Here is a 142052-nt window from a genome sequence, read left to right on the forward strand (position 1 = left end):
CCACTGCAGCAGGAAGGTAGAAAGAAAACCACCATTTGCTCGATTCTTGTTTTTTGCTTGAGTAACTATTGCTACAGGAGGCTGGAATGCAAAGGAGGGAGGGAGCATGCCAGCAAGAGGGCAGAGGCGAGGGGCAGTGGAAGCTGCAGAAGAATTAATAACAGTGAGGCTGTAGCTATTTATAATGTTCTTCTGAGAGTGGGCTATGAAGGACAGCTTCTTTTCAGTCACTAATATTATTTGCAGTGCAGTCATAAGCAGAGCCGTTCCCTTCCCAGCCACTGACTTCAGGGCTTGAGTTTGCACTAAAACTATCAAGCCTAATATCCACTAAGCCTCAGGGCAGGTAAAAAAAATGCATTCATTCTCAAGGCAAGGCATGGGAAGGAAATTCCCATTTTGTAGATGGAACATTGAGGCTTTGAGAGGGGAATGTGCCTCAGGCTGCCCAGTGAGTCCAGTGCTGTGTGGGTGGTACTTGAACCAAGATCGACAGGCTCAAACAAGATCAAGTCAATAGCCATGTTGGTCTGAAGGAGCAAAACAAAATACAAGTCCAACTCAAGACCCGAGCTTTCGCGTGTGTGTACACTTCCTCAGACAATGGAACAGGGATCATAGGAATACAGATATAAGGAGAAAGTAAATTAGTAGCAAATTTAAGGTGACCAGATTGTCCCACTTTTGGAGGGACATCTGGGGGTACCTGGCAAATTGTACTTATGTTGAAAGTAAAAAAATATATTACAACACTATTTTTGCATTCTATGCATTCTATGAAACTTTTTGTTGCTCCATATAGACCAAATTTTTAATCAAGAACACCCCCCCCCCCGGTCAATTGTGTCCCACTTTACCAATGTTAAAGTCTGGTCACCTTAAGCAAATTAGTAAACAGCATCATAACATCCTAAATATGCAGTATGGTAATTCCTTGCTAGAAAAGTAAATCAGTTCTTTGGGTTCAGTTGTTCACAAAATCTTGGGGGGAATAAAACTGTTAAGGTTAGTGATTCATAGCAGACACTTTCCCAGTTGTGAAAAGAAGTAATTAAAAGAGACTTTTTGCTAGCCCCATCGATCTCCACCCAAGCACGGAGGCGTTCCCATGTGGCAAACCATACTGAGTTTGTTATTCTGTCCCCAGGCTCAAACAAAAGTGTGTCAGTTTCAAAACATTATAAGCTAACACCCTTATAAGTCCTGGTTTAGTATTTTTGCTGCAGAAGTAATCTGTTTTGTTTTTAGGATTTGATTTTTTCCCCACCTAAAGAATGGACAGTATCTGTGCATGTATCCCATTCTGAGAATACTCCTTCTAAAAATGCATATAGTTAACAACGGAGCCTGTAAATATCTACACAGACTTTTCCCTCCTGAGGAAGGGCTGTATAATTGCTGTGTGTTTACATTTGAGCACAGCATGCCCAGCTTACCAAAGCTGCTTTCCAGAGATGGTCTTTGCCCCGTTTCTAATTCTCTGCTAATTCATTTTCAGAATTTCTTAGTAATTCCCTTTTTACATACTTTCTTGTACCCAGTGCCTGTATTACTGTGCATTGAAAGAACTATGTATATTTAATACTATCGAAAAAAGTATCTTGCAGAAATCCTTCTTAGTTGTGATAATTAACAGTACAGTCCTATGCACAATTCTATTTATTTATTTATTATTTTATTTATTTATTTACCACTTTCCCCAAAGGCTCAGGGCGGTTTACATCAAACAGGAACAATACAAAGAATTCAGTTTATAATAATACAGTAATAACAATAACAACATTATGGAACAATAGAAAATTGGGGAGAACAATAAGAACACTTACTGATGGTCCAGTGGGGTGGGCGAGTCTGCAGTGATAATTGTAAGAGGGAGGCTGGGGGGGGGGAATGGGAAGTGGTGGTTCTGGTCAAAGCCCTCAGAATTCAGTGACTCAAGTATCTCTGTACATTATTGCATCTTTGATGCGTTTGAATTCACTTCACATACAATTGCATTCTCCTCGCCATAACTCAGTTTGCTGATCACCCCCCCCTCTATTTTTCCTGTGAACATCAGATACAAGGTTGTATTTCTAATAAGACCTTTTATAGGTCTTCAAATGCAATAATAAACATTCAGACTCTGTTAGTGTTCTTTCTAAAACTCTGCCAACAAATTCCTAATTTGTAGGTTCTGAAGATACATGGAAAGCTGTTTCTCCCTCTCGTAATTAAATGTCAAAATCCTATTTTCGGCAAATAGATCATAGGTTCATCTTACAGAGCCTTCTGTTCAGAATCGGAAGAGCCCGTCTCTTGATGAGGAATCCCAGCTATGCTTTGTAGAAACATCTTAGAGGGGCCAAAGATGAGTGATTTCGGTCATTTATGCTGCATGCACCCTGTCATAATCACACGTGTACCAAAAAAGCTTACATGATTGACAGTGTGGTGACCTGCAGGAGGCTACAAATGGTAGCAATAATCTCTTGCTATTCTCTGTATGGCATTTATTTTGGGGCTGTTTGCACAGTAAAAAAGCAGATTTGCATGTGAAAAACAACATACTCTCTTTGTTTTCACACAAACCATGTGTGAATTGTAGGAGGAGTCAGTTTGGAAGAGGTGAAGGCCAGGAATAGAATGGTAGGTTGGATGTTGTTCAGGGAGGATAAGAACGTCTGCCTATTTCTAATGATGACATTTTAATCCTATTCTTCCTCCAAGGAGCGTGTGGTGATGTGTATTGTTTCCTTCTGCCCCCTTCCATTTTATCCTTGCCATGACCCTGGGAGGTAGGCTAGGCTTTGAAACAGTGACCGGCCCAAGGTTACCCAATGAGGTTCATGGCTGAGCAGGGATTTGAACCTGAGTCTCCCCAATTCTAGTGTGCCATGCTAGCTGCAGTCCCAAGTTGGTTTTTGATGGACCCGCTGGTTGTGTTTGTGTATTATTTTGGGACCAGGGCATAAGGGCAAAAATTAACAATGCAGACTGGCTTGTGCTCTTCAACTGAGGTGGGAGTAGGTGCCTGAATTGTGGCAATGCCAGCGGAGGCCCGCTTGACCGGAAATTATTTATGATAGATTTCTTTTAATGTTCTCTGTTAGATACAGCACGTGGGAGCCAGAGGATCACATTCTTGACCCTCGCCTGGTGATGGCTTATGAAGAGAAGTAAGAGTGTTTCCTCTTTTTCTCTTTTGGGAAAGGTTAAAATATCTTGCATCCGTCCAGCAGGTGTAGTTGGGCTGCCTTTGGCACACAGACCTCTCCCCTGCCTCGCCAAGGGCTGAATGACTTGTGATGCTAATTATTGTATAGAGCAGGCTCTTGGTTACCTTGAGGCCCTTGCACTACAGATTAACTATCTGGGAGTTTAGGCTAGCTTGTCCCCAGGATGCACTGACTTGCACATGACAGGCATAATGATCCCATTCCCAGCTGCTTGGGAATGTTAAGGCTCAAGTGATGTGCTACTGAGGAGGAGTACAGGCATGGCTAACTCATACCTTCCCACTAATACGTAGTTGGGAAAATGTTGGCCATGAAGCCTTGGTAGTGCTCTACCTCCGCTTCTGTTTTTTGGCTGCCATTTGTGGGACTGTGAGAAAACATTAAGGTGGCACTGCTGTGTCATGCTTTCTTCCCAGTTACACATCCTAGGGCGATACAGTGTGTGGGCGGGGAGGCTGATGTGGATTGTTGGTACTGTGTTTTCTCATAAGATTTGGTTTCATCCTAAAATACCGGGATTTTTGCTTCTTGTAATGACTGTGAGCATTCACAGGGTATGGTATTAATTTGTCTGTTAAGGACCTCTTGAGCTCTACAGGAATTGTTAGGAAGGTATCCTTCCTGTATAGTAGGTTTTACTACCTGCTCTTGTGTCCGAAAGGCCTTGTGAGTATACAGTGCTGTGTTAACAAATGAAATCTCTAGATGCCATCTGTATTTGCAGGGAAGAACGAGAGCGTGCCTCCAGTTGCAGGAAGAGAGGCCCCAAACCGAAGCGCCTTTTGCTGCAGGTAACTATTGTTTGATGTCCTTTCCCATGCCTCACAGTGGCTCTCATGCCACTCGTTGGAAGACAGCTTTAAGAACAGCAGTGTATTTCTCTCTAGAACTAAATTCTGTCTTGGTGGGCCCTTTGAGGCTAGAGCTTTGACTTCCTTTTCCTATATTGGCATATGCTAAGACCAGCACTTACCTGCTTGTGTCAATTCTCCATTAAGGGCTTTGCTTCTATGGTAATAATCCTTAAACTAATTTTTCATCCTGAGCTGTAAATCCCACTGAACAAGTCCTTACATCAGGGTGAGCAAATTATTGTCCAAGGCTTATATCTGGCCAAAGGAAGCTGTCATCCTGTCCTTCGGATACTTTACAGTATGTTGGAAGTGCAGCATCCAATAATGGGCTGACCTCAGCATCCAGTAATGGACTGATACTCCTGCAACTTCTTAAATGCCTCAAGGGCACCTGAACGGCTGCTGAGGAGGCCATTTCTGGGTTTCCACTCATTTTGAGGGCTCAGAGTTGGATGTTGGCTCTTCCTGTTTCCCATGATGGAAACAGAAGTATGACTGTTCTACTCAGAGCCCTCAAAAGTGGGTGGAAATCTAGCTGTGGCCCTCAGGATGAACAGATTCCTCACCCCTTCCTTGAAAGAGGCTGACAGGAGTCACTGCAGGTGTTTGTATGTGCCCAGGTACATGTCAGACTTTCTAAGCTTTTTTCCCCCTCCCTGTTTGCAGAGGCTGTATAGTATGGACTTGAGGAGTGCACACAAAGGGAAAGAGAAACTCTGCTTTTCTCTGTCACGGAGGTTTGGGGGAGCAGGAAACAACTTGACAGGGACCAAAGGAGGGCAGACAGAGCTGTCTGAGAAGAGTGGGGGAGGAGGGGTGCTGCCTTTCCCTCTTCGGAAGCAGAACAAGAACCAGAAGTACTTGCGCCTCTCACGGAAGAAGTTCAACCGCATGTCAAGCCTGGAGAACCGGAATCGCCGCCGGGAGTTCTTCCTTAAGGAACCGATAGCACTAGAGGACCGGCAGACCCCCAGTGACTGGGACGAGGCCACACAACCTGCCAGCAAAGAAGGTAAGGCTGGGCCGCTTAGCCAACTGTATCCTGTTAACATGTAAAGAGGGAAAAGTTGTGACATCGCTAAAGAACCAGACACTGCTCTCTACACCAAGCTGGCAAAATATTTGAGAGCCAGCCTGGTGTAGTGGTTAGGAGTGAAGACTTCTAATCTGATTAGCCAGGTTTAATTCCGCACTCCCCCACATGCAGCCAGCTGGGTGACCTTGGGCTCACTACAGCACTGATAGAGCTGTTCTGACCGAGCAGTGATATCAGGGCTCTCTCAGCCTCACCCACCTCACAGGATGTCTGTTGTGGGGAAAGGAAAAGGAAGGCGACTGTAAGCCGCTTTGAGTCTCCTTCTGGTAGAGAAAAGCAGCATATAAGAACCAATTCTTCTTTGTTGTCTTCTTCAAGAGGTCGGCCTAGTAGGCAGCTGTAGTGCATATTATGCACCTGTAACTCCTTGGATCATGACTGCTATATTTATGTCCATCCATGTGGTGGACTTTCTGAAGTGGCATTCATTGTTACAGATCATGCAGGGTCAGTACAGCCTTCCATCCTCTTCAGCTCTCTTCCCTTGTTGTCTTCCCTGTCCATCCCTGCCTTGGTGTTGAATGTACTGAATTAGGAGTGGTTGGTCTCCTGTGTCCCATGAGCAGGGAAAGAAGTCTCAGCGTAGTCCTTGGCATCCTTGTTTTTTCCCTCCGCTCTCACATGTTGTTGTCTGTCTTCTTCCTCTCCCACAGTGGGCTCAGATACGGCAGAAGGCTCTCTTTCCTGGAGCCCAGCCCTGCCCCCAAATGAAGTGACAGTGACGGACATCACAGCAAACTCCATTACCGTGACTTTCAGAGAAGCACAAATGGCAGAGGGCTTCTTCCGAGATCGGAGCATCCAGTTCTGAAACGCCATTTTTATTTTGTGGTTTTCTCTTTTTCCGTGTTTGGGGATCTCCCCACACCCCATGTTTCTAATCAGATTTCCCCCCTCCTCATGGCAGGTGATTTAAGTATATTCTGTAACAAAATCCGAAAATTTTCCTTCACAGATGTTTACAGAGGATTTTGATTTTGACTGTTGATGCCTCACTGACTTAATTTCCCCCCTGCTCTTCTTTCAAGTACGCAAAAACCACAACAAAAAAAGGCAGTGTGGGGGTGCCTGTATGTGTTTCCCCCCCTCATTTGTTACTATAGGTATAGATATATATATATATAGAAAGAATATATAGATATATTACTTGTCTGTTACTACTTTGTGCATTTTGGAAACTGAAGCTCTTTTCACTGGCAAAGTTGTTTATTTGCAGTGCTCTATAGAAGAATGTCCACACCTTATACCAATAATGGCGAACTGAAAATTGAAATGAGAAGTTGCGAGCCCAGAAATAGGAAAGAGGCCAGATACCCCTGTGTTCTTCCATGTTTTCCTTTGTAAAACTACTTCCCTCGTCCGTTCCCTTCCCGGAGAGATCTGCGGACCCTTCTGCTCCGGGCAAGTGGCCCTTGCTCGATGCTTCCTCCCTTATCAGTACTGTACTCAGCATGGCCTACAGGTGTCCACAGTGCTTCCGCAAGTGCTGCAGTTTGGAAGATGATGCATAGATGCCCCTGGTCCGCTAGTGTGTGCCCTTTGTGGGAACACCTACGTGGGTACTTTCCCCACTCATGGCTTCCTTTAAACCGGAATGCAAAAAGCCGTATCGCACCTGCTAGGTGTACCTGCGTTGCTGCTACTTGTCCTGTGTGCAGACCAACTTTTTTCAAACTACTCGTAGGAAATCATGGCTTCCTGGAAGAGTAACAGTTTGTTAGCCAGTGCTTACCACTGCCTGTTTGCCCCTTGCAGTGCACAAGCTAGTGAGTTTGTTCTGGATTGTCCTAGTGCTTGTACTTGCTTGCCGTGGTTCTATGGTGAGTCTTGACAGGACGGGCTTTTGACCTTGCCTGAGTTTATAGTGTGCCAGTTGCCACAACCAGGAATGGTACCTGATTACTAGATGTGGAATGGGTTCTCTGTGAGCACAATGCTTGTGGAGGTGGTCCATTTAGTAATGTTTACTGATATGTGGGATGGTGGAGGAGCCCCAAAGCATTGTGGCCTGTGGGCATTGGATGTGCATTAGAAAATTGTATAGTGCATGCCTGAAAACCAACACATGATCCTAAAGGAAAGGAGATATAATTTCCACCAGTCAGCTAGTGGCGTAATGATATCTAAATGCTGCGCCACTAGTGTTAGCAGTTACTGAATGGTGGCCTTACATATCTTTCACCTGTTATCTTTGGATTCATAAAGTTGTTCAGCGAGTGTAATTTTACATGTGTAAATAACTGGAAGATTGTTGTGCTTAGGCTGCTGCTGCTTCAGCCAGTCAGGCTTGAACATATCTTCCTGTTATTGTGATAGTGTTAAGGTGTGCACACAACTGAAAAGGTCTTGGCAATCAGGAATCTCTCCTTTAAAAAAAAAAAACAAGCTCTGGATGAATAAGAAACAGCACATATTTGAGCTTCTGAGAATGTTGCTGTTGGATTTCATTTGTACAGGGAGTTCTTTATTCATGAAATTTGTTTCATATATATTTGAGTCACAGCTTTTCTTAGGGGATGAGACTGGGGAGGTAGGATTGAAAGATTTCTTGTGGGGGCAGAAGAGCATAAACATGAACCATGGGCTGGAATGGACACTGGCCAATTCATCCTGCTTGGTAGAGTAAGGACACCGAAATATTGACAGTACTAGAATGTGATTCAGAGAAACTTGTGAATTTCTGCCTTGAAGGGACCTTTGAAGGAATATGCTTTCATTGATGGTATTCTGCTGGTGGTTATTCATAAGCCTTGGCTACTCCTAATTTCATACCAAGTGATGTTGTCTTTTTTTGGTGAAGGTCCTAAAATCTTTGCCAGGGAGAAGCTGCTTGTGGTTCCACGGAGCCTTGTGATGCACGTCAATGCCTTGAGACTTGTGCTGGACTTTGGATGATTTTTAAATAGTTGTATCCTCAAGCTGTATAGTTATGTTCCAGTGTATTTCTGCTTTTTAAGTTGACTTAAACCAGGGGTAGTCAAACTGTGGCCCTCCAGATGTCCATGGACTACAATTCCCAGGAGCCCCCTGCCAGCATTCGCTGGCAGGGGGCTCCTGGGAATTGTAGTCCATGGACATCTGGAGGGCCGCAGTTTGACTACCCTTGACTTAAACAATCAAAAACTTCAGAAAATGTATCTTCTTCTGGAAATTGCAGACAAGAATTTAGGAACAAGGGCTGTAATCCTAACCATATGTACTTGGGGGCAAATCCTATTGAAATGAATGGGATTGGCTTCTAAGTAAAAATGATTAGGAGTGAAGTAGGAAGCCAATGGAGCATTTGATGCTGGGATGCACCTCTGACTTGTTCCACTTGTTTAACTGACCTCTGCCTTCTTGCCAACAAAAACTAAACTCCCCCACTCCAAGTGTATGTTTACTGAAACTCTGTTCTTCTGGAGCTTTCCAAAATGGAATGTAACATTATGTGGAGATTATAAATCTAACCTGTTTGCAGTCTTTTTTTTTCCTTGCAAAATTTGGCTGCAGATCCATTTAAACAGTCCAGCATTGAATACAGCAGATTTGGAGACTGCATATGGCTCTCAGAGAGCAACAGTCCTGCTGTGGATTGTCTCCTGTCCTGGTGCTCTGAAAGGGAGAACCGCCAAGTCCTAAGATGCAAATCCTGATATTTGCAGCTCTTTGTGCTAAAAGTGGTTTGTTCTATTGTGGGATGGGTGGGGAAGAAGAGGCTGCAGAACAGCAGGATGTCCTGGTTGCCTGGATTCCTCACTTGTAGATGTTCTGTGTCTTGCACGAAGCTAGCGCCGTGAGAAGGTGGCCAGGTGTTAAGCTCCTTTAAGGAAGGAAACCGGAATTGTTCTTCAGTGGTTTGGGATACATTCTTTGTGGGCAGAAGGTCCTGGGTTCTGTTATCTGAAAGTTCCAGTGAAAAGATCTGGGGGAGCAAGTTTTGGGGGAGCCCTTTCTGTGCATGACATCTTGGGGAGTGGCAGCCAGTCAAAGGAGAGCATGCTTTGTGAGATGGATTAATGGTCTGACCCAAATAAACGCAGCTTTACGTGTTCAAGTCCGCCCAGTATAGGTACAAGGACAGGCTTTCAGAAGGTAGAATAGAGACACATAGCAGACTTTAAAATTTAAAAAGCACCATTTGGATTGTCTCATTAGGTTCTGGACCCCCCCCCCCCAAAAATGCTAGAGTCGTAAAATTAATTGTGTTTCATTGGCTAGTGTTTTTTCCTACTCTGCAGACATCAGAGTGTTCTTCTTTAAGCTTTTGTGGGATCATTCGCTTCGGTTATGGGTATGTGTAACACATCAGGCCACTTCTCTGGAATGAATAAATGGCCTCACTTTCAAAATGTCAGATTCCTTTTCAAGGGCAAAACACTTGTGAAAGATTCTGCAGCTGCTTCTTCTGGAGGAGATAGTAGGGGACAATGCTGGAAATGCTTCTCTGGATCACAGTAGTTCCTGCTGTTAAAAGCGTAGGTTACAGGGGCCATCTGAGAAGTTGGCAATGAATCAGAAGCCAGTTCAGTGGGAAGAGTATGATTGACGAAGACCTCATGCCACAACCGCAGAGTATGATGCTCCAAATGTTGTAAATCCCCCCCTCACCTTCATTATAAATGTTTCTGGGGCAAAGAAATCTCACTGTGGCTAAGATTTCTAATATATTCCATTTTAGAAAGGGAATAGACTTGGTTTTCCTAGATCTTTCTACCTGACACACAGCAGTGAACATGTGAAAATCAACACGCTTTATTTTGTCACCTGATTTCAGATGTGGTTTTATGTCTTCTAAAGTCCATAGTAGAATTTACAGTAAAAGTTTTCTGGCCAGCTTCCCATGGAATCGTGGGAGCAAGTAGTTTAATGACCATCCTGAGAATTCTGTGATCTTGCAGTGCTACTGATAAAGCTGCTCAGCTCTGGTGGGTACGTGTGAACTCATTCTATCCCCAGACTTCTTTTCCAGAATAAATTTTCTGTGTCTTCATAGCGAAAACCCTGGCAGTTAACAAAGTCGAAACTGCTCGTCTCTCTCTCTTTTTTTTAGTTTTAAACTTTCAAAATAGTTTTTGTTACTAAGCTCTGTCCTTATTTGAAACTTTCCAGCTATATTTTTTTCCTATGCATCACTACAGGGCTGACACCTCCTACCAAGTGATTAGAACCGTACAAATGTCTGTGAGGAATAAGAATGAATAAGAGGAAGCAATGTGGGTAGGAAGAGTGGCACATCACAGTTTGCCTTGCTTGAAATTAGGGCTGTGATGCACACGTGGCACTGAGTCCTGCTGAAATGTAAACCAACCAACCAACCAAAAATCTTCCTTCCAGCAGAACACCTAAGAATGGGTATGAGTGTTTTGTTTTTGTTTTTAAAGTGTGAAATGTCCTCTTCCTAAGAGCTTTTACAATACAGGTCTGTGTTCCTGCAGGTGTGTCTTCTTAGTAAAAATACGTGTTGTATAGAACCTCTTTTCCTCTACTTTAAAATGTTGGTGAATTATGCTGAAAGGTAGGGTGCAGTTAGAGTTCAATACTGAAGGAGATTCCAGCACTCATCTTCACCCTTGATGGGGCTAATCCAGGGAACGTTAGAACTCAACCCTGATCACAATGCTATTGTCAAAACAGTATGAATAGAAGAGCAGACCCATCGGCTAATACCTTGTGCCTATCAGCACATATATACAACAGTGGAAGACTGTAATAATATCCAGTTAAATGGAGTAGTTACCACCACTGATATGGTTGATGTATGCAGTAGGATTTATGTAGTAACATGCAGTTATTCAGAGGTAGGCTGGGGAACTGCAGAGTGTGAATAGGTCCAAGAAAGCACTTTCCCCAGCAATGCAACAATGCTACATTTTAAAATATTTATTTTACTAAGGTGAATAGTATGTGGTCTTCTGCCAAGGTTTGAGATTCTCAGGTGGACCATGAGCCTTTTTTTTTGTTTTACTTTTTGCTGCTGCTTTCTAGAAGGACCACCTGCTAATGGCCATGCATGAAGAAGCAAAGGTAGCAAAGGGGCCATGCCCCTTGCCTGTTCGCATGGACACTAGAAGGATGGCAAAGCAAGAGGCATTTGTGGTGGAGAAGGTTCCCATTAACACAGGCAGGTTCACATTAGGGGTGTCAGCAGCCTGGAGAAATATATGTCCTACTCCAAGCTTAGTGGGAGGTTATCAGCCTCCCTGCCATCAAAAACTTCACCTGTCCATTTTCATAAATGCTCACAATATTTTTTTTCCTCTGGGTTGTTGGCAAAATGAGCAGACACAGCTGTCTTGTCTTGTCTCTGTTTTCTGGGGCCCAGCCACAGCTGCTGCCATCACTTAGTGTGCACCTGGTGGAGCTGTCTTCCCCACCAGTGAAGTCACAACCACCTCATCCTGCCATGTGGCTCTGTGACAGGATTTCCTGTGACATACTTGCCATTTGATGGCCTCCATGCGGCTGCCTGGTGATTAAAGGTGAATCCTGTGTTTGGAAAGGTTGGAGACCACTGCCCTAGAAGACTGCTTCTGTGTTTCTTGCTTCCTTGGTTCAGGTACTTATACCTGTAGCGACTGCACAAAGTTTGTGCCTAGTGGCACCTTTAAGGCCAAGAAAGTTTTGCACGAACATTAACGCTTATCTCTTGAGAAAACGTTGTTCTTAAAGGACATTGTTCTGCTGCTGCAGACCAACACGGCTACCCACCTGAATCTTTTAATAACTGTATGATGGCAGCTCAACATATGCAGCTGCTCGCCTCACTGTATCTTGGCACTGGGAGAAGTAGTGCCTGTTGGAGTTTCACAGGGCTATTAAATTGCCAGAAAAAGGACAGCAGCCCTAGGGGTGGCATCTTCAATGTGTCACCTTGCAGGAGGCTTGAAAGCCGCTGCCGTTGTAATTTCCACCCCCTGCTTAGTGTGCGTATATAGAGTTCTTGATTTGCCACTGTTCTGCCCTGATTGTTTTTAATGGCCCTCGCCTTTTTCAGTTAATGTTACCATAGCAATGTTTTAATTATGAGAAGAACCCCTATGCTGGCCATTTCCCCCATGTGTTTTCTAGGAATCTGTTCTAAATAGAAGTGTTTATGCTTAACTTAGGAATGGAAGAATGAATAAACTGTATTTTAAAGTACCGTGAAAGTTTCTGGAACGAGCCTTGTGGTGACTCCAGGAGAAAGTACAAATGTTAGTTGATAGCAATCACTTTACTGGGGCACTTTAGAGAATTTTGATAACCCTACAGTAGTAAGCTCCAGGTTTAGGAGCAAACGTGTGTGTGAGTGCTTAACTGGGGGTTGCCTTTGGATTTGCTGCTAATGTTTTCTTAAGTTACAAGTAAAGTTTTAGATTAGTTGACATCACACGAAGCAAAGACTTTATTGGGATTTTTTTAATTTTAAAAAAAAACCCAATTACTGTTAGCCAATATGCATTGCTAAGGGAAGACTGCATGGTCAGGAGGCACTAAGGTCAGTGAGCGAGTAAACCTGTTTAGTCTTTTTAAGTTGTTTCAGTTCTTTAAAATATAGCGTGTTCCACATGCAGCGAACATATCCTGACAGCAGTAGAGTGGTCAAAGGGTAGAGGTATTTCTGACCAAACCTCTGCTCTCGTATTAGTGTGCCTGTATATGATTAGTAAATTTGTCCAGCATAAAATTAAACAGTTGAACAAGCTTTGATCACATGGAAAGTGCCCTTTGGTCATGGGATAGGATTTGGGAAGAAGATTCTTCCTGACTCTAAACTGCTACAGGATTGAATTAATCTCTTTCCATTTCTAATCATTCCCTTGTTACACTTTCAGAGGTGGGTTGCATTGTTTTCGGATGTCGTTATGCAGGTAATATTTCAGGCTTTCAGAGCTGCAGCTCCCAAGCACAACTGTACTTATGATATTATGCTGAAGTGATTAGTTCAAACCCAGTGTTCTCCAAAATAACTAAGTAATGTTTGCAAAAATGTTGAGCAGTTCTTTCTGTGACTTTTGTGTTGGCTCAGTAACAGTTGGCTTTGCCAAGGAGCTGGGCATCTCTTGGCATAAAATAGGTGTACATAAGGAGAGGAAATGCACGCATGTTATTGCATGACTTTAATGGACTTGGAAGGGTAAAACAGCTTATGGTTGCACTGTGAGCGTACGAATGCTGTATGTGTATAGCATTCTTTAGTAACTTGTATCAGAGAGAATTTGGGATTATTAAATGCTTTATGAATGCTCTTAGAAGAAGCACTGGCTTTAAGCTTTACGGAGCAGAACAATGAACAAGTACAGGGGGAAAATAATAAAAAGGGACAGGGGAATCTTTCTCTTGTATAATATGCAGCCCAGTCCTATGTGTGTTCACTCAGAAATAAGTCCCCCTGTGTTCAGTGGGACTTACTCCTAGGTAAAGATCCATAGGATTGCAGCCTTGAAGGTGCCATGTGGAGCAGTGTAGGTTGGAAGAATTTCCTGCATACGCTCTGGAGTATGCTCCAAGCACGTTATCTCAATGTGAGTCTTGGTCCATAGGAAAGAGCCCGCTCTCTTTTGAAGAGCTGGCTTTCCTATTTTTCATTACCTGGTCATGTTAACACTTCAGGAATGCATCTGCCTTCACCCAAAACGAATGGTGGATCAAAAAATAGGTATCGAACGATAGTCCCTCTTAGAAGTAGCAGGATGATAAGGTGGCAACAGCGTCCATAAAGAGACAAGATGGAAGCTTTCTTCCCTTGGAAAAGGCTGCCCTTCTCTTTCTCCTGTGATGTCTGAAAGTGTAGGAACACAGCACAAGTTCTCCGAGACAGAAAATGGTCCAGAAACAAAATGATCACCAGAATCGGAATCTGGACTCTTGCTTGCAAGAAGACAAACGTTACTTGCCTACCTAGAAATTTCCTATAGAAAAGGGGAGAAAATGTAACTTCCTAAATGTTGTGATTGCTGGTTTGGGGAAGTAACAGGTGGGCCAGGGGAATGGAACCAGCATTCTTGGGGAAGGAGGAGGGCAATGTAGAGGTGGCATCAAAGCTCATAGAACTTAAAAATACCATCTACCTGAGGGTGGGTTTTTTCTTTTTTTTTAATATTAACCTTGTTTGGGCCAAAGCACTTCTAAGGCTACGTTGACACTGTTAGAGAATGGTGGAACACAAAAAGTGACGGTGCAGCTCCAACCCATCACCACCGCTGTGCCAGTGATTGCACGTGCCTGTGGTCCTGGTGGTGTAGGCTGGCTTTGCATTTGGCTAGCCACCTCTTGCATATTTGCACTAATCCACACCTGGTTTAAAATGTATGGATACAAATATCAGATGCTTTTTTTCTCTCTCTCTTTAGCAACAGCCACTGGGCAAGACAGCGGGGTAGCTGTTTCAGGCTACAGTTTGCTCTGTCACTCTTCTTTTTCCCGGTGTGCACTTAGCCTTTTACTTTTAGGCTAGCTGCACAATGGGTTTGCCATTGAGAAGAAATAGAGCAGACTTCTTTTCTAGAATTGAATGCTATTCTCAAGTCCTCTTCCTGAAAGCCACGGTATTTGGATAATGCCATAGGTTTCGAGAAGAGAATGGTAGTCAATGCCAGAAAAGAAGCCTGCTCTCCTCCTCCTCAGCAGCAAGCTCATTGCATTAGCAATAACTTGTTTCTGATACAAATCCCTCTGGCCTTGGTCAAGGTACAACGTCAAGCATCTTTTCCATAGATACACATTGCATCTTTTCAGAATGCCCCCTTTTCCCTAGTCAAATTGCACTTTAATACCATTTTAGGGATGTGGGGCTAAGATGCTCTTGGGTCAGATGGAAAAAGTGCATCAGGTGTTTCTTAAGGACTGTTGTATTCTTTGACTGCTAAAGGGGGGAGTGGGCTGTTCTATAAGTAGGGAAATACCATGATATTCAGGATTTAGTAAAAAAATCAAAATGGGGCATTATAATTGTTTTGTGAAGAAGACTTATTTAGTGCCAAGTATCTACCGCTGAGGGAGCTGAACTGTGGTCTTCCCTCCTTTCCTGTTTGCACTGCTTGTTTGGTGAAGACTCCAGTCTGAATTAACTGTTTGATTTTGGGTTATTGTTTTCTTTGGGAGTGGAATTGGGCCGAATCCTTGTGATGAGTGGAAGAAAGAAACGTATTTGGGGTGTTGCTTTTTAATTTTTCTTCTTATTGGCATGATCTCTGAGTTGGTATCTTCTGGGCATGGTTGTCCAAGTTGTCTTTGCACATGAATGCTTCCTTTGCACAGAATGAGCTTCTAGGATTTTTTTTTCTTTTTCTTTTTTTGTACAGACTTACTGAATGTATTTGGGGAGGGGGAGGGTGTGAAGGAGCAAAGAGATTCCAAACAAAATGTCAAAAAAAAAGTTTTAATGCCTTTTTGTGAGTGAGTGTCTGCTGCAAACAGAGATCGTGATGCAAATGAGTGGGCCAGAGCGAGTTCTAATTGACGCAATGTGCAGCTTTATTTTTGTACTGATCATGGTTTCAGAGACTGTACAGCATCTATTTATGTAGATGATTTATGTGGTCAATGTCGCAAAACAAGATTATAAAAATATTAAATGAGAACTGACATTTAACTAATGTCCGGCTTCCTGTCTTTATTTTGACCCTCTTTGTTCTCTGCTGGCCCTCCTTTCTAAAAGCAGCTAATTGTTGCCCCTGTGTGTGTGTACTCATTCAATATCTTGAGAAATAATATTGTACAGTATAATGCGCTGCTTAGGGTGTTTGGGGTTGGAGGCGAAAGTCTTATGTTTTTAATCCCTCCTTGGCTGTGAAACCCACTGTCTTGCAGCAGAATCTGCCTCTAGGTGTAAACATGAGGACAAAATATTTCTCTAAGTTCTTTGGGAAGGTATGTATGGGGGAGGGGGTGATTAAACTTTTTCAGAATGCCAGGTTTTACAGTTCTTCAGGAGAGGTGGTGGGTTTTGAAAGGTGGGTGTGTTTGTTTAAGCTGCTTAGGCAAGGGGTACAAGTAACCTGTTTCACTTTAGGTAGTAGAGAACTCCCCCCATCAACAAAGAGTTGGCTATGCCAGCAGTAGAGCACCCACTGAAGTCCTCTGAGTATTAGGGCACCATCTCTTTGATTAAATTGCTGGCATTATGGAGAAAAATTTTATCTACCTATGGCATTGAATTTGATACAAGCACACCTTTATATCGATTTCTTGGTATTTCCAGTGTAGGCTGGAAATCAACAGCCAATGACTTTATTCTGCATTGTTTGTGTGGCGTTGTTAGAATCTTGAAAGGTGTTCACTTGTTCTCTTCTGAGCACTTGCTGGAAGACGATACATGAGTGAATTGGTTGTAAGTAAGGTTCTTGATACCTCTTTGATAATTCCCACTTTGGGGCTCTATATGAGTGGAAAGGTAGCACAGAAATGTTTTAGGTACATAAATATATCCAGGTGAGCAAAGGATAAAGCTTTTCAGATTCCCTGATGTTTTGTTAGTATTAAAACAACTGCTTCTGGTGTAGGGGGGCAGGGGTGGTGTTTGAACTGGAACTGTGGGATTGGGAGGGAAGATGACATCATTTCCACACTCTAACAATTGGTCCCAGTTCAGTGGGGTGGATAGTCACACAGTCTTCACCTCTCTTTTCTTTCATACTTTGTGTATAGCTCTTGTAGAATCACAGTGGCATATCTTCAAAGCTGCTTTGGGGAGACTAGTTGCACAATCCTAAAAAACATTGAATAGACCCAAGCAGGACAATGAGGTACAAATTCATTCGCAGTTCCTGCAGCCACACAACAAATCTGGAACTCAGGAGCGGGCTGAAAAACAATGTGAAGATCATATTAGAAATTCAGTTTGTATATTGTTTTGTTTTGTATTGTGGATGCCATTAAAGGTTTTTGTATTGTATTGTATATATTAGAAATCCCATTGAGTGCATGCAAGCCCCAAAATGACAGAAATCGCTCCTTGGATTGTGACCCCGATCTCCATAGCTGCCAAACTAAATGGAAGAGTTTGGCAAAAGAAGAAATCCAATAGATGTTTAAAGAAAATGAGTCCTAAGCTAATATCAATGATATCAAGCAGAAGCTTTCCTAATCAGCTGTTTCTTTCCAGTTTATGCTGGAATAAGTTCTGTTTGTTTCTAAGGTGCTAACAGTCTCTTTATTTTGCTGCTACAGACTACCCATCTGGAATTATCATAATGGATGTTAAGTGGTTGAGGTCACAGGCTAGCTATCTGGACTCCTCTTATCTCAGCCTAATGTAACTTGTGCAGAGCACCATGGAAAATTCAAATGGCCATAATGTGCCCAATGCAATATTAAACAAGCAGATTTCTAAATATAGCTGGTGTTCAGGAGACACATAGCTTCAATGGAAATTAACATGAAGGATTCACCAGCCTCAAAAGTCTCTGAACTCCTGCTGGCAGAATCCGAGTGGGTAGCACCAGGGCCTCTTCTGTTGTGGCACCCATGCTTTGGAGCTTGCTTGCCTTCTTTTAGTCTTTGAGATGGCAAGCAAAAACATGTTCATTTTCTTAAACCTTTTTGTGGGTTGCCTTGTTTTAGAATGTAATAGATGCTCCTTCTCCCTGGGTTCTCTGATAGAGGTTATTTGTATTTCCTTGCTAGCAAACAGTTCTAACGACTTTCTCTGGGGGAGGAAGGGGGTTGAAACTCTACTTCTGGCTTTATCATGGTCTGTTTTTCCTATTTTGTCATCTTTTGCAATTTTTTTTTGCTTGGGTTTAAGTGTTTAATATTCTACTTAAAAATATGACAGTGCAATACATCTGCCATCTGCCCTCTTGTATATGCTTACTCAGGATGCAAATATTTTTAATTCAGATTTAACGGAGGTGATCTGATACTAGTTGTGTTATCAGTAGGATACTCTTAGATCTGCTGTATTAACTGCTGTATTAATTGACACATTCAACATTGGAATGAAGAGGTGGAGTATGAGAAATGCACTGTTTTTATAGCGAAGATATCTGCAGTATCAGCCTACTGGAACAAGACAGGTAGTCTGCCAAAAAGTGCTGCAGAAGTTATGAAGCAGTCAAATAAGTAATACCAGACCTAAAATGATCTTGAGCAGCTCGTCAAGTTGCTTTGTGGGCAATTAACCTTCCTTGTATTATTAGGAACTGGATTTCTCTCTCATCTACCAATTTTGCTGTCGATTTCCAGATGCTCCCAAACAGGCCTGTCACTCCAAGTTTCTGTTTCCAAAGTGGCCAGCCAGATGTGTCTGGGAGCTTGCACAAAGGTGATGGCTTTTTCCAAGTGATACACACACTATCACCACACCTGTCGTTCTGAAGCACGTAGTCTAAGTGCTGTTCGGCTATAGCTAATAGACCTGTCCTCCATGAGTTTCTCTAATTCTCCTTAAAAATTATCTAAGCTAGTGGCAATATCTAATAGAGTTTGTTGCTGAATCCACTTTAAAAATGGTATTATCTTTTGAAACTCACATGGATTGTTCCTTGAACACAAATCAATTCATACTCAAGGAATTGTGTCCCCAGACCAAAGTAGGAAATAGGAAATACATACACAGGTAATGTGTCTATAGTCTCACCATACAGATCAGTATATATTCTCTGTATTGTTATGGTAGTTTTTCTTCCTCTCATTTCAGATTCGGCTTTTACTTCCTTTCCACTTGAAGAATGTGCAATAAGAACATAAGAGCCTCTAGATCAGGCCAACAGTCCATCTAATCCAGCGCCCTGTCTCACACGGTGGCCAACCAACTCCTTTGGAGGGCCGGTCACAAGGCATAGAGGCCTCGGACTTCCCCTGGTGTTGCCTCCTGGCTCTGGGATTCAGAGGATCAGTGCCTCTGAACGTGGACGTTCCCCTCAGTCACTATGGTGACTTCTTCCTCTTCTTCCTCATTTCTCGGAATGACTCCCAAGGATATTTTTCATGTATATGTATCTTAAAACCAAGATCTTAATACAACTCAGATTGTTTCAGTTCACACAGATTAAATTAATTCAAAAGAAATTCGTCTAAACACCTGGAAGAAGTTCCTGACAGTTAAGCGTTTTCTCAGTGGAACAGGCTTCTTCAGCAGGTGGTGGGTTCTTTGAAATTTCTTTTAACATCTTTGGACATTTTTAAACAGAGGCTGGATAGCCATCTGAAAGAGGTTGATTCTGTGAAGGCTCAAAGGGGTGGCAGGTTACAGTGGATGAGCAATAGGGTTGTGAGTGTCCTGCATAGTGCAAGGGGTTGGACTAGATGACCCAGGGGTACATCCCAACTCTATGATTCTATGAGATTATATGAAATGGTTAAAAAATAATAGAAGACAAAAAGGCATTGAGAAATTTACCTCTGCCAATCCACTTTTATCTAGGTCTTCCTTTAATCTTGCCAATGCTCCTCATTTTTGTGTGCACCATCTGTTATATCCCACATAGCTCATATGGGACATTATGAATGTTATGCACACCAGTGAGGACCATTGGCAAGATTCATGTGGGACAGAAAAAAACTTGCTTTTCTAGAGAAAAGGAATCACTTGGTAATTCTGATATGGTTACATTTCCAGGCAATGTATAGACCAAATATCCTTAATGAAAATATGGAGACCAAAAGTTAGGAATTCCTTCTCTAGCAGCAATAGCTATGATGTTCATTGTTTGGTTATTAGTATAACAAAGTATATTTAAAAGAACATGTACTAATGTACTAATGATATCTAAATGAAGAGACAGTCTTCCTATAGGGACCTAAGCTGCCTTTTCCAACAGATTTGCTGGACAGAATTAAATAATTGTCTCTGAATCCCCTGGCAGGAAAAATAATCTAGCATGGAGATAATATAATGTGGCTGATGCACAGCTTCAGCAGTATCTAATAAGAAACTTCATTTTCTCAGGGCAATTAGTGTCTGATCTGGGGATATGTAATAATGGAAGCAAACTACACAGGACAATACTAGCAGGAGGTCAAGATCGACATCAAGGAAAAGTGAAAAGGTGAAAAAGAGTGGTGTCCCTGACAATAGTTAATATATGAAATCCGCCCCTCCAACCTGGCTTCAAACCGTGTGTTACAGGGAGCTGTGTTTCCTTGGTAAAGGCTACATGTAGACTTTGCTTAAAAGACTAAACACATTTGGTTGTCATTAATACTTTCCAGATGCCCCAAGAAAGTCCTGTTAAACACTTCCTTGGGGAAAACTAAATGTGCTTTGCCCTCCGTTTGCTTTTTATAGGCTCCTTGTGGTGGTAATTTCTAGTGTGTGTGTGAAATGCTGTCAAGCTGACTTACAGCAACCCTATGAATTAATGTCCTCCAAAATGTCTTGTGAACAGCCTCGCTCAGGTCTTGCAAACGGAGGGAAGTCAATCCATCTCATGTTGGGTCTTCCTCTTTTTCCTGCTGATTTCAATTTTTCCTAGCATTATTGTCTTTTCCAGTGAGTCTTGCCTTCTCATATGATCAAATTATAATAGCCTCAGTTTAGCAATTTTGGCTTTTAGGAAGAATTCAGGTTTGTTTTGATGTAGAACCCACTAACTTGCCCTTCTGACAGTCTGCATTATCCACCAAACTCTCTTCCAACATCACATTTAAATAAACTTTCTTCCAATTTTCACACCCCTACATAGTAATTGGAATATTAAGTCATGAATTATCCCTTCAGATTGTACTTAGTGAATGTACATGATCAGTATATTTTTGTCATCTATAAAATCCCCAAGGTCCCCTGTGTAAGCCTCCATGATTTGTGAACCTCCAAAACAGGTTTTTCACCTAAGGCTGTGGTTCTCAACCTGGGGGTCGAACAACCCTTTTGCAGGAGTCGTTGCAGGGCAAGCAGCTTGGCAGGGGGGGGGGCCTCATTCACACAACAGTCTTGCAGAGTAGAGCTAGATAGAGGTTTCATCTGTCTGGAGCAGCGGAAAAGAGCGAGATTGGCATGGTGGGACAGGAGGCAAACTGAACTTAGAAACCCTGGGGGAAAAAAACAATTTATATACAATCATGATAATGAAACTTCATGCCATTGGTCAGTTTTGGTTTAATCTCTGTGAAAGAGCACTTGCATAATTTTATGGTTGGGGGTCACCACAACATGAGGAACTATATTAAAGGGTCGCAGCACTAGGAAAGTTTAGAACCACTGATCTAAGGAGAGGTTAAAAGCCAAGAGCTGGCTTCTCAGAAACTGATGAAGAAAACAGGCCAAACTTGTAAACCAATCCTCAAAATTTAGTTCCATTTAATTTCCGTTCTTTGACATCCATGATGGTTGTCTGATCTGCTGCAGCTGGCTTGTTTTTGTTTGTTCTGCACCATCCTGAACATTTCCCCAGCTCTGTCCTTCCCCTTTGAGGCTGCCCAAAAGACTGAATAGGAATCAGGTGAGAGATGTGTCTGACCTCCTTGCACAGGGTAAACAGGAGACTGCTGTAAGGCGACAAATTCTGACCAGACCGGGGTTTGGAGGCTTCTGCCGGCCTATGCCTTAACGTTGCTTAAAGGTCTGGGAGGTTTGCGAAGTTTCTCTTTCCTGAGCAAGCTAGTAAACGACGCTATACAGCTTAGGCCAGACCTCTTTCAAGAAAGCCTCACAACGTGGACAGGCCTGGCAAGGCCGCCATCCCAATCGCCCCCAGGAGCAGAAGGAAAATGTTATTTCTGGATCCGCAGAGTTGGACTGGACAGGATCCGTTTTTCCAAAAAGAGCCATTGCACCGATTGCGTCATGCATCCTGAAAGCTGCCTAAGAGCCCAGCTTTGTAATGCAATTTAGTATGACTATTTTTTTTTGGAAACGAAAACACAAAACAGCCCCCTTCCCGCGACCCCACACTTTATGGGCCGCTCCGCCTGTCTCGGCGCAGGAGAAGGAACGTGATGAGAGAGGCGGAGAAGCATAAGGCAGAGAGAGATGCCTATAATTGGGCAAGCGGGGGAGGGGGAATAGCGGGAAGCGTTTCCAGGAGAAAGGGGAGGGGGCGCTACGCCCGCCGGAGTCCGCCGTGTACTTTCCAGTCCTCGCGCGCCGCACGTCCAACCAACCTCCTCTGGCGCCTCAACGCGCGCGCGGCCCCTTTAAGATGCCGCGCCTGCGCCTTGCTGACTTCCCAGAAGGGTGGCGGGGGGAGCGAAGAGGAAAACCTTGGCAACGGCATTTGAAAGGGGAAAAAAAAAAAAACGGAGCGAGGGGGGGCGACGGAGAGCTCTTGGTGTCGTCACATTCGCCCCCGCCCCTCGCGCGGTCGCCAGGAGGCGAGCGCCAGAGCGATCCGACGGCGCCTCTTTCCTCCTCCCCCCCACCGTGTCCGTGCGCGCGCGCACACGGGCGCACCTCCCTCCACAGATACCCGGGAGCGCGCTCCCACCCCCCCTCTGCGTGCGCGTGCGCGTGAGCCGTTCCAGCTCTCCGGGCCGCTTGTCGCGGGAGCAGCAGCAGCAGCAGCAGCGGCGGAAAAACCGCCCGCCCGCCCGCCCACCCCCGCGCAGGCAGCCCTCAGGAGGAAGGGGGGGGGGAGACGAAGGAGCGGCGGGCGGGATTATTATGGGCTGTGGGTGCCGCCGCGGCTGCTGCTGCTGAGGCTGAGCAAAGATGGAGCTGTCTGCAGTGGGCGAGCGAGTCTTCGCGGCGGAATCCATCATCAAGCGGCGGATCCGAAAGGTGAGCGGAGGGCCCGGTCTTGGCTCGCCTCGCCTGCCTCGCGGGTTGCTGCCGTTGCCTCCCTCTAACCGCTTCCCCCTTTGCCCCCCTCTCTCTTCCCCCCCCCACCCCTCCCGCTCGACTCCCCATGTTTTTCAGGGTCGCATCGAGTACCTGGTGAAATGGAAAGGCTGGGCTATCAAGTGAGTTCTCCCGGCGGCCGCCTCTCTGCCCCTGCCCCGTTCCCGCCTCCCGGGCCCGGCTGGGCGTCCCTTCTTTGGGTGCACGGACAAGCCATGCCTGCAGGGGGGCTTTCTGGCCCTCCCCCTCCCCCCCCACTCCTCCGCCTCAAGAGAGAGTCGTGTCTTTCTCGTCCTTTTTGGCTTGCGTCTGCCTGTAACTGTGTGCCTCTGCATCTTGGCAGGTACAGTACTTGGGAGCCTGAGGAGAACATCCTTGATGCCCGTCTTATTGCAGCTTTTGAGCAAAAGTGAGTTTAAGCAGATCACTGGGAAACAAAGGGGAGGGATAGGCAAGAGTTGATGCAAGTTTACATGCCAGGACTGAAATGCTTGTTTAACAACTAAATTCTGGTAACTCTCTCTAACAATGGTGTGTTTTCCCCACCTTTCCCCAAAGGGAACGCGAACGTGAGATGTATGGGCCCAAGAAGAGAGGACCCAAGCCTAAAACTTTTCTGCTGAAGGTAACTCTTACTTGAATAGTTTGGCCCACATTGGATCTTTGCGGGTTGTAATAAGTTTAAGTTTCTATAGAAAACAAATGCAAGTAGGGAAAAGGGAGTGGGCAGAAATGAATTCACTTTGCTGCTTAGGGGCATGTGTGGCCAGGAATACTGTAAATTAGGAAGGAGGTGTGTCCTCTAATGATGCTACCCTTTGTAAGAGTAGTCTGAAGGTGCTCTGCATAGATTTATAATGTTAATTTCCTTTTTGGTCTCCTTCATTATGGTTAAAAGCAACATTAATTCAAGCTAACACAGTGTGCTCTATTTCTGAACACTGTTGTAGTTCCAGCAATGATTACTCTAGGAGAAACAGCTATGTGTCTTTGCAAGCTATTCTTAATTTACTGCAGCACTTAACAAAAGCAAGCTAGCATTAACGATTAACTACTATAATCATGATATAAACTCCTTTGATCACCATTTGAATCCTGCATCTGGAAAAGTAGCTTAATTTATTGTATTTCTTGACTGTTGTGAACTGCCCCGAGATGACTGGGCTGACAGGGGCAGGTTATAAATTTAATAACAAATACATAATTTTGGATTGACAGTTACCATTACGTTCCACTTAGATACAAATTGTCAGAATTCTTCATGAAGGATTATTCTTATGACTGTCAAATTTTTTAAAAGTTGTATGAATTGATTTTGGGTGGCTCTAAAAACAGATCAGAACTTTGCTATCCTTCAGTAGGCCTTATTTGAAACCCTTGTTAGCCAGTAGCTGTGCAGAGCTATGAAGATAGGCTGTGCCAGCTAATAATACTCAGAGTGTTGAATGGTATAAATTCAGGTTTGAATTGTCTGGAGTTTCCTGATACTAATTGTGATCTTACCTACTTCCTCCAAAATGAAAAATATTAACTAGGCAAACCAAAGACTACTGAGATGACAACTTGGATCTCTAACCCTGGTCTTATTTTTGTTGGCAAAAGTATTAAAGTTTGTATGTAAATCCTTTCCTAATCTTGCTAAGCTGTTAGTTGCTATATGAGAGATGTGTTTTCGGTTCCTTTAACACCGGAATCTCTTACTGATCTGAATTTCAGAAGCATGGGCAGAAATATGACCCTCTCAGGGTTTGCAGAGCTGGCATTTAATCAGGATTTTTGTCAGTTTGGAAAGGAAGATCCATCATGGGAAGGAGAGTCTTAACCACAGATTTAAAGCAGCTCTTTGCAGTTTTTCAGGACTGAAAAAATCCTGTTTGCTTGAGTTCCTAATAACTTGGAATTATTCAGACTCTCATCTTAGTGAAGGGTTTAATATATTCAGGATTTGCAAAGATGTCCGTCTTACATGTAGTTTTTAAGGAAATGGTCTGATGATAAATTGATTTGATACTCAAATTAGCTTAGTATTTTTAAACAGTTGAATTGTTGCTAGTGATGCAGAAAATCATGGCCATTGGTATAATATCAAAATGGGGATCACCATCTTATAGATTCTTATAGGCTACTTAGTTCTCTGCACAGTGTCTTTGGGACCTGAATTGTAGGTTGTTGCATTTGAAGCCAGGCTCTGTAAGAGTTGTTCAATACTAAGAACTCTGATGGAGGACATGTATTCAGCTGTACTATCGCACACTCGGCACTGAAAGTAAGAGAAGTATAACTTTGAAGTATGGTAGATCTTTTTCTTATAACTTGAGAACATGTCACCTTTCCTTACAAGTGAAACTAGGCAGAGTTTACTGTCCCTCAATTCAAGTTTGGTAAACCTCTATGGGCCATATGAAAATGCTTTGGGTGATAGATCCTGCCCATGAATTGGACGTCCCTCCATTATGAAACTAAGAAAGTTCCTTTGCTGTGTGGTTAGAAAATAATATCCAGTGAACAATTAGTAGTAGACTGACCATAGAGATCATAGAAGTCATGTGAAGCTTGCATTAGCTGTCATCTTCTCCAGATTCTTGTCTGTAGCAGGGTCCATAAAGAAATGTGCTTGTCTGGCCTATGGTTATGGTGGAAGACCAAACCCAAAGCCATTTCTGAAAGTGACAGCTTGGGTATTTTTCACCCAGCCTTTGTGATAGCAGCTAGGACTTTTCGTACCATCCTCAGGTTGGCTCATCCACCATTACTCTGGGCAGTAATGGCAACACATTTGTTTGTATCCTGTACCTGGCCAATCTAGTCTGCCCTTCTAAAATACTGTTAGGTATACTAGCACAACCATTTTACTTTTATTCCTTTGTCTTCTGTTTAGGCACAAAATCAGAGGCTATTTTGGTATGCTTTAATATCATGTTTTAGCTCTTGGTTTGTCTATGCCTCTTCACTCTATGCAACAAGAGTCTTTGAGAGACAAAGAATGTGACTGTAGGTTCACCATGTAAATAATGTGTAAATAATAAATGCAAAAGCAGGTGGATGTGAACTAGGAAGTGTTAATCAAGAGATCAGCAGCAAGCTAAGTTTTCTGCACTCACTAGGGAATTTCCCTTTTGCAGCTTGCAAGATCTAGCTTGTAGTGTGTAAAGGAAGAGGGGGAAGGGCTGCATGCCTTGACAAGTGAAGCTTTCCCCCTTCATTTAAAATCGGCTTTGCTTTTCCTATCTTATAATACCTTAACTGAAATTATACTTGCATTCCCTCTCTGGGGCATTTCTTTGTTCTCAAGCAAGAGAAATCATTTAGAAGTGAGGCAGCCCATCTGTGGTAGGTACGGGATGATAGAAACCCAAAATGGAGTACACTAAATTCAGGGGAAGCCATGTGGGCCCACTGTGTCGATATATTATTGTTATTAATAATAATAATTTCAATTTTATGTTGCCCTTCTCTATGGTGGCTCAAGCCAGTTTACAGGTTTGAAATACACACTTACAGGTAATATAAATAGTATAAAAGTTACAATAACATTACAGTTACAATTGTTTGAAATAAATGGTGCCCTCTTCTATTTCTAGGGGAATGGCAATGTAGATGCAAATGGGTGAGGAGGCCAGTAGATGTTAACTGTAGTCCTCAGCCTCAACCACAGGACAGCTCTGTCTTGCAAGCCCCGCAGAACACTTTAAAGGCTTTGATCTCATGAGGCAGAGTGTTCCGCCAGGGCCAAATAGATCTATTACTTAGAGCAGAGGTAGTCAAACTGCGGCCTTCCAGATGTCGGACTACAATTCCCATGAGCCCCTGCCAGCGTTTGCCCCCAGGGAATTGTAGTCCATGGACATCTGGAGGGCCACAGTTTGACTACCCCTGACTTAGAGAGTGCCAGGCTGGGATCTGCCTGATCTAGATTTGAAGCCCCACTCTACCACAGATGATTGTTGGGTGACCCTGGGCCACTCACTACCTCCCCGCCTCTTGGGGTTGCTCTGATAAAGTGGAAGAGGGCAGACCAAAAATGTAAGCCATTTTGAGTTTCCACTAAGGAAAAAAAATTGAAGTATGGATAATAATTGTTAAAAAATTATTCAAATGCTCAGGGCGGATAACATCAATAAAACAAACACACAATTTAAAACTTTAAAACAATTGACCTACACAGTCAGCCCCTCTAAAATACCCAGACAAGGGAGTTCTCTAGGAGGAAGCCAGTCTTGTAATTCCTCCTTCTAGCAGTGAGGCCAGCTGTTTGATGCATGTTTATTGTGGGCCTCGGCTATAAATCTCGTGGAGTAGCTCCGTCTTGCAGGCCCTGCAGAAACTGATTAAGGTCCCGCAGGGCCCTGATCTCCCTTGAGAGCTTGTTCTACCAAACAGGGGCCAGGATCAAAAAGGCCCTGGTCGAGGCTAGTTTCACCTCTCTCAGGCTGGGGATCCTGAGCTGATCCTGAGCTGAGGATTGTAACACCCTTGGGGAATTATAAGGAAAAAAGCAGTCCTGCAGGTATACCAATCCGAGACTGTTTAGGGCTTTAAAGGTTAATACCAGCACCTTGAACCTGATTCGGTCTCTAATCTGGAGCCAATGCAGATGAGTATGCACCAGTGTTATATTTGCTTTCCACTTAATCCCCATCAAGATTCGTGCAATTGCATTTTGAACCAGTGGAGTTTCCAGAGCAGTCTCAAGGGCACCCCTGCATAGAGTGATAGAGTGAGTTGCAGAAGTCTAGTCTAGAGTTGGCCGTCACATGGATCACTCTGGCTAGGTCAGGCTCTGAGAGATAGGGTGCAAGCTGCCTCATCTGGCATAGATGGAAAAATGCTAAGTATAAGTAATATATGTAAATATTCTTTCCATCTGTATTACCAAGTTCCATTTCTAAATTCTCTTACATACTGCTTAGGAATAATAGAGACAATGTATTACTTGCAAAACATGCTAGACATTTAGATTTGTACCAATATATCTCCTTGGAAAACAGATTTGGTTCTTGTGAAAAGGGGGCAGGCTGGCCAGGGAGATGACTGACGATCATCCACTGCCCTGCATGGTTAAGGGCTGACTTCAGCTGGGGCTGCTTGTCAGAGAAAATTAAACAATTCTCATGGCACAAAGTAAGCAGGTGGAGAAAGAGATGGAACATCAGTTGTGGAATCTAAAGCAGAACGCATCCTTGATTATCACTGATGTCCCAGTCAGCTTCTACTTAGCAGTTTATTTTCTGAATTACTAGTAAAGCTTCACTATTAATGTGTGTTTGGTGTGTGAAGGAGAGGGGTGAGTGATAAAAGCTACTAATGAAACTCTGGCTTGTACAGCATGTGATTGGATGGTGGTGGTGGTTTCTTGTTCAGCATATAGATAGATAGATAGAGAGAGAGAGAGAGAGAGAGAGAGAGAGAGAGAGAGAGAGTGATAGAGAGTGTGATAGAGAGTGTGATAGAGAGTGTGATAGAGTGATAGAGTCTCATATATATATGAGACACAAGCTCCTGTGCTGAAGTGACAGTTGTAGGATGAATAATCAGTGGCCTATAAAACCACAGCACAGAGTGGTTTTCCTCTAACCCACAAAGATAAAAGTGGAGCTTTGCGTCTAGTGAAATGTGTGAAATTCACAGAGAAAACAATGAAGCAAACCAAAGTTTCCATGGGGGGTCTTTTTAAATCTTTTTAGGAGCTAAGACTTGCAAGCTATTTGCTGCAATAGGAGATAAATGAGTCTTCAATGGCTATGGTTATGTTTCTTTTGAGCTGAGCTTTAAAAAATAAACCAAACAAGCAGCATAAAAAACAAACAAGTACTCGGGCTTCGGCCACTGAAGTTGTAGTTGCACATGTTTATAGCATATTGTTTAACATTTGTGTAATTTATTTCCTGAAATTGGACTTCCTGATCCAATGAGGTTTTGGTATAAAACACAAATGTAGACGAACAGTTTCTTGAACGATTACGCCTGGTCTCTGCTTTTTGTTCCTTTTGTTGGATTGTGGGGCTCCTTATGTAGGATGTTAGTAATATGGGATTGTAACATTAAATACAGGATGAGAGAATAAATAGGATGCAGTAAAAATTATTATTTGGCGTATTTCGGCTTGGATCCTGCTGAAAATCTCCATTGACAGAGGGATTTCAATCAGCCTGGTGTGACTACTGCACCTCCCTCTCTTGCTGTTGCCCAAAATGCCCCTCAAAATGCTGTTCCTGTGGGAGAGGAGACCACAGGAGCATAAAGCAGGAGTCAGAGGCTGGCCACAGGACAGGAGAATTTGTAAACACCCCCCCCTCCCGCTGCTAGCACTTGTGAAAACAATTGGTGGAATCCCACCCATGGAGTTTCATAGAGTGCGGGTGGAATTTCTTCTTAGAATATCATAGAAAATACAGTATAGAAGGGCAGGATTAATAGTGTACTTTTTAAAAAAACTAGCTATTTAAAGTACAGCTGTAGGTTGAGAATTTGATTGTGTTTGCATTTATGGAGAAAGGATGACAAAATAAAATGGGGATCAGAGCATTTTCTTGCAGTTCTTACAGTGGGCACCAGGTGGTGGGAGAAGCACATGGAGTTGAAGTGGACTAAGGAATGCTGGCAGAGGTACTGGTTATTCTGTAGACATCTGAAGGGAAGCTCATGTACAGTCTCTGTCATACTGTAGCTAGTCTGGTCTCCAGTGAATGTATGAGCTAAGGCAGTGTGATTCAGTGTGTAGGAGCTTGCTACTTGTTTCTTTTTATATCTTGAATTACTTCAGAAATGCTCTGAAAGTGTAGATCCAAGCAAGGTTTTTCAGACCAGCATGCCAGGATGGTATGGTGGTTAAAAGTGACAGAGTCTAATCTGGAGAGCTAGGTTTGTTTCTGTGAGGTCACCATAAGTCAACTATGATTTGAATGGCACTTTCTACCACTATACCATGGGCCACCTTCATGACGAAGGCCAAATACATACACTCTCACGGTTGTAGCAAAACTCACTAAGCAAGAGAAGCCTACCGGACTCTTTTCCCTTCCTCTCATAGATCTGATCAAATTTTGGCCACTTCAAGCTGTTTTCCCTCTGGCTTGACATGACAAAAGATGAACTTTCCCCTGATCCTCTCTGCCATGTCCCTCTTCCTCTAGTGCTTTTGCTTCCAGTTTTAGCCTTGGAGTTTTATTTATTTTAAAACATTGCATAGCACTGTATAACAGGATGTAATATGTAACTTGGCCTTCAGCTGCTATCATTCTTGAAGCTCCATTTACTCACCTTAAGCAGATCTTTTATACTTATATGATGTGCCACAGTGAAAAAAATGTATAGGGAGAAAATAGTCAAAGCTAGGCATTTGGTTCCTGTTTCATTTGCTGCTATGGCTCAAAAGTATAGTTTGCTCCTTGGGTTTTTTGTTTTGTTTTGGGGCGTTTTTTGTATTCACTAAGTACTCTATTAGAGCCTCTTGTGGCGCAGAGTGGTAAGACAGCAGACATGCAGTCTGAAAGCTCTGCCCATGAGGCTGGGAGCTCAATCCCAGCAGCTGGCTCATGGTTGACTCAGCCTTCCATCCTTCCGAGGTCGGTAAAATGAGTACCCAGCTTGCTGGGGGGGGGGGTAAACGGTAAGGACTGGGGAAGGCACTGGCAAACCACCCCGTATTGAGTCTGCCATGAAAACGCTAGAGGGCATCACCCCAAGGGTCAGACACGACTCAGTGCTTGCACAGGGGATACCTTTACCTTTACCCTTTAAGTACTCTATTATGTCTTGAGTGTATAGAAACCCAATTGAGTTGTCTTAACAGTTAGGGAGAGGAAAGGTTATGCTTTAAAACATTAGCAGCATTATTCTGAATTCAGTATTGAAAATAAGCAAAAATTACCATGACATGATGTGTCTTGTGTTGAATGAGACCTTTGGTCCATCAGGTGTTCTACCCTTGAGCAACAGTTCCTTCCCAACTCAACTTCTATTGAGAAGAAGGTATCTAAACAACTGCTTATTGAACTTGTCCACTTCTTCTTTTGCACTTGTGTTTGTGTGTATGTACATGCACATACTCATACCTCTGTTACCAAAGTCAAGTCGTACATGCACATACTCATACCTCTGTTACCAAAGTCAAGTCTTTGAGAGTATGAGCTGTTCAGCTTGGAGTATTGAAATAGTCGGTTAGTTTAATGCAAAGATGTTTTCAGATCTTATATACACAGTAGACAGTTTACATTTCCTAGTTGTTGTTCATTTAAGTATTAAATGCCTCAGCGGTAATGGCGGAGTGCATTTCATTAAGTCCCTCTTCACTAATGTTTGTTTGTCTAATCCAAGCTCAATAACTTTCCTAATTGTTGAGAGAAGAATAGCTTGAACCATTTGGATACTATACAATACTATACACTTTTTGCCCATTCCTGTGAAAGGTTCTCCTGAGGAACACTACTTCATAGCATTTCCTTTGAGAAATACACAAGGGGTTCTAACTACATTCACCTCTGGAGAAAAGGAGGTTGAGAGGGGACATGATAGCCCTCTTTAAGTATTTGAAAGGTTGTCACTTGGAGGAGGGCAGGATGCTGTTTCTGCTGGCTGCAGAGGAAAGGACACGCAGTAATGGGTTTAAACTTCAAGTACAACGATATAGGCTAGATATCAGGAAAAAGTTTTTCACAGTCAGAGTAGTTCAGCAGTGGAATAGGCTGCCTAAGGAGGTGGTGAGCGCCCCCTCACTGGAAATCTTCAAGCAAAGGTTGGATACACACTTTTCTTGGATGCTTTAGGATGCTTAGGGTTAATCCTGCGTTGAGCAGGGGGTTGGACTAGATGGCCTGTATGGCCCCTTCCAACTCTATGATTCTATGATTCTATGATTCTAGACTTTAATTTAGATTGTATTGCAGTAAGTTAATATAATGCTCCCAATATTAATTGGCATATACTCATCCCAGGGTTAAGCAACTAGTATACTTTGAGAACGAATCTTTATGTTTTTGCATATTTGAACCACTCCAATGAAATGTTGAAAGCTTGAGCATGTCATTTTAATGCTATATTAAGCTTCAACCAATTTCATTCCTTTAGAGTATGTGACCTGCTAGACTTGAAAGTCTGCACACTTACTAAGCTCAGTTTCTCCCCCCTCCCATTTGTAGCTGTCCAAAGTGTCTGCATCATAATATCTCAGACTATTTGATTCCAAGCTAACATTTCCCCTCTTGCTTTCTCCCACCCACTGCAGGCTCGGGCCCAGGCGGAGGCCCTTCACATTGGGGATGTACATTTTTCTGTCAAGCCCAGCTCTAGCACATCCTCACCCAAGCTCCACTCCAGTGCCGCGGTGCATCGGCTCAAGAAGGACATTCGGCGATGCCACCGTATGTCCCGGCGCCCTTTGCCCCGCCCAGACCCCCAGAATAGTGGGGGGATGGGTGGGGGCAGTGGCATCCGCCCTCCCGTCTCTCCTTTCTCGGAGACCGTCCGCATTATCAACCGAAAGGTGAAGCCTCGCGAGCCGAAGCGGAGCCGCATCATACTCAACCTGAAAGTTATCGATAAGGGCGGGAAAGCTGCAAGTGGGGGAGGAGGCCTGGCTCGGCCCAAGATCCCGTCACGCAACCGCGTCATTGGCAAGAGCAAGAAGTTCAGCGAAAGCATGCTTCGCAACCAGATCCGCCACATGAAATTTGGAAGCTTCCCTCTGTACAGCAAGCCGTCGGCACCAGCCCCATCTCTGGAGGGGAAGACGGAGGCCGGAAGCTCCCAGGGTGCCTCCTGTGGGCTCATGGGTTCCACCGCTTATGATGCCCGCAGCTCCAGCTCCTCTGACTGCCCCTCACCAGCTCCGCACTCCTCTTCTGATCCAGACGATTCCCCACCAAAGCTGCTTCCTGAGACACTGAGCCCCGCCATTCCCGACTGGCGCGAATCAGAGGTCCTTGATCTGTCAATTCCGCCTGAGTCGGCATCCATCAGCAAGCGGTCTCCTTCCGGAGGGGGTCACATGCCTTCATCTCCCTCCTCTTCTGATCCAGAGCAGGAGGCTGGTGATTGGCGCCCTGAAATGTCCCCTTGCTCTAACGTGGTGGTCACGGATGTCACCAGCAACCTCCTGACGGTCACCATCAAGGAGTTCTGCAATGCTGAGGATTTCGAGAAGGTGGCTGCTGCTGGAGGAGGAGGAGGTGGCAGCAGCAAGTGAGAGGCTGCATTCCTCTTGCAGAGGGTTGGGGGGAATGGGACAGGGAGGCTCGGCTGCAAAGTCATGCATGGTGTGAATGCCTATTTTCTCCTCTCCTCCTTCTCGTCCATTCTTTCTCTTCTTTGCTTGGAACTTGAGATGGCAGTGGAGGAACTGGAATGGATATGTTTGAAGTTCCGTAATGGCACAGCTGCTAGAGGTTATGATGGGACAGTACAGTTTTCCTTTCCATCTTAAAGGGTTACATCACACTGAAATGGAACTTGGAAAACAGGAGGAAAACAGTTTTTGCACCCAGTTGAATGGAACAAGAGAGAAATCCTTCAGCCAAACACACAAACTGGCTCTGCAGTCCCTGTTTTCCTGCTTTCTCTCATATCTGTAACTTTGGTAGCATCTCATTGGCTGAACTGTGGCGGGAGAAGGGGGCTTGCCAGGAAGGGGAGGTGAGAAAGTAGGTTGTTGTGGTTGGGCAGGGGTGGCTACAGAGCTGCTATGGATGTGCGTGTCCTTACTGTGGGTGTGCCAATAGGCTCTTCCACCTTGCATATTTAGAGGTGCTAACTTGGTAATTGTGGTGGCACTTTGATAAGAACCTGGGCATTCTCCGCCTCTTACATCACTCCGTAGATCCTGGTTCTGGGACATCATGCATGCTATTATTTGTCAAACCAGAGTTTCTTCAGCCTTATTGGGCTATGAGTCTTGACCTGGTTCTTCTTCTACCGTTCCTTCTGCCTCCTTGCTCTGTGGCATGTGGGTCCCCTTCTTGAAACTTGCTAATGAAGAAAAGCTGCTTTATGTGGGAGAGAAGGATGTGTCCTGCAGTGTTGCTGCCCCAGTAAGATGAGATCTATTTTTACTTTGCATTGGCTTAATTCCATTGTCCTTGCAGTGGGCTGGGCAAAAAGGGAGATCTGTTTGTTTCTGTCTTTCTCACCTACATCTCTCTGCGGGAGTGTTAAAAGTTATTCACATCTGCAGTTCCCAGGATCTCAAATGCCTCTACAATTGCCAACCAAAGGTGCTAAGAACCTGTTGTAAAATCTTGCTGTATCTCTTGGATCTTGAGCGTGTGGTGCGTGCATGTGTGTGTGTATGCAGTGTATGCTAGCCTCTCCCTCCCATCTTCCTCTCCATGACACCTTGCTTTTCATGTATCCACTCTAATGGAAGTTTAACACCCTGTCTGGAAAGCAGGTATCTCCCTATCATCATTCATAAGGTGTTAATAAATATAAACTCATATATTACTGTCCAAGATTCCCTGCAGAAGTAAAATTATTTCTGCAAACATTTAATTCATGGTCTAGCTGTCATTTTACAATGTTCCAGTCTTGTTGGAACTCTCCCGTCCCATGTGCTTCTGTGCCGTTAATGGTGTGTATTTGTGTGTGGGTGTGGGTGTGTACACGCTATTGCCTGTTTTGCTGTTTGTAAGCTTTGCTACACTGTGGGCAGAAGTTGCGTTTATATGTGAGTGTGAGTGTGTTTGTGTGTGTGAGAGAGAGAAGAATAACTCTTAAGGGCTTGTCTGCATGTTATGCTGTTCATGAGACTAAATTCATTTTCCATGTTTCTCTATCCCATATTCACGTTTCAACTTTCTTCCTTTCAAGGGCTTGCTTAATGTGTGGTGCTTTACCTTAATTTTATTTTATTTTCACATTGAATTATTTATCAATACCGTGTAAAAGCTGGTGTTTCAGAATGTTGTGGCTTCTGCTTTTTGATCTGTTGAGAGACACATTTAAAGGGGGAAAGGGGACAGTAACAATTCATTGTCTTGCATCGTGAGGACATCCCCTGCCCTTCAGAAAGCTGCTCCACCTTTTCTCTTTGACTCTGCAAAGTTTCACTGGATAATATCCATGCTTTAAAAGAAGCTAGAACTTTGCTAAGAACATGATTTGGGGGTGACACGGTGAAATCATATCTATTATTTTAAACGTGAGTGTCTATACGTGGAGATGCCTGCCAGAAGCAAAATGTGTAATGTTACAAATTGGAGTGTCTGTGACAGCTTGTGTGTAGTCAGTACCCAAGACGTATGATTCAAGATGTCGTTATTCTTTTGCCCTACCGTGCAACACTTTGTGTCTTCTAAGTTTTTCAGAACCAGTAAAATCTATAGGACGTGCAGGGTTAATTGCCTACACACTTTTGTTAATTTACAAGTCCGAGGCTCTCTGTAATTCCACAAGTGCATGAATTGGAATAGCTGCTTGTTGTTTTTCCTAGATTCAGTGAGACGGGCTGTATCATTGCTTTGCCTCAAAGTTGGGAGGCTTTTTCATGGGAGTTTATTTTAACGGCTGTAGCTTCAAAGGTGGGTGGGCTTGGGCTGGGACGAGGGTAGAGATGTATAATGAGGGAATGAGCAGGGAGACTTGTATTAAAGAGAATACTTTAAAAGAGAAAAATAGAGGAATTATTTTATGAAGCTGCAAGAGAAGAACTATTATACTGGGTGTGTGCATACTAGTCAACCGTATTAAGATTGTTCAGTATGTTTGGCTCTTTATTTTGTTTTGAAGTTTGACTGATGTTTGGAGAAGTAGATGGGCAATATAAAAGGGAATGTTAATAGGAAACTCTTCCAGTATTTTAGCACATGTCCTCTTGGCAGATTCTCTCCCCCCCCCCCCCTCCCTCGCCTTTCACTTGGAAACGCTTGTCACTTCGGTTCTGAGTTTCTACAGAGCTGGACTTTTACCTTCTTTTGAGAAGATATACTAGACTTCAGTCCTTCAGAAATATAAGGCACCTCCAAGATCAGGCTCTGAGTTTTTCTTTTGCTTTTCTCCTTTTATTGTTGGGAGAAGGATGGGGCAAAGTAGGCACAAGCAGAAAACCAGTGCTAGAAACAGCATGGGCAGAAAGGAGGACTGTTGCCTTGGGCATGATAAGAACAGCTTCCCGTTTTGCCTTTGTTACTTGCTTTAACAGAGGTGTGCAGGGGAATGCAATAAATATATGCCCAGGCGGTGCAGCTGGGTGCTCACTGTGTGTCTTCAGATGTGCTGCTCTTCTCTTTTCCAGATGGGTAGCTCTTCCAGCGCCTCAAGGAAATTGCACTTGCTGCCGCCAGAGTTTGGTGCAACACTTTCTGATCAGATGCTAGCATTACTGACCCTTCCAGCCTTTGTGTCACTTGCAACTGTCATGTGCTAATTCAGCCATGCCTGGCACTTTCAGATGCTTATTTGAAAGCACCCTGAAAGGTTTTCCCCAAGGAAGAGAAAAGCCAATAGCAATTTTTTTGCATTATGCAGCTTTGGTATATTGATATTGTGGAGTCAGCTCAAAGAAGTTGAATTCCAGTGTTAGCAGTTTTATACCTGTAGCAGACTGGCTACATGGAAATACACAGGCAAAGGTTTTGGGCTGGAGTGAGTATAGTCCACAAAGATGTAGGATAATTTGAATTTGTAGAGCTCCAGGAGTTGCTCTGATACAAAGGCAAGCCTGCTATTCTGGCTGTATCTTTGTTCAGTTCTTTGATATTAACAGGCTAACCCCCCGCCCCTTTAACTTTCCCTTACAGGTTCTTCACTGCCAAGATGGACAGTACCATCAAGACAGTCCACTTGCTTCCCAGAGGCTTGAATGTTCTCCCCTGAAATGGAATTGTTTCCCTTGAGAAGGGAAGGTTCGATGTGTGCAACCTGTGGAATGCACAGATGGTTTTTCAGGGCGACAAAAGTCTCACATACTTTTTTGCACCCCTGTTTGGCACGCAGTCTCTAAGAGTCCAATGGAGCTGCTCGTTCCTGGTCCCCTACACAAGCTAGCCACTAGAGGGTGACAAACAATTACTGTGACTATGTGATTTGGGTTCTGACCAATCGCCTAGCCTTTTTGTGGAGTTATTTCTTCACAGTAACAGGATAAGGTACAGCTTGTGCACTCTTTACCCCAAAGGTGGCATGTAAAATAGGAGAACCAGGGGAGAATATTCTTTGTGACTGTGCCGTGTGTGTTGTGCTTTTTGTTCTTAGAGGAGTGTTTGATGGAAGGGGGTGGGTGGGAAGGGAGAGGAAAAAAAAAGAAAAGACTAGTTTTACAAAGTAAGAGGTTTTTTTTAAAAAAGGTAATGAGATTTTTACTGATGGAGGATAGAGAATTTAAAAATATAAATGCAGTGATTGCACAAACTGTAGTGATTTTAGCTGGTCCTTAAAAGAAGAAAAGTATTTTTAGTATTTGTGTGTGGTAGGGAGAGTGGTGTTCAGATCATTTAAAATGGGTGAAGGAAGAGCAAAGAAGAGCAGCAGTTACTGATCTAAGAAGGTAAATTCAGTCTCTTAGGGGAAACATATTTTCTCTTCTCTCTTCTCCCATTAATATTGGAGTGAGCCACCTTCCTTCAATTATAGGATGGAGCCAGAGTTGAGCCTCTTTCTGACAAAGCTGTTTGTTTATGGAATACAGAATATTCTGGCTTTAACAGGAAGTTCCAATTGGGGACCAAGGTTAATTGCGGAGATCAGACCTACTAGACTGAATGGGACATTGTGACTTAGGGTATTTGAGCACCAGTTGAGTATCCTTGACATGTATGGAGCAACCCTGCAAGCCCACCCCAAGAAGCTGACAAGTGTTGCCTTTTTCAGTTTCAGTGCACATCAGGGTTGGCATTCATGAAATACAAAAACACCAAATTCATTCTGTGTCCTTCCAGTCTGTTTGACCCAGAAGCTTTTGCAGTACACCGAGCCATCCTTGAAAACAGCCAATACAGAAGTAACGTAGGCAACTTCAGCTGCTTTCATTCTGGTGCATGAAAGAAGATTAAAAAAGAAAGTGAAAAGACTGAGGGAAGCCATGCAGACCAGGTGTGTGATTAAGGTTTTAGAGGAAGGGGTACTGTGACAGGGAAGAGCTCATGGAAAACAGGGTGATGAATCTTCTTACCACAGTGTGGCAGTTGCTCATAAAGCTGTCTGTGTAGTGATGATTAATTACAGGATGGGCTGACATTCTCCCTCCTGGTCCACACAAGGCGTGCACAAATACTAGTGTGCTCAGTTAGAAGTAGATATGGGAGAAAGCTCACCCATTCCCTGGCAGTGGCCTGGATTGTCTTGGTAATTGTGACATTCTCCTTTGAGAACTCTGGTTGTGAACGCCTTGTACACCTACATCCATGGGATCAGCTGAGGTCCTAAACCAAGATGCTTGTTTCCACAGGAGAGTGCCAATGCCAGACCTTTGGAAGGTGACACATCTGCACTTGATCTGCATCGGCTTTTTTGGACAACAGAGAAAGGTGATGGTGCTTGCAGGAGGCACCCTGGCACATGGGGAGTGAAGCACACAGCAAATGTATTTCTAGTGGAGCCAGGTTTTGTGTTCTGCTACACTGAGCAATGTTAAGTATTTGTGGGAGTAGGTTTCAGGCTTTCGTGCATGCAGAATAGCATATTTGCTTTCGTGCTCTTCTTTTGGTGGTGGTGGAAACTGCTGTCAAGTCACAGCTGACTTACCGCTACCCTATAGGTTTCTCAAAGCAAGAGGCATTCAGAGATAGTTTACCATTGCCTTCCTCCAGGTTATGGTCCTTTGAGGTCCTCCATCCAAATACTAGCCAGAATTGAGCCTGCTTAGCCTCCCAGATCAGGCTAGACTGAGCTAGCCAGATCAGGGTCTTCACTTCCCGTAGCCCATGGGAAGGCAAAGTTGATAAGGAAGCTTGACATCTCTATAATGAGTAAAAAGCATTAATTTCTAAGGATACTTAATTTCCCCCATAAACATGTCCTGCCCTTGTGCAGTGAATGGGGGCCTCGCTGTTCATTCTTGGGGGAAGTTTGCTTTTGCCACCTCCCCAGTGTAACCGTGATGTCATTCCTCAGGGGGACTTCAGTCCTAGTATTGATAGGCTCTGCCTCTCATGCTTGCAGTGGGCAGTGATGGCGAGATGTGTGAAGAGGCTAGATGTGTGTTTCTGAGTGCCTCGCTGAGATTCAGTGATGCTCCTCCCTGTAGGACCCCTGTGCTTTGCCTGAGGAAGGCTGTGTGTAACTCTGCCTCCATTACAAAATGGGTGCTGCCTGAGCTGAGTCTTCCCAGTGAATGAGGCCCCACTAAGTGTGACCTTCCTTGCTGTCTGCTCTCTGTGTAGACTGCACTCACGTGAGTGAACAATTCCCTCATTGGGCAATGGAGATTTAAAGAGAAAGCCCATGCTGCAGGAGGGAATTTCTCATACTCCAGATATCACCTCCGCTGCTTCTGGTGATGAATCATTCAGGTCTTGGAGCAAATTGGGAAGAGGTCTCAGCAGGTATATTGCTGGAGAGGGAGATACAATGGGCCTGGGATGGATTTCCTGCTGTGTAGTCAAGAGTCCCTCTATGTAAGCTGTCATGTCCCTCTTGCCCCCGAGGCCTTGCACTGTTTCGCCTGGTGCACTCTGTGCTCCAGTATTGCTTGCTGTGCTGCTTTTTTGACTGTCCACTAATTGTGCAAGAGCTGGGAACTTTCTTTTATATTACGTACTGTGTGTATATATCAGTAATCCTCCACTTAACCTGCTTTGCATTAAATCAAGGCCACACGAGCCAGGAGCATGATCCTCATGCTGGGACTACGCATGCCCCAGTGCTGTGATCTGCAAGCCGCTTCACTTCCTTTTGCCTCTCCCATTTCCTTTGTTAAGATGTGGGTGATGTGGAGGGCTTGCAGCTGTTCTCCTGAACAGCTCTTAGTCGCTTTCATTGTTGGTTCTCCATCCTCTCTTAACAAGTCTAAACTTTCCACTCTGGTTTAGGTTCTGAGGACTCATAGCTTAGATTGGAATTTCTCCCCCCCCCCCAGTATAGTTTGCTCTTTAAATGTATCCCATCCTTGAATCCCCAGCCACTTAAATCCTCACTGCGCTTAAGAAGCATACGGTTGCTTATTGACACACCATTGTCAAGGTTACTTGTATATGGTCATTTTAGAGTAGGGCTGGGGAGACCTGGGTTTGAATCCTCACTTAGCCATACAGCTGGCTGGGCATTGTTGGGCCAGTCATTCTGATCCTAAGCCAGCTCACAGGGTTTCTATGAAGGGGGAATTGGAGGAAAGGTAGGCCAGGCGCTCTTTGGTAGCAACACAGGATAAAATACATGCAGACAGCATCCTGTGGTGGGGCAGGGGAGAAATTGGCCACTGGCCTATGTGGTTCCTTTTGCCTCTTCCGAGGAGCAGAATGGATTATCTAAAGTAAGCCACCAGATGTTTTATACAACGTAGGCATGTTGCTGATTTTTTTTTTTGGATTACTGTACTCTGCTGCAGTTTCTTTTTTCTCAAGCACAGAATGCACTTAAGACAGAAGAGTCTTGTGGCATCTTGAAGTCTCAGGTTTGCTTAAGCTTAAGATTTCATGGGATGAAACTCATTTTGTCAGATGCGCAAAATGAACTTTCAGCGGAATATATGCACAGTAGGAGAAAATAAATGTGCAGTGAGGTTAAAAGGCTGTGGTATGTTGTAATTTGACTGTTCACAAAACTCAAAACATATGTAAGATAAACATATCATCATTCACAACAGTTGTAGTTAGTGATATGATTAGGGTATTGTAGTAATCACCGCCTCTTGCATTTCATGGCCTTTAAGCTTCCACTGCCCAGCATTTTTACTTTTTACTTGCTTTGTATTCTGCTGACTGAGAGTATTTTAGAATAGGTTCTAGTAGACCATGGTCTTATGCCTTAATAAATCTTAAGATTAACAAGGACTGTATTTTGCTGCAAAAGACTAACACTACTGTCCCACTGAAATCTGTAAGAATACATCCAGAAATTAAGACTTGATGCTTTTTAGGAAAAAGGAACTTGGTTTCAGAGCTATTTCCGTATACAAGATAACTCGACAGTGGTAAGGCCAGTGGTCCCTTGAAGTTTATTCTCTGGCTCCATTGGTGGCTGTTGCATAAATAATAGGTTAGAATCTGGGTGACTGTAGTATTCCTAATAGCTTACACTGTGACCTAATGGTCAGCTTTCCTGACTTTAACAAGCAAAGGTCACCTGGGGCTTAAATTGATCCCTCTGCTTTTACGAGATCTTGGGACTACAAGGTTGCTTTTTCTATTCTTCAGGCTGAGAGGGAGAGGAGAAATGTTTTTTTTTCCTTGGCCTTATCTTTTCCCTTCTCTATACCAACACATGAAGCCCCACAGGGCTCCCAGCAGTTATTTTAAGGAGGAAGAAACATGTCTATGAGGGGCTTTGCATCCTGCCAGATGAATACATTTAATGACATCTTCAGCGTTAGAGTGATACAGGTCTGATCTGAGCAAGCATCCTGTTTTCTATTTGTGAAGGTTGTCTTTCTCCTTCACTTTTTCCTTCGCATTCAGCTACCCTAGACAAAAGAGGGATGTAGAATTCTGTGAAGGGAAGAGGCTGTTGTGTGGTACCAAATGAGTAGGGTGAAGAAATCTGGGAGAATGATGGGGGGCGGGGGGGGGCTTTCTTTTGCATCAAGCAGTAAGAATACTTTGTAGATGAAAATATCTCCAGATTCATTTAAGTATTTTCTCTGGTTGGGTTCAGTCAGATCCTGATTCCAAAGTACTGAAATCCCACCCCTGTTTTGCATAGCACTTAAAAATATAAGCACATGCTTTAAAATTTAGCACTCTTGTACTGGGGCCTTGGGCATGAACTGCTTTGCCATTGTAAACAAGCTTTTTCTGTCCCTTCTGTTATTAACCCTAGCCATGGCCAGTGTTAGCTCCAGCCCCTTAGAAAACAAACCATTCCATGTTGTATTTACAGGCATAAGAATAGCCTGTAGGAACTTTCCTGTATCATTAAAGAGCATAGTGGGAAGTCTCTAGAAGTAAGGGGGATACTGCTGAGATTCGCAAGTCTTTTGGTAGCCATGTTTTTAAGCTCTTGTTGGTATCATGACCCGGCAATAGCATTGGGAAGCTTTCCAGGGTTGGTCAGGCATAGGAAACAGCCCTCAGTTTTGTAACGGGGGAGGGGGGGGTTCTACTGAGACAAGCATAGATGGTCTTCTCTGTGGAGGATTGAAAAGTGGCTAACCTTCCTGTAGGCCTCACACGAAAGCCAGGGGTTGGCTGCCCTGTGGTGTCCCTAGGCCTTGATCCATAGTAGGGCAGGTATCCTTTTTAATCTCTTGTCTATGTAGGGGTTTTGATTCTGCAGGGAATTTTCACTCTTAAGACCTGAAATGCAAAGAACAGGAGAAGCCAGTGCAGATGGTGGGGTGGGGGTGGGGAGGTGTCAAGATACGCAGATATTTTCGGAAAAGAACGCTACAGGGAAAGCGATGACAGAAAGTTGGAAGCTTTTAAGAGCGTCGTCCTTGCTTCGTGATGACTGCTGCCGTCACCCTCAAGCAACTATATAAATATATTGTGAGGGTGAAGTTTCTGGTGCTGCTTATGATTTTTTTGTCCGCAAGTCCTGCAGTTTTATAACCAAAACCACTCGATGCGCTGCGTTCTTCCGGCCCTTCTGTCAGATCTTTTTTAAATCTCTCCCCTTTACAAGAGCAACAGCGAGGAGGTGCCGATTCAAAGCGTGAGCCTCGCTTGCATTCGCCCTCCTTGCTCTTGCCAATGCCAGACCTCAGCTTTGCCAAAACGGATGCTGCTGCCATTTGATAGGTGATCAGTAATCTTGTGACCTGTGTTACAGAGGAGGCCTTTCAAACCTGACCGTGGCACTTGCGTTGGCCTTACATAACCACGAGTACCTGAGTGCTCTTCAGTGCTCGCCTGTGCATTAGCTTTTGCAAAGTTGAGGCCCTGCGCTAAGCTTGTAAAGTAGTGAGCTGCTGTTGCGTTCTCCTCCTCTTGGCATACAGAATAGACTTAAGAAAAACAAATAGCTAAATATATATCTGGTGATTTTTAAAAATTACTTTGGAGAAATGCATTTAATGAAACAGTTGTGCACGAGTGAAGTATTATTAATTTTTTTTTGTCTTGTAATTCTTCATTTTTAAATATAGTGTTTTGCGTTTGCTTGGTTGCTTTTGAAAATCCAGTCCTCAGCTGGCTAAACTATCTAAATTGAGGTGGGAGGAACGGGAAGCGCAGTGGGGCGGGTGATTGAATCGCCCCTCTGCTGGTTGTTTCCAAAGGAAAAGTGGCTTGCTCCAGGTTTTGCGGGGGTTTGTGCTAATTACTCTCGTATTCTTGTACATTTTGTTTCTTCTGCTGCTCTTGAGTATTGTATCATTGCCAGAAATGGGGTGTTTAAAAAGATGAGCCCCAATAAAAATGTTACATTCCAAAACTACTTGAGTGTGTTGTGTGCATTCTTTTGATATGTAAAAACAAGTGACCAAAGCAGATGTCATTTTCCTTGGAGTAGTTTACACACCACTTTGATTTCATTATTTTTCTGCACGCTTCTCTGAAGAGGCCATTACAAAGCAAGGGGGCTACAGCGTCTACACGTGCTTGGTTCAACCTGGCGTGCTCAGGCAGGGTGCAAATGCACGCATAGCTCATGCGTATGGGCGCATCATTTATGGCAGTGCCAAGCGTTGTTTTCGCTCCCCTCGTGTTTTGAAACCAGGAACCTCCCACCTTTTCCCTTGGCTGTTGTGCTGCCCAGTGCTAAGGAATATCCTAAGAGCTTAATATATTTGAAGTGGAAGATGCAGGCACAGTGTCCTTCTGTAGATTTCTGTGCCACAGTCATTATTCTGTGCCACTTGGCAATATACAGACCAATTTGTTAGCTTCCCTGTTCTTGGCAGCAATTCCTGTGCCTCATGCTCCAGGCATCTTAATATTTTGAGCTTCTCGGAAGAAGGGCGGGGAAGATGGAACTGCATTTCAGGTTCACAGGATATTTGCCGGTAAATAACGCAAACAGTATAATTATTACACTATTGAAAAGGAATCTTAGAAAGTTACAAGGCAAAAATAAAATAGCATGAAAAAATAACAAACCAGCTAGATGGGTTTGCCCAGGCATAAGCTTTATATTCCTTATATTTTAGTTTGTGACAGTATAAATAAATATTATTGGGTTTGCCCAGATGGTCTGTTGTCTATATTACCTATGAGTAACCCAGTTCTCATCTTCTCATTGTTATTGGGCAGCTGCCCAGGCTACTGGCACACTTCCCATCCAGGCAAAAAGGGTGATTCCACGACGCTTGGGAACTGCCTTTGACCACATGACCATCCTGAATCAATCAAGCCTCCTTTGTCATGGAAACAGCCAGATCCCAAATTGTGCATGACTGCCCCCTCCCCTGTTGTTAATGGCAATCAACCCAGCTGTTTAAGCCACTGATGCCTCCTGCATCCAGAGATGATCCCAACAATCCCCAGATGCAACTGATCTCCACATTGAACACCTTGCACAACAAGGATAAGAACAAAGTCTTAATAAAGAGTTATAAATGTTCAAATACCATCCCAAAAGGTACTTTCCTCACAGCAGGGCATGATTGAAAAAACCACATGATCTGATCCTATGGAAATTTAGTCCTTGCTTTCCATGTGAAAAATACGAAGAGAGATGTTGGCTGTGTTTTAATTTATATGTATTGTATCTTCTTCCACTCTTGCACCATTTTTCCACATTATTGATATGCCATAATTTGGCCCCAAGATACTTCCAAAAGAATCACTATCATCATCACTTCGCTAAACATAAAGTTGAAGTTGCCTGCGGACAACTCACTCCCTACCTGATTAGCCCTCTCTGGGACGGGTCGTGCCATTAGGGAGAAAACACTCTGCCAATCAGTTCAAATTGCATGCAGACAATTAACTCTCTACCTGATTGGCCCTCCCTGGGGGTATGCTGCCAATAGAGAAAGAGCAGTCATCAAATGAGAGTCAATTGTGGGGCTTATTCCCTCCTGCTTGTCAGCTCTCTGCCTGTTGAACATCTGGCTGGGCTAAGTTCTCATCCAGCTGAGTCTCAGGTGAAGTTGGGAGCTCCTGGCAAGGCTTTTCCTCCAAGGAGTCCTTAACAGGACCTGGGCTCACACCTTCCCATGGCCCTGCAGCTAGCCATTGGAGTACTCTTTGCTTTCTCCCACACTCCCTCTCTTCAGGGGAGCTGTGGGGATCCAGCAGCCTTCCCCAGCACAGCCGTTGAGAGATTTGGGGGGATGAGAAGGAGGCAGCCCCCACCCATCACTGACTGGCGTGCCCTTTGAAAGATGGGGGATGGGCTGGAAAGAGGCAGTCCCCCCCCCCCTGTGGCCTTCCACTCAGCCTGGCCTTTGGGAGAAGGGGTGGGAAGGAGGCAGCCCCCCTTTGGCCTTCCCTCCCACAGCCTTTGGAAGATGTAGGGGGTGGGAAGATGGCAGCCCTCCACAGCCTGCCTGACCTTTGGAAGATGTGGGGTTTGATGGGAAAGGGGGGGGCAGTGGTGACCTGTATAGACACTGCTGCATAGAGGTGGGGGTAGGAGGACCAGTGCCTCTCCCGAGCAGCTGTTCTGTTTTCTCCAGGAGAAGTAATGCCTTCCTTCCTTCCCCCCTTCCCTCTCCCCTTTCTTTCTTTCTCTCTTTCATCCTGTCTTTTTCATCTTTACCAAAGTTTCCAGGCCCCGACCGGAAAGTTGGCGACACAGCTGATGGCATATGGAGGAGGAGTCAGGAATCAGACCCAGCTCTTGAGTTTAGAGTCTTTTAAACCACCTCCTAGAGTACAAAATCATTAGCTTTGAAGGGAAGAAAATAGAGGGGAAATGGGGGCTATGGATTGGAAGCAACCAAGAAGATTTGCAGAGCAAAGAATTTCATCTCTGCAATGAAGAGGCGAGATACTTCTGTTCTCAAATGAAAGCTGGGAATTCAGAGAATCTGGTGCACCTTGTAATGATATAACAATATTCAACTTCTTTTTTAAAAGCAGCGTGAAAAGGGTCCAGTCACAAGGGCTCACTAGCTTCAGCAGGGACTCTTGCAAGGAAAAAGGCTGTCATGTGAGCAAGACTGGGAAAACCTGACCTTGCCTGTCCTCACAGCAGTCCTCTGGGCTCTGCTGTCATTTTCCCCAAAACTTCACAGCAAAGCAGATTTAGGAAAGCTTGGAGAAAAGCCAGGGAAACCCCAGAAGGCCCATGAAAGCTCTACAGTGCTGCGGGCGGCGGGGGGGGGGGGGGAGTAGAAAAAAGCCCCTCAGCATCCTCAAACTCAAGGCAAACAACCCATCTGAAAAAAGGTATTTATTGTGCTAAATATCACCCAACGCACTCTGAGCCTTGCCGCTTGTTCTCCAGTGCCGTGGCAAGGTACCATGGGCCACTTCTGCATTTGGAATTGGCTCGGCTGTGTATTTTTCCATCCGTCCCCTCCAGAAGAGTCACCAGCAGAGCATGTTGATTGGTTGTTAATTACTGGCAGCCTTTTGAAAGGAATCCTTTAATCTTTCCTTTGGTTGCTTCTCAAAGCTTCTGTTAAACCAACATCTGCTGCCAGTCCTACTTGTTGTGGCACCTTCCTTTCGAAAGAGCCATGAGGAGGATGGAGGAGAGAAACGAGCCCGCCTGGCCATTTCCAATTAAAATCAAAGCCGGGAGGGAGGGACATCAACCCAGTGCTATGGGGGGGGGGGGCTCATGGGCTATTAAGGATCTCCTGGCACTGTTCAGAAGATTAGGTATAGCATGTCTTGCTAACCTGGCTATAGCCCAGCAGGGCCAATTACTCCCTGTCTCACCATATTTTCCATTTGAAATAACTGGAGCGCTGCACTGAGATTTCTAGGGGGGGAAAGAATTCTCTGCGAAGGCTAAAATCCAAATGAGTCCGGTCCTGTGCGTAGATTCTGTCACACACATGCATAGTACTGTTGTAAACGGTGTCTTGGGAAAGGGGTGAAAATTGCTGTAGAAATCTTGAACGCTCTTTAGCTGGCCTTCTTACAGAAGGTGACAATATCCTGTCTTGAAAGTGTATATCATCATCAACCTACCAAAGAGTGTGTGTGTGTGTGGGGGGGGGGGGCTCTAATGTTCCAGGTCCCCTCTTGGAGGTTCCTGGTGCAAACAGTGGCTGGTATTGATCGTTATTTTGTACCTTGGATTCCAAACACTTTTTCTGTTGAAACTGGGGCCATACTGGATCCAACTTACTGGAAAAGCCAGTTAATGCAGTGGCAAAAAAAAAGCCTTTCTTCCAATGAATTGTCAAATCAACTGGCTATTGTGGGTTTGCTGGGCTATGTGGCTGTGGCCTGTTAGTTTTAGACCTTGGTGATACATTGACTTTGCTTGCCTGCAGGTGCTCTGGCTGATCTGATAAATGTGGCCTTGATCCACATTTATAGTATTGATGACTGGCAGGCCAGGCAGAGGCTTGGCACATTGTTGGGTAGTAATGCATGCAATTATATAGAGACTAGGGGCCAAGCCCATTGCATTCAGGAATACAACGGCACTATATTAGGGGGGTGGAGTGGAAGAACTCTGCGGATGGCCTCCCCCCAGGACCTGGAAAGGCTGCAGGCAGCTGTTAGGGAACTCACGGGAAGGGGCAGCTCTCATGCAACAGGGATTTGCAGCCTCTGAGCCTCAAAGAGAAGTGGGAGGAGGAAGGGATGGTCAGGGGTGGGGGACGGAAGGTGACTGGCTGGCTGCTGGACAGACAGGCAGACAGACAGGCAAGCTGGTTGGAGGAGGAGGCACTCAGCTGCCCTGAGTGGGTGTTAAGCGCTGAGTGGCACTTAAACCATGAGACAAGCTCCTCCTCCAAGCCTTTACCATATTATGTGAACAGATAGATAGCATAGAATTAATGGGCCTTGGATCTTCCTAGCTCTGCATAGGTAAGAGATAACATCTGTAAGACTAACACTGTATTTTCTTGTCCTGTATACTTGTGAAGCTGAAGCTGGGGTTTAGCATGTAAAGGTATCCCCTGTGCAAGCACCGAGTCATGTTTGACCCTTGGGCTGACGCCCTCTAGCGTTTTCATGGCAGAATCAATACGGGGTGGTTTGCCAGGGCCTTCCCCAGTCATTACCGTTTACCCCCCAGCAATCTGGGTACTCATTTTACCGACCTCGGAAGGATGGAAGGCTGTGAGTCAACCTTGAGCCAGCTGCTGGGATTGAACTCCCAGCCTCGTGGGCAGAGCTTTCAGACTGCATGTCTGTTGCCTTACCACTCTGCACCCCAAGAGGCTCTTTTAGCATGTAGTAGAACAAAAGAATGGAAATTTAGATTTGTTTAGGTCTTGAGGAATACTGTCAAAGTGAGCTGGTATAAATAGGTTCCTTTTTAAAACTTTTGTTTTGTTTTGTTGAAGTGGGGCTGTTCTGTTAGTACTTGATAAGGTTGCTGAGCATCATTTAAATTAACATCTCAATGAAAAGCCAGCAGAAGTGGTGGTTCATTCAATTTAAAATGACTTGCCTTCTGGAATGATGTCATAAGCCACACAATGGGCATAAATGAGATTGGATTTCCAAAGAAACATCTGCCAAGATGTCTTCAAAAGATCTACCCTCGGCCTTTCAGTTGAAGTGGAGTGTAGTCTGAATAAGAATAGTAGTAAATATTGGGTTGGATCCTACAATTTTTTCACTAATGAAAGAGCTTGCCTCTGGAAGAGGAGGGAGCATGACTCAGTGGTAGAGCATCTGGTTTGCATCCCATATTTAATCCACAGCATCTCCTGTTGGAAGGACCAACAGTAGGTCATGTGAAAGACCTCTTCCTGAGACCCTGGAGAGCTACTACCAGTCTGAGTACTGACCTTGATGTACCAGTTATCTAATTCAGTTTAAGGCAGATTCATGTGTTCAAGAAGGCATCAATGGAATGGAATAATGAGGTTCAACTGTTTGGATGACAAAGGAATAAGAAAAGCTCAATCATTTTTTTATGCTTCTGTCTTCACTGCGGAAAGTGTGGGGCATTTACTCATCCAACAACCACTAATTTCAGTAAGAGAGTGTGAAAAACAGAGCCAAACTGAAGTGACCAGAGATGAAGTTCTAGACCTACTGGGAAAATTAAAAAACAAGTCTGTAGGTCCTGAGGCATACACCCAAAAGTTGTTAGTGAACTCAAATGTGAGAAAGTTAACTATTAACCCATATATATGTAACCTATTAAACCATATATGTAACCTATTAACTCACATACGTAACCTGCTACACTACTTTTAAAAAAGAGATCCAGAGGGGAACCAGTCAGCATAATGTCTGTCCCTAGCACATTAGTAGAAACTGTAATCAAAGATAGAATTATTGGGCAATTAGAGGACCAAAGCCTGCTGAGAGATAATCAGCATGGCTTTTGCAAATGGAAGTCCTGCCTCATGAACCTTTTGGAGTTGGTGGCTTGGTAGACATTATATACTTGGCCTTTCAAAAGACTTTTGTCAAGGTAACTCGCCAAAGACTTCTGAGTAAACTGAGCAGCCATGGGATAAGGGGATGGGTTCTTGTATAGGTTAAAAACTGGTTAAATGATAGGAAGCAAAGAGCAGGAATAAATGGACAGTTCTTTCAATGGAGGGAAGTAAGCAGTGGGGTCCCACAAGGCTCAGGACTATTCAGCTTATTCATAAATGATCTGGAACTAGTGTAGTGGCTAAGTCTGCAGTTGACACACAGTTATTCAGGATGGTACAAACCAAGACTGACTGTGAAGAGCTCCAAGAGTATCTCCACAAACTGGGTGAATGGGTGGCAATGTAACAAATGAAAATCTGTGTTGGTAAGTGTACGATGATGCACACTAGGACACAAAAAATCATAACCTCAATATAAGCTAATGGGGTCTGAACTGCTGAGGCTGAGAGGGGGAAAGACCTCAAGGTCATCATGGATGACTCAATGGAAATGAACAAGGCAAACTATGATGGGGATTATTAGGAAAAGGATTGAAGGTAAAGTGGCCAATATTATAATGCACACCTAGAGATCTATGGTGTGGCCTTGTTTAGAATACTGGGTAATGTTCTGGTCACCATTATCTCAAAAAAGGCATCACCAAGTTGGAAAAAGCAGAGAAGGAGGTCCAGCAGGAGGTTTAGGGGGTTGGAGCACTTTCCATACGAGAAGAGTCTCTGGGACTTTAGAAAAGAGAGGCCTAAGAGGCGCCATGGTGGAGGTTTAGAAAATTATGCTTCAGGTGGAGAGACTTGACAAGGAGACCTTCTTCTCCCTGTAATTAAGCGGATGTGCAGTAGATTCAGGATGGACAAAAAAGAAAGACTTCTTTACACAGAATGATTCAAATGCGGGATTTGCTGCCAGAGAATGTAGTGATGGCCACAGGAAGAAACAACTGTAAATGGGGATTAGATAAATTCATGGAGGAAAAGTCTGTCAGTAGCTACTAGCCATTGTGAGTGGAGGGGGGAGGGGGACCTCCACATTCAGAGGCACTGAACCTCTGAGTCCCATAGCCAGGAGGCAATATCAGGAAAGGGCTTGGTCTCTATGCTCTGTTGTTGGTTATCCAGAGGAACTGGTTGTCTGCTATGTGGGCCCAGGATACTGGATTAGATGGACCACTGGTGGTCTTATGTTCCTAACCCAGCACTGTTAGACTGCAGCCCCTGTGAAACCAAGTTACCACCTCTTTTACATAGAAAAGCATCTACTTTTTATGGTACATTAAAAAAAAAACATAAATGTGTATGTTGCAGTGCCTCCTTCTGTGCCTATGTATAATTATTACTTACCAGCTGAAGCCACCTCAAAGTATAAAATCTATTGCATAGAGTTTTAAGAAATAGTCTCTAGATTTCAAACAGCTACATTGGTCTCTTTGTAGATACCTGCAGAGATTAGCATCCTTTTATTTTCTGATCTGTCAACTTAGCATCTTTTTTACTGGATATGTTAATTATATTTAAAGGGCTGTTCTCCTTTTATCCTGGGGTGGTTGTTGAAGTGCATCATGCGCACCGCCCACGTGGGAGCTGAGGCCAGCCAGTTTTTTGCCCTGAAGCTGAGAGGTGGTGGTTACAATTTGCCATAAAGAGCATTGTAAATATTTATTTAGAGCAGGGGTAGTCAAACTGCGGCCCTCCAGATGTCCATGGGCTACAATTCCCATGAGCCCCTGCCAGAAAATGCTGGCAGGAGCTCATGGGAATTGTAGTCCATGGACATCTGGAGGGCCGCAGTTTGACTACCCCTGATTTAGAGGAACAGAAGTTTAGCAGAATGCATTATGAAGTAAACAGAAGCAACTTCACTGAAGCCAAGATTCTTTTTCTAAATACAGGTCTGGTTCAAATGCAGCTCAGGATATCTGCATCTCCAAAGTGCTGGGGCTGGGGACGGGAATTTATTCAGTTTATTCAGAGATGCCTTGCTGATGACCTCCGTCTTCCCCACATCCAGTCGCCCTGATGAATTGCTGGCTTCAAGAATCCCTTTCTCAGCGGATGAGCAGAATAGTAGAACTGCACGTCTGTTTTCCGTAGATCTCCATGGGTGATGCTTAGACACGATCGATACCACGCAGGGCTCCTTATGGAGGACGACTGACAAATGTTTCCATGCAAGTTAATGGATGATTGCTGGCAATGAGTGGTGAGACACTATCAGTATTTCCTCCACTCATTAACAAACTACCTCTTCCTACTATAAGCAAAGAGCTATGCCAATGCATTCCGCACAGCCTGAGTAACGCATGAGCTACTGAATGCCACAGAGAGGCTCGGTTAATAGAATTCGGTCCGTGGTGAATTATTCCCTGTGTCTAAATGTAGCCTGGGAAATGTGTGTGACTAAGTGCACTGCCATCTGTCTCAAAATGAATCACATCTTTCTGTATATCCTGAAAAGCATCATGCAGAAATGACTGTGCTACCCAATCAAATGTCAGGCACCCCAAGGAAAGAACAGGTCTATGTTTCACAGGATTCAGAACTGAAAAGGAGTTGAAATGCGGCTGCTTTCCATCACAGGCGCTGTCCTTTGCTGGTGAAATATCTAACCAATGTTTTTTAAAAGCCTTCAAAACATCCAAGGACAAACGATAAATTGGTGGAGTTAAAATGTTCATAGCCAACTCTTCCTTGTGGCTCGGAGCAGTTTAGAAGCCACAATTAAAATATTGCAATTTAGAAACAGCAAACTACCCACTCCTGATAAAAGGCTGCAGTTTATGTTCTATTCAAAGCCCTGCAAAGAAAATGGAAATTCAGAACCTCCTGAAACCTTCTGAAGATCGCACCCCCCTCATCTCCTCGATCAGCCTTTTTCACAAAGAGGGAATGGGCTCTGGTTGGTGTGAGGTAGGCTAGGCTACCTCAAGTGGGGGAACAGGTGAATAAACTGAGGACCATAACCAGTGCCTATGTTCTGAATGAGCAGTGATATCAGGGCTCTCTCAGCCTCATCCACCTCACAGGGTGTCTGTTGTGGGGAGAGCAAGGGAAGGTCACTTTGAGACTCCTTTGGGTAGAGAAAAGCGGCATATAAGAACCAATTCTTCTTCCTATGGAGCTTTACTGCAGACCTGTGCATCTCATGCCACAGATTGCACATGGCACACCTGCTGGGGCATGACTGAGCACGTACAATCAAGGCAATGTAGTATTTTATTTGTTTAAACGTTTCTGTCCTATCTCCTGGCTCACAATTTCTCAAGACAGCTTCCATACTTTCAAAATACTTCACAGAAGCCAAAACAACATACTCTCTTTTGGCACCTCAAAGCATAACAAACTGATTATACAGCTTAAATTATTGTGAGCCAGAGTCTACTTTATCTGATAGACAATAAAAATGATTAAATTGTTTTGAGTGATGACACATGAAACCAATATAATACAACCAGTCTGGGACAGAAGGGCACTGAAGGGTGAGGGAAGCAAGTTTTGTGCAACAGACCCAGTGTGGTGTAGTGGTTAGAGCAGCCTTTTCCAACCTTTTGACCATGGAGGAGCCCCTGGAATGTTTTTCAAGCTTTGAGGAACCCCGGAAGTGGTGACAGGCCCCTTCAGAGAAGTGGGTACAGAAGTAAGATGCAGGAGCCAGCTAATCATTTCCTGTTTCCATTGTGGGGAAAGTGACTAGGCCTGTCGAGCAACGGGGAAGGGGGCTCCTGTGGTGTCTATTGATGTTGGTGACCATCCAAACTTCTGGGAAAGGCCACGTAACCCCTGGGGAGCTCTTGCATAACCCCGGCTTCCCCAGAACCCTTGTTGGGAATCCCTGGATTCGAGTGCCAGACCAGGACTGGGGCAGCCCAGCTTCCGGACTCCAGTCCGCCATGGAAGCTCATGGGATAACCTTGGGCCGGTCACAGAACCTCAGCCTCAGAGGAAGGCGGTGAGGATAAAATAAAGAGACTGACATAATCCGCCTTGGGTCTCCATTGGGAGGAAGGTCGGGCATAACTGAAGTCAATCAATGAATACAGATGGGTCCAGAGCTTTTTTCTTGGAAAGATTCCTCTCAAGACAGGAAAGGGTGTGTATGGCTATGCTTTTATATTGGAAAAACACATGTGGTGCAACCAGCAGCAAGATCCATAATAGTAAAGATCGGATCACGCAAGGGCCAGGGTGGAGGATAAGCTTTTCCTGCCACAAATGCAACGCTTCACTTTTCCTGCTGAAGTGAGTGGCAATCTTTACGTGGGAGAAACAAAGAAAGAGAAGTGGTATGCACTCAAAGGAGGAGAAGAGCTGGCCTTTTACACCTCAGTGTTTATTTTTACTACCAGAAGGAGTCTCAAAGCAGTTTACAATGGTTTACCCTTCCTCTCTCCACACTGAGTCTGAGAGAGCTTTAAGAGAACTGTTCTGGAAGGACAGCTCTGAGAGACCTGTGACTGGGCTAGAGTCACCCAGCTGGCTGCTCTTCCACCAGGCATTCGGTGGAGGCCAGGCATAACCAACAGCATCTGAAGGGCCCCTGCTACCCCCCTCCCAGAACTCCATCAACACACTCTGGACCTGTTTGCACCATTGCACTGTTATAATTATCAGTTGTTATTACTATTGTACAGTTATTTATATGCTATGGATTGTTTCATGTATTGTTTAGGCGTTTTATGCAAACCGCCCTGAGCCTTCGGGGAGGGCGGTATATAAATATAATAAATAATTAAATTAATATGGAGGGACGGGGAATCAAACCGGGTGCTCCAGGTTAAAGTCCACCACTCTTACCCACTATACCAGGGGTAGTCAACCTGTGGTCCTCCAGATGTTCATGGACTACAATTCCCATGAGCCCCTGCCAGCAAATGCTGGCAGGGGCTCCTGGGAATTGTAATCCATGGTCATCTGGAGGACCACAGGTTGACTACCCCTGCACTATACCAAGCTGGCTCTTAGCCATCTCAGTTTTGAAATCATGCCAGAGAGAGTCATGGAAGAGTAGGAAGGCACAACAGAATGCTGAGAATCGTTTTTTACGTCTTCCGTGCTCCCAGGCAATGAGAAGTGTCATGGTCAGTGCTACAGAGTTTCCTTTCCTTTGGGAAGTGGAGAGAGAGAGAGCAAACAAGCACAGGAGAGGGATGGGGAGTATTTGTTTACAAGCAGAGCATATAGTGGAAGCAAATAGGCCCTCCTGCAGCAGAGAGTAAACCGGCTAACTTTGCCCTCAGATCCCTGGGAGGGAGAGAAGCCGACCCCTTGTGCCCCAAGGTTCTTCAGGCAGCTCTTGGCTCTTGTGTCTCCAAATGGCAACACTGCCAATCTAGCTCCAAACTGTTCCCAGTCAGGAGGAGCGTTCGCTTCTGAAAGCCAGTCCAGGGAAGGAGAAACATCTCGAGCAGCTGCACCGTCTTCTGAGGATTTGCCATCTCTCTCCTTGCTCAAGTATCAAACTGGGGTGTGGCCAGAGGCTTTTGGCTGTTTGGCTTTGGCTCACGTCCCTCTTGGCAGAGCCAGCCTAAAATGTAGTTTGCTGTTTTGTTGATTCTTGGTTGATGCTTATAGTGTCTTTGGGGTTACTGCTGAAACCACTTTGGGTACAACAAATGCTTAAATGAATTCCTTCTTATTGGGGGGAGGGAGAATGCCTTCCTTTCCCTGCATAGTTAGAACATTACCTTCTCCATATCAGGCTTCTGCAGCTGCCTTCAGGGGGCTGGGCTGCAGAGTAAACAACCCAATCTAGTGTTAGATAGAGCCACTTATGGCCTTAACCCAACAATGGCTTCCATTATTGTGTGACAATCCCCAGGAAGGCTTTTTAAACACACATACACACACATGCACACACCCAGAGAGTGTGTGCAACCTATGCAACCACAGCCCACAGATAGGATTGCATAAACAGGAGGTTATAAAATCGTACTGTGTAATTTGTATACATTTCAAATTATAGAGCAGCAAAGATGCCAGAAAAGAAATGCGTCTTATGGTGCAAGACTGTTGGCTCTATTTTGCCTGCCTTGTTAGCAGCAATTCTCCAGCGTCTCTCCCTCTTATCCAAGAGCCTTTAATTCAAACTACTGGAAAGTGAATCTGATTGTTCAATCATGCAAAGCATGTGCTTGGCCATATTTTTGCATGATTTATAAAGGGTTCTCAGCCATCTGCTGAAGGGGCTGGTCCAACATTTTACATAAATAACCTACACTGAACAAGTACAAGCTTTCATAAATTGATTTTTCAAGGAAGAAGTGCTGGGGGGGGGGGTTGTTCCCTGTTTTTCCCTTATGTAAAGGACTCCGAAAGTGGCTTACAATTGCCTCACCTTCCTCTCCCCACAACAGGCATCCTTTGAGGTAGGTGGGGCTGAGAGAGCTCTGACAGAACTGTGACTGGCCCAAGGTCATCCAGCTGGCTGCATGTGGGGGAGGAGTGGGGACTCAAACCCAGTTCTCCAGATTAGAAGCCACCGCTCTTAGCCATCTCACCACACTGGCTCTTGTACTCTGCAGTTTTATTATAAAGGTACAATAGGGAGATCAAGGATTGGTTCTTTCTGTCACACCTATGCAAAGCAGCAAAAGGGAAGATTACACAAGGAATCTAAATACGATGCATGTTCTGAAGAAAGCAGAACTATGGTGTCTCATGATGGTGGTTGACTAGGACTGTTTGCATATGGTGAAACATCTTTGTACTGCTGTGAATGCTGAAGTATAAATGTCAGCAATGGAGCTTCCACACACAAGAGTTTTCTGCACAATTCCCTTTGTCTTTTCCCCGACTTTCCCCTTTCAAGCACGTTCTGCAGCACCTCTGGTGGGGGGCGGAGCAACGTGGTTGTCACATGCCTGTTGTAGTGACTGACCACCTCTATTTTTTGTTCATGTCTTCACGCAAGCCACATCGTACTATAATTAAAACCAGAAATAGATGTGCCAATATTGTCCCTAATCTAGTTCAAATATTAATGGAACCATCATAGCAGTTGGTCATCGTAGTGCTTAAAAAAACCTCTCAGTGTTCTGGTAACAAGGCAGAGAAATGGCTTCTACAAGAGGTTGATGGCGAGGAAATGGCCACCCTTAGGGTGTTACCTTTACAGGGCAGGAAAAAGCACATTGTTTCTTCCAGTTGGGGTATGGATATGTCTGGACTGTGTTCCAAAAAAACTGGTTTAAAACTGGAGAAGAATCTATTGATAATGGGGAGTATCTGGAACAGAACAATTACAGCTTGACATTGTGTGAAAGGCCCTTCCCAAAGAGAGAGAGAGAGAGAGAGACAGACCTGGGGAGGAGGGGGTGTTACATGGCAGGCAGGCTCACAGTGGTGGGGTCATACGATGGCTTCACTGCATGCCTTTATCAGCAGCTAGTTCATAATGAGTTCATTACATTTGAATTTCAGAATGAATTTCAATAGTGAGAAATGTAAAGTTCTGCATTTATGTAGGAAATGTCAAAATGCATCATTATAGGATGGGGGAGACCTGTCTTGGCAGTAGTATGAGCAAAAAGGGGTCTTAGTGGACCATACACTGAACATAGCAGTGTGACTGAGTGGCTAAAAAGGCAAATGGGATTTTGGGCTGTATAGTGTCCAGATTGTGCAAGGTGATGGTACCGCTTTACTCTGCTCTGGTTAGACCTCACTTAAGGAGCTGTGTTCAGTTTTGGGCACCACAACTGAAGAAGGATGTAAATAAACTGGAGCAAGTCCGGAGGAGGGAAACAAAAATGGTGAGGGGTTTGGAGACCAAGATGTATGAGGAAAGATTGAGGGAGCTTGCTCTGTTTAGCCTGGAGAGAAGACGAAGAGCTGATATGATAGTCATCTTCAAGTACTTGAAGGGCTGTCTCATACAGGATGGAGCAGAGTTGTTTTCTGTTGCCCCAGTGGGTCAGAGCAGAACCAATGGGATGAAATTAATTCAAAAGAATTTTGGGCCTATCATCCGGAAGAAGTTAGAGCAGTTCCTCTGTTGAATAGGCTTCCTCAGGCGCTGGTGGGTCTCCTTCTTTGGAAGTTTTTAAGCAGAGGCTAGATAGCCATCTGACAAATGCTGATTTTATGAACTTAGGCAGATTGTGAGTGGGTGGGAAAAATGGATTGTGTCTGAACTTTTCTCTTGTGGTTCTTTCTTACATGCTCAGGAAAATGCTGATTGCCACTTTGGGGTCAGAAGATGAATTTCCTCCAGGCAAGACTGACCAGGGATTCTGGGGGTTGGAGGTTGGGGGGGGGGACCATTTGGACATGGTGATAGGGTAACTGAGCAGGAAGTTGTGAATTTCCTGCATTGCAGAGGGTTTGACTAGATGATCCTGGAGGCCTCTTCCAACTCTGCTTATATGATTCTATAACTGTATTTTATGATTCTATTTTTAAAAAGATTTTGCCTATTGTTTGCACTGCTTGTTTATTATATGCATAGTATAACCAGTAGATCTGAAGATTGTCTGGCAGCCAGGAAAGTAATGTTTGGAGGTGGTTTGCCATTGCCTGCCTCTGAATCATGACCCCTAGTGTTCCTTGGAGGTCTCCCATCCAAATACTGGCCCTACTTAGCTTCTGAGATCTAATGGGATCAGGCTTGCCTGTGCTATCCAGGACGGATCTGGCTGTGTGGTCAAGCAATCAGAATGTGGCACATAACTGTAACACAGGCTCACTGAGGCTGCTTTCTTATGCTTCAGTTTTGCCATGAAATGGATGAAAGATTTGGGAGACAAATTGCATTAAAGTTTGGGAAGGCGGAAGAAAAGTGACTCCGCACAGCTGTCCTAAAATGGAATTACGGCCTTTAGCTACAGCAAGCAAAAGTGGGTGAAGATGAATAAGGGAACCAATTGCCTTGGGCCATGCAATGACTGAATGCTGGCTTCATAAATTGTTGAAAGATTTCTATCATTTAGCTTATTTAAAACATTTTTGCCTTGCGCTCTCAGTTAAAAAACATCACAAGGCAGTCTAAGTGTTCTGTAATGAGGAAGCCTATATAGTCTAATCTTTGAAAGCTGTGCATATTCCCTTCAGGGGTAAATATGAATTTCAGGTGTATATGATTTATACGTTGGGGGGGGGGCTGCTAGAAAAGACAGAAGCTCCCACTGTATATTGCATTGGTCCGACCGCACCTGGGGTACTGTGTGCGGTTCTGAAAGCCTCACTTCAAAAAGGAAGTGGATAAAATTGAGAAGGTTCAAAGGAGAGCGACGAAAATGATCCAGGGCCTGGGGACCAAGCCCTATGAGGAAAGGCTGAGGGACTTGGGAATGTTCAGCCTGGAGAAGAGGAGGTTGAGAGGGGACATGACCACTCTCTTTAAGGATTTGAAAGTTTATCGCAGAGGAGGGCAGGGAGCGGTTCCTGTTGGCAGCAGAGGATAGGACCCACAGAAATGGATTTAGACTGGATGTAGAATGGTTCTGGCTAGATATCAGGAAAACATTTTTCACAGTCAGAGTAGTTCAGCAGTGGAATCAGCTGCCCAAAGAGATGGTGAGCTCCCCCTCACTGGCAGACTTCAAGCAGCGGTTGGACAGACACGTATCCTGGATGCTTGAGGCTGATCCTGCATTGAGTAGGGGGTTGGACTAGATGGCCTTTTTGGCCCCTGCCCACTCTTTGATTCTAGCCTAACTTCCCCAGTCCTATTTGAAATACTTCCACAGCTGCTCTGAAGCCTTTGTTTAAAAAAAGAGCAGTTGGATCATGACTTTCCTACTGTCTTATCTAATATATGGGCTCAGATTACAATGAAATGGAAAAGGTTAGAGAGGAAGATATTTCTGTTAGTACAAAAGCCCTTGGGGAGAACTTCCTCTGCTTCTAAAGAGCTGAAGAGGATTCAGTTCAGAATGGCTTTATCTGTTTAGCATACAGAAAGTTTCAGATTGCATCCCCAGCATCTCCAGTTAAACAGATCAGGTAGCGGCTGAGATGAAAGGCCCCCACCTGAGACCCTGGAGAGCCACTGCCAGCTTGAGTAGGCTGTGCCATCCTTGATGGGCCAATTCAGTACAAGGCGGCAGCTTCGTGTGATGCAAAGAACTGCTATAAGAGAGACCAAGGGCTTGTGCTTGATCATGGGATTTTGGGCTTTCTTTCCACATGATACCCATATCACTGACATGTTATTGAAACTCTCCTCAATTTTAATGTGATCCGAGAAAAATAAATCAACAATCTCTTTGATGGGCAGTATTAGTCACACAGATTCTTTTGCATTTTGCCACAATGAATTAAAAAAAAAAACCAATCTCTCCACCTCTCAAATACTACTAGCAAGCAGCTACCACTGCTGAAGAAATACTGATGGTAAATCTTGAGAACCAACTTTTGCAAACAAGTAGGAGCTGAAACAATCAGGCAAACAGCTCTGGTGCAGAATGTCGTGATGAGGCGTGCCTTTATTGACTGGGTAGAGGCAAACTTCAGCCATGCCACAGAAATAATGCCTAATTTGGGGGGGGGGGGATAATTTGGGCATCAAATTGGGGTCACTATGGGTGGGCAGGTAATTGTGAATTCCTGCATTGTGCAGGGGGTTGGACTAGATGACCTTGGAGGTCCCTTCCAACTCTATGATTCTATGATGATTTCTAAATGATTATGTCTTGCAGCAGGCAGTCATGCCTATGGCTACTTCCTCATGGCAATGGTTTTCCATGTAGTTTTCTTTGCCACAGAGCATCCACAGAGCAATCCTCTGTCCTTGCCTCAGCCTCTCACCACCAGCAAAAGATTTATTTGGCTTTTTAAAAACATCATTTATCTGCTAGTGCCTCTGCATTCCCAACTTCTGTTTAAAATAAAGCATCCTTTTTTCAGGGATAAAAGGGGAAAGGAAAATCACAGCAATGATGAAAAGGAATGGAAACTTAAAAAAAATATAGCTGATAATTCAGAGTAACTAGTAGATTGTTATAATGCTGCAGCAATATGTTAATTACTTTAAAAAAAAAGTCCCCGAAAATCCTTTCAGTAGATTTGGGTTGGGGGGTGGGGTAGCAGCTGTGGAGATAAGAAAATGATAGTTGATGCAGGTAGAACCTGCAAAGCTGTAACCCTTTTGATTCACATGGCATGCACACACTTTGTGATTTTTCTAAAATCGGTGTACCAAACCAGGACAATTACGGATGACATCATATGGATGCTGCAAAATCCCTTCTCCGGTTATGCCAAATCACAGCAGAACTTCCATGTGGAAGTGGCCATGGAGCCAGCAAGACAACAGGAGAAGCTTGATATAATACTAAGAGGGGCTCCCCAAGATCTGATATCTGATAGAAACATTATAAGGCTGCTTGGAAACAGTCACCACAGTGCTAATATAGTCAACTTAGAAACAAATGTCGCATTCTCTCTCTCCCCCTCCCAATGAACTCATATAATTATGAACAGTTCCTCATGACTGCTAGATAGGGGAAGGCTTATTCCTGAAAGCTATTCCTTTTCTGTTAGGAAAGTCAGATCTATTCAGGAAATCATTTTTAGCAACTGAAATACAAAGGATCTAATTAAACATATATCACAACTTAGGAGAAAAGGTGCCAACTAGCAGGGCTGAGTGTTTCAGAGTGATAGTCTTACCTAAACGAGAAGAAGTTTGAAAGCAGGAAGCACTAACTCTGAGGACCCTCGGAAAAATTTCCAATTAGACAAGCAAAGACTGAGGAGCAGTCAATAAAATATGTAATAGATAATAAAATTTAAGAACATCCAGAACAGAATATCAGCCAGAGATGTCCATTAGATAACAATGGAGTAAAAGTAGTGCTAAAGAGACAAGGGAAATGGTAAAGGAGCTGAATGAATTAATCACAACACTTCACTGGAGAAGATGCTGTAGAGAGAGTCACCTCCACGCCTCTTCTCCCCGTGGTGCATCTGAAGAACTGTTAGATCGGTAACACATTTGAAAAGTAATTGTCTAGCTAACAGGGAAAGCATTGCTGGCACTCAACAGCATTCATCCCAAAATTCTTAAATAATCAGAAAAGGACACTGGTAGTTGTTTAAATAAAACATTAAATTATTTTTTTAAATTTACCTCTTCAGTGGAAGGCTAGAAAGTATGGTAGTTGTTGTAAGACTACTTGTTAAGCAGGGAATATTACAGCCTAGCATCTGCCTTGGTTTGTATGGCTGAGGCTAGCCTGATTTTAGAAGCTAAGCGAGGTCAGCTCTGGCTAGTACTCGGCAGGGAGACCACCAAAGAAAGTCCAGGGTTCTTACACAGAGGCAGGCAATGGCAAGCCACCTCCGTCCCTATCCTTGCCTTGAAAACCCTACGGGGTTGACATAAGTCAGCTGACAGTGCTTCCCACCAGCAACAAGTTCTGACCTAGGAAACTGGAAAGGTTTAATGGCAGGGACAGGATTTACTTGCTGGGGGAGAAATCAGCCCAATTCGGGGAAGTGGGAATCGGTGTGAAACTGACCAATGATTTACGTCCGCTTCCAGGGATATTTCATCACTAGCATCGCTCCCGGACTGTCCTGCTGTTACTTTTGTATCTGGAAACTAATGCCAGCAATTGTGGAGAATCCCCTTCCAGAAAGCAAAACAAAAAAAGTTTTTCCAGCTGCTACAACAGGGACAGTCTCCGTCTCCCCTCTCCCTTTGAGAGCGCTTCTGCCCTGTGGAAATTGACAACAGAGACAGCGAGAGCGGCTTCTCCAGAGCCGCACAAAGCCCTTGTCTCCCCTCCTGGCGCACAAAGGGTTACAGAGAAAGAGTCGGAGGGGCCCAGAGGGGAAGAGCCCGTGACGTGCCCGCTCTCTCTCTCCAATCAAGATATAATCAACAGCCCTGGTTCCAGCGGCAGAAGGAAGCCAGGGCTTCTCCAGCAGCCCTTCCTCTCCCGTGCCTGGGGCCTTTTCTCCCCCACCTCGTGCCGCTTCCCCCTCCCCTTTTCCCTCCCCTCCCACTCCTGGGGGTCGATTTCTCCTGGCCTGGGTCCCCCTGGAAGCTGCCACCCTGAAGTTTCTGGTGGTGCTCCTGGCCGCAGGGATGCTGGCTTTCCTTGGTGCAATTATTTGCATCATCGCAAGCATCCATCCTGCGGCCAGCAACGCGGGAGCTCTCCAAGGTCCTGACAATGGCTCCAGCGCCGCGGCCGCAGCCCTGCTGCCCGCCTCCGGGGCGGCTTCAGACAAGACGCTGGGAGCTCTCCATGGTACCGGAGAAAGCTCCTACGGGGGCTTCTCCACCAGCTCCCAGGACTCCCTGCTGGACCTGCTGGCCAGCGCCCGGCCCCAGCAGCACCAGCAGCTCTTCAGCCGCTTCCTGTGCACCCCACTGACTGTAGAGTGTCCCTCCGAGGGGAGCCCGCAGGGAGACAGCCCCGGGGCGGCTGCCAAAGAAGAGCTTTTCTTCCTCCAGAGCACGGCTGAGCAACTCAGGCAGACGGCGCAGCAGCAGAAAGACCAGATCCTCATCGACCAGAAGACCATCCGAGAACTGACCACCAAGCTCAGCCAGTGTGAGAATGGCCTCGAACTTAGTTTCCAGGACAGTGCCTCGGTTTGGGGCGTCCCCCGGCACGATACGATGGGCGATCTCCCCTGGGATTCGCCTGCCATGATCCAGGAGCTGGAAGAGGCTGTCAGGACGCTGAAAGACAGGATTGACAAGATAGAGGTAAAACAAACAAAGGAGCCCAACTCCTTTTACCTGTTACCAGTTCACTGTAAACCCCCTCCCCCCACTACTTCATAATTTTTCTTGTTCAGGGCTTGTGCATGTTATCTGCCCCTTCCCTCCATTGCTGCACCCAGAGGGAATTGTTACTACGTTATTAGGCATTGGCAAGGCTGTTTGTAATTTGTCATCAGCAAGACAGAATTCCATCTCTAGCACAACAAGGGACCAGGCAGCAGCCTCCTCCTGCTGAATAAATTAACTTCAGGACAACTGCTGCAGAAAAGAAATGAAGGGTGCACAGAGCCTCTGTTTCATGGGAGGGTTCTTTTTTCTCCTTCAGCACTGTGCTTCCTTGCCCAGGACCCTCCTCCCAAATTGCTAGAGCCTTTTAAAGGCATTTAAAAAAATCATCCCTATAATTAAATGTAATTATAACAGATTTAATACATTCTGATAATCCATGTTAACTAGGCAGGATGTGGCTGTCTAGCTCTGGGGTGGAGAATGACTTTGTGTATATAAAAAGACAGAGAAGGAAGGGAAACATCTGGCTGACATGCTTAGGATATTTGTGTGTGTTGCATTCCCTGGTGTTATTATAAGACAGCTTATAAGGCAGACCTAGGAGTCATGAAGAGCTGCCTTATAATTACATGAAGAGCTGCCTTTGGATTACAAACCGTGGTGTTTACAGGAATCAGTTATGCATAGAAATGGGCACATCTGCTGATGAATGGGCAGAAAGATGGAGACTGAAAGGCAAACAGCCACGTGTTTGATTCTTGTGGTTAGTCTCAAATCCTTCTCTCCCACGTTTCCCTTGTCCCCAGGCGATAGAAAATCCTTCCTTGGAGGATATATTATTTCTAGCCAAGTTTTAATGAACTCCCAGGAGGAGACAGAGCTTTCCTCTCTTTTATTAAAGGGCTATATATTATGCCATAGAAAGACCTAGGAGTCATTTTGCATGTAGCCATTCAGAGCATCTGATAGTGGAACCATCTTATGAAATCTGATTTCAAGTTTTATATATGTATATAATTGCTATGTATGTATGTATGTATGCATGCATGCATGCTACTTACAGGGCCAAATAGGCCTTCTCAGAGTCCTATTCATCTATTCAATGGGGCTTTCTCTCAGGAAGTGTTCATAGGATGACACTGTTAAAGAGCAATCCTAAACAGCTCTACTTGGTATCTTCTGTATGTTATTCAGTTGACTTTATGTCCAGGCAGGTGGTCTTTGTTTAGCACTGTTCGTTTTCCTTTGAACCAATTATTTTTGTAGTTCCCCATATGCGTTGTCCCATATCTGTGTTACTAGAACCATTGCAAACGTATATTTTCATGCAGAGTCCAGCCTCTTCAGCTGTTGCTACTTCTATCAACTTCTTAGGGTAATAAAGGAGACAGAATTAGTTTCTGGGCCCAGGATTCAGTCATTAAAAACAGTCTATGGGGACCTGTTCCTGATAGGATATCTATTAAAAACTAATACATGTGGTTACTTCAGTAAAGGTTTCTGTACTCCATGAAACAGAAATGCTAAATTAATCTGGCTTTTTATAGCCAGTATTTATGTCTTAATATAGAGTTAACTGAAACAAGAAATTATTTCACATCCATACAGAAATGTAACCCATGAACAACCCTTCTTTGAAGCAATATTTTCTTATAGCACATTTTAAAATCCTTTGCCCATATTTCTGTCCGATCAGAAATTGATGTAAATAAACCTTACGAGAAGCCGCTGTGGCTGAGGGTTCTCTTGAGATATATGTTTTGGTTTATTGCTGTGTAAGAAAGAGGAAGATTTAGGATGCCATCCTAAAAACAAAATTTTTCCCCTTGGAGTAAATCCTTGAGTAAAGCAGGGTTTACACCACACACATAGACCTGCTTAGAACTGCTGCCCTACAATGAAATCTTTAGAGGAAATACTCCAGTCTACATTCGCTGAAATAAAGCACCTTAAACAAGAGTAACTGTTCATAGAATTCCCCAAAGAATTGCGCTGTTAGATTCCCAGGTCCCAAGAACGTGCTTTCAATAGCTGATACTGAGATCAACAGAGATTATATACACAGAGTGCCATTTCACACATTATATGGAAGCAAATCTAGATTTGCCACTGTGGACACTGAAAATCGATCTGTAGCCAATCTCAGTCTTCCGTAGCCAGTCTCAGTCTTCTGAGTGCGTATGTATTATACAGGATTTCAAATATGTGTTTATTAAATTTGCAGCATTTATTTGTAAGTATATATAAAACTTCACATATATACAACTAAAATATGGATCCCATCTGGTTAGACAGCGAGATGGACTCTATGCAGTCATATGCCCCCCTAAGATGTTGCATTCTGATCATTTTTCCGAGCCATTAGAATATTCATAAACATTTCTTACAATATGCTTATTTGTTATTATTCCCTCTGTTAGAACTGTGCACTGGGCTATATAAATGGGTTTGTTGAGGTTAAGATTCAAAGCTTTATATATTAATAATAATGTTTCATATGGTACTTCACAATGTTGAACATTCGTTTTATCTTCACAGCAGCCCTTTAAAGTGGGCCTGTATTATTTCCGTTCCATAAGAAGGACTGAAGGAGAAAGAGGGACTCGGCCAGGTCCCACTCAAGGTCACTCAGCCTGGTTTTCATGGCTGAATATGAATGTGAACCCTGGTCTTACAGTTCCAAATATAACACTGTATTGAACTACACTTCTTTGGGGGGGGGGAGGTAAATGTGTTTTTGATAGCAGAAAAAGTACAATATAGTCATATAACTCAGTTGGGAAGAATACCTGTGGTATCACACCCACATAAAAAGCCCTAATGGTGGAAATGGTTCTCATGAGCTGAATGTGGTCAGGAAATCTGAATAACCCTGGCCCTGTAGACTAGGCTAGTGACTGTAGGAGTCTGTGGGTTTTCTCCTTGGAGCAAGTCAGCAATTCTGGTATCCCTCAGTGGTCTCCCAACTCAATACTGACCACGGCCAACCTTGCTTCACTTCTGAGGCTGAGCTACCCTGGGCTATCTGGGTCAGGGCTAACTAATGGACTGCACGAACTCAAATAACAAATTGTAAGGAATTCAGTGCCCATTTTAAAAAACAACAACACATGCAGCTGAGAATTTTTGCTTTACACCAAAAAGCAACATGCAGGGAGAATTTTTGCTTTACACCAAAACCAGATTTCTTCCAGCCAATAACTAGAAAAAACTGCAGTCTCCTTGTTTATTTCTTTATTGTATCTGTCTGATCTGCAGATCAAAGTATCAGAGAACTATATTTCTGTAAATCTATGTGTTCCAGAATTCAATTTCATATTTCACTCAATCTATGACTAGAAAACTTTCCCTGTCTAACGAACCAAAGTTGGCATGGACATCACCAACACACACAATATCAGTTTACTAGTTATTTCATAGGAATCAAAGATGGGAAGCGCAGTTTAAAAACCTTACTGTGACTTCCTTTGGAAGGGCCAAGGCTCAGCGCCCGAGCATCTGCTCGGCACATAGAAGGTCCCTAACAAAGAAGAAAACCAACGCTGGTGGCATTCCTGAATAATAAACTTGTTTAAACAAAACCTATTCTTTATTATTCAAAAGTAATTCAAAAGTTCCAGTTGATAAAGTAGAACGAGACCAAAGGGAGGGTAAAGCCAGAACAGAATCTAGATAGAACACCGTTTTCAAGGACCAAGCCTTTCCTCAGTGGCTTTTCTCATCCTCTGAAAGCTAATGCCGCATGAGACACAAAATATCTTTTAGAATATTGTGATCGTAAGATCGTTTTAGCATGTTTTGATTGGTATTTCAATCATACCAAATAGAGGAGTGGAAAACCATGCATGCCATTCTAACTCCTTTGGAGGAAGGGCAGAGTGAAAATGTGATAGATTAATATTTATTTGAAAGGAGAAGGGGTTGATTTGTCCCCTCAGTCATCTTACGTTCCCAGTGCCATCCTAAGCAGAGCGACACCTTTCTAAATCCACTGAAGTCAACAGGTGTAGAAGAGTGTAACTCTGTCCGTCTCTTATACCGTTGAACAGGTAACCCTCCAAAACTCTCTATTCCTTCACCTTTTTGCCCCTTTAAAAAACTTCCTGGATCACACACTTTGAAGGATAAAGACAATACCCATCCAAGAACAACTGATGGTTTAGATTACGATGGCAAAAATACAAATGTTTCAGTGAATATTTGGCACAATATCTATTTTGGTTTTTTCATCTTTACAAAGTCACTTCTTGATCATTTAGCTTCTTGTTGATCTTCACTTTGCAGATCTGCAATGATTATTGCATTTGCCTTCCATTGAAATTAGCAGGATTGCAAAGGGGCTTAATTTTGGTTGGATTTTGCCTGCAGACTTTTGCTGTGTATGTTGACATAGGTTTAGAGAACATCTGTTGATTTTGAGCACATTTTGAGAAAGGATTTCAGAGAAGATTATTAGATTATTAGTGTCATCTGCCGGTTATTATGGCTGTGAGTCAGAGGAGGATTTTTGGATAGATTATAAAATCTTTTACTAAGGAGGTTATATCTTAATTCACTTTTAGATGTTTTAGTGATGATCTCAGTGCCAATTAAGATCACCAAGGTAATCACAAGATAATCCCAACAAAACGACAGAATTGAATTTTGGTCACAATCCAACACAAGCTAGTCAAGGGTGCACTGAACATGCATGGAAATTTGTGTTTCTTTCCTCTGACTTTATTTGTACTCAAAGCAGCTGCAGAAGCTGCCCTTGTGTAGCCTTATTCACATGTGACAGTGAACATGTGTATATCTGTTTATAAAAAAGAATCAACATGTATTCACTTTACTAATGAAACCAGGTTTATGAGGTTTATGTCACCTATTCAGCAAAGCAGGCATTGAATGCAACTTGGGAATGCCTTGATGCATTCCTTAAAAGGAAGGGGGGAAAGCCCTCAAATGTACCCTGCACAGATTGTAGGTGCACCCAGTATAACCTGGGAACAGGGCTAGAGCAGAAGAATGGTGGTCATAGAAGGACCCTTCCTGCCAGTCCAAATTGCCTTCCCTAAGCTGTTTCCCCATCACTGGTGAAAAAGATCTTTTCCTTTGCAGGAAGGAGAGCCAGGCCAAACGAACCAATGGTAGGAAGCGGCTCCTCTCCCAGCACATCCCACTTAGGTTTTCTACTGAATTCTCTGAGGCTGCTTATTGTTTCTTTTTTTTAAAGGCTCCAGGAAAAGAAACCAGCAGCTGGAGCGTGGGGGCACAGGCATTTGGGGCTGCTTGTGGAAGGAGGGAGCCACAAAAGCCATGCTTCGCTAGTTAATATCATTCCACCCATGTAGATGCTGCACTGGCTTGAGCCTTTGTCTTGGTTAGCCTTGGTGGAAAGAATGGAATCGGACATGCAGCCCAATCCTACGCATGTATGCCAAGAAGCAAATCCTACAGAGTTAACAGAACTTGGCCCTTAATCAGTGTTTCCTTCCTCCTTTTCTTATACTTCTACCCTACATTAATCACAACTGAGCTTCCAGTAGTAGCCTTTCCTGTGCCTGACTTCAGCTAGCCTCTGCCCACCGGTTAGCATTCTGGCACTGATTATGAGACAAAGAGTCACCCAGGCTGCTATTCCCAGGCACTTCAGCAAGTATTCAATGAGCTTTCCCTACAAGTTCAATATCCTCTAGCTCATGTCCTGGTAACGCTGACCAGAGTTTGGTTCTGGTACTCAGTGATGGTCTCAGTGAGTCCTTGCTGGGTGGCCCTTAATTCAGGCAGGGTTCCCCATGTTTCCTTCATGGAAAAGATGGATGGACTAATTAACAGGCAGGGTAACAGAGTGCTACAATGTTTTATCAGTTGTTTTAATTGTTATTTTATAAGATGTTGTATGTGAAATGTATGATGTGAGCCACTTGTGGGGAGGGGGCATCTTTAAAACCAGGAAATGAACAAATAAATGGATCCTGCAGAAGTTAATAAATTACTGCATGTACTCTGGGTCCCCTATCACAAGGGGAGTAAACATGTGGTCCTCCAGATGTCCATGGACTACAATTCCCAGGAGCCCCTGCCAGCATTTGCTGGTAGGGGCTCATGGAAATTGTAGTCCATGGACATCTGGAGGACCACAGGTGACTACCCCTGCCCTATCACACAGTGGTAAAATGAAAGTTCTGATGGGAGCAATGATCCAAGGATTCAGGCTTGTTTCTCCGAGAATCTTGCCATAGTCATGCTGTGCAGGCCTAACTCATTGTAATCCCTCAAAAAAATCAGTTTAGATTGAATGCAGGCTTCTGGAAGTTCTATTAATTTTCAGTAATAAAAGTAATTATTTTTGTGGTCTTCCAGGATGGTCAAACTGTTGCAGTGGTGCTTAAAGGAGATCCTTGCTGAATGTCTTTCCTTATTTATTCAAGTGGGTAGCCATGTTGGTCTGAAGTAGCATGACAGAGATAGAGTCCAATAGCATCTTTAAGAGCAACCAAGATTTATTCAAGGTGTGAGCTTTCAAGTGCATGAATAAATCTTGGTTGGTCTTAAAGGTGCTATTGGACTCTATTTTTGCTATTTCCCTATTTATGACATCCTGACCTCATGTTTTCTGGTTTAGGAAGGAGAATTTGATGATGGGAGGGGCAGGATTTCTAGTGCATGTCGATAATAATACTTGGTGCGTCTGTGTTTGTATAGCACTTTACGGTATGCAAAGTTGTTTGTGTACACTGTTTCAGGAATAGTTAGAAGAGCCATGCAAGACAAGTCAGTATTATAACCACTATCTCAGTGGCCTCCAAGAATCAGTAGCTGTCCAGAGGCAATCTATGCTCCCGTTCATTTTGGAAGCTTTCCCAAACAGGTGTACTCAAAACTTACCTGAGAGATAATGGCCTTTCTCAGGGCTTCTGTGATCAAATTTATTTTTCCTTGGCGCCTTCGTGTTCTGGAAATGAACACAATAGATCGCCCAAGGAACAGATGCACAGCCCCGGAGAATCGAACGCATGCAGGTTCTGAGTGCTGTGACTAGCCTAAGGTCACCCAGCTGGCTGCATATGGGAGAGTGGGGAAACAAACCTGGTTCTCCGGATCAGAAACCACTACACCACCCTGGCTTTCTTTCTTAAGAGAAAGTGGGTTACTTCAGGCTAGTTAATGAAAATACACAGGAATACATCTGAAGTTGCCTTGTCTTGAGTCAGACCTTTGGTCGATCAAGGTGTGGTTTGTCTATTCTGATAGGCAATGGCTGTCCAGGGACTTGGGGTGTGTGTGTATGTTTCCTTGTGAACCTGAAACCCTCTGCATGCAAAGCAGAAGCTGTACTACCAAGCCTAGACTCATTCCCCGACTGCTGCTTTTTGAGGGGTCATCCCTAATGCGCGAATGGTGGCAGGGACAGGGGCTTAGCTACCCCCCTCCACCTGCACCTCTGGCAAATGCGACTTCTTCAGCTGTCTAGGGATTGTCTACAGAGCCAGGCTGTACCCCATCATTCTCAGAGTGATCCATACAAAGCCAACAATTTTCCCTGCAAGTAGGTTAAGCATGCTTGAGACAGTCCTCTTCAACTCAGGGAGTGAATGGAAGTGTGCTGAAAGTTGCGGGGGGGGGGCAATGAAGGAGGCAAATTTTTCTGATGCCTTCCTAGCAAAAGGAGGCTTTTGATCTCGTTACATAAATGTGCATGGCCACTTGACAAGGTAAGAAATTAATTTTAAAAATCCAAACAAACTCCCTCACTGCAAAAGTGCAGTTCCTCCCCACACGCACTCCCTTTTTTCACTCCAGACGCTGACATTTCACATGATTAATATTCCCCAGCATATTTCAATCTTTCTGACAGCAGCCAAGAAACACAAGCCAGCCCCCGCGCCCCACCCTCGCTTTAACAGATGGGAAATGGTGAGCTCATTGAGCAGCTTTTTAATATGCACACGGAACCTTTTTTTCCCCCCTCCACCTTCAAATATCTCTGATAAATACCACCCACTCCATTTCACTTTTAGTAAGATCATTGGCAACTGAGAAAGAATGTCTTCAAGACATTACATGCAGAGAGTTAGGGTTCCTTGGCAGTTTACAGAAGGGACCTGGCTGAGAGCAAAATATGTCACATGCGCCGGCCTCCTCAAGGCGCAAAATCCCTCCAGCTTTGGTTTGCTTTGGGAGTTCAGACTCCAAACATTGCTCAGCCTCTGGGCAATTCTGCCTGGCGTCTCAGCAGAGTTGAATTGGCTGGCCTTCACCCGGAATGCTCAGCCTTACTAATAAGCTGCACATTAGGAAAGAACACAGGGGAAGCTGCTGGGCTTATAACGGAGGAAGAGAGTCTACTACCACCATAAAGGGAAGAGAGTCTCTGCTTTCCTATTGGAATGATAGGTCTGGCAGCCTACAGAAAATTCCTTACAAAAAGAACAGCGTGGTCATGGGTAGCGACGTCACTGGCCTCTTTCAAACAGCCTTTGTCATCTGTTTTGGTAGCCGGTTGCTAATGGCTGTTTTGGGTCATTTCAGACGCAACCGTTTTAGCTAATGGATTTTATTTGCCTTTTCATACCAAGCCCCTTGTGTCTCGTTAGCACAACATGGCTGAGTTGTTACTGAGGCAAACAACTGTCTTCTGTTTTCACCCCTTCTTTGCATTTCTGAATGGCCGTGGTGTGCTGCTTAAAATGTTTGCAGGGCTTGGTGTCATGCGGTCTTCCTCACACTTCCATTGGAACATTCTAAGTTGAACACTATAGTGGCAAACCAATATAGCACTTCAGTGCCCTGGCAGAACTGTGGAGATGCCTTGGAACAACTTAGAATGTTTTTAAAAATAGTTTGAGGAAGATGGTGTGGTGAAAAATGATGGGGGGGGAGGCATTGTTTGAAATGGCCAGATTGCTTCAGAGATAGCTCATTAGCAGAAGGAAATTCACTGTATAAACCTCTGTCCCTGTATTGCTTGACTCAGAACCAGGCCAATAATGGTTAACATCTGGTTTAGAATGGTTATGTGTTGCCTTCCTGGCCATAGCCAGAGCTGTGCATTCACCCAGCAGAAGCCAAGCAAAGATCTGCTTTGCCTGCAGAAGGTTGCATGCTCAATTTCTGCCATCTTCAAAAGAAAAGCTAGTTGTATCAAAGCAACCCTTGCCCCATGTACTGGCAGCCATTGCTACTTAGAGTAGAACTGGTGGGTTAAATGGGATGGTGGAAGGCAGTTCCTGTATTTGTTGGGACTGGTGGCCTAAACGGTTTGCTTCCCTGAAGACAGGATTGGTGAAACCTTATGACTAAGCAAAATTTCCTGATTTTGGCCCCTGCCACAGCTTTGTAACTCATGTTCCCTTCCTAAAACAAGAAAGAACAAAATAAATGGTGCAGGGGGAAAGATACATAATGTACACAGAACGCGACATCTTCCTCCATCCCCTTTCTCTAAGCTGAATTTTGATTGCTTTGTTGCAGGGCATTCACCTTTCTAGTCATAGTCTCTCCTCTGTTTCTAGCAGTGGTAAGAGCATCATGTTCCATTTGATTATGTGGTGCCAGGTTGCAGGAATTATAGGCTAACTATGAGGTTTTCCTATTGAGCAATGTTTCACAAAGGGTTGCTGGAAAAGTCTGGGAGATAATAGGGGCAGCAACTGATGCCCCAGCATGCTGACATCACTTCCCCTAAAAATAGGAAGTGACATGATTAGATGCCCAATTTTCACCTCCTATTTCCTTTCACTGATGCCTGAGGCACTAGCAGGAGACCTGGCAGCCTTGTGTTAGAAACAGTCGTCTGATTTGACTTAATGGAAGGCTACAGCTCTGTGGGTAATTTGTCTTGGATTTAGAAAAAGAAGGAGGATACTTGGAAAGGTGGCCTTTGTAATTTGTGCTGGTGATGATTTGGCTTTGTAGACATGTCTTCCACTGACTGTAGACCTGAATGGCAACATCTTACTTCAGTTATTAGGATTTGTTTCATTAGACCAATGAATTGTCCAGAAGGTGTATCTGTGACTGTGCAAATTGATTTCTCCTGTTTTCTTCTCACAGCATCATAAAGATATGACAGTTCACAAGTAGATCATCAAATTGTGTGTTGTGTATGTTAGGTGTAATGAACCATGGGGAACTTAAGAGGAGTTAAAGTATAGAACAAACAGGTGAATCCCAAAGAAAGAATATGTCAGAAGAGGCAAAAAAGGAAAAGAACCCCCTCCCCCCCCCCCACAATGCATCAAAGCCCTCCATGAAGCTTGGCCAACTAGCTTCTCTTGTGGACATTTTTGCAGGTAAATATCCTCCCCACTGTGCCTTTATTTTGCACTCATCTATCTAATTCTCCATATACCCAGATCTATGAATACTGAAACCCAAAGACTGGAGCCATGAACAGACAAGACATGTCTTTCTGTAAACCTGAAAAAGGACTCAGCTTTGCAGATAAATCTGAAATCTAAAAAACTGGGTTTTCAAAGTCCAAATAACAGTAATGGTGCCTGTAGCTTTGAGAAATTAATGGTCTCATTGGCTGTTGCTAGGCTACCACTACAGTATTGTCAGCCTTCAATCTTTGGTTTCTGGCAGTAAAAGGCAGGTGGAGGGGGCAGAGACTTTTCCAAGGCAGTTTTGGCCTTTGAGGGAGATTCATCAGAACCAGAACTTACAGCAACCACCAGTCAACTTGCTACCATGTGATTTCCTGTATTCACCAAAGCCCAAGTCAGCAAATTGTAGTGGTCAGAGCTTCAGGCTAAGACTGGGGAAACCAGATTCAGAGCCCCAATCTGCTATGGAAACTCACAGAAAGACCTTGGACCAGTCACACTCTCTAACTTGCTTCACGGTAAAACAGAGGAGAATTAAATAAAGTTCTTTGGGTCCCCATTGTGGAGAAAAACAGGGCATAGATGAAGTAAATAGATACTAAATAGGTAATGATTGGAGGCAGATGAAAAGAAGGAGTGGGGGAAAATGTGTATACAGGAAGGGACTTCCAGGAAGAAGAAAGGATGAAATCATATGGGGGAGGGAATCCAGGGAAAGTTAGGTGCTCCCTCTGAATCCTTGTCATTGGCTACCTTACAACTGGGCCCATCCTGGCTAGTACCACACCACTGGGCTTGACCTGGCAACTGACACCATGCAACTTGGTAAGAGTTATCCTAGGGAGAAGCTATCAGGGAGGGGGAAAGACGGATAGCTGAAGGCAAACAGTTAGGCTGGCTGGGAATGTTAGAAGGATTAATGGGAAAGGGAGAGGCTATGAGGGTGAGGTGTTCCAACCTTCAGGTGGTGTCTGGAGACCTCTCAGAATTTAGAACTAGTCTCCAGACAATTTAAATCAGTTCCCCTGGAGAAAATGGCTGCTCAAGCACCACCTACCCCAGGATCTACTGCCAGGATCTCCAGGCATATCCCAACCTAGAGCTGGCAACCCTAGGAGGATTTCAATAAAGGGAAAGTGGGGGACAGGAAAATGAGATGCTCCACACCGATCCTTCAGGCTCCCCCCACTCCCTGTTCTTTTATAATTGTCCATTTAAATTTACAGCAGCTCAGTTTTCAAACGACTTTGAATTTTTAGGCCATTTAATGGATCAGTGCCAGCATGGGAGAGCCTCCTACATAAAAAAAAATCTTTAATAAAAGAGAAACTGTAGTAATTGTAACTAGGACCTGTGGGACACACGTGTGGACCCTTCTGTTGCTCCAGAGATACAGTAAAACATCAATCTTCCTCCCTTCTCTCCGTAAGGAAATTAGGAGGGCATAATATGCCTAGTCATAGCAGATTGGGGGTGGGTGGGGAAGCTTGCTGCTTTGATTCCAAATCTGGGGGTAACTGCTGGTGTATTGAGTTCAGCTCCTCCTGCCACACACCCCTAGTTCGTGCCATGGGGCAAGCTGAATGTGACATCCCATGTCCCCAAGCATTTTACCCACAGTGGATAAGGGCCTTTGATCAAGGTTAGCCCTACTGTCAGATACGGTGAGATGCCATCTCAAAATGGAACATTCAGGGTGCCGTCAATGAGCCATAGACATTCATGGTTTGCATGTAAGCCACAAATATCCATGAGCCCTACAAATGAAGAAAGAGGGCTTTGGTGCCAGGGGAAAACAGAGAAAGTCAGTGTAATCTTCCTGGCAGTGATCACCAAGGGAAAGTAGTACTCTCTGGTGACATGGCAGGAACACTTGGTATGTGTAGTCTCTACACACGTTGTTCCTCTTGTTGGCAGCCTGTGAGCCAGGACTGTAATCCCTAACAATGAGGGGGGTGGAAAATAAATTCTCAGACAGTCATACGAAGGAAAGAGCAAGGGAAGGCAGATGATTTTTCAAGGAGCTGGGTTTCCATCCAGAAAGGGTAACATAAGGCGAACTTTTTAATTAAAAAAAGAAGACAAATGACAGAGACAGTCGAGAGAGAGAGAGATTTTTAAAATCTTTTTATTATTCAACCTAGGCCAGATTGTCTGAATGCTAACAATAGCGACAAAAGCAAAAAAAACTTTTTTTCTACGAGCAGATGGAGTTTTACGTGAAAATAGGGATGTGACATTTAAATCCAGAACAATCAAAGAAGGTTGCAGACAGTGTCGCTGCACCTTTTGTCAAGACCAACCAGATCTGACAGATCAGAAATACCTCTCCAAAGCCCTTTGGCAACATCAGGGCAAAACAAAGGGGTGAGCTTACCAGCATGCAGCACCTCAGAACAGCCACACATACCCCAAAAGCTCCCGTCAGAACCCACATGTCCCTCCTCCATTCCTAACGAGTTAAGGGACTTTTCATCTCGTCTTTTCATCAATTCCCTCTGATCACTCAGTCTTCCCCGTTTTCTCTTACTGATGTGAATATCTCCATTCTCTGCCCACATTTTATTAGAACAAGCTCCGTTCTCCAACATGCACATCCTGTGGAGAATGTCCAGATGTAATGGGACCATGTGAATTGCGACCTGGAAAGATCTCCCTGCTGGTTAGCTGGTTTCAGTACAAGGTAGAACATTCTTCCAAGGGAAAAAGATGAGTTGAGAAAAAGTTATACTAGAACAGTGCAACTCACAAAGAGAAACAATGCAGAGAGCAATCTCACCAGGAGGGAGAAAATGACCCAGCAGGTTCCCTTCCATCATTAACACCTAGATTCAATTATTGTAATTGCCATTTAAAAGTTTCTTCTTTTTGTGCCCTGCAGAGGAATGAGGCAGATAAACGCCCAGGGCTTCATCTCTTCCAAATCATTTTGATGTTGATTCATCTCTTCTTGGAAAAGGCCTCATCTAAGCATTTTTATTATTATTATTATATGCACAGCATGTTCATGCCAAATGTTGCCCACAGAAGTTACTGAGGTTTTTCCCCTTTTGAGTTGCAATTGAACTTGCATCAATTTGGGTGGAAAACGTGATGAATCATAAAGGGCTGCTATTAGCTGAAAGCTCGCTGGTTTCTAGGGGCTTGGGGACAAATCTTACCCAAATCTCATTGGTCCAGGGACAATGCAGCTCTTCATCACAGCAGGCTCTGGTCTGATCTGTCATCCTGAGGTATCATCCAGCCCTTAACTGAAGGGCCTGTTCTTTCAGCCATGATACACAAAGAGAGTAGGTCACTCTGTAGGGGTTGGTGTGCTCCAATGGTGCTTTGCTTTCTTAATAACCAGGACGGTGAATTGGCTCATCCATTATAATCACCACAACCACCTGCAGATGAGTGGTTTGCTTGTGTGAAAGGCCACGTAATGCTAGAACAGTGGGGCTTGTATGCAGTCCTCTGGTTCTTTGTTATTGCTTCACATGTGGCCAAAGTGAATCTTGACATGAAAAATGTACATGGAACACATGAAACTGCCTTATACTGAATCAGATCCCTGGTCCATCAAGGTCAATACTGTCTGCTGGAAGTAGCTCTCTAGGATGTTAGGTAAATGTCTTCCACATTGCTAATGGATTGTGTACATGTGAGGAACACCCAGGAGAGAGTGTGACTGTTAGGGCTCCAGCAGTTACTGCAGCCACCTGTCAGAAGCCTCCTTCAATCTAGTCCTTTCAGCTCTGCCCATTGCCCACTTACTTACCCTCCCTGTCTCTTCTAATATTGGTGTTCTTCTCAGAGCAGAAAGAAACAATGTTCTGCAACAAGAAGAACTCAGTTTCTGCTGTAGGAAAGAACTTAGCAGATGACAGCAATGAAAGAAAAGAAGAAGAAGAAGAAGAAGAAGAAGAAGAAGAAGAAGAAGAAGAAGAAGAAGAAGAAGAAGAAGAAGAAGAAGAATTGGTTCTTATATGCCGCTTTTTCCTACTCGAAGGAGGCTCAAAGAGGCTTACAGTCGCCTTCCCATTCCTCTCCCCACAACAGACATCCTGTGGGGTGGGTGAGGCTGAGAGAGCCCTGATATCACTGCTCAATCAGAACAGTTTTATCAGTGCCGTAGCAAGCCCAAGGTCACCCAGCTGGTTGCATGTGGGAGAGTGCAGAATCAAACCTGGCATGACAGATTAGAAGTCCACACTCCTAACCACTACACCAAACTGGCTCTCTTTGTTGGAACAAAGAATTCTGTGGATGACTGTAGTGGTTTGTCAGAAACTGAAGGTTCTACGGTCATCTGGAGGCAGCTGTTGATGTGGCCAGGATCATCTGCACACTTTTGTGTAAAACAGACTAAGATTTCAGCGTTGGACAGCAGATTCTCACTGTGTGGGCATCATGGACATTCAGGCCCTCTGCTGAAAGACGCTGAAAGATTACTGGCAGGAGGAATATCTGGAGCTCTGCATGCGGCATTCCCTGGGAGGTATGTGGCAGTGTCATGTATGCACCTTCCTCCCTTGGGAAGTTCGCATGACTCAATGTTCTGGAGCAGCAGGAAGATCTTCTAGTCCCAAATAACATTTGGGATGGTGTGACAGATGGCTTCAGCTTGTGCAGCAATTAAGTTTTTTTTTAATGATGCATTATTTAAATTCTTTACTGAGTTTATAAGTTTATAACTTATAAGTTTATAAACTCAGTTTTACTGAGTTTATAAGATGCCTTGAACAGAGAATGTTAGAAATTAAACAAACGTCACCCTCTTTGCTCAAGCTGTGATTTGCTCTGATTTGGAGGGCTTGTGAACCAACCATCTTGTAGAAGCAGGTAAAGGTCTGACGGTTGGATGGGTGACTCCTGGGAACCCTATGGGTGCCACCTTGTCTTCCATAATGGAAGAAAGCTGGTATGAAATTGTAACAGATACCATCACTGCAAACCACACAGTTGCATCCTAAGCAGAGTTACACCCTTTAAAGTCAGTTGAAAGGTACTTAGGATAGGGCTATAAAATAAAGTCATCCTGTGGTCCACAACAAATGGGATTTAGAAAGTTCTGCTGGGAAAGCAAGGCTAGGAAAGTGGGATTGGATAAGAAAGTGGAAAGTCATTGACAGTTCATGGTCCCAGTGGCATCCATTTAGGATGGTGACTGAGGACTCTGTTATGGACCCCCTGAGTAGAAAAGTGAGAAAGTTAAACCTGACTGTCCATCCCAGGCAGCCCTGACCTAGCATGCTTTTCTTCCTTGTGGCCCAGTTCACCTGAGCTGGCTACTCTCAGATGCCTTCTCTGAGTAATTAAGCTGTGATAATCCAGAGGCCTTCAGTGCCAATGACCTTACCTCAAGCTGGCTTAAAGGTCAAGAACTGAGCATTACAGATGCTCTTTTGTCTCACTTAAGAGAGGCTATGCTGCTCTAAATTTTTAATCAATACACAGTTTTATATGGGAGAAACTAGGACGAGGACCACATGGTTAAGAAAACAGGACACAGGCTGAAACATAAATGCTTGATGTTTTTATACAGTGGCCAAAGTCTCTCCAGCTGGTCATTTTCATCAAGAGAAGTTGGACATGTCCATCCTGAAGATATCCTGAAGGAAGGGGAGGGCTCGGATTCTTTTCCATTTGGGACTGCATTTTCTTTCTTTTCACCTTCTTGAACTGCAGAAAAGGCAGTGCTGCAGAAAAGGCAACTTCCCATATGCTTCTGTAGCTATGCATCTGGATGCACAAGGGCCTGATGGGTCACAGATAAGCAAAATCCACCCACTGCCCATAACAGCCCATAGGTAAATGCACTGAATAGTTGCAAGAAGAACAGCTACAGAAGTCATTGTAAGAGCCCAAAAAATGCCTCCCCAAGGACCCAAATGGGCTTAAATGAATAGCTCTATTTCTTTAGAGGAGCCCTTGGCCATAAAGGACAGAGTTCAGTAGGGGGTCACAGAGGGCACGGCCTCCAGGCCTTTTATTCTTCCATCCTCTCTTCCTGCCCAGCGTGGCAAAAGGGCTGTGGCTGGCGCTGAGCATCATCATTATTCCTAACTAATGGCCCATGAAGTGTCCAGGGTGGGATGGTGGGGAAAGGAAGGGAATGGCAGTTTCCCACTGTCCAGCCCCTCCTCCTTTCTCCCTGTTCTTCTCCTCCCCTCCGCTCTTCTGCTCCTCTCTGTATCTTTACCACACTCTCCTCCTACTGCCCTCCCGGTTACCTCCAGGCCTCTTCAACACAGCTGGGAAAGAAGAAAGGCACCGCTGGCACCCTGACAGATTGCTGGGCTGCCTCTTCAGGCCACGCTTTCTGTCGGCCCTTTGTGCTCAGTCCAGAGCCGCCCATTAAGCCGAGCTGAGCCCCCTCTACTCCAGCACATCTCTGCCCAACCCTGCAAGGGACCTGGGGGAGGAGAAGGCAGATCTCCAGCCAAAACAGTCCCTGCCGGTAGGGTTGGGGTCCTGCAGAGGATTTTCACTTGCACAGCAGCTCTGGTGCCACGGAGATGCACAGAAAAGCCGGCGGTAGCTGCTTGCATTGTCAAGCGTATTGTATCCCCACTCATGTTTCCTCCTACACAAGAGCTCATGCAACCAGTTTCAGAGCACTATAATCTACAGGGAGGACAGCACAAGATGTTGTTCAAACTTTTGCACAAGTGGAACTGCCCTAAATCCATTTACGTTTTCATTGGCCCATGTTTTATGTTTTCCATCCCCAAGCCAGTCTGTAGTCTCAGCCACACTCTAGTGTGTACTGAGTGGACCTGAATTGTGGTACTTTTTTAAAGAATATTTTTATCCTGCTGGTCTCCTACCTCATCAGGATGTCCCAAGCTGATTGCAGCTTTGTCAGTAGGGTAGACAGAGGGACACAGACTGCAAACCGCAGGCAAAGAGAAAAGGAAGGACAAGCACTCAGCGGTCTTAAATAGTATCTATTTGCTCCCTCATCATGTTGAGAACATGCTACTATAGACATATATACATATATACATAGACATCCTTCCTTTACTTTCCATAGATATCCTTCCTCTACTTTCCTTCTCCACTTCCCTTCCCTCAGCTGTAAGCTGGGGTCAGAGCTTGTGCTTGTATATCTTGCTCTATTGGTGGCAGAGGAAAGGGATATCAAGTTGCAGACAATTTACGGCGACCCCTGGTGGGGTTCTCAATGCAAGAGACATTCAGAGGTGGTTTGCTATGGTCTGCCTCTGTGAAGTGACCCCTTGGTCATCTCCCATGCAAAGTTAGTTATTACCAGTGGCTGTTCCATGTACTCTCTCGAGAGGATGATAATTGATGCCCTTTCTCTCACTGGATGTAGATACACTGCAGGGCCACATGTATAAGGAAACCATCTCTAAGGAAGCACAGATGGTTCCTATCACATTTTATTTTTTCACAGATCTGCTGTGGTGTTAGAAACAATGTACTAAAACAATAAATTCCAGTGGGTTAAAATTAAAAGAGAACAATCTGATTGCCTTGGAAATGGCAAACGCCCGGGGTGGGTTTTTGCTCTATTAATGTTGTGGGTTTATTAGTTAAAATATCCTACCAATTGTGACTCAAGGTGGCTTACAAAAAACAGGGGGAACATAAACAGCAACTAAATAACACAGTTATACACAGAGAGAGAGCAGTGGTGACATTTGCAGATCATCCGTTATCAAAATCCCATTTAAACAGCTTTTACAGAAATTGGTTGGTTGGGAACTCTCTCAGCTTCCTCAAGGAGGGCGTTACACAAGGCTGAACCAACAGCCAAGAATAGCCAAGTTGGACAGTCAGGTGAGAGACCTGTGAGGATCTACATTGGAGCACAGGTTCATACCAGAAGAGATGGACCTTCAAATCTGTGGATTTAAGACTGTGCAATCACAACATCACCTTCACATGGAACCATACAGGCACCAATGAGAGTGTCTTAAAATTAGACTGACTTCTAGGGTTTAGTCGCTGTGTTCTTTATCAATGGAAAGTTTCTCGGTTGTCTTCAAGGGTATCCTCATTGCAGTAGTCTAGCCTCACAGTGCCTGGCTAAGAAGAAAGGCTAAGAGATGAGCAAGTTTCCAATTTTAGTTGGAGGAGTGCCATCCTCAGGAATATGTTTATTTGATGGTCAGACAGCATAGGAGGTCTAAGAAAGCTCCTAAATTCTGTCCAGTTCTTTAACCGGACAGAGCAATCCCCTCCAGAGCTTCCTCCCCAATTAGCCTCACACCCATCTTTCCTGGATTTCATTGCTGGTGATTATCCCTTGGCCATGGCAGCTAGGCAATGGCCCAGGACAGAGACTGATGCTTTGGGTGATTTATTTTAAGAAATTCAGAGCTGATGACACTAATGATGACACCCAGCCCTGAAGCGCCAGACAGTCTCATTTAGAAGTCTAAAATAACCTGGGGAAAAGTACCAAATCTTGAAGAACTCTGCATCATGAACTTCTGGGTCCACCCAGACACCTCCTGCCCCCCCCCCCCCAACAGGCCAGTGGCATTATCTAAAGGTGATTTGTATTGCTTGCACCTTGCCTGCCAGTTTTCTTCCCCCTTATAGATAGTTGATCTATTGCAATGTCGGCTATTGTCCTTAAAGACAACTCAGTACCTTCCAATTGCTATAAAAGGTGGGTGCATCCTGACTGACACGAGCCATTAGAAGTATGTGACACTTGTCCTCTGTTGCCTTCTGTTTCTGAGCTCCACTTAAGATGCTGGTTCTGGTCTTTAAACTCTTTCATGATGGAATCTGAAGGGCCATCTCTCTGTATGCAGGTCCATATTCCAGGTGCACTTATCTTCCTGGCTTTAGCTTGCAATCTTGTCTCCCTGGAATGTTTGATCTGCCTTTCTCACCCATGTCTCCGGTCTTATGGGAGGTCCTCTCCAGGGATATCGGATGGGTGTGAAGGCAGGCAATGGGAAACCACCTCCAAACATCCCTTGCCTGGCTTCCAGACCATCCTAGGATCTCCTGGCTACATGACACACATGCCAATCAATCAATCAGGAGAAGAGGCCATGCAGGGCTATTTAGAGAGTGATGTCGCTAGGATAGGTTTTCCTGACTCCTCAATGTCATACTATTCATTGCTGTTTTTAATTGTGGACTATTTTGACCACAATTATGTAATTGTTGTAAGAGTGCTCAATTTCCAGACAAGTTTCAGAAAATTTCTTTAATCAGGAATGAAGACATCCACTCAAGGCATAGACAGAACTGGGGTTATAAGCATGAGGTTACACATATAAAACACCAGTACACCCCTCTTTCCCTCCTCCCATGGGAAAGTGGTGACCTGCATTTCAAAGAAAGACCAAACATTGCAGTACTCTAACTACAAAGGTGTGGGGAGGGAAAGCAGGGAGGAAGGGAGGCTGTGAGAGCAGAACCATAAACCACAAATGCTGGAATTTGGCCTTGAGGGGTGAAGGGAAACAGGAACTGGGAAGCATCACAGATGAGGCATATATGACAGCTTTGAGAATCAATCACAATCAATATGGCATCAATTCCAAAGGGATTCTGACAATCGTTCCTCACTGAAATACTCTCTGAGCTGCCTTGAGCCCTTTCAACCCTCAGGCCATAAAATAATAATGAAACTAAAAACACTGTTTAAAACCCAAATTGTCAAAATGCATGATCAGTAGTAACAACTACAGTCCCAGAAACTTTAATAAAACCCAGTTCTGCTTCTTGTCAGCCAGGGCGGAAAGCCTTCTTAAAAAGCCAGGTTCTACTAACTGGCAGAATGCCCACAAAGGCATAGCCAAAAAACAAAAACAAAAAGGTCCAATTAGTATGATTAGGCCTGTGATGGAGTACTTAGAGCAGGGGTGATGGAGTAGGCCTGTGATGGAGTACTTAGAGCATTCGCTGGCAGGGGCTCCTGGGAATTGTAGTCCATGGACATCTGGAGGGCCGCAGTTTGACTACCCCTGACTTAGAGCCATGCTTCTTCACAATTAGGGCAGCTTGAATGGCTTATTTATTGATGGCTGGTCTTTGGGGCTCATGTGTAAACAAAATGGGACCAAAATGAGAAGGAAGCACCTCTCTGATAGGGACACACGCAGCCAGGGGGATTGAAGAGCAGGCAGCCTTGCTGTGTTCAGGAAAGGCAGGCAGCAACATCATGAGCCAAAGATCGTGAGCTTCTTCTCCATCTCTCGTCCAGGATGATGACCGATTAGCAGGTGCTGCCTGGGCCTTCTTGGCCACTCTTTCCACAACACAGCCCAAGTACAACTTGCCACAGTTGCAGGCCAAGAGCATCCTGCATCTCCAAAACCTTGCCCAAGGGATGGTGTTCTTCCAACTATTTGAGATTTATTGGGAACATATTCAAGAATTCCTGCCTTAGAGCATGAACAGGATGGACCAAGATTGGAGAACATCTTTGGTGGACAAAAATCCCTTCTCAGGTCTGCAGGAAGCTTGGGCTGAAGATGGAAGTTAAAATAGTAATTGTGAGAAATTCCCTGGCATTCCTCTGAAAGTGGTGGGCAGCACACTGACCTAACTATCCCTGAACTCCACCCCCCCCAAGAGTCTGTATTTAAAATGTGAAAGAGAATCGGGGCCTGTCTGATTTTGCAAAATTTGGAGGTGCCAAAATAATCTATCAGATCTCCGTGCATAAATGTTGTTATGCTCCAATGCATACAGATGTACATATTTTAGAGGCAAGCTTGCACAGGGAATGCATTCATGCCATCTGGGGCATGCAGATGATCTCCTTTGAATCAAGTTTAGGGGGAGCCTGGTCTTCCAGTTTGCAACAGAGACCCTCTTTGCATAGAACTGGTGGGCTCACGCTTGTGTCAATTCCAAATCCTGAGCTCAGAGCAGTTTTCAAGAGGTGTTTAAAAAAAAAAACTATACATAAAAACTTGCCATCCAACAAACAGCTGGTTGGATAAACATGCAAGGTGCTTGGGAAGGCAACAAAAAGAACACCAGCTCACCTGAAGCAAAAGCAAAAGTAAGCCTCTTTGAGATTCCTTCAGGAAGTGAAAAGCAGGTACAAAAACCCAGATCTTCTTCTTCTATGTATGTACACAAGCTCTGCTGTTGAAGTAGAGGACAGGGAGAGTAGCTCTTAACACTTTGATTTCCTCTTACGCAGAAGCTTCCTGGCTGGATTGATTGACAGTGGGAGACAGTTGGGTAATACCTGATGTGACCTCTGCATGGAGCCTCTGTGGAGTTAAGACGATTACAGAACTATTCTGTCCGAGTGACAGATCGCCTCGGAGTGAGAAGAAAGAGGCCCACATTACTGCCTTCTTCCGCCATTGCCAGGAGGAATTGTACACCCATTTGCCTCCAGAGCCACTCAGGTTTTTACAGGAAAGTGCTCCATTGAGAATGGCATTCTGGGGGTGCCTTTCCCCCTCTTAATGGCAAGGCCACAGGAAGAGCAGTCTTAGAGACATGCTGCATGTCAGTCATGCCTGTATAGAAGTTCATACATGTTCTTAATGAGGGCAGTGACTGGGCATATTCAGAAAAAGGTTGGTGAGGGGGGTATAGGAAGAATGTGAGCAGCTTCAGCGCAAATCCCAGCAGCACTGAGGCCAGAGGTGAATGGAGGAGAGACTCATGAGGGTCAGTCTGGAGAATATAAGAAGAGCCTTGCTGGATTGGACCAGCGGTCCATCTAGTGCAGCATCCTGTCTCACACAGCGGCCTGTCAATTATTCTGGAGAGTCAACAACAATGCACAGAGGCCAAGGCCTTACCCAATATTGTATTCTCACACTGGTTTTCAGAGGTTTGTTGCCCCTGATGGTGGAGGTTCCCTATAGTCACCATGGGTATTGGCCCCTGAGGGACCTAGCCGCCATGTGAACCAATTATAGGCCAAGGTCTGAGGTGACATGTTCATCCAAAAGAGGGACAGATCAAGAAAAAAAAGGCAGTCTGGAAATTTTTCAAGGCAGGCAAGCTGACAGACAAGAAAAGGGAAGGAAGTCAAGGAGCTAGAAGAAGAAGACTGACAGGCAATTCTTTAGGAGAACCTCACAACCAAGCCTAGAGTCTCAGGACTGATCTAAGAGCATTATTTGCTAAATAAGGTTAGGAGAGATCTGTGGGCAGGCTGGGTTGGTGATGGAGCTATGCTGAGACCTGTGAGGGCCCTTCTTTACTTGAGTGGAATCCGTGCTTGATCTGAGTCCTGGCTGAGAGCCTAGCCTTTCCTTGGTCATTCGACCAGCTATGCCTAAATATTGCTTGGTGTTTGTGGTAACATGTTCCCCCCCCCCCACTGGCTATTTAAAAAGGACACAGATTTGTTCCTCTGGGCTGTGGAGATAAGGGAGGTTTGACAAATCACTTGCTCAAATGCTAATTGGCCTAGCCAGGAAGCAGGTACCTGGAGAGGGAGGGGGAGACTTCTTCCCCAAATTCCTTGGTAGACAAAAGACCTTCTTGTGGAGGGGGGAGGTATTTCTTGTTCTCAACAGGATTTGGAAAATCCAGACAGGAGGGGACAGAGAGATATATCGGCTGTTGACCACAGGAAGGGGAGCTTTTCACCTGCTGACAAGGGAAGTAGGAGCTTGCTCTGACTTAGGAGAAGAGGTGGCAGCCATCTTGGTCTATGTGGTTGCCAGGTAAGCTGAGGAAAATGCCTAAGAACTGGGAACTCTTTAAGCAAAGGCACCTACTCTATAGTTAACATCAGATAGGGTATGTTTTAGCAGAGGGACAGAAGGATTGTGTTTCCCAATTTCTTTTGACTCTTTTGCTTAACTCCTTGTTGTGCTAAAGATATGATTATGAAACTTGTTCTTTTAATAAATCCTTTATGAATTTAAAGCTGGCTGTGGCTCTCTGACCACGTTTTGCTCCCCCATCTTGGAACCGCTAATCCAGTGCAAGGGGAAGACCCAGGATCAGGGGAGAGAAGCTGTCAAGCAGCTACTCCTCTGGAGTAGATTCCATGGAACTGACATGCTGGGGCTGTGGGAGACACAGAGGCCCAGGCCTCAGGAGTGAATGAGGTGGCCAGAAGTCCTGGTCCTCCCAGCTGGTGACCCTGTGCTATGACCAGGTGGTGGCAGTGTGTTACCCAAAGAGACCCTTTTGTACCCTCCTGAAGCTGGCAACCAGCCAGAAAAGGGAGTAGGCAAAGTGGAAGAGGGCTTGTGAAACAAAAGTGGGCCTATTCCATCACAGTGTGGCATTTTAATAATCTCATTTTTTCCCCTTCTCTTTATTTATTGTCTTTCCCATGAACATAGCAGGATATCCCTGTCCGAATAAATGCTACCTCTGCCCCAGCACCAGCCCAAGAACCAATCCACACCAAGATGGAAGAACTGGAGGATCAGATCCTATCCAAGATTTTGGCTCTGGAAAAAGAACGTTCATCCATCGCCAACACCAATGACCAACAGCAGCAAGAGGTAGACAAGGAGCTGGACGCCCTCCAAAACCGGGTTGCAGACCTTGAACACGGTCAGTTCTGACAAAGGAGGGAACAGAACCTGAGGGTCCAAATGTCAGTGTAGTTCTTTTCATATATTTCTACTCCTGGGGGCACTTCCAGATGGAAGAACGTCCGTCATATTGAATCGGTCCATATGACAATATCGGTCTACAGAGGGATAGTCTGAATCTTCATGTTGATTCCTGTTCTCTTAGAGTCAAATTAGACATTTGCTTTAAAAAAAAGAGTTGGGTCCAGGTCTCCCAAAGCCACATAGCAGCTGCAGGGAATCGCTGTTAAAAATAAAGCAGATCCCATTTGGGCTCCGAACGCTGCCTCAGAAGCTGTGAAGTCGTAATAAACAGAAAAGGGCTTCCCAGCAGGGTGTCTTTCCTTTACCTTGAATATAATTTACTTTGGAGGGGAAATGTCCACGTTGCCTCAATGAAACCATTTAAACACAGCCATTAAAAACAAGCTTAGGGCTGATCCTGCGTTGAGCAGGAGGCTGGACTAGATGGCCTGGATGGCCCCTTCCAACTCTATGATTCTATGATTCTAAACCAAACAAAACCAGCAGAAAGCAAAAATACGGAAGCAGCAGCTCTGGGATTAGATATGTCCTTGTCACAAGGCCCTATTTCCGAGAAGGATTAACATTCAGTGGCTTTTATTTTTGAAAGTAAGAATCCGATATGCCTCTCCACTTGAAAAAAAGCACACTGCCCAAAGCCTTAACCACACTGCACAACAATGGAGGCTTCTGTGTGAGCTGTGATGCTACTGAGTAGCACCAAGTCCACTTCTTTTGCTGACGTATGCTGAAGTACATGTATTGCACATGTAGTCAATACATGCTCTCTTGCAACATGTAACCAGCCTCCTCCCCCCATGCTGTCTTTCACCAGATAAATACTGTTGGTGAGTGTAATTTGAATACACCGTTATGGGAAGGAAGGGGAAAGCGCCTGTTTAATCCATCCCCGACTGACATATTCAAAGATGCAATTATTCTCCTTTGAATAGCATCTCCTCATTATTGAATCGCAAACTGTTCTGGAAACTACTGTGTTCAATGGGGTATGGAGATGATGACAGCAAGTATTGAGTATTTATATAGTGTTCTATTTTACCTGAGTTTGACATTTTCCATGCTTTTGGCCCTGTTGCTTACATTTTTTTTTCTCCCTGAACTTCTGGATGCATATATGTTTTAGCAAAATGAGGATAACACTTCTTGATTCTCGTGTGTGCATGGAACTGCCTGATAATGAGTCAGACCATTGGCCAACCCAGGTCAATGTTACTTATTAAGGCTGACTCTCTGGGGTCTTTCACATCACCAGCTATCTGAACCTTTTAACCAGTTGTTCAGCATGTATTTGGGGCAGGTAGAATTTCTCACAAACACAGTGAAGCCAGCAGGGGCTAGCAAGCGCTATCAGAGCCATCCATCCCACACCAACCAGAGCTGAACCAGGCTATTTATAGGAGCTAATACCAGCAGCTGTAGCAGTGACCTGGGACCTGCAGACACTTAAAACCTGTCTAGTATCCAGTGAAGCCTCTAGGGGAATCTTGGCCCTCTACTGCCTTATGGCCAGAGGAAAGGCATAGGGGAGGGGGGGCAACCCTGCAGTCTGCCATTTTGACTGAGTGTCCCCCCAGGTTTTCTGCCTTCTCTGCTCCTGGGCTTCTGGGGATGACTGTGGGTCCCTCTCAATATCTGGTGAGTTCCTCAGCACTTAGTCTCTGAGTCTGGCTTCTCTCCATGGGCCACCTGGGCTTCTAGACCACAGCCACACCTGGCTGCATATCACCTTAGACTCTGGGATCTGCCATGATGTCAACCTTTGTGGGATCAGTGATCATGTGGGGCGTGCTCGTCTCCCAAGGACAATACGTTAGTCCCAACCCTGACACAGGTGATTGGTACTGGGACCTTCTATGTGCAAAGCAGATGCTCTGTCTTAGAATCATAATACTGATTCTGGCCTCAGGCTTCTGCTGGTTTCCCCAACAGCCAGGACTTACTCTGCAGATGGTCGTTGAGCAGGGCCTGGTGCTGGATCCAGCAGGCAAGGGTCATGGCCTTGTGAGCCAGTTGATCCAGCAAGGTGGTCTTTCCAGGCTCCATCTTAAGTAGGAAAGGACATAACTGAGCTGGATTGTATTGTCAACAGGAGCTTTACAGATATTTACGGGAAAAGGTAGAAAAATACTACATATATATACTAGAAAAGTGCTGTTTGGAGAAAAGATCAGCAAAAAGCTGCCATTTGGTATTGTTCTTTTATATCACCTTGATTGATGTTACAAACCACATACTGCATTTTTCCAGAGTTTGCATTTTACCCATAGTTAGCATACACAGTCTAAAGATTATTTATTTCCACATCAATTTTATCTGTTCAATATTGTCTAGTATGGGACTCCATTTTCTTCTGAATTCTAATTTTCTTTTGTTGTGCATCATATAAGTTTTCCATTGTCCCATACCCCATCAATATATTTAACAAATCTGTAATGACTGGTAATAATTCTTTTTCCGCCTTAATGCAGAAAGAATCCTAGCAGGCATCACCATATATCTGACAAGTTAATTGATGCCATATTTAATAACATACCTTTTGGATCCAGGTGTTGGAGTTCTAAGGCAGCTCTGCACACCTGCCAGGAACTTGCAAGGAATCAACCTCAGTTCACTGCTGTCCTCTACCCTGATGTTGCATGCTACCAGCGAGGTGCTTTGCCTCCTCTGTAGCACTTAGGACTGGGCCCGCTGCTATCAGCATTCCTACAGAATGGGAATGGTCTGGGGAGCAGGGGGGCTTTAGGGTCAGGCTTGAACTCTGCATGGCAGACTATCTCAGAGGTTCCCCTCGCAGGGTCTGACAGGGCAGCCTCTGGCACTGAGGAGATATTGTTCTTAGGTGGCTTTTCAGTGCCAGGCCCTTCCTGGTCCCTCTGGTCCTCTTCAGTCATTGACCTTAGCTCCTTGGCTCTTCCCATGGGATTCAAAGTCAGAGTCACGGAGTATACTGGAGGGGGTCATGACAACCCCTCCCCCAGAGACTGGATTATCCTGTGGTCCACAAAAATGCATATTGTAATGAACCAATTATTTACTAGTAGGTTAGCCTTCTTTCTTGACCCCATTTTCTCTGTTTTGCACACAGAAACAACCACCTTCATCCCTCCAGATAACTTCAAAGTCACCATCCCTGTGCGGAATAACTATATGTATGCACGGATGAAGAAGAGCCCGCCAGAACTTTATGCCTTCACAGTCTGCATGTGGCTGAAAGCCAGGGGTCCCGCAGGGGTGGGCACCCCTTTCTCCTACTCAGTCCCCAGTCAACCCAATGAGCTCGTATTGTTGGAGTGGGGCTCTAGCCCCATGGAACTGATCATTAATGACAAGGTAAGGAAGGGTGAGGTCTTGGCATGGATAACTGGAAGACCTAGACTAAGTCTCATCCCACTGGCAAGAATCCTACATAGAATCACAGGCTCAATCAGAATCAAATGTTTTTCCTCGGACTATCTTAGTTTTAAAGCAGCGGGCAAATACAAAATAGAAGTCACAAGATTACCCAATGCCAGAACTAGTTGAATTGGTTTTCACTGCCCCAAGAAGGCTGAGCCAAGAGGGGTGGCCCTATAAATCCAATAAACAAACAAACAAATATAATATAATATGTACATAAGTGCTACTAAATTGCAACCAACTTATGGAGACCCCAGCAAGAGACTTTAAGGCAAGTGAGAAGCAGAGGTGATTTACCATTGTTTTCCTCTGCAGAGCTTTTATTAGTGGTCTCTCGTCCCTCCCAATAACCTGGAGAAACAGGTTTGATATCCCATGCCTTCACATGTGGCATTGGGCTAACCATAGTTCTCTTAGGCCTGTTCTCATAGAACAGTTCTATTAGAGCTCTCTCAGCCCCACCCACCTCAGAGGGCAGCTGATGTAGGGAGAGGAAGGGAAAGGTGTTAGTATGCCGCTTTGGGTTTCCTTTGGGTAGTGAAAAGTGGGTATAAAAACCAGCTCCTCCTCTCCTCTCCTCTCCTCTCCTCTCCTCTCCTCTCCTCTCCTCTCCTCTCCTCTCCTCTCCTCTCCTCTCCTCTCCTCTCCTCTCCTCTCCTCTTGTGGTATATCCACCAGCAGCAATTTAATTGCACAATTTATTCTTGTACTATGGAAGAAAGATAAAAAGGTCCCTGTATTCGCTTTCTCCAGTCCATGTATAACTTTTATACCCCCCCAAATGTTGCATACTCTTTAGCCTTTCCTCATAGGAAAAATGTTCCAGCCCCTTACTCATATCCTGTACTTCTTCCGGCTCTACAGTATCCTGTTTGAGATATGGGAAGCAGAACTGTGCCCAATCGTCCAGAAGTGGATGCACCATTGCTCTGTACAAAGGCATTACAATACTGGCTTCTTTATTCTAAGTCCATTACCTAATGATTCCTAGCATGAAGTTTGCCTTTTTCACTGCTGCTGCTGCAAGATGAGTTGACATTCTCCTTGAGCTCTCCAGGAGGCAGAGAAGTAGGAGGAAATTGTCAAGAGCGTTCCTTTTACTTTTGCTTCAGTGTAGCCTCTGCTGCTGGCAGAAGCGTTCTTGAGCTGATGGCAAGGAGGCGTTAAATCCCTCCCCAAGCTGTCTAGACATGTTATTATATGTGCCTTTCTTGTAGATAGTATGCTAAAAAACGCAAATGTTCTGTCATGTACACTATTCCAACCTGGAGAGCTTTCTGAAGTATTCTCCTGCTCTTTAGCCTAAGATCCTTTGAACAGGAGTTGCTACAAATCGAACCAAAGACTTTCCGGACCCAGAACATATGGTCTACCACTGAGTTACGCACCTTCCATGACATTTTCTAAAACACAGATCCTAGCTTCTTAGCTAGGGGATGTGATGCCACAGCTCCATGAGCAAAGACTAACTATGCTTTTCCCAGTAAGCCACAATGGGTCCCATTCTCCTTCCTTCAGAAATGATATTCCTGAGACAGCTCTAAAGAGAAATCTGTTATAATTATTCCATATTGTCAAAATGGCACACAAGACGAAGGCTTTGCCATTAACATGACTGTTCTGTTTTGTTGTAAAGGTGGCTCAGCTGCCCATGAGTCTCAAAGTCGGGACATGGCACCACATCTGCATAACCTGGATCACACGGGATGGCATATGGTCAGCCTATCAAGATGGAGTTGAGCGTGGGGGCAGCGAAAATCTGGCATCCTGGCATACTATCAAACCCCATGGGGTCATCATCCTGGGCCAGGAACAGGTAGGTCTACTTCCTGTGCTATCTTGGGAAGGGTGAACCTGGACACTGTTCAGGGAATCCACCCAGGCTCTGGGAGATATTTTTCACTCTCAGTGAAGCAGAATTTCACCACACGGAGCTTCTCTCTTAGATCTAATGTGGACATTATATAAAGATGTGGTTTTCAAAAGACATGCCCCACATAGAAACATCCCAAATTCTTGCTTCATTTTAATGCAAAATTAGGACATTCAGAAAGCAAAGAAAGCACCCCCCCCCCAATCTGTATCACTCTGGGCTTGGTGAATCCATCTTTTGTATCTCAGAACTACCAAAATATTACAGTGACACAAATCTCTGATGTTACAGGAATCAGCAAAAATCTGCATGCCAGTGTCATAACGTGGGGCATGTGAATAACAGTGCTAAAGCACATGCTTGGCACACAAAAGGTTCAGTCTCTGGCACTGGCTAAAAGATCTGCAGCTGGAAAGGCCCCTGCCTGAGACCTTGCAGCAGACAACACTAGGCTGGATGAACCAAAGATCTCATCCCTCATATCTTGAAGCATCTTCACTGTTGGTCTTATCTCTGGAGATGCTCCAACCCTGTACTTCCATGGCGCTGTGATGCATTTGCCAGGCGTTGGTATTCCAGTATTCCATTTGTGCAGCAACTAGAGCCTCGCTGTCATATGACTCCTTGGTTGCCTCTTCTACCATGTCCTGTTCAGTCTATCTTTGCAACAGCTCCCTCCAATTATACTCTGGCATGACCCTCTCCATTTCTTTGGCTCTCCTTCTCCAAACTCTCGTTTAGTTCTTAGCTTTCCTTCTACATTTAATGTTGCCTTAAGGAAGCCCGACTGCACCAGAGTTTGGGAACCAACTGCTATTTTTGTTTATCTATTCCAAAATTATATCTCATCTTTCCATCAAGTTAGGCCTTCCGGAAGGTTTATTAAAAAGTAGGAAGCAACAGTGCCAGGGCCATTCCTGCCACATAGTGAGAGAACCAGACAGATATAAAACTGGAGCAGCTCCACATACGAACAACACATTATAGTTCCCTTGAAGGGCCAATGCTGTGTTATTTCATGTGTCTTGCTGCCTAATCTCAGGACTTTTGTCATCATGATTTGATACCAGGGAAAAACTCCTGTTACTATGGGTCCCTTTATGCTCCTCCCAGAAAGGATACAAAGTGGGGAATAAGATCATGGCAATCTTCAGTAACTTTATTGTCTCTTGCTTTTCCTTCCCTTCCAATATTTTCACCCCTCTCCATTTCATCCCCTCATTTTCCTCAATCTGTCTGCTGTATCCTCTTCTTTCCCTCCATACTTTCTTCCCCTCCAATAAAATGCCCATAGGATACCCTGGGTGGCCGCTTTGACGCAACTCAGGCCTTCGTTGGTGAAATAGCTCAGTTCAACATGTGGGATCATGTCCTGATGCCAGCAGAGATCCTGGGTTTGGCCAACTGCACCAGCCACCTGCAAGGCAATGTCATTCAGTGGGATGAAAAACTGGTCGAGGTCCATGGAGGGGCAGCGAAGAGGAGCTTTGAAGTCTGTGAGGAAAGGAAGAAAGCGTGAGAGGTCCTCGTCCCCACCAAAAGAAAGGAGCACGGAAGCGACTACGGCTTCTTTCACCTTACAAAAAGGATGAGGCAGCCAAGGGTCCTTTTCTTTTTCCGTACAGAAACATCTGGGATGCTGAATCGTTCTGCAGAACGTTGTGTGTGTGTGAGAGAGGGAGGGTGTATGCATGTGTGCAAAGGACAGGACATTAACCTTCTGAACTTAATGGAATTGTGACACTGTGTTTTTCATTGTTCCAGTAACTCTTTCTGATTCATACCTGTGATGGCAAGGGCCCTCCACCAAGATACGAGGGTGATAGCCATATCTGAACAATAGGCCAGTGGTTGATGTAGAGAACAGGAAGTTGTTGGTGTGACTGCTATCGCCAACATGTTGTGTCTTTGTGTCTGATAATGTTGGACATTGAGTGTGGTTTGTTGGAGCTTTAGACCCTACCTGGTGATGGCATTTGCCCATGAGAAGCCATTGATAGTCTAGGAATACACAAGCCAATATTCTTTTTGTCTCTCTCTCTTTCTGCATGCTTCCACCAGGAATGTCCCACCGTCTCTACCTTCTGGCTTCTATGGCCTCCAGTAGGCAATGATGTCAAGTCATTTCACCGAAGCCTATGTACTAGATTCAGATTATCTTTCTTTATCACAGTGATCCAGCTTCCCACCTCAAATAAGGTTTGTGGATCGCCACGTGATCCTGCAAATTCTGTAAAGTTTCAGAGAGCACAAGACTCCAAGTTTCTTTTGTCAGTATTATTTCTAGACTTAATTCTTGTGGCAGCTTTTAAAGAAGGAGAGCACTAGTGGTAAGCAGAGTATTCTGACATTTCTGTCCAATCGTTTTTCTCTTATAGGTCTCCTTCCCATTGCCTCGTATTCTAAGGGCTGATACACACATGCATGCACCTTATATCATATTTTCTCATGTTGATGACTTGGAGTTGAACCCATGAGCCAAATCTGATGTGACATAATATGAAACCTCTCTCTGGACATCTCACATGTATGAGCTACTATTTGATATTTCGACCATCCAGTGATGCCCATGCATATGTAAATCAGCCCGTATTCTAGTGAACTTCTTAACACCAGTTCACATTCTGTTGACCCCTGGCAGATTGTTTCCACTAGTTAAAAGAATGCTGGGAAATAACAGAAGGGATTGCAAATCTATCCTTGACCAGGAAGGAATCAGAAGGAAGATACTTGCCTTTTGTACCTGTTCCAGGTTCCTTCCAATGCTGAAGTCGAAGAAGAAGAAAGAAGAAAGAAGAAGAAACAACACTACCCAAAGAGATCTCAAAACAACTTACAATTGCTTTCCCTTCCTCTCCCCACAACAGCCAGCCTGTGAGATAGGTGGGGCTGAGAGAGCTCTGAGCGAACTGTGTGTGACCCAAGGTCATCTGGCTGGCAGCATGTGGAGGAGTGGGGAATCAAACCCAGTTCTCCAGATTAAAGTCTATCACTCTTTAACCACTACACCAAGCTGGCTCTCCATGGGGGCATCATAGCTCCTGGACCTTTACCTGAGGCAGAAAGGATCTTAAGATCAGTTCCTTTCACAAGGTACTAGACTTCCTAGGCCACAGACTTCCAGCTGAGTTCATAGCTGTGAGTCAATCCACAAAAATGTTAATAGTCCAGATGACAACCTTTGAGGTTTCTTGTTTGGACTATTTAAAAAATATATTAGCCAAGGTTATTTCGATATGCAGTCTCATGCTCACAATATGCTCATGGTGCATTAACCAAGTACCATATTTGGAAGTGAATGACAGAAGATGCATGTTGCTGACCTGTTGCATAGTTACCATGAATCCTCTTTCCACAGTAGCAGTGGCAGCAGCTGATGCTAAGTTGTATTTCATGAGAAGAACTCTACAGGAGCAAGCCAAAAGACTCTCCACTCCAGCATCCTGCTTCCCACAAAGACAAACCAGATTGTGGCAATCCCAGAAGCAGAGCACAATAGCAAAAGCCCTACGTGGCTCGTCTCAGTGGCATACATGTTGCGAAGGTCTGATGCTCATGACATGCTTGCATGTTATGCACGAGGAGCCACGTTAAACATGTGTAAAGGCTAGAGAAATGGCATATGGCTTGCCATTCTGGGTCTAAAGTGCCAGAAGAAGCAGCCCTTTCAGAATTTCTATCAGTCTTGCTGAAATGCCACACAGAGACACCCCATGGAGGACATTTATAGACTACTTGAAACAGAATAAAATATCAATCCCTTTGGTAATGGAGAGTTGCAGCAGAGTCCTGCTTTCTCCACAAAGAATTCCCTTAGTTGTAAGCAAAAGTAAGGGAGCTCCTTAGTCGAATATTGCCTTGGTAATGTCAACTTTTAAGTTCCATGACACTGAACACAATGTCTCGCTTTATTATGAGCACTTCACATATGGCATTTTTAGGTGTGCTCCTAACATGATTTCATGGGTACAATGCAAGGCATGAATATGACCATGTGAATGTTCATTTGAACATGTTTGGTTTTACAGGTATGCTTAGTAGAGAGCCAAGGCTGTATGCACCTCCTTGTGGTGTGTGCATTTGATGGCAAAATTAAGGTTAGTTTAGAAAAAACATCAGCAAATCATAACTGCAGAATCAGTCATAGTGTGTGGAATGGAGAACAATCTAAGGAATCTAGACTTCTGGTTGAGGTATAGTTCAGTCCTGGTCATAGCTAAAGTAAATCCCAATTAGTTCAATGGAATTTGCTCACAAGTAAATTTGCTTGGATCTGCAGCCTGAATTACTTAGCTTGGGCATATATCAGGTATTTCTCAATTCACTGTGAAAAATGCTGTGATCCTCCCATTTCTCTCTCCCGACCTTAAAAAGGAGTTTCATTCAATTTATTCTCAATTCCACCAGCTTTTGTATGGTGTCCCTTTACTACAGTTTCTAACACAAGGCAAAGAAGAGCCAGACCTGTTACAGTTTTTACACATTTGAGTTGAAGATTTCTTCTGTTTTGGATTTTGGTGTAAGGCAAGTCTTGTTCTATTGTCAGTCTGTAATGGTGTGCACCTCATCTGTGACTCAACAGAAAAGATATAGGTAAACTAAGGAGGTTGTCCTATACCCCAATCTGAACACAGTACAGTCTGGGGCAAAACCAGAAGCAGATCCAAGCATGGACCTCAGGACTGAAGCCATTTAGCAGCTCCTTGGGTGAAGCGCAAAGGTTTTTAATGAGTCTGGAATGGGGTGCAGTGTATGAGCTATATAATCATAATATTCTGCTTAAAGACTGAAGGGAAGGGAGAAAATGGCGGCACTCCTTGCTATTCTAGCAGCTGGCCAAACATCTCAAACAAAGTAGTGTGAGTCATTTAACCCTAGAACTGCTCTGACATGGAATTTCTTAATACAGCAGTGGTGTTTTCCACTACCAGTCATTCTGATTACAGGATTTGTTGGTTGCATGTGCAGTGAGTGACCCAGTATACACATTATATGGGCCATGGGAACATTTGTTTGTCAGCTAGGTCGGGGGGGGGGGGGGGTTCTGTCCTTTTAATAAAAGTTTAATAAGTGGAAATTGGCATGAAATGAAATGACATCTCCTGATCAATAGAATCACAGAGTGGGAAGGGGCCATACAGGCCATCTAGTCCAGCCTCCTGCTCAGTGCAAGATTATCCTAAAGCATCCAGGATAAGTATCTGTACAGCTGCTGCTTGAAGACCGCCAGTGTGGGGGAGTTCACCACCTCCTTAGGCAGTTTGTTTGCAGATCCAACTGTTATTAAAAGGACAGCTAGAGGATCCTACTTAAACACTGACCACTCTATGGAAATGCAATTGCATGGATGACTGGGGCAGTTTGAAAGCAAAATACTATATGTATGAGCCAGCCCTTAATCAACCAAATTCTGTAACTAGATACCATCATTACAACGTAAAATAACTGTGCCTACTGTTAAAGGGACAGGGATTCCAACTAATGGATTCCCACAGTCATTCTCTGTCATGCTTTTAAAATATGTTTCCCCTCTCCCAGTTTCCCCAGTCTTGGCCATTACTAGGGGAGGGGGAAGGATCCAGCTGTTTCTGAAGTAAACGGAAGGGGGGGGGGGGCTTGATAACCTATTGAACCTGTTCAGGATTTGGGAGTCTGGGGTGTTTTGCAAGCCTTTTGAGTGCCTGATATCACAATGATTTTGAAACCTGTGACTCCATGTTCAATATTATTCTCTGGGGGAATTTTGTGATTGCTTGTGTCATATTCTGCTTCTTCCCCTAACTGAAACATCCCAAGTGACATGACTGCTGCCGAACCAATAATTTTTTCGTTCTCTCTCTCTCTCTGAACAAACCAGGGGAGGGAAGGCAGAGGAGAGAAAGTTACTTCAGCTCACACTAGTGACAATTTGGGGATCCTCCACTAAGGATTGTTTTTAGCGGTTGCACTTTTAGGGGGTGCATGTTACTGAAACTATGTGAGGTGGGTGCAAGTGTTGTTTCATGATGCATTTAACACACAAAAGTCACTGCACGGAGCTATAACTGGATTTAAACCACAGTACGATCACCTTGCATTTTCAGTGTGTGAAATAAACAGGTACCCACCTCATCAGGGTCACTACTGGTACACATTGATTGTTAACATGCACCCCGGACATCTGTAGTGTGAAACAACCCTCAAACTGTCCTACTGCCAAAGGGACCAATAGCCCTTCTCAGAGGGAGGAGAATATAGGAGTGGGTTAGAAGTTGGAAGTAATCATGTTCGTGCTGTCTGACACTGTGATCTTAATGCGCCAAGATTTCGGGGGAAAGTACATTCTCTCTCTCTCTGAGCCACTTTCTTACTCTCCCTCTCTTTCCTCTCTTCCTTCTTTTGTACAGCTGTTCAACTGGAACTGACATGTGTGCACATGTTTGTGTCATATGTATTTTTCTTTTGTATATTTGATTGTTGACAATAAACTTGGTGTTTATATTTGATTCTCTTTAGGACATCTGGGGAATGACGTAAGAGGCAGAAAAGACTCCAGGAGATGCCAAAGAGCCCAGACAGGAGTATGCCTGTTAATGGCCTAGGCTGTCCATACAGTATTCATGAATATAAATTGGCTTCTCCCATACAAGGCATCGTAATACTGCGGTGTAGATCTTGAGAGGGTTTGGAAAAAAGACTGAGGGAGGGAGCAGGATCTTGAAAGAGAATGAAGTGATAACTGAGAGGGACAGGTCCTCTTGTGAGGTATAGCAACGGCTGGCAAAAGGCCTTCTGCTAAACACATTGTGCACAGTGATTCCTACAGACCTAGTGTCCAAAGGGCTCATGCCATTCGCTCCTCCATATGGCTCTTCCTATGGCTCTGAGACCCATCAAGGGACTTGCCTGTAGCAGGAAAGGCACCTCTTGCCCTCGAGATCTAATGTCACCATTCATAGTCCCACAGCTTGTTTGACTCTGAACCGAAAGACGATAACTGTCGATGAAATTGTTGAAGGCACATATTGGGGAAAAGATCCCTCATTTCTAAACAGTATATCAAGATCACAGGAGTCTTGTGAGGCTGCTGGCATTAGTTGTCACGTATTGTTATTTTTGTAGCAGGTCTTCATGTAGGAGCATAGTTCTGCGGCTAGAAACGCTATCACAGCAGGGCTAGGAAACACAGAGATGCTAATTAGAATATAACAGACCAAAGAGGGCTCCGTTTCCTCCCCATTAGCCGAGCTTACACAGATGCAGAATTGTATGCAAACATAGCAGTTAGCTATTTTTCTCTCTGAAAATCAAGAGTGCAGTGAACTATCTAGATTAAAAATCCAAATAGGTACTACAAGTACAAATTATATTAAGATGGGAAACACCCAGTTATGAAAAAAATACAGATGCCCTCTCAAATCCTAGCATTACTTAACACTATTCATTCTATTAATCCGGAGATCCAGACCTTTATGGGTAACGGTTTATGGGTACGGGTTCACGGATTTTGCCCCATGGTTTCTGATCTTGCTCCAGCCACCTGTTATATAACAGCAGGGTACCCAGTTCAACAGAGCTAGTAATGTTGATTAGACCTGAGAATTAGGCCCCTGAATAATCACAAGGTGGATCTTTGATCTGTAAAAAGCATCAGAAAGTGCTCCTCTATGATCCTGACATCCTCCCATGTGCCAGGTTACCTGCTGCTGAGAGGCAGAACAAAGTGCCCTGCTAGGGTACCAGCTCTGGGGTGAGCAATTCCTGGAGGACAAGCCCATTACCAAGACAGGGACTATTTCTGTCATTTCAGGGGGGAAAAGAAATAGGCAGGTCTCTTTTATAACTCACAGTACTGTATGCGCGGGATGGGACTAAGATAAAGACAGACATGATAAGTAAGGTTGCCAACTCAGGGTAGGAAATCCCTGCCATGGATCCTGGGGGAAGCAGAGTTTAGGGATGGACAAGATCTCATGAGGTTATAATGCATTACTCCTCCAGAATGACAGACATTGCCACTTCCTCGAGACTGACCCCCTAGTTATGAGCTTCTGCTATAACCAGTTAAATGATATTTAGGTCTTGGTTCTGTTACCATGTGGCAATCAGCAGCAGGGTCAGTGCTCTCAATCCCATGCCCATTCATTGGTTAGCATAACTTCTGTTTGTTGATTTGTCAAGAAGAAATGTTGCATTCAAGCCAGAATTCAAACACAAAGATCTTTTTTTTAACAACATAATAGAATCACAGGGGAGAGGGAAGAAGGAATGACTAAGATCAAAGAGCCACTTTCCCAGAGAAATAAATAGCTCTGCATAAAGAATTTAATTAAAATGGTACAGTCCAAAAAGGAAAGTTATAAATATGCATGAATGTGAGAAGCTTCACCGAAAAACAAAAGATGATGCAGCGTGCCTAACAATTAAACAAACTGGATGGAATTTGTGAAGTATGACTATACAATAGAAAGAAAAATGAGATAGCTGCAACTAAAGCTAAAAAGAGGAAATTAAAACAAGCCTTTAAACTCTGCATGGAAGTCCTTAGGGATGCCAAAAGAGTGTGCATATCGTCTTGATTATGAAGGAAATAGGAAATTAAGCTGAGTAACATGTCAATGTTCAGAAGTCATGGGGGCCACACACACAAAAGTGTAGTTTGACAAATGGAAACTGGGTGTTGATGAAAATAACAGAAAGAGACACAGGCTTTCTGGAAGACAGTGCTATAAATAAGATGGAAGAGGAGGACAAAGCTGGAAAAGTAAGTAGCCAAATACGCTCACTTTGGTTCAGAATTCTTGTATCCTGTTATGGAGGAGAGGGAGATTTCTAACGTTATCCTTCTACTGTTTTTCTCATGGCATCACCTTAACTCAATTTCACCCATAGCTAGCCTGATAGTTGCCAGCCTCCAGGTGGTAGCTGGAGGTCTCTCCTACTACAACTGATCTCCAGGTGACAGAAATCAATTCGACTGGAGAAAATGGCTGCTTTCGAAAATAGACTCTATGATATTAAAACTCCACCCCCAAAAGCTTACTACAATCCTAGAAGACGGTTTTATGGCAGCAAGGAAGTTCAGTCTTAATGTAGTTGTTACAATTGCTTCCAGAATTAAATTAGTTTTCATTTTGTTTTCCACTGCAAAGAATGTCCTCATAGACTCAAAACCATTCCACATCCAGAGATAATAATATGATTTCCAGTTGAGTATTGGAAGTGTTCTTTCCAGGCCCCTTTACAACATTATTATAAAGGTAACTATAAATATAAAAATATTCTGCTAGCCTCTGGTTTAGGGATGCCAGCCTCTGTGTGGGACCTGGGGATCCCCTAGAATTATAGCTCATCTCTAGGCCACAGAGATCCTCCCCTGGAGACAATGGCTGCTTTGGAGGGTGGACTCCATAGTATTATACTCCATTGAGCTCCCTCTTTGCCCCAAATCCCACCCACTCCTGGTTCCATCCCCAAAGACTCCAGGTATTTCCAAGTCCAGAGCTGGCAAGCCTACTCTGCTTATTACCTACATTAGGAAGTCTGTTGCTGCCCCCCAAACCAAGGGTAAGATTCATTAGAACTTGAGTTAGGCCAGGAATTCTGAGGGCCACTCCACACAGAAAAAAAGCCTTACACTAGCACAATGGCGTAATGCTAAAAAAACCTGCGCCTCTCAGAATTTCTCACCTGCTGGCTCCTCTACTGCTGTTTCACGCTTCTGGCATTTTGCACAGCTGTTCACACTCCTCCCTTCCCCGTCAATCAAGACAGGAAGCCAAACACCTTTCTCCCTCTTTTATAGGACTGTGAGCTAATTTTAAAAAATTAAAATGTCTGTGTTTAAACACATATGCATCATAGATGCATAGGGCTCCTTTTACTGCAAGTCCTCTTGCAATCTGGAGCCTTGAAATTTTAAAAAAATTGGGGGGGGGAGATTTATTTTTGTTTTTTTGGCGGGGAAGATGCATGCTTTATGGGCAAACTGGTGGGGAAAAGTTTATTGTGTGTCTATTCATTGCTCCAGGCAGGGTTTTGTTTTTTTTTTAAAAAGAAAACCCGGTTCCAGGTCAAGAGAGAGGGAGGCAGGCTCAAGGGTAGGCACTGGAAATCTCGCTACTTCAGCCACTTTGGTAACACATGTGTCTTGTGCAAGTGTCTTGCTGGCTATTCTCATCCAGTTTTGTGGATTCCCCTGCAAGCGCTTTAAAACGGAGGATGTAGCAGCCAGTTTGCGGATGTAATGCTGGATGTTTATGATATCGTGCAAAATGCCAAAAATATGGCGTTTTCAAAAGGTAAGACTCCCACTTCTTTAATCGGGTGTGGAATGGCTCTGAGATCTAACCTTGTAGCCCACATATAGTCAATAACTATAAATATTTCCCTCTTAAAGTTGCCTTTAATTTGTAGATGTGGATCTTACTTACTGAGGATCCAAAATATTATGAGACTCCATCGAACATATGGGGCTTGCTGCTTGTATTTTGCAAATGGGCTGTTTCGTATGTTTCAAGGGGAATGTTTTTTTTTCAAGTGGTCAAACTTGGCACCCTGTCTCCTAAAGCTTGATAACTGCTGTCCTAAATATATTACTCTAGAATTCTATATGATTTTATAAAACTCTTCATGTTGTGTATGCAGGCACGCAGGCGATCCTACAGAGGACCGAGCATAGGATCCGTGATCCTACAGAGGACTGAGCACTTGGTCCGCAGTAGGATCAGACAGACCTGGACTCTTGTCATGGCCGCCATGACAGCCAATCAGTTTAAATTAATCAAGGGGTCTGAGCCAATGGCTTGCCACCACAGCCTTCCCCATTGTTCTCTGTATGTATATATATATTGGGGTTTTCTGGACGGATCAGCAGAGTGAAAATCTCACGTTCTGTATCATGTACTTTCACGATTTAAGAGCTACAATGATTCCAGTGTCTTGTGGTTCTTAGACCCACATACCGAACAAGACAGTTCAAGACAATTCTGCTACCCAAGCCTTTTAAATCCAATTTAACTTTCACCTGGTATCCCCAAACACTGCAAAATACAAATGCCATCCCAGAGTTTCCATTCACTGTAGCCATATAATTAGGTTATCAGTCCCCAGTTGGAACCTGAAGATCTCCCCAAATCACAACGATTTTCTCAGCAAAAGAACCCCTGGAGAAAATGGCTGCTTTCGAGGAGGGACTCCATGGCCTTGCACACTGCTGAGGACCATCCCAAGTTTCCACTTCCAAATTTGCAGGAATTCCCCAACCTGAAGTTGGCAACCTCAGATTGTGTTACTTAAGTATTTGTGAAGCAAAAAAGTTTTATTTTTACGAATTCAAAAAGAATATTTATTAAGATGGCAGCACTCCCACACTGCGGGGGCTGTCCGGGCGAAGCGGTAGCCTCGCCTTGCTTCAGGACTTCCAAGACGATCCGCGGCAAGCCGGGGAGGGGAATGAAATGATTAATTGTGGAGATCCTCGCTGAGGACGGCGCCGCTGAGGCCACGCGGGCACCCATCCCTAGGCCTTTCGGACACGGCAATTATACCGAGGCCGGAACTTCTGCGACGGTCGCAACTTTCCCCCACATGCCACCCGCGCCCTCATCAGGCAACTCGACGAGCACCTAAACTTACAAACCGAACGCCGCCTTCCGAAGAGGCCGAAGGACCTCTTTGCTTAACAGACAGCCCCGGAAACCTATCAAATCTTTCGTGCCCAGCCGGCTCGTCCTATAGTCAGCGAGAAGGCGGGTCTTCCGGCGTCGGTTGCTAAGACAAGCACGTTTCTCTCCTTAACAACCACGGGGCGGCTGGCGTCGAGGGTGCGCGGCGGAGGGGACGCAGGTGAGGGAGACAGAGCGCGTTTGGGCGCTCCCGCGCGTGGGCCGCGCCGCGTCCCCTGGCCTCTCAGGCCCTGAGGGCTCCCCCTCCAGGCGCCCCGTGCCCCCGCTGGTCGGCCGGCCGGCCCCCTCGCCGCGCGTGGCTGTCCCGGAGTAGTCAGTGCCCCCTCCGTCGGCCTTGCGGGGCGGCCGGCCTGGGTATGAGCAGCCCCCGCCGCACGCCGCGGTCGGAAGAAGCCTGGTTCGCCGGAGGGGCCCGGGGCCGGCCCGGCCCTGCCTGCCTGCCAAGATCCAGGTCAGCTCTCGTCTGTGCCTCGACCTCGCTCGGGCGCTCTCCTCTCCCTCACCCCCCTCGCTGCGTGCCGTAGGGAAGACATGCTGCACCGCAGGGCTCTTGCGGGCACGGGGCGTTCTTCCACAGTAAGAGGACCGGCAGTTATGCCGTCCGTTGTGCTCTTGCTGCCGAAGGGAAGGGGCTCCCTCTGGTTTCCGGCCTTCGAAGGTGCCCAGTTGTGCTGCGGCAGCCCTTCTCAAGCTCTGGATTTGAATTAGGGTTGTGCATCAGAAGCTCTTTCCTGTGTCAGTGTTAGAGCCTTGAGCGTGGGCACATTTACTTACCGGTGGGTAGTCAACTTTCAGACAGCTGGGATCAGGGCAGGGATTCCCAGGTTGGTAGCTGTCACTATTGAGGGATGAAATTATGGGGATTCTTATTTCCTTGGCCCTCTCCCTTCATACTTTCAATAAAGTAAATAGGATCTGCTGAAAGGTTTTAATAGATGGGGATTCTAGGATACAATGGTGCTTCGGGATTAGGGAATCTGTGAAACTTTTGACATTGTTTCACCAGTATAAGGATTGCAGATTTTGACTTGTGCACCAGAGACTATGAGATAAATGATTGACAGCATACCATGTGGTAGTTCTAGCTATATTGGAACTGGGTAGCCTCTATATTCAGCATTTCCCAGGATACAATGGTGGACAAACCACATGATTGGAGGTTCTATGCAACTGACTCACAATGTAATAGTAAGTAAAAGTTTAGCTGTGTGATTCTGACAGTGCAAACCTAGGCAGAGTTAACACCCTTCTAAATCCACTGAAAAGGTTTAGGACATCACTGAGAAAGGATTCTTCCATGGTTATAGCCTTGTTACTCACTGTAATACACCACCTGGTGCTCTCTTCTGCTTCCTGTATCCAGCAGTCTTGGTCAGCCCCCATGGCTCTGGCCTTGATTCCAATGAGATAACTCTTCCTGTCATGTGCTTGCAACTCACAGGATGCCATGCTGCTGCCTGGGGGTTAAAGATGAGGCCAAGGTCTGTAAAGGTCTTAGAAAACTTAAAGACGGCATAATAGGAGCAACAACATTTTCAATGAAAATTTCACTGTAAAAGGAAAGTGGATGATTCACAGATGGAGTTTTATTTTGCATGTGATAAAGGCTGTACATGAAATACAAAGTTATCAGTATAAAACTAAAATTAACACTTCAATATGAAAGAATAATTGTGAAGCATAGGCACAAATCTGTCCGTGAATGAAGGATGTCTGCAATGCACAGTAAAAAGATCTCTCAGGGATATTATCATGAAAGCTTCCATATTTCATGCTTGCAGATTGTTAGCACTGCTGACTTGTAGCCCAGGCATCCATTCAGAAAACAGTGGGCCAGTAGAAGGCAGCTGCCTGTCTCCCAAAGCTCTGAGGCAGGTACTAAAGATGCTGCGCAGTCACATACTTCAGTGGATGGGCGGTCCAGTTGCCTGCAACTGTTAAAGGCCAAGGCCCCCTACCAGGAGAAAAATTAGTAGCTGGGCATGCTTCTCATCACGTTCATTGTGCAAAACCTTATTTCACAGATCAGAGAGTCGCTGCATCTCTTTAAAATACTGCTGATGAGGATGGCCTGAAGTGTTGTTTTAGGTAGACAAGCTGGAGAAATTATCTGAGCCTCACATGGAGGGCGCTTGTCTGCACCACCTACAAAAAGGCTGGTTGGAAGTGAGAAATAAATTTATGAAAAATGTAGCAAGCAGACCCAAGCTATTTCCCAACTCACTCTTCCTGAAATGCAAACAAGCCTTTCCAGGATACCCATTGGCAGTTCTAGTACGTGAGCATTATTACTAATGGAAGCATAAACATATAGGAAGCCCATCCACACAAGGAATGTTGAGAATAATTAATAACAGTGCTTCTTGTTTACCAGTCTGTTAAGATCACTGCAGAAAGCACCTACATTTTTATTTTCTGAAAAAAGAACATTAGAATTTCATGTTTCAAATGGTTCTATCACCCCCTACTTTCACGGCCCATCCTTGGTGTTCGTGACAAATGTAGCTAAAAACCAGATACCACAGCTCCGACTGAATTATGTGGTTTGTAAACTGCCCAATTTGAGTGCTTTATATAGCTGGATTAATCAACCTTTTTTTGAAAATTCTGAATAGCCAAGTTCACTGTGGGAGTTTAATTTGGTATACTTGTATGGATTTGCAATATGAAATGGAATGTATTTCAGTGTTTTATCTCAGTGGTTTATGCATTTAAATATTAAAATTTGGAATGCAGCACCGCAGGATCTCTTGATGGGTAGCTGTTGTGAACACATCAGCACTGAGTCCAAGTGTGTTTAGCAATTCAGACTCTTAGCAAGATCTCTGCATTTCTTTACTTGGGTGATATTACTTAAGTAGTGTTCAAGACCTGCACATTCTACTTTCAGATTTTTTCAAAGATTCCAAAAAAGAGAGAGGGAGAGCTGAAGGAGTCTCTTGCCAAACTATTTGTATTAACTTCAATACAAATTTAAAAAAGCAAAAGGAGAAAGATAGAACAAACAGCACAATATGATAGAGAGAAAAAATAAAAACACAAAGAAGAATAATTGTTTTTATATCCTGCTTTTCACTGCCCAAAGGCGTCTCAAAGCGGCTTACAATTGCCTTCCCTTCCTCTCCCCACAACAGATACCTTGTGAGATAGGTGAGGCTGAGAGAGCCCAACTGGATGCATGTGGAGGAGTGGGGAGTCAAACCCAGTTTACCAGATTAGAAGCCACCGCTCTTAACCACTACACCAAGCTGGCTCTAAGAACAGACATATTGGACTCATTACAGTAAATTTTGAGCCTTCCATACCTAAGAACATTACATTATTTCTGATTTATCCTTTATATTTAAATAGTTTTATAAGTATTACAGTAACTATCATTCTTAATCTATAAAACCACATCAAATCATTTTTATCTCTATGTTGCAAGAGGTTTCCAATTAGTAATGAAGGAAGTTGTTGATTTTTCTCTGATATATGAGGTAAGATTACCCATTACCCTTCGTCTCCCCACAGTAGACACCCTGTGAGGTAGGTGAGAGCTCTGAGAACTGTGACTGTCCAAGGTCACCTGGCTGACTCCATTTAGAAGAGTGGGGAATCAAAGCTGGTTCTCCAGATTAGAGACCACTGCTCTTTACCCACTACATCAAGCTGTCTTCCGCCTCATGGTTCTTTAGCCAGGAGCAGGTCTAACCAAGTCATATGTCCTCAGACCAATTATTAGATAGGTGCTAGGGAAGAGACTACAGAAGACCAGTCCTGCCCTTTACTAGGGGAAAACCTTCAGCACTTAGAGGATGATCATGCCTGCCTGCTGCTTATGATGAAAACCAATTATCTTAAACCAAAGGGACTAGCAAGAGGCAGTTCTTGAGAAAATACAACAAAGGAAGACCATCCTAAGATGGGTTTTCCATTTCTTGTGTTAATGAAAGTTTAATTTGAACAAAAAATTGTAAGCATTCAGCAGCTAGGCGCTACAGTACTTGAGGGGGGATGAAGTGACCATTGATAAGGCAAGATGAAGCAATAGAAGAGGTAGCTGTTGAATGGGTGATGGAGAGGAACCCCTATGGTTGATCAGTTTTGTGAGCATTGGCTCTTGAAATGTAGCTCGGACTTTTGAAAATGACAGTAGGTATAGCAGGTGGGGTGAGGATCATCACAGTCACCACAACTTGAGTTCTCGTTACTAATTAAAGTGTGCATACAATGTTAATAAGTGACATTGTTTACATGATTGTAATTCAAATTGTAATAAAATCCCAGAAACATAAGGGACTGATTATCTTCAGCATTTTGCTCTGCAGATTGTTGACTGCCTTTCTTTTCTTTGTTTATTCCTCAATGCAGCAGAATGCCCTACGTGTGCAGAACTGTTTGGCTTGAATTCTAACCATTCATAGCCTGTGTGTGACTAGCTTCCTGCAGGCTGCTCTGCCCCTTCCCAGGGTCACAGTGGACCTGCAATGGCAGACACCGGGGAGGGGAAAAAAGAGGAGGCAGACTACAAGAGACTTCACATGTTCCCCCTGATCAGGGTAAGGATGAGAACAATGAGGTATGATACGTTCTTGGTTCAGGACAGAGAGCTCTATGCTGTTGCATTCTGTTTTGGATGGCTGCTTAATCCAGATAGGAGAGGCAGGACATCCTGGGGTCATTCAGCTAACTACAGATTTTTAATAGAGTGGTGAACATATAATTTCTTAAAGCATATTCAACAAGTTTTCTTTTAAAACAGACATAAGGGAGCTCTTTGTTGTGTTTGTAATCTTTTTTTTCAAGGGTAGTTCATGCTTGCATGTTGTATAATATAATGGAGATGCAGGGAACTTGGTGGCCAGGACATATGGTAGTTTAACAATTTCTGAATGATTTCCCCCAAAATGTACTGGTGCCACCCAATATGTAGATTTAGTTTGATTTCCATTACCTGGATACTGAATGTCATGTATTACAAAAAAAATCTAGTGAAAGTATGACTATCACAGGGTATGTGGAACACATACCTGGCTCTGGGGCTCCTTGGTCCTGGCCCCCTCCCTCTCTGTGACAGACACATACACACATGCACATAGACAGAGACTCCTTCCCCACCTTTCTCCCCTTACCTTGCAATTCCCCATGACCTTCCTGGTCCCTCCCGCCTCCCTATCTCTCAGACAAATGCAGACACAGATTCCTTCCCCTCACTCCCCCCTTGCTTCTCCCCCTTACCTCTTGCTATCTCAGTGTCCTTCCGAGCAGGGCTCAGTGCTGAGCCTTGCTGCTCTGGCACTGCCACTGTCATCTACTGGTGCACTCCCTGAGAGGCGGGACAATGGACATGATGTCCGTTCTCATTTCCATTATAGGGAGCACAGCAATAGATGTGTTCCACATCAAAAATGAAATTGTGAAGCAACCCTCAGCCTGACTTGTGAAGGCAAGGAAGGATTTAAGTTACATCCAAGGAAATGCAAATGGAACACTGCTCACAGAATGGATCTGCCCCTTCTGCATCATACAGTGTTGCTCTGATGGGAGCTTCAGACCTTAGAAGGCTTGTACCTTAGAATCCAGCCTTTGGAGTATGTTATTGAGGGATCCATGTGAACGTTGGGAAGATATAGTGAAGCCTGTCCCTGATGCCTTTAAAGTGCCCTTGAAGATGCGGAAGAAAACTGGAAGGAATAAGGTGCGAAAAGGAGCAACAACCAAAATGGAAAAAGTAGCTAACATAGGCAAGAGTGCATGCATAGTGTATGGGAAGAGAAGTGAGCAGTTGAACATGCGTCTAATTATGACAGGCAGCAAGAGGAGCTGGTGGAATGTTTCAAGCATGGCGACAGAATAGTGTGGCTTTGCATAACTGCAGAAAGCAAGAAAATCTGGAAGGCATTGGTATGGATTCATTGTTACAGAGGATTTAGACAGATGAAAGTGATTTCCATTCACAAAGGGTTAATTTTTCATCTCCCCACTTCTTGTGCAGTCTCAGATACCCCCTGAAATTCTGCTATTAGGGCAAGCCCCCCCCCCCCCGAAAATAGTTTGACAAGGTAGTATAAAATCTGTGTGGGTGCAGGGAAACATGAATTCGTAGAAATAGCTGCCTCTATGACTGTGGAATCTAACTGTAGGACTAATAAATGTTTATTGGGACACTTGATTGCATGTAATGGAGAAAGGCAGGGTGATCTGAAGCCATTTGGCATCCTCCAAAAGCAGAATGATCCTCATTAACGCTAATCAAGGTCTTGGCATTTGAACATCTCCTGGGGTTTTGCCTCTTCCTTTTCTGTGCCCATGAGTCTGCTGGCACGATGCCCTGGTTTTCAGGAATTTAATAGCATTTAATATTAGCCACATGGAGAAAGGAGTCAGTGATGCCTGTGTGTCTTTATTTTTAACCTAGTTGTCTCTTTAGTTAAGCTGTTATTCCCAGAATACGATGAGGGGTTAAAGTTCAGTCCTATACCTTGCCAGCCAAACACACACATAGATCCTGAGCCAAACACACACATAGATCCTGAGTGGTGTGTACATGGTGGTCTTATGCAAAATTTATTTTGGCACACACTAGGAGTCCAAATTCTGTTATAGCAGCATGGAGCAAAGCCATCAGCAGTATACTGTAGTCAACCACAATTCCTGGAAAGCTTGCCGTCTGCTTAACTGAGGCCCTCACAAAAATGGGCCTTGCGTAAGTGTCTGAAATTCAACATAAATGAGCCTTCTCTGCAAGACTGTCCTGCAGCATTGGGCAACCTGTTAGAAGGCCTGCCTGTTTAGACAGCTTCCTTAAATGGAAGGATCTAGAAGGACTTAAGTTCTGTCCTCCAGTTAATTATATTGTGGGATCCTTGGGGGTCCCACTAATTGAGAAGATTGGTTTTTCAGTTCTCTTCAAAAAAATACTTTCCCCCTCAAAGTTCAACCACCAAGTTTATTTTTAAACAATTCAAAACTGCCTGTTTTAAACTATAAAACATCCTCTTCACAATACAAAACATTATTAGAGTAATAAGAAAAGAAGAGTACTCCTGTGAACCCTTTTACTATGGCTGTCTTGAAAAAAAATCCAAGGCTGTTCAGTCTTCTGAGATAATTGGACTCATCACACACCTTCCATTGCTTAAACAGGCTTCTCAACAGCACAGGAACTTGGTAGTTCAGAAAATCTCCTGGAACTGTGGCAGAGTTCTTCTGTCTTCCCCTCCCTACTCATGCTTCTCACCAAACCTGAGTGTCAGAGAAGGTGGTGTCGAGGTGGGGCCACCTGCTAGCAAATTGGGCTGTAAGAATGGATGTCTTTCTTGTCAGTGTTGTGATGCTCTTTTTGTGTGTGTTGTGTTTTCTGCCAGCATTCAGATATGCCAGAGGAAATGCGAGTAGAGGCCATGGAGTTGTGTGTTACTGCGTGTGAGAAATATGCCACCAACAATGAGGTACTATAGCTAGCCCTGAAAAGGGTGTGCTTTTTATACCAAAATGTCTCTGGGATTTTTTGGCCTAGCTGAAAGAGAACGGAGAAGACAAAGGTCACTGTGTTGCTCAAATGAGCACTTGCACTCAGATGATTCTTTTTAACAAATGATCATCTAACTAGTTGCGCAAGTGCCCACCGTCCTGATTACTCAACTTTTGTAACATGCTAGTTGGGGGCACAGAAGCACTCCAGAATTCCTGTGTCTGCTTTGAACAGAAGGAGAGTTTGCCAGTTTTCTGCTTCGGGATTTGGCATCATAGCAACACGACTTGCAATCCCTTGTTTCAAACTAGTCTTCCATTTTAGATAGATGTTCTCACTTTTGTGACAGGAACTGTTGGATCTCAGTTTTCCTTTCCCTTTCAAGTGAAATGAGAGCAGCTGGATGATGCGTCCTTTTACCTACTCCATTTATACATTATTACAAACAATAGAGTTATCTTTATTTTCCTGATGAATATTCAATAATGAGGATGAGCTCTCACTCAACTGAAGGCTTGATGGTCCTTAAAAAAAAAAAAAAAAGGAGGGGAGTAGATGTTTTATGTCCTGAGAAGAATGCCAGGGTACATCAGGTGGTGCTGGGGAAAGCTGGTATCAAAGTTGCACCTTCAGCCTTCAGGGAAGAAGGAGGGAAAATGGCAGCTTTCAGTGTAGCGTTAAAGCTGGAAAGTACTTCCTCTCTATTCTCCACTTAAGTAATATTTTTAAAAATTGTATACTGCATTACCCTTTTCAGGGTATTTCTTTTAACTCCTTGAATCAACGTATATTAGAATTATGACTAGGAAGAAAACCTAGGTAAAAATAAGCTAATTTAATACTTAATTGGGCTTTCACACATTGGCAACAGAAGTACAATTAGAATCATGAAGTTAGAGATGGACTGTTATTGCAAATAACACATCCCATTGTTCTAACTCTTTTTTTCTTTCCTTCTGTTCCCATGTCGAATTTTAATTTCACTGCACCCTCCCACTGCTCCTTCAGAGTGCAGCCAAGATGATCAAGGAAACCATGGACAAGAAGTTTGGCTCCTCCTGGCACGTTGTGATTGGTGAAGGCTTTGGTTTTGAGATCACCCATGAGGTGAAGAACCTGTTGTACATGTTTTTTGGAGGCAGCCTGGCGGTTTGTGTTTGGAAGTGCTCCTGACGTTACTCTGCCTGCGTACAAGCCTGCCACCACCGAGCGATTTTTGCAGACTTTTGATTGGGTTTTTGTACAACTTAAAGGGCAGCTTTATTTTTAATAATAAAATATTGGGCTTTTTTCTTATTTATATACCAGTTTTATGGGAAATACTAGTGTGTGTGCGCGTGTGTAAATCTGTTGAGCTACCTAATCCAGCTCATAGGGTTTCTGATCTTACCAATGTGGCTTTTTACTGAGATGATGCAAGAGGAATCAGGGAATGGTGATTTATTTTTTCTTAGCTGGGAGCGGGGCACAGTTTATGAAGCCATAGATCCCGGATGGGAGAAGAGAGAAGAATCCTAATCTGCAACCGCCTTCTCCTTCCTGTCTTCCAAACCTTTGTATTTTCTGGGAGAAGACCCGGGGAGGGGAAAAGGCAACTGGTTTCTCTCTGCCCAGATGACAGCTGCCTGTTTTTGAAAAGCATGCAGTGCCAGCCTTCAGAACCTGACCCGGTGGACGGTTGCTAGGATAATTGCCCTCCCACCTCCTCACCACACCTACAGAGCACTGATATAGCGTGTAAAGCATATGGCACACAAATAAAGACTATTTTACATAGCATGCAGGGTGGGATGGGGGTGTCATGATGGCAATATGTTGATATCTTGTTTAGAGACGGGTAGTGGGAAGCAGCTCCATCTGAGCTGCCAGTTTTTCAAAGTTTTAAGTACAGTTGTACTTCCATTGTGTAGAGTTTAATAATGCTTTCGCAAAGGTGTTGATTAATGGAATGACCATAATTGTATTTTGTATATGTCTTATTTGAACCCAGAGTGTGAAAGGGACTTCAATACTTTTTTACAACAATAAAGCTTTTAAAATTCATGGGGCATGTCTGGGGACTTCACTTAGGTCATGTGACAGTACGGATGGGGAAGAGAGCGAGTTTCCGTACATGACCCAAAAGGCCTGTTAGGCAAAGTTATGAAGGATGTCTTGGGATCTCAGGGTTTGAGGTTGTGGGTGTTTTTACGTCTGCATATGGGCTTGTCTCCCCACTTTTCTCTTGAGTAATGGGGGTTGCCATAACTAGAGATAAGCTGTTGGTCAACATAGCCTTTTACCCTAGCAGAGTTTTCCATGGAAAACTCCGTCACTCATACTCAAAATTTGTGTTGGAGATCCACTAGAGCAGGGGTGTGCAACTGTGGCCCTCCAGATGTTCGTGAACTACAATTCCCATGAGCATTAGCTGGCAGGGACTCATGGGAATTGTAGTCCATGAACATCTGGAGGGCCACAGTTGCCCACCCCTGCACTAGAGCATCTGCTCCCAAAGGCTAATTACTCTGGAAGGTTTCCCTGTATGAGTAGTTTGAATAATCTTGGAGACAGAGTGTCTGATGGTGGCTAGGCATGGTCATGATCATGATCACTCAGCCAAGGTTAGTATGTGGATATTAGTGCCTTGCACTTTGTGGCCCTTTCCAGCTCTGTCCTTCTTAAAGACTCCATTATCTACATGATGGAGCTCATCTGCTGCAATAGACAGTTTCAGACATATTAACAAAATGCTGAAACAGTTCGGCTGTGGCATACTCCTTCAGCATATCTGGGCAGTTCAGCAAGCCTTGAAGTTACAATGACGACTGGACTTGCACACAGTTTTTGAATGTGACAGGGGAAAGCAAGGGATGGAGCGGACTGGCATTGTGGTATTATCTCCATTTGGAAGGAGTGTCTGAACAGTACATAAATGGTTCAAACACAAGAACATCATTGACACAATGCTCAGTGCCATCATAGGGAAATATAGTGTCACAAAACATCCCAAAAAAGGCAGTTCACTTGATCTCTTATTCTGGATTTATCTCACTAAATATCAGTGGCATTCTAATGATTTATCCCCTTGGGAGAAAAAAGGTCAGCATTTATTCACATACGGCCTATCCTTTTTGTTCTGCATCATGATTTATACTCTGAATCACATTAACAAGCCATCTGACTCAAACAGACCACATATTGATAGGGGAGAGAGAGAATCCTTGGTGCTGTGATTCTAGTTTAAGACATTGCAGGAAAAAAGTAAGTAAATGGGGGAGGCGCACGTGGAACCTGCTTATGTGAAATCCCCATGACGTTCCAGAAATAAGGTAATGTTCCTCGTATCTATGTACTTTTGGTTATATGTTGGTCATGATAGCACAGTCAGGGATCCTAGTGACCAACAGAAGCCAGATTACAAACAAATGCTTATCTCAGCAAACAGACTCTTGGCCACTGCTTATCTGTGATAAACATGCAGTTGTCATGCAGCTGCTGCCAGAGGCACTGTGACCTTCATGAAGCCAGCAAGACCAACCTAATTTGGGGAGTCCTTTCCTCAGAATCTACTGCAAGAATGCTAAAAACCTCTCGACACTTCAGGAGAAGAGTGGCATCTGGAGTTGCCATTGGTGTCTCCCATTTCCTTTGCAGTCCTTCATGAGGAATGCTGCTGCTTTGTAAAATGCAATAGATAATTTGAGAAATTTTAGTGTCCAATTTGATTGGGTCCAGGTTGTCTGAGGGAAAGGCCGCCATATACATTTTATTTATTTATCTTTACATTTCTATCCTGCTGCTCCCACAAGGGCTCGCGGCAGCTTACAATATAAAACCCCAATACATAAAAACCCCAATGCCTAAAACCCCAGTAAAAACTCAAAACCACTAACAATCTACACAAAAGCAATCCAGGCTTGGTGGTAAAAAAAGGGGGAAGATCCCCTTCCTACCAACACAAACCTTGGGATGGATGGGGACTGATGACCTCAGTCTGCCCAATGGCCCCGCAGATTTCAAGAATATTTTCAAGGAATATTTTAGAGAGAGAAATATCCGTGTCTTGATCAGTGATTCCATAATTTTGTCACCAATAATATTTCTCGTAAACATTTTTCTCAATTACAGTATTTGCTGGCGTATAAGACTACTTTTCCCCCCTGAAAAACATGCCTCCAAGTGGGGAGGTCGTCCTATACGCCGGGTGCACTTCAGTTGGGATAGACAAAGCTGCCCATAGTGGCCCATAGTACTGTAATGTAATGTAACAAACTATATTTTGAGTGGAAATGTTGGGGGGTCGTCTTATACGCCCAGTCGTCTTATACACCGGCAAATACGGTAGGTGATAGAGGTGCTTTATTATTTGCGCTATTTGTTCCACAGTGTACACTCCGTTCCTTAGTCAGGGGTGAGAAAGTGGTCAGTCAAGTCCCTTAACAGACCTCTATAGTTGGCTGAGGTCCAGTGCTCCCAAATGCAGACTGTTTTAAAGCACCCATAACTTGCTTTCCCAGGAAGGAGACTAAGCAGGCATGTTACTCTTGAATTTGGGTTAGTTTATAATACATGTTCGGTGGTAGCAATAGGAAAGGCTTTCAGAGCCCAGCAGCCTTCCTGTGGGCCATGAATGTGACTAGCGTATTGTAGTCAGGGAATAGGGGGTGGGCCGCCCATAGCTGTGGTGTGATGATGTCATGGCAACACACCGTCTGGGCTGGAAATCTAGTTTGGAAGTTCATTTGCTGTCTCCGTCATTTTACTGCATGCTCAGACCTGACTTGTTAGAAGACTTACAGTTAATAATTAATGCTAGTATTGAAGTGATGCAGAGCCCCAGGGTTGCCAGATCACAGCCTGGCCTCATTCCCACTTCACATTGTGACACAAAACCCATTTTTACATGGGGCACAGAGAGAATATTTGACAGAGCAGGCTGACATTTGAAGGCAATCAGGAATCCGTAATGACTTGAAGGAAAGAATGAGAATTCTGACAGCAATTAAAGGGCCTTTTCAGATGTGAACCTTAAACTGGTTTGTGCTTAAATTGGTCTAAACTTGCCCACATCACCCCCGTTTTCCTTTGCTTTCTGTTATACCACCTTGCCTCCATAAACAGCGTTCATGTACTGTTTGTATAATATGAGAAGGTCTCAAAGGCACTTTAGTTTCAAGGTTGTCCAAGATGGATTTGTCTCTTAATTTGTTTCACATAAAACACCAAAAGTGCTTTCCTCTGAAGGAAGAAGGGAGTGGGAGGAAGAACAAAAATTGCCTTTCCTCTTCCCTGGCTTCTGGTTCAAAAAAGAACTGGCATAATTCAAAATGCCTAAGCAATTCCAAGGTGTTATGTATAAATCACAACAAGCAAGAAAAATAAAAGTAATTCAGCTGCACTTTGCTGTGTCCTTAGAATACCATGTATGTCTCAAAAACATCTAGGAGTGGTAGGAACCTTGATGTTAACAGTTGTTTGTCGGGCTAGAGAATTGCACTATTGTGCTTTCCCTCATTGCTCAAGTTATTTGCTCAGAAACCTCATCCTGTGCCAAGAGGATTGCTGCAGGCTGCTTGATTCATGACATCTATGCTGAGATTTTTGCCAGAAGTCATCACAGTGGACTGCTTGGTCATTGGTTTGCCTTAGCTTTTTTTTTTGGGGGGGGCTCCATTTGTAAAAGATGATAGCAGCCTATGTAGATTCAAGGTCAATTATCAGCCTGCTGCAGTGGCTACCTGTTCTCCCTCTGAGGTGAAGGACATCCTGAGGGTGATTCTCACCATCCAATCAGGGAGGCAGGAACAATTTTTTCAAATTCCCATCTCTTGCCTGTGGGAGTCACTCTCTTCAGTTTCTTGCCTGCCTCAACAGGGAGAGCAGCTTACAAGTAGACTTTGCCATTTTCTATGCTAAAATCTCCTTTTGCTTTTCAGTTCTTCAGACTTTAAAAGTTTATTCCATCTCCCTCCTCTAAGTTCTCTTTTGACCCAGGCTCCTTCCCTTCCCCGATCTCTGGGACAGTAGCGAAGGGCAGCTTCCAAGCTCATTCTAATAATGGCAGCCATTTTGGGCAGAGACAGAGAGCGATGCCATTCTGTGCAGAATGATGGCAAACCACCTCTGAACGTCTCTTGCCTTGAAAATCCTACTACAGGGTCATCATAAGTCAACTGTGACCGGATGGCCTGCATGTATCTTTCTTTTGGGGGGGGGGCGGGTGAAGCCATGACTCTCCTTGACAGGAAAACACATGTGGTCTTGGAGCAGCATACCACATCTGGGCCTCTTCTAGAGCAGATACGGCTCCCTCACAAAACTAATTGCCCGAGGTCCTGTGTCATTCATCTCTATCACAGCTTCCCATTGCTAGGTGCTTCAAGCAGGGAATGAGATCAGCCACGTTGACTAGAAAGTTCTGCTCCTGCCAGATTTCGAGTATGGTTGCTATTAAGTGTCCATTTCTTCAGCAAAGGCTCCAGGGAGAAATAGAGTTTACATGGTTGCCCTGGCTGTGATATTGCTGCAATGCAAGGGAGGGAGGGGAAAGAGAAAGAAATATAGTGTTGTCAGAATCTGAGGCGATTGAAAGCGTTAGCTGGAGACAGTTACTAGGCAACCATTGCACCATGGGACATAAGCAGAGAACTCGTTGTTCTCTCAGCAGTGGAGGGTGTTTTGTGTGTGTGAGAGAGAGGGAGGGAGAGAAAATGTGTTGCAGATAATGTGTGGTTGTATGGCATGCAGGTGAGAAAGCGACTCTTTCCAGAGAATAATGAGGCTGTTTGCCCACACTGGTCATTCATCTCCTTCAGTCCCATTAAGAATAAAAACAGAAACAAAGATTTGCTACCTTGACTCAGCTGCGAGCTCAGTGGGTGACCTTAGGTGAATAAATCACTGTGTCTCTTTCAAGGCTGTAGTCAAAATATAATGGGAAGACCTCCCCAATGCCCCCTTGAGCTCTCTGACGAATGGTAGCAATATTTTAAAAAGACCCCACTCTTAGGACATGTTAATAAGACTAAAAAAGCCCTGCTGCATCAGGTAAAGGTTCAGGGTAATTCTGCATCCCACAATGAGCAATCATAAGGCTCTGGAAAATCCAGGGTTAACTTGAAGTCACAATCCCTGGTTTATACTGTTGGTCTTATACTTAAGCTTCCATGGCTGATGGCTAAAAATGATTTATTGAAGAGCACCTCTAATGTGCACAGGGTTGTTTTAGAGTGGGAAGGAAGACCAAGGTCCCACACTGGAAGGTCTCATATCAAAAAGTACATATAACTGAGACATATAAAGTAAATAACCATCACGGGCTCATCACCCTCAACACATGTTTTCCCCCATTAATGTGGGGGAAGATGATGTCTCCTCTGTTGGAGTACTTTCCCCATGAAGAAGGGCATTAGGGACTTTTTAGGTTAGACAAAAGACGGCTAACAGAGAACATGATAGAAGCCTATAAGCTACACATGGTTTGAATAAAACAGAGAAAAACATTTCTTCCTCTCCTCTAAACTTAGAATTCAATAGAATTTATTGGCTCTAAATTCAGAGCAGCCTGACCTGGGTGTAGTCTGCATGGGGCTTTTTACCTACTGTCAGCTCGAATAAATCCCTGCTGTCTACATGGAATTCGCTTTGATTTTGGGCACTTCAAATTTTCCCTCTGAACATGTATAATTGATCCAGAGTGACTCTACCTTTCCCGCGCTATATCCAGAAGTGGATATAACCCTCGATATTTCAAAAATCAGCATCAGTAAATGTGTAGATCTCTGCTTTTTGCAAATTAACTTCCTGCCTCGTGCCTCCAACGCTATAGCAAAGCAGTCTTCCCTGATTGGCCAGAGCATCAGTTCAAAGACTTCCTGTTTCTCGGTTGCAAGGCTTGTCTTAAAGTGACTGAGCTCCAGAAACCCTAACTTCTCTCAGCATAGATTTGCCTCTTGGATTTATTTCTCCCTCCTCTGCTGTCTTGAATCCTCTCCCCCCCCCCATTCAAGAAAAGAAAGAGACTGCTGCTGCGCTTGGCTCCCCTCCCTGTTCTGAACTTTCCCAATTGAGTGCAGAACACTTTCTGTTTCTATTGGAGGGCGAAATATTTATTTATTTATTTATTTATTTATTTATTTATTTATTTATTTATTTATTTATTTATTTATTTATTTATTTATTTATTTATTTATTTATTTATTTATTTATTTATTTATTTATTTATTTATTTATTTATTTATATGTTTGATAGAGGATAGAGGAAGACCCAAGTTCAAACTGATCTGAATTCAGCAGGATCCACACCAGAAAAAACAAATTAAGTGCAGAATCAGCCCTGGACATATCTCAAGAGCTAAGCAGAGTCAGTTCTGGTTAGTATTTGGATGGGAGGCTCCCAAGGAAGTCTGGGGTTGCTACACAAAGGTAGGCTATGGCAAGCCAGCTCTGCTGTTCTCTTGCCTTGAAAACCCTACAGGGTTGCCATAAATTGGCTGCAATTTGGCTGATCTCACTGCCCACCCCCAGCTTCAGAACAGAACAACAACAAAAGGTATTTCCTCACATAGTGTAGGATTATGGAATTCACTGCCACAGGATATGATTATGACTACTGGCTTAGGGGACTTGGTTTGATACAAACTCATGAAAGACAGGGCTATCAGCAGCCTGGTCCATGTCACTTAATCCCAGTTGTAGGAGGCCAGGTGGGGAAGGGCTGTGACAACCATACCCTCTCTGCAAGCTAACTGGCAACTTCCTACAGAAAAGAGATCACTGGCTGAGACGAATTTTTTGGTCCAGTTCCACAGAGCTTAGAAAGTTTTTAAAATTCTCCTTTTGTTTAATTTGTGGTTGATGTGTGTCTGCTTTGAAACGTTTAGGGGGAAGACCTAATATCTAAGCGGAGTGAATGTACTGGGGTGGGAGGATGTATGTGGAGGTAAATGGAGAGATCAGACGGGTGAGCAAGAGATGGGCAGAGAAGTTCCTCAAGGGCTTGTCTTATGGGAAGATAATTTTTAAACAGACACATGCCATTGACCAATGTTGAGTGAGAGCTTGGCCTGTTCTTGTTAGTCTTGGCACCAGCTGCTCTTCCCTTACCAACAGTGATAAAGCTATCTGCAACCCTAGTTCCTGCCTCTTTCTTGCTGGAGAATTCTATATGAAAGGAATTATTTTTTTTACTAGAAATGGGTTCATCTGAGACTGGAAATAATATTTTTGCCCTGCTCTAAATGGCTGGAGAATATTTTTTAAGCTTTATAACCTGCCTGGAAAATCTCCTCATTTTTGGATTTTAATACTGGAACTCTAACTCCAAAAGACCTTGGATCCATCAGTAGATGGGATATTCCTAGCCTTTTTCGTGGCAGATATTCTGCCACTTGCACATGTACCTTGCTGCCACATTTTGTCTTGCTGATACTTGGGACTCCGACAGGATGCTACGCCACCTGCCTTCTGTGCTCCAAAGGAAGTTTAAAGTTCTTCTTTTCTTTCTTCTCCTTTTGGCTGTCCTGATACACATGGTCTTGGATTTAGCGTTTTCTTCTGGCCATGGTTCCTGTGGCTGTAGCCCCAAAACAACAGATCCCATGAACCTCCTGCCAGCCGATCCCGTTTTAGCAGTCCAGAATAAGCTGAACCTAAGGATTCTACAGGACTTCAGCGGTAGTAATGGCTCCCTAGAGAAAGGCTCCCACTTTTTGGGAGGCACATCACATCCAGGCAGCAGGAGCAATATGGATCACGAAGGCATCAAGCATCAAGAAGCCAAAGGAAAAACAGTATGGACAGAAAAGACCAAGCTTGCTGCTCTCTTTGATCATCCTCTCTATAAGACTCCAACACCAGCACTTATGGCAAAAGACAAGCTATTTGTTATCAAGCCCAAGATTAAGTACAAACTGGAAAGCAGCGGCAGTAGCGAATGGTGAGGACGACCTCTTTCTTCCAGGAATTCCAGGGAGGTGGTCTGGCCCATCCACTCACTTGTGTGCAGCCCCGTAAATGTAATCTTACATGGGTCATGAAATGATATTCAGTTTGTCTTTTCCCTATATTAGAAGAGTCAGAGTCTCAGGACTTGGGAGACAGAATACAGGAAGACCAGACCTGTGATTTTGTTTTGTCAGCTTTATGTGCTCTGGCTTTTAATGCTGATTCCCCCCCCCCCCCATTGCTTCTAATTATTGCTAAATGGTTGGCTTCTGATGTCTTTATTTTGCTTCTTAAAGAGTGGTATTGAGGCATGGCATTAAGTAGAGCTCAAAGGAAAATGGGCTGGCATTGCTAAGGATATGCTAGGGATGCATGGCTCCCAATATGAGGAGATGACTGAAATATATATGTAACTATGAATACTTTCCCAGGACACATTATAAGTAGATAACAGAAGTGAGAAGGTGGTTTGGTGGTTGATTACATGCTTTGTCTGTCAGGAGCCCCAGGTTTCGCCCTTTGAGATCTTGGGCAGATGAGACTGTTTCCTAAAGTTCTAGTAAGCAGACTTCCCGAACTAAATAGATCATTAGTACTGATCTAACTTTTCTAAGGATAGATATACAGAGTTGAGTTACCAGCCCAACTGAGTATAATGTATCTGTACAATCTACCCTTAGCAGCAACTTTCCAGGGTCCCAAAGGTCTTTTGCTAGATCCAGAAGGTGAAAATCATATGATTTGCTACTGATCAGGGGGTCATTCCTCAACATTTGAGAAGTACTATTGTCATTGCCCTTGGTAAAATAGTCTCCGTAGGCATCTTTGTTTTGCCAAGAGCATGTGTAATTTGCTCAGCTGGATCAGATTCCAAGTTCAGCTCTTGTTCCATCTTCTCCAACAGAAATAAGAACCTTTTCACCACTTGCAGAACAAGGGGCCTTGTAAAGATGTGCCAGATCAGTCCTCAAAGGAAGCCCAAACCATTAAAGAGGCAAAGACTCCTCTTTGAATAAAGGTTCCCCCGGCCCCACTATATTCATTTTTATTAGACTGGATGGAATTTGTTTTAGGGTTCCCCCCTTCTTTTACGTAGGGTTGAGTGATGACAATAAAACATCCATTTCATAAAAGGGGGGAGAGAACCTTTTACTGAAAGCCATCTGTTACAGAAAGAAAAGAGAGGGAAAAACCATGTCTATTGAACAAAAGATAAAATAAAGAAATGCATTCCTCTTTCCCTGAGTCTAAAACATCTCTCTCTATGATGATCTTAAGAGGCAGAATAAACTTGTCCACGGGTTTTTACCTTGGGTTGGTTCTGCCCAGCTGAAGTTCTTGAAATCATGTTTCTCTGTTTCTCCCTACCCTTGGAAGAACCAAAAAAGACTCCCCTTCCACTTCCCCCAGCTCCCAAATATTTGAGGACTCTCACCTGGAATTTCTGGCATTTGAAGCAAAGTCTTTAATGATAAATCCTGTCCCACTTTCATGCAGTCTGAACCCCAACTCTTCTACCTGGTAGAAAGTTCTAGATGGTGCTGTGGACAGTAGCAGACCTCCATGCAGGATGTGACTCACTGTCAGCTCAGAAAGAGAAAAGAGAAACTGACTGTACAGACTTTGTCTCATGGTGAAATGTATGGTATACAAGCCTTTTCAGTTTTAGCAGAGGACAAATAAAAGAAAATCTGAAGTACTGCAAGGGGGAAAAAAGAGTTGGCTTTTATACCTTCCTTTTCACTACTTGAAGGAGTCTCAAAGCAGCTTACAATCGTGTCCCTCTCCTCACAATAGACAACCTGTGAGGTAGATGGGGCTGAGAGAGCTCTGACAGGAATGCTCTGTGAGAACAGCTCTAACAGGACTGTGACTAGTCCAAGATCACCCCGACAACTGCATGTGGAGGAGTGGGGAATCAATCCTAGCTCTTCAGATTAGAGGCCTTAACCCAAGCTGGGTCTCAGACAGGAAGAAAAGCTGTTAATAAATATTTTAAATAAATAAAAAAGATACGGGCGGCAGTCCATAAAAGATGTTGAAATAGAAAAGCTATTAATGCTTTAAAGGTGCCCCTCAGTTATTTCTTGTCCCAAGTTTCCATCTGACATGTTTTCTGTGGCATGACATGTCACTTCACTCCATGGCCGCTGCCTTACAGAGGCTGGGCTTCAGAATCAGGTGACTGGTGGTCATGATCTGAGGGGTACCCCTTCTACTTGACGAGATGCCCCAGAACCCCCAGCTGCCTGGACTTGCTTGCAGCCTTTCCAAATGGGACTCTGGTGTCTTCCATGCTAATCAAGGCATTCAAAGCATTCCCTCCTGAGCTTCTTAGATGGGAACAGGATGGTGCTGGCTAGGGGCAAAGACTCCCCATCTCTGCAGTGACTGCTGAACACCTACTTGGCTAGGCTGGGCATCCCTATCTCACTGCAGCTGAACGCTGAATATAAACAGAGATCACGGCATAACGGATGCTTTCGCCAGATCCAGACCCATCTGATCCTTCCCATTCTTGTTGCCATCAGGGGCTGCTCAAGCTGCTGTGGTCCTAGCTACCCCGTTTGAGGCACCGATGAACCTCAGCTTTTGGCAGCACCCGAATTGATGCCCCTGTGTCTCCTGCTAATATGGCATCTCTGTAGTTTAAAAAGAATTGTAGCCTCGGGGTTTAAACACAGGTGGTGATATCTCTGGGAATAGACAGAGTGATACCAGGCAATGTGGCGGCTGTGCCTCAGGTATCAGTGGCCACCCGGGGGAAAGGTGAAGAGATGTGGAGAACGCCCCCCTCCCCCGACTCCATAGTAACAAGTGGTTCTGGACCAGCAGACAGCTTCAGTTGTTCCTGGATGGTTGACCAGTTGGGATGCATTTGTCTAATACTATTGTTCTTGTATGTGGGGCGGGGGGTCTTGGATCTGCAGGATCAGTGGCAGCAAGGCAGAGATGATTCGCCTAATAGAGCAAACATCAAAGGATGCCTACCCTCCTTGGCTCCAGTTTAACAGAGGCATCAACCGCTATGAACTGTATGGCCGCCATGACCCCACCCATCACGCCTTGCTAGAGGATCTGGCCACACAGGAAATTGTCAGTTCAGGTACTGGGTGCCATATTCTGATCCATGTTTTTATTCATCTTTGCTTCTCCATCGTATCTCCCTGCCTCCTCCTTCCTATTCTCTTTCCCGTTTTGATTTCACCGTGTCTCCCTCTCGGTTTGGCATTTAGCCAGCGAAACCATCCTGACAGGAGACTTGGGAGGTGGGAAAAGAGCCCCTTTCCCACTGGGTTTTTGCAAGTTCTGTCTCTGTGCTACCTCATGAGGGATTTTCTTGATATTATGAGTGCGAATGAGGGGAGCCAGTCTCCTTCCGTCTCCTAGCAAGGAGCAGAACTAACGCTGGCTTTTTGATGAGCTCTCGTTTTGTTATTGTTGTTGTTAATTCTGGCATAGCTTCTGGCTTTGTCTGCTTATTTCTCCATTGCCACTTAACCCTCATCCCTAATTGTAACCAGGCTTTAAATATGCCGCTGTCTTTCCACACACCACACCCCCAAAAGTATTGTAAGGAGGGGGCAGCTCTGACTGTATGGGAAGAGCAACAGCAATGAGCCTTCATGCCCACCCCTGTTCAGCCTGAGACCAACATTCCTATGTAAAGTCTGATGGTCTTCAGAGGCCCTGCTCTGGCTGCCCCCACCTGAAGCTAGGCAGGTGGCAGCCCCAGAAAGGGCCTTTTTGGTTGTGGAGCCACAACTTGGGAACTCCTTCTCCTAGGAGATGCATCTGCCTCCCTCTGATGTTGTTCTTTTGCTAACATGTGAGGACTTTTTTTTGTCTCATCTGACACATCCCCCAGACAGTTACTGACTCTCCTTCTAGTGTTTGTTTATTTCATAGAATAGAATAACAGAATTATAGAGTTGGAAGGGACCTCCTGGGTCATCTAGTCCAACCCCCCGCACAATGCAGGACACTCACAACCCTATCGCTCATCCACAGTAACCTGCAACCCACTTGAGCCTTCGCAGAATAAAATTATTTTATGCTTTTTTCTAATTGCTTAAATGCTTTAATGTTGTTTTTAACGTTCACCGCCTTGTGGACCCCAATTGAGTGAAAAGGCGACATCGAAATGGCTTAAATAAATGAATAAATATTGTCACTATTCCCCTTGGTAGATCTTAATGGCTCTGGTCAACCCCAGGGAGCGGCCGGGTGTTTGTGTGAGGAAAGAGTCCCACTGCTTAGATTGGAAAGGGACAAAGGGAAAAGCTGCTACTGAGAGGAGGCTGAAACACGGGGGGCAAGATTTCTTTTGGGGGGAGCCAATCTCCTGCTCAGTCGGAGCACCTGTTTCCCTCCACCTTTGCCCCAATCGTACACTTGAACATGAAGTGTTCATTGCAAAAAAGCCACGATTCTCCAGTGCCCTACCCTCCAACTGGAACCAGCTGGGGTAAGCGCAAGTCTCTGGAACTTCTCACTGCATGGAGAAGTGACTCATGCATAGCGGCATATAATCAGGCTGGCACCTGTCTGTGCAAACAGCAGCAGGAGAGGGGAAAGGAGCAATTGAGACTGCGAGCGTGGCAGGGCCGCGAAAGCACCGTGGCCTCCTTCTGCCTCTCCTGCTGCTTTTTAATCTTGGGAAAACAAACAAGCAGCAGGAGACCCTTTCTCAAACACCCCATCAGCAGGCCTAGTTTGGCCTTTAGCACTGTGAGCTCCTGAGCAGCAGGAGACTCTCTTTCTCTCTATCCCCCTCCCTCTTTTTTTGCTTACGTAGAGCGTGATGCACATGGATGGATACGGTCCTAAAAATATTTCTAATAATGTCATTTCAGTCCAGAAGCCCGGAGGGACCCAACTGAAGATCATCATGACCTTTCCCAACAAAGGCAAGGCCCTCTTCAAACCCATGAAGTGAGTAGAGCCAACACCTGTGACACACCTACTCCAGCATGATGACTCAAAGCGTCTTCCTGTGCATTGAAATAATCTTTGCAAGACTCTGCTTGGCAAACTGATAAGCCTGGAATATTCTTACTTCCTCTGAGTTCATGAGTAGCTGGGAAGTCTTTCTATAGAAATGTGATGGGGTAGCCTTTTCATTCCCACCACCAAGGATTTTAAAAGCTGTGCATGAACTGCAGGGGAAAAGCGCATGAAACTTCCTTGGTGTTAATTGCCTTGGGGGAGAGGGGTGGGGGTGGGGGTGGGGGAGCAGCAGGGGTACTATCAGACCAGAGGGCAGTTTTGTGGCTTTAGTGATGTTTCTCATCCCTAGCAATCAGCAGGGAAAGTCTTTCATGGCACAAATCCTTAGCAGGCCGCAGAGTATTTTAGCTAAAGAGAAGAGGGCGGGGGGATTCAAATTCCTAAGCAGGGATCATCAGTTTCCCAGCCACATGAGTGGTCTGGCTGCTAGCGTATTCTTAATCATAACAGGGCAATAGTTGTAATCTACTTTATCCCCCAGCAATAAGGGTCCTCGCATCTTTGGGAGAGGATGAAATGGGCATGCAATTCTTCAGCAGCCTCATTGGTACAATTTCTGGAGTAGTGAATAGAAACTAGGTTCCCTAGAAGGAAAGGCTTCAGTAGCTTAACAGTATTTTATCACTGATCTAATCTCAAATACATGCAGAGAGGCAGTGTGGTATAATGATTAAGAGCAGCTGACTCTAATCTGGAGAGCTGGGTTTGATTTCCCCACTCCTCCTCCTCATGCAGCCAGCTGGGTGACCTCGGACTAGTCACAGTTCTCTTGGGGCTATTCTCACAGAGCAGTTCTATCAGAGCTTTCTCAGACTTACCTACCTCATAGGGTGTCTGTTGTGGGGAGAAGGGAAATGTGCTTGGAAGACTCCTTTGAATAGTGAAAAGTGGGGTATAAAACCAACTCTTCTTCTCTCCCGTGGCAAGGACAGTTGCTTTCTCACATGAAGCTGCCTCATAATGAATCGGACGTTTGGGCCACCAAGGTCCGCGTTGTCTACACCAGCCTTTCTCAACTTTTTCCCACTGAGAAACCCCAGAAGTGATGTGGACATGCAGAATATGGCTGGGAAGCAGAGCTGTGTCCACACCCACCTGGGGCCCCTCCTCTTCCCACCCCCTCTAGGCACATCATTGGCCGGGGTGGGGGAGGGGTCAACATGACCATATATGGTCATATAACACCACACATGTTTTTAAAAATTATGTTATATATATATTATTATTATTATATAAAAAATAATTCCCACCCATTCAGGAAACCCTTCCAGGGCTGTCAAGAAACCCCAGGGTTTTATGAAACCCCGATTGGGAAAGCCTAGTCTACATAAGCTGGCACCAGCTCTCTACGGCCTCCAGCTGGGGTCATTCATAAAATCAACTGGCCGGTGTTATCCAGGGATTGAGCCCGGGGCCTTCTGGCTCCTGCACTGAGCCACAGCTCCTCCTGTCTTAGGTTGTTGGTCTTAAAGATGCTACTGGACTCTGATTTTATTGTGCTACTTCAGCCCAGCTACATTTGAATCAGGGCCGTTCATGTAGTTGCTGTTTTTCAATGGAGACGTGCGACCTCTGGTGGCGAAAGGTTTAACCTTTGCGTGTATTTAGTACATTTTTATCCAGTCCTTCTGGCAGTACAGGCTGCTAGTTTTCTCTGCCTCCCTCTTACACTCACAGCTCATATGTTTTGGCTATAAGAGAATGACCAGCCCAAGGTCACCCAGTCCAGGGAATCTGCATGATAAGCTGTTGTCTGAACCTAGATCTCCCAAGACCTACTGTAACTCTTTAACCCTTATACCACATTGGCTTTGTACTATGTTAATGCATGGATCATTGGGGCCCAACCCAGATGAGATGCTGCAAGATCCAAGAACTGATGAAAAAAACATTTAAAATAAAATGGATATAGGAGCTGTAGATGGGTTAACTATCCCCCCCCCTCCATTCCTGAAATTTTACCAGGTGAAATTAACATCCCCTTCCTTTGATGGATCTAGCAGCATCATGTTTATTTTGGCCCCTGACTTAAAAAAAAACAACCCCAAACATTATATGAAACTATAATTAATTAGTATAATGTCTAAAATCATAAACCATGGTTGGCTATTGGTTGGTAAATTGCCCAAAAGATGTGGACTTGTGCTAAACTGTGGTTTGGTATGATAATTAAACCGACAAACTAGAAGCAGAGCTTTAGCAATTCTAAGCCAAGGTGGGCTTGCATGCTTCTATACAATGATATGATGAACAGTGGTGGCTGCAATCCTTAATTTGATATGATGTTTTTGAAAGACTGATTGAGTCTTGGCTGCTTTAAACCAACTTGCAAGCATGGCCAGGACTTGGTGTGGATGTATATGACCACAAGAAGGGCCCTCCTGGGTCAGACCAGTGGTCCATCTAATCCAGCATCCTGTCTCTCACAGTGGCCAACTGGTTCCTCTGGATGGCCAACGACAAGGCAGAGACTGAGGCCTTCTCCAGATGTTTCCTTCTGGCGCTGGGCAATGTCTTGCCTCTGAATGTGGAAGTTCCCCTCAGTCACCATGGCTAGCAGCCATTGAAAGACTTATCCTCTATGAATCTCTTTAAATCCCCTTTACATCCTCTGGTAGTGAATTCCACATTTTAATCACTCTGTGTAAAGCAGTATTTATTTTTGTCCTTCTTGAATCTACTGTACATCAGTTCATTGGATGCCCTCAAGTTCTAGTATTTTGGGAGAAAGAGAAAAAGTTATCTCTCTCCACCCCAAGCATGCTTTTACAAACTTGCCCCCCCCCAGTTGTCCCAGACTTTTCAGCCCTTCCTAGTAGGGAAGGTTCTCCAACTCTCTAATTATCTTGGTTGCCCTCTGCTCTACCTTTTCCAACTCTGCAAAGTCCTTTTTGAGATGCAGTGATCAGAACTGTAGTCCAAATGAGGCCACACCACAGGGGCATTACAGTATTTGCTGTTTTCTTCTCAATCCCTTTCCTAATAAACCTTAACAAAGAACCAGGGCCTAGACAATTAACCGCTCTATACACTTCCTTTCTTCACCTGCAGGCAGACTCGAGACCAGGAGACTTCAGCAGATTTCTTTTACTTCTCAGACTTTGAACGTCATAATGCAGAAATAGCAGCCTTCCACCTGGACAGGTAAGTCCACCCCCAGGACCCGCTGTTCAAATACAGCAGCTCTGTACTCAGAGGTGCAGTGGGCAGTTTAAATGTGCTAGATCATTGCACCAGTCTTGGCTAGTTTGAGGTCCTGCCACTGGAATGCTGGTACAATACCAGCCGGATTGCATCAGCCTAGCAGGTGGGCACAAAAAGTCACCCATCCCCCCTCCCCCCCCAGCAATGACAAAGCTTTTTCTGACAAACATAGGAATGCACAGATGACTGAGAGCTGGGGAAAAGCAGATGTATCTATGGAGATTTAAAAAAAGTGGGCATTTAGTTTTTGAATTGTATAATTTAATCTCCATCTGTTTTCAGAGTGGTGGCCTCTGGAAGTCTATATTTTAAATGGTGGGCTCCAATTTTTATATCAGAAAGACTAGTTGGAGCAGCACCAAAGAGTAAGTTACCACCATTACATGAGACACATTTTAAATAAATGCCCATTCTAACATTTTTGGAAATTTATTTATTTCAGGATATTTCTTTGCCACCCAGCAAGCCCTTTGATTTTATGCATGAGTGCATTTCTCGTAACAATTTGACCACTGAGGAAGACCCCTCGGGGTCGAAACACGTTTCGTCTATTCCATGTGTAGTTAGAATTGTGATGTTTTTAAATTATGATGACTATGTGATTGATAGATGTTTTTAATTTTTTGAATTAGTGCACTTTACCGGGTTCTTGATAGTCCCTGGAATGATATGCGATGGCCAGTGGAAGCCAACAGAAGGATTAGATTCCTAAAAGACAGTGATTTGCAGGTAGCTGCATGCTGTATGTGGGCCTCCTTCTCTCTCATACTTTCCCCCCCTCCCCTTGTTCGTACCTGATCACTGTAATGGCCCAATCAGCTGGCTGGACTGCGATGGTTGCAGGAGGTGTATTATTGAAATATTTATTGTGTTTTTATTGTGCTTTTAGAGAGTTTTATTGTGTTTTAATGGCATGATGTTTTAGCCATGGCTGTAAACCTCCCTGAGCCCGCTCTTACAGGGATCGGCGGTATATACATTAAAGCATAAATACCATAAGAGGAGAATTTGTTTGAATTTCCTGCTTGCTCTTCTTTTCTGGAAAGGGTCCTGGATTTCAGAAGAATTCCTCCAGTTTCTGGCCGTTTGGTGAATATCACCAAGGAAATCCGCGACATCACAACTGACAGGAAACTGTTTAAAACTTTCTTCATCTCCCCAGGTGAGTATTTTTCCCCAGACAGTCACCTGGCACAACTTGAACACAGACCTGCAAAGCCGAACTGTGCCCTGTTCTTTTTGGCCCCCAATGAATAGAGATAGATGTGCTGAATAACCAGGTCAGATACGTTAAATTTCCTCCTGCTACAAAGTTGTTAGTGGTCTCCTCATTGTCTGGTTTTGCTGGCATTATGTTTTCCTGACCTCTGCTTCCCTCCATTTTCTTTTTCTTCCGGGTCACTGCAGCTGGCAACGTGTGCTTCTTTGGCATCTGTTCCTACTATTGCTCCACTGAGCATGCCTTGTGTGGCAAACCTGACCTGCTGGAGGGATCCATGGCAACTCTCCTGCCTGATGACAAACTGGCTAAGCGGCGTTCCTGGAGAAGTCCCTGGAGGCGTTCTTATTCCAAAAGCAAGAAAGCTGAGTATGTTGCAAAAAACAAGCAAAACACCCGGCCTAAAGATGGTTCTAGATATAGAGGGTCAAGGGAAGAGACGTAGCCCAGAACACTGTGGCGAGGGTGTTAACAAGATCATGCTGCACTGGTGATAGAATCTCTCTTTAAAAAACAAACCCAAAATTCTGTTGCCAGAATTCAGAAGTGTAGATGTTGATCTTTACAAAGGACCATCTCCTTTCGTATGAACCATCTCATAGCTCACATGAAGCAGGGGTCATCAACCCCCCGGTCTAAAGCAGGGGTCATCAACCCCCGGTCCGCGGCCCGGTGGCGGGCCGCAAAGGCCACGGTACCGGCCCGCCGGCAGCCATTCCTACCTCCCCCCGCCGGCAGGAAGAAGGAAGGGAAGAGGCAGGTGCAGCTACCGGCATGGCGGTGACGCAAACTCGCATGCGCGCTGTTGCCGCGCATGCGCGTTAGCGCCACCTGGTGGCGAAAACACACATGTGCGGCAACTGCGCGTGCGCGTTTTCGCAGCACCCGGGCCGTCGGCTCTTCCCTCACTCCGGAGGCGGTCCCTGACCTGAGAAAGGTTGGGGACCGCTGGTCTAAAGGACCATCTCCTTCCATATGAACCATCTCATAGCTCACATCTGATGTCAAAGGACCATCTCCTTCCATATCTTTAAACCACTCAGGGAGCGATGTCTTTGAATGACTGAGCGAGTCTTGCCAACTTTAAACCAACTTGCAAGTATGACCAGGATTTGGGGTGGATGTATATGACAATGGTACACAGTGAGAATACAAAACCCCAAAACAGAAATCCACTATGTATGCATGGCCAATAAAATAGTCATAAATGCTGACAGTATCCATACAAATTCATATATCAAAAAGCCATCAATTCACATTTAACATATCATTTTTAGGTGCTTGGTTATAAGTAACCTGTTCTTCTCAGGCACCCTCTCCACCAAGTGAGCGCATGATTCTGGCCCATCCTCTCCCTGTCATGTGCCCTCGATGCCCCTCTGTAGCGGCCCAGCTGGTCCTGTGTTACCATCCGAGCATTAAATGCAGGCCTTGAGTCCTGAAAGGCTGGAGAGCACAGACCAGGAGATACCCAAGGGCTCAAAGGAAACGTTAAAACAATCATGAACATTTTATCTTGATATCGTCTCATAACGATCTCTTCTAAGGTGGGAGCTAAACCAAAATTACTGCACTCAAGTGCGACAGACACCGCCGTACAACCAAGCTTCCCGCCTCCTCAACCTCATTGACATGACTGTACTGGACTTCCTGATGGGTAAGCCATACGTCCCTTTGCCTGCAGAAGGCGCTGCAGGTCCCCTGAGGTTTCCTTATCCTTTGCCAGCCCAGATCATTTAGGTCAGCATGTAAGCAAAAGAGCCTGCCTCCTCCCAGTTCTCTTTTGAAGACACAGCTCAGAGTCCCAGCGTTTCTGTGTCCCAGCTTACCTCTGCATGTGTGCATCTGTCTCCTTCTCTAGGATCTGCTTCCCCGGCTGCATCAAGTTAATATACGTCAGCTATATACAACTGCAGCCCAGATTGTCTCCTGGTTCCTTTTTGTCCTCTCCTTCCTTTCCATGTGGCCTGTTCTCTGGTGTGCTCGGCACATGGGACTGCATTCTTGCACCTTCTTCCATCAGTTTTCACCTGTCAGATGAAGCAGACTCGTGCCTAAGGAAACATATCCCAATAAACCAATTACAGCCCTTCCCGGCACTATAGTTTTTCAGGCCCGCATGTATTTTGAAAGCGCGTTGAAAGACCCAGGCATAAAATGGCTGACTCTGAGAGCCACTTCGAAACATGTCAAAGGAGAGGGGAGTGAGTCAGGCTTCTGGCAAAATGTGCAAGGTGGGATTGGCAAAGCTCACCCACGCAGAGAGCTGTGAGTGCCGTGGATCTCATCTGCGGCTCTAGCCAGCAACCAAGGCAAACAAAAAGCATGATTAATCAGTGCTGTTCATTGCATCCTTCTAAGTTGTTCTGCTTATAGCAAATCCTCATTGCATGTTGGGGCATCAATCCCTGATGAAGGCACCATTAGCATTTCCTCATGATGTGCAGCTCATCTTTTGCACAATTTTTGTAAGAAAGCCTTTGGTATTTGAAACTGTTTGGAGCACTGCAGGGGCCCTGACCTGGCACCATGTGGGGTTAATGCCAATCCCAGGCTGACATTCTCATCATGCAAAGTAGCCTCTAGACTAGAGGAAGCAACCACCAGCAGCGATGTGGTGAGAGGGACACCGCTGGGTGCATGTTGGGGGCCCTGCAGGGTGGAGGGGGCAGCAGTAGCAGAGGAAGAATGGCAAGTGGAGAAGGGTGAAGCATCCACAGGCTTGCCAGCTCTGGGTTGGGAAATACCTGGACACTTTGGGGGCAAAGCAGGGGAGTAGGTGGAATTTGGGGTGGGGAAGGACCTCAGTGGAGTCCACCTTCCAAAGCACCTACTTTCTCCAGGAGAACTGATCTCTTTAGTCTGGAGATGAGCCATAATTCTAGGGGATCCTGAGATCCCACTCTGGGACTGGCATCCCTATGTGTGTCCCCCCCACACACACACACACGCACACTGCTTTCCCTGAGAAAAGGCTGTGGGAGTTGGTTACATACATTTGTATGTAGGATAGGGTGGTGGTGTTGTTTTAATGTGCTGGAGCTTTGTTGATTCCAGATTGAATCACATTCGTTATTTTCATTTGCTAGTTGGGTCTCTCATCTCAGTTTCTTATTGGCAGAAGGCAGATCCTGCTCAACATGTCTTATGGCCATTCTGCCTTGCCAGGCACAGCAGAAGTGCCCCCCCCCCCCCGTACTTCATGAACAGCGTTCAGCCTTTTGTGCATGATGTGTTCCACATCAGCTTCCACTTATTCAGGCAGCTTCCTGACCAGTGTTTGCAGCATGCAAGCAGGGAAAACAAAGTCAAGCAGCCATAATTGCCTTCTCCTTATGACAGCTACTTCTGGAATATGACAGCAAGCAGTGCCCTCTCGTGGAAAAACTACAGTGCTGAAGTAACTCCCTCTGTCAGAACAAAAATCTGTGGCATCACATCCCCACCCATTCACAACTGTGCATGAGAAAACAGATTTGCACCTCATCAGACTCTTGGGCACAGCCAGGGGGAGGGTGGTTTGAAAGTAGCCCCACATCAAGAACCACCTTGAGCAGGAAAAGCCAGCCAAGCTTCCCTCATGGGTTAGATCTCTCTGTGCAGGGGCCTCCTTCCTGTCTGCATACCGAATCCCTTGGAGCAGGGGTAGTCAACCTGTGGTCCTCCAGATGTTCACAGACTACAATTCCCATGAGCCTCTGTCAGCATTTGCTGGCAGGGGCTCATGGGATTTGTAGTTCATGAACGTCTGGAGGACCACAGGTTGACTACCCCTGCCTTGGAGGACTGAACCTCCAGGCTTCTTTGATGTCAGAGTCAGGTCTCTGCCTGTATCTCTGAAACAATTAACTCAAATTAAAACCAATTGGAAAATATTCCAGGGCAACCCTTAACACAGGTCTACTGAGAAGTCGGTTCCATTTGATTCCGTGGGGCTCGCTCTCCGGAAAGACATCTTAGGAGTACAGCCACAGCCCTGAGAACTGCTAAGAAAGGTGTAGAAAAGGTTCCCGGCAGTCTTGAAATGGACAGTCCTCAGGACTCTTTGGGGCAAGCCATGACAACCGTTCCAGTTTAGACCAATTTCATGGTGCGGCCATGGCCCATGACCATGTGCCAAGTAGCTATCAGTGGGTAGGGAAGTAATGTTCTTTGGATTAGTCACCAAGAGCTGTAAGCCAGATTCAGGCCTACACAGTCCACCTTCTGCTATGGAATAATCACCATTTCCCATCTAGTTGGTTAATATGGACATTGTGCTCTTATCCAACTTAACTTTTCTCTCATAACTTGGCTATGCCAGCAACTCTTCATATCTCACATCAACCTGCTTCTTTGGGAAGTGGGGGGGGGGGGGAGAGAGATTTCCAGTTAAAGCCAAAAACTTTAGATCCCACTTGTCCCTTTTGTCACTGATGCTTGGGTTGCCTGCTCTGGGTTGGGAAATACCTGGAGATTTTGGGAAGAGAGCCTGAGGAGGGTGGAGTTTGTGGAGGAACTTCAATGGGGTATAATGCCATAGAGCTTATCTTCCAAAGCATCTCATCACCACCAACCTCCCCTCTGAAGGTGGGGTGCAGTGAGCAGGGTTTGAGCGGCAGATTTTAATTGAGGGTCTGGCTAATATGGGGGTGGGAGGGAAGAGGGCCTAAGAACCAAGGATTATTGATTAGTCTGAGAAGCCTTCAAGATGTAGACTCTGTTTTCTTATTTTATTAATGCCATGCCACATTCTGGGCAGCATTCCCTGACGCCTTTCACATTCCTTGTCCTCTTCTGCCTGTCTTATCTTGGCTCAGGGAACATGGATCGCCACCACTATGAGACCTTTGAAAAGTTTGGGAATGACACCTTTCTGCTTCACCTGGACAATGGCCGAGGGTAAGAGCATGACGTGTTTTCCTGCAGGGTTATGGGAACGTTGTGGATTCTGTCCTTGTAGGATCTGCATCCGTGAAGAAATGGTATTTCTCTTTCAAACTGTAACCTGAGAGACAAAATATTACCCTCACTTGAAAAGCAGACATAGTTGTATTCTTTTTTTCTTGCTTTCAGGTTTGGGAGACACTCCCATGATGAAATGTCTATTCTGGCTCCTCTCCAGCAATGCTGCATGTAAGGATTGCCCCCCCCCCCACACCACCTTTGTTTTGCTTTGCAAGGAAAGTTGATATTTTAGGATCAAGATAGGTCATCAGCTAAAGCACCAAGATCTGTGTGTGTGAGCCAAACCCAACGATTCTCAAAAAGAGAAGAGATGCTCATTAGTAACCCCAAGAGGTCACCAGGTTCTGTCTGTGAGACTGACCAAATAGTGAATTCTGCCATTGTGCATCTTGTTGCAAATACAGAGGGTGACAGAGTGCGGGATGTGATGGGCAGTCAGCCACTGAGCTATATCCTAGGGCTATCTCCTTTCCAGAGTCTTGGTACAGGGGACGTTGCAAATGTCCAACGTCCTATCTCACACAGTGGCCAACCAGCTACTGTGGAGGGCCAAGAACAGGGCAAAGATACTGAGGTCTTCCCCTGAAGTTACCTCCTGACACCGGCATTCAGAGACTAACTGCCTCTGAATGTGGAGGCTCCCTTAGTCACTATGGCTGGTAGCTGCTGATACACCAATCCTCCAAGAATCTGTCTAGTCCCCTTCTAGAGCTCTCTGTGCTAGTGATCATCACAACATCCTTTGGGAGCAAATTCCATATTTTAATCACTTGCGGTGTACAGACGTATTTTCTTTTGTCTGTCCTAAATCTATTGCCCGTCAACTGCATCAGTTCTAGTATATGTATATCATTTTATATAAATATATACTCTCTCTACTCAGGGGTAGAGAGAGCATTTGTCAGCTCTCTCTACCCCAGGTATAATGTTATAAACCTTTATTATATCCCCCCCCCCCCCCAGTCGCCTCTTATTTAAATGGTAGGCGAATTCCCTCCAGGCCGGGCTGGATTCTGGAGATTTTTGGTGGGGTGGGGATCATTTGGGTATGGAATTGGGGGTTACTGTGGGCAAGCAGGTAGTTGTGAATTCCTCCCTTGTGAATTCCTGCCAGGGGGTTGGACTAGATGACTCTGGAGGTCCCTTCCAACTCTTTGATTCTATGAAAATCATTCAGCTTTTCTTCATGCAAAAAGTGCTCCAACTACTATGGAGACTACTAAGCCTCTTTTAATAGGACTGTTGAGTGTGATGGCTGAGATTTGTTTTTAATGGCTTCATGGTTATCTTTCTTCACGGGTCCAGAATAAAAAAGTTGACATTCCTGCGGCTGCAGCTGCTTGCCACAGAGCCGTACCGCCTCAGTGACGTCATGCGCGAGTCGTTGTCCACTGACCACTTGTCACCGGTCCTGTTCGAGCCCCACCTGAAGGCACTGGACCGCCGGCTCCAAAAAGTGTTGGCCATGGTGGAGAACTGTCTGGAGAAGGAAAAAGGCAAGGGGGTGCTGTTAGATGACCAGGAAGGACAGGAGAGTGTGACCTCAGAGCAAGAAGAAGAAGAGAAGACAGACTGAAAGGAACTGAACACCCAGACTTTTAAAACATCCCTCAGATCTAACATGGATTCACTGCAGAAACGTCACTGGGCATGCTGCACTTTTTAAGGACCTGGGTTAGCAAGTAAACCTATGGCAGAGAGGCTTACAATCAATTAGGGAAGGATGGGGAGTGGGGGCAGAAATGGAAAATAAAGAATTATCTGTAAATAACCCAATCAGGCACTTGGTGTCAATGTGGGAGAAAGAGTTGCTAACATCCACCTCTTGGACAGTGCTGAGCCTTATCGTGAAGAAAAAAAAGGGGACAACAAATCATTTTGAGTGTGGATGTAGCCTAGTGGTTAAAGCACTGCCCTGTTCCACTCCAACCCTGCTGTAAAATTAAGCTCCTGAGCAACTAGAGGGAAGGTGCCCCTCCTGTGGTTCTGAAGAGTTGTTCACACCGTCGAGATGGAGAAGACAGAGCTCCCTGGGCTGTTGATCTGGGTCCGGACACGACAGGGGATTCAGGCCGATATACCGATTGCGTGAACTGCTACACTCTTACCAGGCTCACCTACCTGTACTTATGCTCAAGGGTGAGAAAGTAATAATGTGAGATTTGCAAACTGCAGCACATTAACAACAGTCTTGATTTTCAAGAAAACCGAAGATGAGCCCTGTTGGGTCCTAAGAAGACCCTGTGGTTGCTGTGCCTTCTGAGCACCTGGTGTTCAGAAGTATACTGCACCTGAGCAGCCACGGATCCGCCCTCTATACTTTTTCTCATCTTTGGGTTCATTTATGCCCAGCCTTTCTCCCCAATGGAGGCCCAGAGGCTTACTGCAGTCTGTTCTCCGTTTTTCCTCACAACAGCCCTGTGAGGTGGGGTAGGTGCTAGCCGGGTTCCGTGGCAGAACAGGGAATCGAACACGGATCACCCAGATCCTAGTCCATCCCTCTTGCCACTGCACCACATTGCTCTAAGGCAGCTAAGATGCTGGCCGTCACCAAATCTTGACGTAACCAATTTTGTAAGTTAATTATGCATTGTTTGGCATGTTCCTGCTGCAGATTTCTGCCTGTCCAGCTAGTAGCTCATGTTCTGTCTTTCCCCCCATCTTGCTCTGGCTGGCCTGGGGGTGAAATTTCACTAGAAGGCTGTTATTGAAATGAAAAAGGGAAAAAGGGAGTTTTTGTGAGTTGTCTTTATAAACCTTTAAATAACTGGTGGGGATATAGTAATACAGTCCATTGAGTGAGAATCTAAGCACATTTGCTTCTCCAAACACTCATATTAAATGCATCGCCCTTGAATGACAGTAGATTCTATGTCTACATGATTATGTCTGCCGCCATTGGAGGAGAGCTGCCGTCAAGCAACTGGTGTGTTCCTCACTGCCTTATACTGCATCAGACTATGGGGTCCTCTGACTCAGGATCATCTGCTGGGACTGCTGGCTGTCTCCCTCCAGGGTCCCAAGTGCTGCCACCTGAGATGCTGTAGTTAGAGATACCTGTGTTGGAACCTGGCACCTTCTGCATACAAACTGCAAATGAAACTTGGGGCTATCTGGTCAAGGCCCTCCAAGAGAAGGAAGCAACAGCCAAGGCCATCTTGCCTCGTGCAAATGTCAGAATGCTGGTGTTACAGTTTTAATATTATGACCCCTGCCAATTTATATGCTGCTTCTCTGCTGTCTCTGAGTAGCCCTTTTCCTTTGCGTCAGAATGTATGTCCTGCCTTGCAATACCCCAGAGGTTTGGCCTAAGTCCATGCAATAGCTTTGATGCAGCAAGCCTCCTGTTCAAAATATTTCATGTAATTTTTGCAGCAGTTCTCTCACCAACAGCCCTGTAAAAAACTATGCAAAGTTGTGCTACTCAAGAGGGCTCTTCTGTGCAAGCGATAGGGTTGCACTGTGCAAGAAGGATGTTACAGATTAAGGACGCTGTGTTGAGCTTATTTTAAGTAGCATCCTATTCATGCAGTTTCTGTACCACTTAATGTGACTTGCGGATACTTTCTGAGGGTTCCAGGCCTCTAAAATCCTAATGCCCTGGGTATGGAATGGCCCAGTTCTTGCAATTGTCCCTGTTCACTCTGGGTAACCCCCCTTGAGTCCCCATGGGTAAGGGAGCTGAAGCAACAGAAATAAGACTAAGGCTAATATAATTATCCTGTTGCTAATGGTCACTGACACTGACCATGTCTCTGGGCGTGTCTCATTTTCACTGTAAAGTCCTTGGGGGTCCTTCTAAGGGTGCAATGACCTCTGATGGCCCTGCACCTTCCTTTCATTGGCTCCCCTGGGCCTCCAGTTTGGAGACCCAGTTTGGTGTAGTGGTTAGGAGTGTGGACTTCTTGCAAGCCGGGTTGGATTCTGCACTCCCCCACATGCAGCCAGCTGGGTGACCTTGGGCACTGATAGAGCTATTCTGACTGAACAGTAATATCAGGGCTCTCTCAGCCTCACCCACCTCACAAGGTGTCTGTTGTGGGGAGAGGAAAGGGAAGGTGACTGTAAGCCGCTTTGAGAATCCTTCGGGTAGAGAAAAGTGGCATATAAGAACCAACTCTTCTTCTTCTTCCAGCTCTTCCTCACCATTCTCCTCTCACCTGTCTTCCATTCTCAGTTGTCACTGTAAATGCCAATTATACCCAGCAGAGGGCTCTCCAGTGCAGCCGTTAAAGTGAAAACTAGACATGCCAACTCCAGTCCATATTTGTGTGCCTGTGCAGGATGGTTGAGAGAGGTAATGACACCTATTTTAGGATCTGGGAATCCTTTGTGCATAAAGCAAGAATTTCTTACTGAACGGGGCCACCTGGGTTGTATGCAGCAGAAAAATTTCTGCTGATAGAGGGGGATTTACTCTCTCTCCTTTTTGTAGTTTGGAGTCTTCATGGTGTTGGAGGAGTATCAGAGGAAGAGATGACATTTTCTTCTTTTCATGTCTTGTTTCCAACACAGAGAGTGCTGGATGGGGCTAAGGGTGATCTTTTCATAAGCCAATACCTCTATTCTGCTGCAATTCAAGCAGTTGAATAATTATAATGCAATTCAAATTGTTACAAAGAGAACTAGTTAAGCTAGTATTGAAAGGGGGGACAAGGAATGAGTCCAGAGTTCTGACTCACTGGCTCACTCAGCAGAGATTTCACCAAGAGCTTTTCCGCAGGGACTAAAAACTTCACGGCAGTACCCACAAAGCACCACGGAATTTAATTACTTTCAAACTAAAATCTCCTGATTCAGGCACAGTGCCAAATGCACACCCTGTTTGCTGTGCATTTTGTGAATCCCAAGAAAATGCGAATTCCCCTCTCCCCTGGGAGGGAACTCGCAGTAACCTAAAGTGGAAGCTCAAAAGTCACATTGGTGTCCACAGTTTCCCACCTCAAAATGATGACATTTGAGATCTGTGTCTCTGCCCACCCTCCTCCGCTCCTCACTAATTTTTAAATTGAGTATGATTACATTACAATATAGTTTCAAAGTAGCACAAGCACAACACACACACATAAGGCCTCCCATCTCCCGCTCCAGCAGGACTGAGTGTTCAACAGAGGGCTCTTGGTCAACTTCATGAAGGGAAATAGAGCCATGGTCAATTTCAGGCAGGGAGGTTACAAAGGTGTTAATTTCATCCAGCAGCCTCCAACAGGCGGCAGCTTTCCCCAAGTACAAAAAAAGCTTCTTTGTTTTACAATATAAGGTAAAGGTAAAGGTATCCCCTGTGCAAGCACCAGGTCATGTCTGACCCTTGGGGTGACGCCCTGTAGCATTTTCATGGCAGACTCAAAATGGGGTGGTTTGCCAATGCCTTCCCCAGTCACTACCGTTTTACTCCCCAGCAAGCTGGGTACTCATTTTACCGACCTCAGAAGGATGGAAGGCTGAGTCAACCTTGAGCTGGCTGCTGGGATCGAACTCCCAGCCTCATGGACAGACAGGTTCAGACAGCATGTCTGCTGCCTTACTACTCTGCGCCACAAGAGGCTCTTTTACAATATAGGAGTGTCTGGCGCAGAGTGGTAAGGCAGCAGTCTGAAAGCTCTGCCCATGAGGCTGGGAGTTCAATCCCAGTAGCCGGCTCAAGGTTGACTCAGCCTTCCATCCTTCCGAGGTCACCCCAAGGGTCAGGCATGACCCGGTGCTTGCACTGGGGATACCTTTACCTTTAATATAATGACTGGGATTTTTTTTAAGCACTACATGGGGTGGGGGAAGGGGGGGAAATTGACAACACAGGATGCTTGCCTGAAGTGGCACACTTAAAACAAAGGTGTACAATTTCCCCCAAGCTGTCTTTAATTTGCATTGCAAGTCTATGGTTTCTGGTGAGCTGTTCCTTACTCTCATTCATTTTTTCCATAATGTGACTAAGCACTCTCCTCTGCTATTAAAACTCTGACCTCAAGAACATATGATACCTTTCATTTTGGAATAGAAATTGAAATTACTGTTTCTGCCTGTCCTAGTTTAGCCTACATACATTTTCCATGCCTGAACTATGTGCTGTCCTTTATTTTAAAGTCTAATTTCTGGGCAAGGCTAGCTATTTAGAAGTTCTCCAGCATACTTCCTAGATACAGTTTCCAAAGCTCATAACAACAAAACAAGAAATACAATGAAGACATAACCAACATTATCTAGTCTTAATCAAATATCATCTGAAAGACATAGATTCTATGAAACCCAAGATGAGAAAACTTAGCTATTTTCATTGTAATGTTTAATTTAAAAAATGCCCCCAGTTTTGTATACTTTTTAAAGTGCTGGGCTGTGCTTCTTTGCAAACTTTACAAAACATACAGAACTTGGTCATTTTTGCCCAATTTTGTGCTTATGTGCTTAGCACACGGGAAAGACAAGCTTAAGTAAAGATGTTTTAGAGGAATTTTACTATGCATTTTTTATAAT

General features: G+C 44.6%; 5 protein-coding genes and 1 long non-coding RNA gene across 11 annotated transcripts in view; 5 read left to right on the top strand and 1 right to left on the bottom strand.

Annotated features, from left to right (window-relative positions):
* Positions 1–15727, top strand: part of CBX7 (chromobox 7) — a 21043-nt gene extending 5316 nt beyond the window's left edge. The window contains exons 3-6 of one of the 2 annotated variants that reach the window (XM_077339469.1): positions 3093–3158; positions 3943–4009; positions 4739–5084; positions 5822–15727. In XM_077339469.1, coding sequence (XP_077195584.1) covers positions 3093–3158; positions 3943–4009; positions 4739–5084; positions 5822–5979 — 637 coding nt within the window. In that variant the 3' untranslated portion in view covers positions 5980–15727. The remainder of the gene's footprint in view (positions 1–3092; positions 3159–3942; positions 4010–4738; positions 5085–5821) is intronic. The other variant, XM_077339470.1, reaches the window with a different exon arrangement.
* Positions 15728–22298: 6571 nt separating this feature from the next.
* On the top strand, positions 22299–43311 carry CBX6 (chromobox 6). 2 transcript variants are annotated; one of them, XM_077339495.1, is made up of 5 exons: positions 22299–22791; positions 22930–22973; positions 23195–23260; positions 23410–23476; positions 32129–43311. In XM_077339495.1, the coding sequence occupies exons 1-5, from the start codon at positions 22723–22725 to the stop codon at positions 33032–33034; spliced, it is 1152 nt and encodes a 383-aa protein (XP_077195610.1). In that variant the 5' UTR covers positions 22299–22722; the 3' UTR covers positions 33035–43311. The 2 variants fall into 2 exon arrangements, with proteins under 2 accessions (XP_077195610.1, XP_077195609.1); XM_077339494.1 differs by having other exon boundaries at positions 22305–22791; positions 32075–43311.
* An 18840-nt stretch (positions 43312–62151) lies between these two features.
* NPTXR (neuronal pentraxin receptor) lies at positions 62152–98640 on the top strand. 2 transcript variants are annotated; one of them, XM_077339491.1, is made up of 5 exons: positions 62152–63008; positions 86608–86821; positions 89972–90216; positions 91919–92098; positions 93450–98640. In XM_077339491.1, exons 1-5 carry the CDS (start codon positions 62379–62381, stop codon positions 93672–93674), a joined length of 1494 nt encoding a protein of 497 aa, XP_077195606.1. In that variant the 5' UTR covers positions 62152–62378; the 3' UTR covers positions 93675–98640. The 2 variants fall into 2 exon arrangements, with proteins under 2 accessions (XP_077195606.1, XP_077195605.1); XM_077339490.1 differs by having other exon boundaries at positions 62157–63008; positions 86605–86821.
* On the bottom strand, positions 97108–109119 carry LOC143838348 (uncharacterized). Its single transcript, XR_013231357.1, has 3 exons — positions 109042–109119; positions 105142–105278; positions 97108–99310 (listed from the first exon to the last, which is right to left on the bottom strand). It is a non-coding gene; the product is annotated as an uncharacterized LOC143838348 (long non-coding RNA).
* Positions 103870–113320, top strand: DNAL4 (dynein axonemal light chain 4). 3 transcript variants are annotated; one of them, XM_077339504.1, is made up of 4 exons: positions 103870–103981; positions 108175–108362; positions 111171–111254; positions 112286–113320. In XM_077339504.1, the coding sequence occupies exons 2-4, from the start codon at positions 108291–108293 to the stop codon at positions 112448–112450; spliced, it is 321 nt and encodes a 106-aa protein (XP_077195619.1). In that variant the 5' UTR covers positions 103870–103981; positions 108175–108290; the 3' UTR covers positions 112451–113320. The 3 variants fall into 3 exon arrangements, with proteins under 3 accessions (XP_077195619.1, XP_077195618.1, XP_077195620.1); XM_077339503.1 differs by having other exon boundaries at positions 103925–104272; XM_077339505.1 differs by having other exon boundaries at positions 103925–104272; positions 108178–108362.
* Positions 113321–120238: 6918 nt separating this feature from the next.
* Positions 120239–137355, top strand: LOC143838328 (extracellular serine/threonine protein kinase FAM20C-like). Its single transcript, XM_077339471.1, has 10 exons — positions 120239–121196; positions 124135–124310; positions 126061–126139; positions 129266–129358; positions 130465–130580; positions 130826–131006; positions 132185–132294; positions 135437–135518; positions 135693–135752; positions 136890–137355. The coding sequence occupies exons 1-10, from the start codon at positions 120655–120657 to the stop codon at positions 137158–137160; spliced, it is 1710 nt and encodes a 569-aa protein (XP_077195586.1). The 5' UTR covers positions 120239–120654; the 3' UTR covers positions 137161–137355.
* The last annotated feature ends 4697 nt before the right edge of the window (positions 137356–142052 follow it).

This window comes from Paroedura picta, chromosome 5, assembly GCF_049243985.1.
Source record: "Paroedura picta isolate Pp20150507F chromosome 5, Ppicta_v3.0, whole genome shotgun sequence".
Taxonomy (NCBI): Eukaryota; Metazoa; Chordata; class Lepidosauria; order Squamata; family Gekkonidae; genus Paroedura; species Paroedura picta.

Excerpts from the sequence above, each read along its gene's own strand:
- CBX6 (XM_077339494.1), top strand. The coding sequence starts at position 22,723 with ATGGAGCTGTCTGCAGTGGGCGAGCGAGTCTTCGCGGCGGAATCCATC. Across the intron at positions 23,261-23,409 it reads ATTGCAGCTTTTGAGCAAAA|GGAACGCGAACGTGAGATGT; the intron begins GTGAGTTTAAGC and ends CTTTCCCCAAAG. Across the intron at positions 23,477-32,074 it reads CTAAAACTTTTCTGCTGAAG|GCTCGGGCCCAGGCGGAGGC; the intron begins GTAACTCTTACT and ends CACCCACTGCAG.
- NPTXR (XM_077339490.1), top strand. The coding sequence starts at position 62,379 with ATGCTGGCTTTCCTTGGTGCAATTATTTGCATCATCGCAAGCATCCAT. Across the intron at positions 86,822-89,971 it reads GGTTGCAGACCTTGAACACG|AAACAACCACCTTCATCCCT; the intron begins GTCAGTTCTGAC and ends TTTTGCACACAG. Across the intron at positions 90,217-91,918 it reads AACTGATCATTAATGACAAG|GTGGCTCAGCTGCCCATGAG; the intron begins GTAAGGAAGGGT and ends TTTGTTGTAAAG.
- DNAL4 (XM_077339504.1), top strand. The coding sequence starts at position 108,291 with ATGGCAGACACCGGGGAGGGGAAAAAAGAGGAGGCAGACTACAAGAGA. Across the intron at positions 108,363-111,170 it reads ACATGTTCCCCCTGATCAGG|CATTCAGATATGCCAGAGGA; the intron begins GTAAGGATGAGA and ends GTTTTCTGCCAG. Across the intron at positions 111,255-112,285 it reads AATATGCCACCAACAATGAG|AGTGCAGCCAAGATGATCAA; the intron begins GTACTATAGCTA and ends CTGCTCCTTCAG.
- LOC143838328 (XM_077339471.1), top strand. The coding sequence starts at position 120,655 with ATGTACCTTGCTGCCACATTTTGTCTTGCTGATACTTGGGACTCCGAC. Across the intron at positions 124,311-126,060 it reads ACAGGAAATTGTCAGTTCAG|TCCAGAAGCCCGGAGGGACC; the intron begins GTACTGGGTGCC and ends ATGTCATTTCAG. Across the intron at positions 132,295-135,436 it reads TGTACTGGACTTCCTGATGG|GGAACATGGATCGCCACCAC; the intron begins GTAAGCCATACG and ends ATCTTGGCTCAG.